The sequence below is a fragment of the Phyllobates terribilis genome, unplaced genomic scaffold (genome assembly GCF_046119375.1).
Source record: "Phyllobates terribilis strain yellow unplaced genomic scaffold, ASM4611937v1 Scaffold_2__4_contigs__length_985480577, whole genome shotgun sequence".
NCBI classification, from domain to species: Eukaryota; Metazoa; Chordata; class Amphibia; order Anura; family Dendrobatidae; genus Phyllobates; species Phyllobates terribilis.
This window is the reverse complement of record NW_027362762.1, coordinates 700,403,299-700,547,477: the sequence shown is the minus strand read 5'-3', so window position 1 is coordinate 700,547,477 and position 144,179 is coordinate 700,403,299. Positions and strand designations below refer to the sequence as shown.

General features: G+C 45.6%; 1 protein-coding gene across 2 annotated transcripts; it reads left to right on the top strand.

Annotated features, from left to right (window-relative positions):
* Positions 1–62,482: 62,482 nt before the first annotated feature.
* Positions 62,483–141,059, top strand: LOC141225898 (serine/threonine-protein kinase 38). Of its 2 annotated transcripts, XM_073667111.1 has the most exons (15): positions 62,510–62,616; positions 71,890–71,992; positions 84,979–85,115; positions 86,710–86,761; positions 92,137–92,259; positions 92,399–92,482; positions 114,118–114,241; positions 115,056–115,210; positions 115,800–115,902; positions 118,254–118,315; positions 120,730–120,847; positions 121,657–121,780; positions 126,455–126,550; positions 133,406–133,500; positions 136,022–141,059. In XM_073667111.1, exons 3-15 carry the CDS (start codon positions 84,985–84,987, stop codon positions 136,150–136,152), a joined length of 1,398 nt encoding a protein of 465 aa, XP_073523212.1. In that variant the 5' UTR covers positions 62,510–62,616; positions 71,890–71,992; positions 84,979–84,984; the 3' UTR covers positions 136,153–141,059. The 2 variants fall into 2 exon arrangements, with proteins under 2 accessions (XP_073523211.1, XP_073523212.1); XM_073667110.1 differs by lacking the exon at positions 71,890–71,992 and having other exon boundaries at positions 62,483–62,616.
* The last annotated feature ends 3,120 nt before the right edge of the window (positions 141,060–144,179 follow it).

Below are 144,179 nucleotides of genomic sequence, written 5' to 3'. Positions count from 1 at the left end.
CAGTGTCGCACCCTTACCTGAGGCTCGGTGACAATGTCATTCTGGATCACAGATGTCTGACTGGGCAGTTCTGAGAATACATCCGTATTCCGCTGCACTAATTTCCGAGCCTCCCGTCGCTGCTGTTAGACTGTCTCTAATCTTTACCTTTTTTATCTTTTTTCGTCGCCTCTTCCTGGGGCGGTGTCGGAGCATAGGAGGAGTGACTGAAGTCGGCTCTGTAACCAGACATTCCCGGTCTTTCTACGCCTTTAATAGATTTACTTGGTATCAGAATCAACACTCTATCCCCTTGTTTAAAGGACCTAACAATGGCCTTTCTATTGTAGCCATGGCTCTGAGCACCCTGGCCATTCAGGAAATGATCCTTTACAATGGCCATTATGGACGTTATCTGCTCCTGCATACTTGCCACATGCTCTATAATGCTTTTATGAGGGGTGGGCTACTGTTCCCATGTCTCTTTGGCTATGTCCCGCAGGCCCCTGGGATGTCTGCCATAGAATAGTTTGAATGGAGAGGACCCCGATGAGGATTGTGGCACCTCCCGGTTGGCGAACATTTGATAAGGTAGCAACATATCCCAGTCCTTCCCATCTTTAGCTACCACCTTTTATAACATAGATTTTAGGGTCTTATTGAATCTTTCTACTAGATCATCAGTCTGTGGGTGGTAGACTGACGTGCGTAACTGTTTGATCTGGAGCAGTTTACACAATTCATTAGTGACCTTAGACATAAAAGGACTCCACTGATCCGTAAGGATCTCCTTTGGTAGCCCAAGGCAGCAGAACATGGCAAACAGCTCCCGGGCAATACGTTTCGCCGAGTTATGATGGAGAGGAATCGCTTCTGGGTAACGAGTTGCATAATCCACTACGACCAATATGTGTTGGTGACCACGGGCTGATTTCACTATTGGCCCTACCAGATCCATAGTAATCTGCTAAAAAGGTACCTCTATAACAGGCAGAGGAACCAGTAGACTACGGAAATTTGCTGTGAGGCGGTTGGCTGACACTCTGGGCACGACTCACAAAACCTATGAACTTCAGCATAAACCCCGGGCCAAAAAAAAATACTGCAGAATACGCTCTTGCGTTTTTTTAGCTCCCAGATGACCCCCAGCACATGTTTGTGGTCCATCTCAAGCACCTCCCGGCGGTATGATTGGGGATATACCAGCTGCTCTATTATTTAATTGCGGATTTTGTCAACTCGGTATAACAACTCCTGGTTGACCACCTTATGAGAAAAAAACGCCTCTGCTCCAGGTTGCTGTTCCACCCCATTTATCATTATCAACCATTCCCGTGCCCGGACTAGAGTGGGATCCTGGAATTCGGCTGTCACAAAATTACCCCGGGACACTTCCAGCTCCGAAACTAATGTGGTCTCCTCGACCTCTCCTGCCAAGACCTCTAGGGGAAACCTATCAGGGTTACACTCTTTCCCTATGTTGGTGACCCCTATGGAAGGTATCTTATACTTGGGATCTTCGGGTTCCACACCCGGACATATTTTTATCCTAGGACTGTTAATCTTACTCTCCCACAAAGGCCAAAACAGGGGCACGTTGGATACTTGCGGAGATCCCCATGTATATATATGACCCTGACTTTTTCCCCAGTGGGTTCAAACCGAGAAATCAATGACCCATGGACGAGGGTCACTAGGCTCCCTGAGTCCAAGAGAGCCTCTGCTCGATGTACATTGATGCGCACCTGGCACAGATGGGGTTCACCCGTTGGACCCACAGCGTCCGCGATGTAGACGGTCCGAGCATACAGCGAGAACTATCGAGTAAACCCGCAATTCATGTGTTCAGCAGTCAGGGGGCAGTTGGCAGCCTCATGTTCTGGTCTTTGGCATCGGCAGCACCTGATATCGGCTGCACTGCTAGTCCTCGAGACCATTTTAGGGGAAACTGGTCTCCTGCCACGCTCATTACGGGGTACCCCATCAGTATGGGCTCGGTTCTGACTGTCCCTAGCAGAGGGACGTGACTGGGCTTTCAGGGGCCGACTTGATACCCGCAGTGGGACAGAATCCCGTATGAAGGCCTGGGTGACTGTAGAACACTCAGGCTAACCTCTTGGTCTAGGCTACCCTGGACCCCTTGCCCCACTCACCGCTGTATGGCTGCTGGCAGAGCTCGCACCAACTGGTCAACTACTACCCTCTCTACCATTTGGGCTGGGCTCAAGGTCTCAGGCTAGAGACACTTTTTGACTAACTGCAACAAGTCATACGCCTGAGACCTAGTGGGTCAGGTCTCCACAAAAGACCACTGGTACACACGTTGTGACCTTACATAAGTATAAACCCCCAGTTGGGTAAGGATCTCACCTTTGAGTTTCCCATAGTCCTAGGCATCCTCCCAACTGAGGTCAAAGTAGGCCTTCTGGGCATCTCCCATCAGGAACAGGGCCACCACTTCAGCCCACTGGGAAATTGGCAAGCTCTCCCTCTCCGCTGTGAGTTCAAACACTGTGAGGAAAACTTCCATGTCGTCCTCAGGACTTATCTTCCTCAGCACTGACCTGACTTTATCCCAGGCCTTGGAGCAAATTGTGGCTGGCGGTGGCGGTGTCTCTCTCAGGGCCGCAATCTGTTGCAGAATCAGGTCGCTAATCTTCTGCTGCTCCTGGTACAGCATCCGCTGCTGCTGATTGTGTGGTTGCTGCTGCTCTTGCTGTTGCCGCTGAAACTGCAGCTGTTGCTGCTGTGTGAGGGCCAACTGCTTGAGTATTTCCTCCATACTGTCCATGGGCCTGATTTGGAACTTTGCAGGCTTAATCATGGACATGCGGATTTTTCGGGGTATGCCTCAGTTCACACTACCCGCATTCTCCACCATATGTAATGAAGCGGAGTTCACACAGTGCGGTAAAGAGTCAGTGACCCTAGTTAGTCCAACTTATGTATCCATTCAAGTTCTTTTCATTTTAGGATACGGATTCTGTCTCCTCCTCTTCTCTGTGGGGGAACAGTATCTATAATCATAAATCTAGATAGATAGATAAATAGATAGATATGAGATATATAGATAGAGAGACAGACAGACAGATAGTATACCCTACCTAGCATTTTTGGTTGATTCAATTTTATTTACACAGTTGTATAAATGTGGTTAAACATTTTTGTAAACATTATACTTGTGTGCAAAATGTAGGCTAAATAAACTAGTGACACTGCCAATGGATGCGGTAGTGTAAGGGTGTTAGAACCTTGTTCTTAGTTTTTTTTCCTTTGCTGGTCACATGACCTTGTTGGCCTATTTAATCCTGCTCCGCCCTTCTGGCTTTGCTGGACTTCATTGTATAACTACTTTCTAGCTAGCCTGTGCTCTGTATCTTACTCTGTTAGTTTGCTTGGTCTACGGACCTCTATGTTCTATTTGTTTTGTTTGTTCGTCTGTCTGCTACTATTTCTGTTAGGAGGTGTCCCATATTCCTCCCAGTCCTTAGTACTTGTAGGGATTCCTCCCCCACATCTATAGGTCTCCGTACAGACTAGCTTAGGACTTTAGCAGGTCTGATCGCAGGATCAGGTCCCCTGTTACATCGTAGGGATAAAGCTGAGTTCTATGGTAGATACAGATCTCCTCTCTTTCCTTAGCTCTGGTAGCAGAACATAACAGTAAGTCCAGCCAGCAAATTCGCTAAGGAAAAGATTTTTCTGTTCCATCATGGTGTCGGTTCAGGATTTGGCTCATCGCCTGCAGGGACTCTCTCTGGAGGTGGCCGAGCTCCGTCAGCACGTGAGTAACTGTCCTGGAGCACATTTCTTGGAGCCTAAGGTATGTTTGCCGGATTTATTTTTTGGTGAACATCGAGAATTTTTTTCATTTAAAAATGCTTGCTTATTGTATTTTTGTTTGAGACCCAAGTCCTCTGGGGATGAATCCCAGCGCGTAGGGTTCATAATGTCACTTTTGCGCAAAGAGCCTCAGGAGTGGGCCTTTTCTTTGCAACCTAGTGATTCATGTTTCAGATCAGTGGATAGTTTTTTTTCTGCTTTGGGACTATTATATGATGATCCTGACCGTGTCGCATCAGCTGAGACTGAGTTGAGACGTTTAAAACAGGGATCAGGTAATGTTGAAAAATATTGTACTCATTTCCGTCGTTGGTCTACTCAAACAGGGTGGAACGATTCTGCTCTGAAAAGTCTATTTCTTGCTGGGCTCAGTGAAAGGGTTAAAGACCTGCTAATTGCTTATCCTACACCTGAAGATTTGCAACAGGCTATGCAATTAGCTATACGGGTGGATAGAAGACTGCGTGCAAGGGTTAATGAGAGCAAATCCTCTGCTATGTCAGTTTCTGGTTATGAGAATGTGTGTACTAACAGTGGTGAACCGATGGAGATTGGATCGGTGGCACCTCGCTCTCAAGAAAAAGACCGTAGATTTTTTGAAGGCTTGTGTTTCTATTGCGGGAAATCTGGTCATTTGATTAAAGGCTGTGAGCTTCGTATGAAGAAAGAAAAAAAAATGGTCAGTCACGCCCGTATTGCCTGTTTAAATTCCAAGGGTATATTTTTAGCTGCTTCCACGATTGCTCAGAAAAAATTAATGGAATTTCGGGTGTTTGTTGATTGCGGGTCTACTCTGAATGTAATTGATGGGGGATTCGTGGAAAGACTCAATTTAAAACCTGAACCTTTATCATCCCCCATTGCTGTGGTTTCTGTGGATGGTTCCCCTTTGAAGAATATTACTCTCAAGGTCTGTGAATTTCCTCTCACTATTAATGGTGTTCACCATGAGAAATTGGATTTGGTAGTGTTGAATAACTTGCCTTCTCCAGTAATATTGGGATTGCCCTGGTTAAAATTTCACAATCCTGTACTGGATTGGTCTACCAGTGAAATTAAATCCTGGAGCCATAAATGTTATGACAAGTGTTGTAACGGGCGTATTGCAGCTTTGGATAGGGGAGAATTGCCTGTTCCTATTCAGGATTTTTGGAGAGTTTTTTCTGAGAAGGAATCGCAGGTTTTGCCTCCCCATAGAGACTATGATTGTTCTGTGGAATTTGTCCCTGGAGCGACTCTTCCTAAAAGTCGTTTATTTAACCTTACTATTCCTGAGAGGAAGGCTTTGGAGGAATACATACAGACAAGTTTGGCCGCCGGTCACATTAGGCCCTCTAAGTCTCCTGTGGCGGTTGGATTTTTTTTGTAAAAAAAAAGGACGGCGGTTTACGTCCTTGTCTGGATTTTCGTGAGATTAACAAAATTACTGTACGCAATCCTTACCCACTGCCATTGATTCCTGATCTGTTTAACCAGTTAATGGGGGCCAAGTGGTTCTCTAAAATTGACCTTAAGGGGGCATATAATCTGTTGCGCATGAAGGAGGGTGACGAATGGAAGACTGCTTTTAACACTCCTGTGGGTCATTTTGAGAATCTGGTTATGCCTTTTGGTCTTACTAATGCTCCTGCATTTTTTCAGAATCTGATTAATGACATCCTTAGACCTTTGATCGGCAAAAATGTGGTTGTGTATTTGGATGACATTTTGATTTATTCGCCGGATCTGGAGTCTCATTGGCGGAGCGTGCGTGAGGTATTACAGTTATTAATGGACAATTCGCTTTTTGCTAAGCTGGAGAAATGTGAGTTCGCTGTACAGAGAATTAGTTTTTTGGGCTACATTATCTCCAGCAAAGGTTTTGAGATGGATCCGGTTAAGGTTCAGGCTGTGCAGGAATGGCCTAGGCCTATTGGTTTGAAATCGATACAGAGGTTTTTGGGTTTCGCCAATTACTACAGAAAATTCATAAAAAAATTTTCTAGTATTGTCAAAACTCTGACTGATCTCACCAGGAAAGGTGCTGATGCGGTTCAGTGGTCTTCTGAGGCCATTGAAGCTTTTGTGTATCTCAAGGAGAGGTTCACCTCTGCTCCCATCCTTATGCAGCCTGATGTTACTAGGCCGTTTTTGGTTGAGGTTGATGCTTCCTCTGTGGGGGTTGGCGCAGTATTGTCTCAGGATAACGGGGATGGATTACATCCCTGTGCCTTTTTTTCAAAAAAATTTTCGGAGACTGAACTGAATTACGATATTGGTAATCGGGAATTATTGGCTATTAAACTCGCATTTGAACACTGGCGCCACTTCTTGGAAGGTGCGGAATTTCCCGTTCAGGTTCTTACGGATCATAAAAATCTGATATATCTTGATGCTGCCAAGCGCCTGAATGCCCGTCAGGCTAGGTGGGCACTGTTTTTCTCGCGGTTTAATTTCTCCGTTACTTACATCCCTGGTACTAAGAATGTTAAGGCGGATGCCTTGTCTCGCAGTTTTTCTCCCATAGTCGGTGCTGAGAAAGAGGAGAACATTTTACAAGAAGGTGTTGTGATAGCTGCTTTGGACTCCGTTTTGGAAGATGAGATTCTTAAAGCACAGGAGAATGCCCCATCTAACACTCCTCATGGGAGGTTGTTTGTGCCTGGGACCTTTAGGAGAGATTTGTTTGTTGAGTGTCACGAATCTCGGTTGGCAGGTCATCCCGGAATCTCTGAGACCAAGAGACTGGTGGGTCGCAGTTTTTGGTGGCCTGGATGGCAGAAGGAAGTCATTAAGTGGGTGCGCCAATGTACTATTTGTGCTAGATCTAAGTCCTCACATACTCCTGCTGCGGGGTTGCTTTGTCCTTTGGAGGTTCCCAGTGCTCCTTGGACACATTTGGCTATGGACTTTATAACTGACCTTCCCCCCTCTGAGGGTTTTACTGTCATCTGGGTGGTCGTGGACCGTTTTAGCAAGATGTGTCACTTGGTTCCCTTCGTCAAACTGCCCTGCGCTAAAACTCTCGCTAAGTCCTTTGTCAAGGAAATTGTCAGACTTCATGGCGTTCCTACTGACATTGTTTCTGATAGAGGTCCTCAGTTCGTGGCTCGTTTTTGGCGTGCCTTTTGTGACAGGTTGGGAGTTCATTTGTCGTTCTCGTCCGGATATCATCCTGAATCTAATGGCCAGACAGAAAGGAAAAACCAGGATGTTGAGCAGTTCTTGCGTTGTTTTGTGGCAGACAATCAAGAGGGGTGGTCTGAGTTTCTGCCACTTGCTGAATTTGCTCTGAACAATCATACATCTTCTTCTGCTGGTTGTTCGCCTTTTTTTTGTTGTTCTGGGAGACATCCGTCGTTTGGGTCGTTCTCCAAGTTGGGATCTGCCGTGCCTGAGGAGGAGAATTTTTCCGGTGATTTGGAGAGAGTTTGGACGGATGTGCGTGGTAATCTTCAGGAGGCCAACAGAAAATCTAAAGACTACTTTGATAGGAAACGACAGGAGGTTTTGTTCGCTGTTGGTGACATGGTTTGGTTGTCCTCTAGGAATCTGCGGTTGAGGATTCCTTCTAAGAAATTGGGTCCCAAGTTTGTAGGGCCCTTTAAGGTGCTTCAGGTTGTCAACCAATCTGCTGTTAGGTTGGAGGTTCCTACCTCCTGGAGAATTAATCCGGTATTTCATGTCTCTCTGTTGAAAAAAACTGTTGTATCGGATTGTGACGCCTCTGCCTCTGTTCCTCCGGTGGTGGAGGACGGGGAATATGAAATTTCTCGCATCCTTAACTCTAGACAGTATAGAGGTAGTTTGCAGTATCTTGTGGCCTGGAAAGGTTTCGGACCCGAGGATAACTCTTGGGTGAGGTCGGATGATGTTTCCGCGTCCAGACTTATCAGAGCATTTCACAGGAGATTTCCTGATAAGCCTGGTCCTAGGGGATCCGGAGGATCCTCTTAGAAGGGGGGGTACTGTTAGAACCTTGTTCTTAGTTTTTTTTCCTTTGCTGGTCACATGACCTTGTTGGCCTATTTAATCCTGCTCCGCCCTTCTGGCTTTGCTGGACTTCATTGTATAACTACTTTCTAGCTAGCCTGTGCTCTGTATCTTACTCTGTTAGTTTGCTTGGTCTACGGACCTCTATGTTCTATTTGTTTTGTTTGTTCGTCTGTCTGCTACTATTTCTGTTAGGAGGTGTCCCATATTCCTCCCAGTCCTTAGTACTTGTAGGGATTCCTCCCCCACATCTATAGGTCTCCGTACAGACTAGCTTAGGACTTTAGCAGGTCTGATCGCAGGATCAGGTCCCCTGTTACATCGTAGGGATAAAGCTGAGTTCTATCGTAGGGACAGATCTCCTCTCTTTCCTTAGCTCTGGTAGCAGAATATAACAAAGGGACTGGAAAGCAGAAGATGTGGTTCATCAATGTTCCATGGTACTCATTACCGAATGTCGCCATCTGCTGAGCGAAGTATTTCAAGAGGGAAGAACTTGAAGGGAACGCCTACCAATGTTTACAGAAATTAATTAATTTGTTGCTTTGGGACTGAGTGGAGCGACTGAGGAGTATCTCATTCATGCACCCCATGACACCTGACTTACAGGCAGATATGGCCCTGCTGACCTTAGACGGGGAGGCTCAACAGACAATTATGTTCTGACAACCCCAAGACCATGATACAGTAGATAAAGTGAATAGGATCCTTGAGGACATGCATGGTGACACTACTGACCTGGGTAATTTACGCATATGCCTATTCCGTCGGGTTCAGTGGGAAGAAGAGACAGTGCCCCAGTATGTGAATGTTCTCCAGGAACTAACGGCCCACATCACTAAGAAGACCCATGAAAAGTAATGGGGATTGGGACCACTGGACGAGGCGATGAGGGACAAGTTAGTTGCGAACCTAAGGGACCCTTATCTGAGGCAGGCCCTGAAGGAACGTCTACACTATAACTCCGACATGAGTTGCTGGAGGTCGGGAAGGAAGCTAGAGTCTGAAAACGCGAAGCTCCAGCTATGGTAGGTGTAGCCAAGAGCCATGAGGTAACAGCTTGTGCGCTGCCAAATGCCAAGCTGGATTGGGCCCGAGACTTACGGCAAGAAATGTGAGAAATTAGGGGGAACTTTTCAGCATTGTGAAACCCTCACATATACCACAATGTTTACTACTGCGACCTGGTACAAGGAGAAGTCAGAGCAGGGGTACCCCCACCCCGAGGCCAACAGCATCGGCCGCGTCACACACCCGGGGAATGTGGCTCAAATGCTAAACCTGTGAATGAAGAGAGTACATCTCCCGGAATTGCCCTACACAGACGTTGCCCTCTCCAGGGAGAAACCAACCATATGGCTGAAGGCTGTCAACCAGCTGCCCATTCCTATGGCAGGAGTAGTGAGGATGATATTCCAAGTATGCGGAAAGGATCTGTATAAGACGGGCATTGTATTAGTGAAAGGCCCCATTGGAGAAGGATCCATCGTGACTCTGGGAATGAATGTTCTAAGAGAAGTGGGACAGTTCCTGGCAGGCAGACGGCGAGGGAGCGGCTGGACCCGCATGACTCGATACCATCCAAGTAAGAGTGTGTTCCAACAGATCATCAGGGTTAACAAGATTCAGAAATTGCCAACTGTGTCTCAGTACTTCAGAAAAGTGTCGAACCCCCAGAAGAAGGGGAAGCAATGCCAGGACTACTGGTTGCTTGTACCCTGGCGACCTTGTATCAGGGATGGGTGCTGGTGAGGTGTATTAACCTAAGTGGGGGGAGCCTACAGCTGATTCCCAGGAAGGAAGTGGCTCAAGTGTATATGATGCCAGAGGACCTCACACAATCCGATGCCATAGAACTGATTCCAGTGAAAAGGCACCCGTGGACCCGTTCAGTGTCTCTTAATCCAAAGAAGAGTATTGGCGAAACCAGAGCTGATTGTAATATCTTGGAGCTTATGAGAGCGAACCTGAATGAATTCTCCCCTAGGCAAGTAGGACAGATGACACATGATGGTTACTTCGGGTGGACTAAGGCTATACGGCATGAAATTCCCATGGATAATAGCCCCCATCCGAGAAAGGTACTGTAGGATTCCACTCTAAATGTAACAGGAGGTGAAACACTTATTGTCGCACATGCTACGAAATGGAGTGATACGGGAGAGCCAGAGCTCCTGGGCTGCACCCATTGTACTGGTCTGGAAGAAGGACGGAACACTTAGGTTCTGCGTGGACTATCGGAAGTTAAATGCCTGTACTGTTCGAGACTTGTACCCTCTGCCGCGGATAGAAGAGTCCCTGTCTGTCTTAGGAAAAGCAAATATTTCTCCTCTCTTGATCTGGCCAGTGGCTACTGGCAAGTCCCTATGGCTGCACAGGAGCGGCCAAAGACAGCTTTCACTCTTCCCATGGGGTGTTGTGAGTTCAACCGGATGCCGCTTGGCTTAACCAATGCACCAGGAACATTCCAGTGCCTGATGGAAAGGTGTCTTGGGGACCTAAACTTCGAAGCAACACTAATATACCTTGATGACATTATCATCTACTCTGCCACATTTGAGGAACATCTCATCAGGCTTGGACAGGTGCTGGAGCAGCTTCAAAGGCATGGACTAAAGATAAAACCTCAGAAGTGTTCCAGAGCGAGAGATCGAGGACCTACGGCACAGTCTCCAGTGAGGGGGTCTATCACACAATGGAGAAGGTGGCTGATGTATAAAAAAGTCCTACGCACACAACACTAAGGGAGCTGAGAGCATTCCTGGGCTTCTACGGGTACTATCAAAGGTTCATGAAGGATTTTGCCAAGACTGTGGCAATGTTATGATAGTGTTGTAACTCACTCGAGAAAAAAGGTAACACACTAAAAACTGCAACTGACCCTGCTGGTTCCTGTACAGACTAGAAATCCTGACCCCGCAGTCCCTAATGGCTACTGCGTTGGCTAAGATAGCTCTAACCACAGACTAGACAATGGCAAATCTAACCAATGCTGCCTGAAAGTTGAGCGTGCAGAAATAGAAAAAGATCCCAGAGTGAGTAAAACAAACCACAAAATACAAAATAAAGGATTGAGTACATATTGTTAGAAAATAAACCGCCCACTTCTTAACTAGAAACAGAAGATAGGTGCAGTATAAAGAACATAAACAGCAAAGAGATAAACCCTAGCTGGTCTTTCACTGACAGGCTTAAACTACAGCAGTATGGCTAGACATCCAAATGAGACTATCACCAGCAGGAAATACCAGCAGGGTAAAAGTACAGTATATAAAGCCGCACCCAAAAGGTGATAGGGCAGACAAATAAGTAAATGAAAACATCTGTTACCCTAAGAAGATTGCAGCAAGGATTAACAGAAATTAAACACCTGGAGAAAAGGTGCATCTTCTGTGGCTCGAGAAGCTGACCATAAAGCACATACTCAGGGGTACAAACTCAGCCACATGCTGGCACCATTACAGGAACTATTAAGGGGGTCAGCTAGAGAAACCAAGAGTCGGTCAATTTAGTGGGGCCCAAGACAGGAAGAAGCCTGTTGGGGCGTAAAACTCACACTGAATAATGCCCCCATTCTGCTGAATGCACACTTCTCCCAACCCTTCGTGCTATATACGGATGAAAGCCTCTACTGTCTAGGAGTGGTGTTGGCCCAGGTCCAAGAGGGATGTGAGTGGTAATCGCGTATGCCAGTAGGTCCTTGTAAAACTTGAAGAAAAATTGAGATATTTACAGTTCATACAAGCTGGAGTTGCTAGTAGAGATGAGCGGTGTTCGACTAGAACTGTTCGCCAATCTCAAATTCGAGCTGTTTTGGGCGGTGTTCGAGTTGTTCGACGAACCCGAACGATTTGCAAAAAATTCGGCTGTTCGAGGTTATGTTCGATAACTGTTCGTGCACCAAAAGCGTGTCCTGCATGTCTGGCGCTATTTAGAGCACCAATCATGCAGGGATTGTCTGCCACTCACTGTAATGCCACAGCCATGGTGGTTGTGGCATTACAGTGATTGCCCAAATCGATGGGAACAGTGCCAACAGTGAAACATGAAAAGCCGGCAATTCAGCAGCGGCATACACCTGTACCCGACAATTTAGAACCGAAAGAATAGAGTATCACACATAGATTAGATAGATAGAAACATGTCAGCCACATATATACGAAGTACAGTGAAAGTGCTGCTTACTGTACTTGTCATTTAGCGTAAAGGATTTATCAAAAAAAATAATAGTGTTTTCATGCACCGTCTCTTTAAAAAAGCCGGCCGGCAATTCAGCAGCGGTACCCGACAATTTATAACAGACAGAATAGAGCTTCACACATAGATTAGATAGATAGAAACATGTCAGCCACATATATACGAAGTACAGTGACAGTGTTGCTTACTGTACTTGTCATTTAGTATTAAAATAAAGGATTTATTATTAAAAAAATTGGCGTGGGGTTCCCCTTAATTTTAGGCTCTAGCGGAGGTTAAGCAGATGGCTGGGGCAGATGTTTGAAGCCTGGGAAGGGGGTAATACCCACGGAGCTTCCCAGGCTACTAATATCAGCCCCCAGCTGAATACATAGCCTTTACTAGCTATTAAAATGGGGGACCCCCCCAAAAAAATGACGTGGGGTCCCCCTAATTTAATAGCTAGCAAAGGCTAGGCAGACAGCTGGGGGCTGATATTAATAGCCCAGGAAGGGAGCCATGAATATTGGCCCCCTCCCAGGCTAGAAACACCAGCCGTCAGCCGCCCCAGAAATGGCGCATTCATAGGATGCGCCAATTCTGGCACTTAGCCTCGCTCTTCCACGCTGCCCTGGTGCGGTGGCAGGGGGTAATAGGGTTGGGGTTGATGTCAGCTTATAATGCCAGCTGACATCAAGCCCAGGTTAGTAATGGAGAGGCGTCTATAAGACACCCCCATTACTAACCCCATAGTCAAAGTTAAAAAAAACACAAACACCCAGAATAAAGTCCTTTAATTGAAATAAAGACACAATCCTTTATTGTTCTAAATTAAACCATACTTACCGTCACGCCCATTCCAGCTGAAGCCAACGATCTCCTGCAATAAAAGAAAAATAATAAAGCAACCTCATCCTTACCTTTCCATGGTTCCCACGACAGCTTCAGCTCTGCTACATCGAGATGACAGGCTGGACCGCAGCAGAACGCTGCCATCCAGCCTCTCATCCCGCAGACACTGAGAAGCGCAGGCTTGCTTGCGCTGCTCAGCGTCTCTCTGTGACGACATCCAGATAAGCCGAGTTCATGTCCAATGAACTCGGCTCACCTCATGCACGTCACTGACAGCGTGGGAAAATTCTCACGCTGAAGCGGTGAGTGCAGGAGAATTCTCCCACGCTGTCAGTGACGTGCATAAGGTGAGCTCATGTCCAATGAACTCAGCTCACCTCCTGCACGTCACTGACAGCGTGGGAGAATTCTCCTGCACTCAGCGCTTCAGTGTGAGAATTCTCCCACGCTGAAGCGCTGAGTGCAGGAGAATTTTCCCACGCTGTCAGTGACGTGCATGAGGTGAGCCGAGTTCATTGGACATTAACTCGGCTCATCTGGATGCCCTCACAGAGAGACACTGTGGAGCGCAAGCAAGCCTGCGCTTCTCAGTGTCTGCGGGATGACAGGCTGGATGGCAGCGTTCTGCTGCGGTCCAGCCTGTCATCTCGATGTAGCAGAGCTGAAGCTGTCATGGGAACCATGGAAAGGTAAGGATGATGTTGCTTTATTATTTTTCTTTTATTTCAGGAGATCGTTGGCTTCAGCTGGAATGGGCGTGATGGTAAGTATGGTTTAATTTAGAACAATAAAGAATTGTGTGTTTATTTCAATTAAAGGACTTTTTTCTGGGTGTTGTGTTTTTTTTAAATACTTTACTAGAAATTCATGGTGGTCATGTCTAATATTGGCGTGACCCCATGAATTTCGGGCTTAGGGCCAGCTGATAATGCCAAGCTGGCCCTAACCCCTTTATTACCCAGTGAGCCACCGCATCAGGGCCCTGGATGAGTTGGGTACAGCGCCAGAAGATGGCGCTTCTATGAACGCGCCATTTTCCGGGATGGCTGAGGACTGCAATTTGCAGCGGGGGTGGCCCAGAAAGCTTGGGCCTCCCTGCGCTGCGGATTCCAGCCCCCAGCTGCCTAGTTGTACCTGGCTGGACACAAAAACAGGGCGAAGCCCCACGTCAATTTTCTTTAAATTATTTCATGAAATAATTAAGAAAAAACGGGCTTCCCTATATTGTTGTGTCCGGCCAGGTACAAATAGGCAGCTGGTGGTTGGGGGCAGCCCGTTCCTGCCTGCTGTACCTGGCTGGACACAAATATAGTGCGAAGCCCCACGTCAATTTTTTTTAAATTATTTCATGAAATAATTTTTTTAAAAAAGGGCTTCCCTATATTGTTGTGTCCGGCCAGGTACAAATAGGCAGCTGGTGGTTGGGGGCAGCCCGTTCCTGCCTGCTGTACCTGGCTGGACACAAATATAGTGCGAAGCCCCACGTCAATTTTTTTTAAATTATTTCATGAATTTCCTGAAATAATTTAAAAAAATTGAAGTGGGGCTTCGCACTATATTTGTGTCCAGCCAGGTACAGCAGGCAGGAACGGGCTGCCCCCATCCACCAGCTGCCTATTTGTACCTGGCCGGACACAACAATATAGGGAAGCCCTTTTTTTCTTAATTATTTCATGAATTTCATGAAATAATTAAAAAAAATTGAAGTGGGGCTTCGCACTATATTTGTGTCCAGCCAGGTACAGCAGGCAGGATCGGGCTGCCCCCAACCACCAGCTGCCTATTTGTACCTGGCCGGACACAACAATATAGGGAAGGCCTTTTTTTCTTAATTATTTCATGAATTTCATGAAATAATTAAAAAAAAAGTACGTGGGGCTTCGCCCTATTTTTGTGTCCAGCCAGATACAACTAGGCAGCTGGGGGCTGGAATCCGCAGCGCAGGGAGGCCCAAGCTTTCTGGGCCCCCCCCCGCTGCAAATTGCAGTCCGCAGCCACCCCGGAAAATGGCGCGTTCATAGAAGCGCCATCTTCTGGCGCTGTACCCAACTCATCCAGGGCCCTGGTGCGGTGGCTCACTGGGTAATAAAGGGGTTAGGGCCAGCTTGGTATTATCAGCTGGCCCCAAGCCCAAAATTCATGGGGTCACGCCAGTATTAGACATGACCGCCATGAATTTCTAGTAAAGTATTTAAAAAAAACACAACACCCAGAATAAAGTCCTTTAATTGAAATAAAGACACAATTCTTTATTGTTCTAAATTAAACCATACTTACCATCACACCCATTCCAGCTGAAGCCAACGATCTCCTGCAATAAAAGAAAAATAATAAACCAACCTCATCCTTACCTTTCCATGGTTCCCACGACAGCTTCAGCTCTGCTACATCGAGATGACTGGCTGGACCGCAGCAGAACGCTGCCATCCAGTCTGTCATCCCGCAGACACTGAGAAGCGCAGGCATGCTTGCGCTCCTCACTGTCTCGCTGTGACGGCATCCAGATGAGCCGAGGTCATGTCCAATGAACTCGGCTCACCTCATGCACGTCACTGACAGCGTGGGAAAATTCTCACGCTGAAGTGCTGAGTGCAGGAGAATTCTCCCACGCTGTCAGTGATGTGCATGAGGTGAGCTCATGTCCAATGAACTCAGCTCACCTCCTGCACGTCACTGACAGCGTGGGAAAATTCTCCTGCAATCAGCGCTTCAGCGTGAGAATTTTCCCACGCTGTCAGTGACGTGCATGAGGTGAGCCGAGTTCATTGGACATGAACTCGGCTCATCTGGATGTCGTCACAGAGAGACGCTGAGCAGCGCAAGCAAGCCTGCGCTTCTCAGTGTCTGCGGGATGACAGGCTGGATGGCAGCGTTCTGCTGCGGTCCAGCCTGTCATCTCGATGTAGCAGAGCTGAAGCTGTCGTGGGAACCATGGAAAGGTAAGGATGAGGTTGCTTTATTATTTTTCTTTTATTGCAGGAGATCGTTGGCTTCAGCTGGAATGGGCGTGATGGTAAGTATGGTTTAATTTAGAACAATAAAGGATTGTGTCTTTATTTCAATTAAAGGACTTTATTCTGGGTGTTTGTGTTTTTTTTAACTTTGACTATGGGGTTAGTAATGGGGGTGTCTTATAGACGCCTCTCCATTACTAACCTGGGCTTGATGTCAGCTGGCATTATAAGCTGACATCAACCCCAACCCTATTACCCCCTGCCACCGCACCAGGGCAGCGTGGAAGAGTGAGGCTAAGTGCCAGAATTGGCGCATCCTATGAATGCGCCATTTCTGGGGCGGCTGACGGCTGGTGTTTCTAGCCTGGGAGGGGGCCAATATTCATGGCTCCCTTCCTGGGCTATTAATATCAGCCCCCAGCTGTCTGCCTAGCCTTTGCTAGCTATTAAATTAGGGGGACCCCACGTCATTTTTTTTGGGGGGTCCCCCATTTTAATAGCTAGTAAAGGCTATGTATTCAGCTGGGGGCTGATATTAGTAGCCTGGGAAGCTCCGTGGGTATTATCCCCTTCCCAGGCTTCAAACATCTGCCCCAGCCGTCTGCTTAACCTCCGCTAGAGCCTAAAATTAAGGGGAACCCCACGCCAATTTTTTTAATAATAAATCCTTTATTTTAATACTAAATGACAAGTACAGTAACCAACACTATCACTGTACTTCATATATATGTGACTGACATGTTTCTATCTATCTAATCTATGTGTGATGCTCTATCTTTCTGTTCTAAATTGTCGGGTACCGCTGCTGAATTGCCGGCCGGCTTTTTTAAAGAGACAGTGCATGAAAACACTATTATTTTTTTAAATAAATCCTTTACACTAAATGACAAGTACAGTAAGCAACACTATCACTGTACTTATTATATATGTGACTGACATGTTTCTATCTATCTAATCTATGTGTGAAGCTCTATTCTTTCTGTTCTAAATTGTCGGGTACAGATGCTGAATTGCCGGCCGGCTTTTTTAAAGAGACGGTGCATGAAAACACTATTATTTTTTTTAATAAATCCTTTACACTAAATGACAAGTGCAGTAACCAACACTGTCACTGTGCTTCTTATATGTGTGACTGACATGTTTCTATCTATCTAATCTATGTGTGATGCTCTATTCCTTCTTGTCTAAATTGTCGGGTACCGGTGTATGCCGCTGCTGAATTTGCCGGCCGGCTTTATTAAAGAGAGTGTCTTCTGAGCAGTTTGTCAGCTTTTGGACACCTTTGCAGGTGTTTTCTATGTGTTTCTATGTGTTTTTGTTTGCCTGCCATTGGTTTTAACGGTGTTCGACGGTGTTCTAAGGTGTTCGACGAACAGTTCGACGAACAGTTCCTCGAACATCCCGGTGTTCGATGAACCGAACCGAACCCGAACACTACGGGGGTGGCTCAACACTAGTTGCTAGCACTGGTGTGGGCCACGACAGAGAAATTTGTGGAATACCTGTCAGGATCGGAAGTGCATGTTCGAACTGTTAACAATCCACTCGCCCACCTGAAGAATGCAAAGCTGGGGGCGCTGGAGCAGAAATGGGTTGCAATGTCCAAATACCGATTCAAAATATCCTACTGGTCAAAGGCTGAGAATATGCATGCAGACGCACTGTCTAGGATAACCCAAGAGTGATACAGATGCAGAACTGGAGGGGGACGAGACACAAGACTTTAAGTTTGTGACAACCTTAGTAGTCGCTCAAGAATCAGAACCCCAATCCACTGAGATACTGGGATGTCAAAAAGACGTTACAGAAGTCTGATTCCAAGCTGGCAGAGTTGCAAAAGTGGGTTACTCTAGGTGAGAAACCTAGCAGGGAACAGAGAGGGGTCTTATCAACCAATGCCCTACAACTACTAGGACAGTGGAAGCAACTCTGCATGAAAAGCGACTTACTATACCAAGGTATACAGCTTCCCCAAGAATTCGGCACCATATGGCAGGTGGTGACACTAGAAGGGATGGCACTGAGCCTGGCCAAAAAGACCCATGAAAGGGGCACTCACTTTGGGCAGAAAGGACCTTCCGGTTGCTGAAGAAGCTTGTGTTTTGGCCTCAACTACACTGAGCGGTGATGTAAGTTTGCCGAAGGCAGTGTGAGCTGACCAAACCCCCAGAGCAAAGGGCCCCCCATCCAAGTGATCTGGACTTCAGCCCCATTGGAGGTGTTGATAGTCGACTACCTGATGATTGATTCATCCCATAATGGCTATGAGTACTGCCTGGTAATGAATGATCACTTCATCAAGTTTGCACTTGTGACTCCAACCAGGGATCAGATGGCTGAAACGGTGGCCAGTGCGATATGCCAAGACTTTCTTCATGTGTACGGGTGCCCGAGGAGAACTCACTCCGACCAGAGGGCCTGTTTTCAAAAAAAAGTCATGGAAGAATTTTACCAACTGTGGCATTGACAATTCCCGAACAACACGGTACCATTCTCAAGAGAACGAGGCCTGCAAGTGCCTCAATAGAACATTGCTGCAGATGTTCAGAACATTAGAAGATCGGAAGATACTATGGCCCCAAATTTGTCTCAAAGCTAGTGTGGGTGCTCATCAGCTGGGTCCATGCCACTACTGGGTACACGCCATACATGCTGCTGTTTGGTCGGATTGGCCAAGAAATCACTGAACTAGAGCTGGATCCAATAGGAAGATTGTACATGGAGCAGTCCCAACACATGGATCAGAGAACATAGACATAGGCTACAGACATTGAGACGACTAGTGAAGCAGAAATTTGGAGAACTGGATCACCCAGATGTAGCCTCAGTGCAGGAAACGCCGCTCCAACTGGGAGGCCGGGTGCTGGTACTGACCAAGCATCCTAAAAACAAGTTAGATTGTCGCTGGGAGACATTGCCGAGATGTGATGGGTTCAAACCGATAACCTGGTGTGAGAAAGTTCGACCTGAAGGAGAGAAAGAGACCCCTAGTAGGGTGTTGCACAGGAACATGCTCTGTCCCTGCCTTTCAGGAGAAGATAAACGGGCTGATTCCCCAAAGTAACAGCGAAATGCTGTGCTGGGGAAGGATGCTAGTGACGAGGTTGAGTGGTTTGCAGTGTCCACAGAACCCTTTGAGATGACACTACTGCCCTCAGCAGAATTGAAGAATGGTCCCGAAATCAAACCTCTGCATGAAGTATCCAAAGTACTGAGTGTCACAGTAGAGTCCCCGCGAAGGGAGCCTCGTGGGACTGAACGCTCCAACGCCGGTATTCTCCCTACAAGATATGCACAAGACGAGTTCATATGGCAACACCAACGCATCATACAAAAGACTCATGAGTGCGCTCAGTTGCTAGCAACAATAGGAAAATCCCTGAAGAATGTCAAGACGTGTGAAGGCCCTCCTCGCCCGAGGACTGGCAAGTTAAAATAAAGGAGGAATGTAAGGGGGTAGAGATCAGAAGATGTGGTTCATCAACTTTCCAAGGCACTTATTACCGAATGTCGCCATCTGCTGAGCAAACCAAATAGGCAGGAACCAAACGATGGGAGAAGTATTTCCAGAGGGAAGAACTTGAAGGGAACACCGGGTTAGGTGATAGCTGTGGCGCAGTTGTCAAATATAAAAGGCAGGAGTGGGGAGTCAGGAATCCAGTCAGCGCCAGCATGTGAGACAGAGAGGACGTGTGAGCAGTGAAACGCACTAGCTTGATACTGGGGCAGGCGAGATGTTGTTGGTCAAGCATGGAAGCCCAGACTACGCCGGTCTAGACCTGAAGCCTTGAGTTCGTTGATCAAGGGCAGAAACTCAGACTTCACAGGCCAAGACGCGACATCCATACTCCACCGGTCAAGCACCGAAGATCGGACGCTGGTCTTTGGACAAGACAGGATGTCTGCTGTGGTGACGAGGAGACCCAAGTGAACTGGGCCGTCACTTTCAGCGTAGATGTATGGTTCAAGAGACGAAGGCGGCCAGTATGACAAATACCCGGGGTACTAATTCTCACATATAAGGGGCTTGCGGCCTAGTGGGAAATACCGGTGACCCCTGTTAGTCTCTGTATAACAATAGAAGGCGCTTGAAGAGCATACAACAGTGACGGGCCTAGTGTTGAGAGTGACGCCATTGAGCTAAGATAGACAGACATCAATATTCGTTTAACTGTTAAATAACAAGGCAATGTGTGCAAATAGAACCCAGAATAAGATATTGCATGAGGTGTTGCAAAGTACTATACTGCTTTAATTGTCATTACTTCTAAGATTGTGTTTACTTGTTTCCATATATCCGCATAACAATATGTTCCTATAGTTAGACTTTCTTTAAGTGGTAGGAAAAGAAATAGCTTTAGTTGACTACCTCCACATCCTCATTATCTGCGTTGCTGCATCCTAATAAAATGTTCACAGTAGTGTAATAGAATTTTTAAAAAACATATCAAAAAGCGTGGAAGCCACTAGCAGCAGCACGACTGGGACTGCTGGCACCAGCTGACCTGGCAGTAGTGGTACCAAACGCAGGTCACAATTGGCCTCCTTTGCCTCTGTACAATGTATTAGTGTGGAGGAAGCAGATGGTGTAATGGAATATATGGCACATCATTCTTATCAGTCACAACAGAATGATGTTTCCTTTGACAGCAACACTGTCAGTTTAAGGGCTCGCTCACCCGGTATAACTCGGACGAGTACTATCTGATGTTTTATCAGATAGCACTCGACCCAATGTTATACTGTTGGGCAGTGCAGATTAGCATGAGAACACAATCGCAGCATGCTGCAAATGCATCCGAGAATCAGATTGCACACACCCATACAAGTCTATGGGTGCGTGTGAAACATTGGTCTGCAAACGGATGTCATCCGAGTGCAGTCCGATTACCGCAGACACCGACAATGGAGGAGATGGAGAAATTACTTTCTCCACCTCCTCTGCACCTGTGCTGTGATTCTCTCATGCGAGACAATCGGAGCACAGTAACATGATATTCGACTCAAACTCTCACTGAGTTTGAGCAGACTGTCATTTGCATAATCAGCCAGATTCTCTCCCATGAGAGAATCCACAGCCTTGTGACCCAGCCTATCAGTATTTGTTCATTATTTTACATCAGTATTTTTTCTCAGGAGTGGGAGTGAAAATCAGGAGTGGAAGTATAAAAGAAACAAGTCACCACTTTTGTATTTTTCACCCACTCCTGGTTTTGGCTTACAAATACTGATGTAAAATACTCACCAAATACTGAATGTGTGAACATGGTCTAAGTCAGTGTTCTGTACAGTCAACCTCCTGGTTTTCATGGATAGAACACCTATTTTCTTGCAGACCAAGTAGTACACAAAAAATGATGAGGATGTGTCCGGTGACTTGCCTATGCTCCATGGATGCCTCAGTGTGCAGTTTGTGTGCTGTCTGTGATGACATTGCAGAAGATGGCGAGATCTTTGACATTTTTATTTTACATCAGTTAAAATCACTGATGAAAACCTGATGGTAAAAACTGAAATATTGATGAAAAAACACTGATGAAACTCAGATCCAAAACACTGATGAACATCAGTCGCTGTTTTTACATATGATAAAAATCACGGACGTCTGATTGAGCCCTTAGAAAAAAAAAAAATAGCACACTCATAATTATATGTATCAGTGATGAATTTTTATTTGAAAAATTAAATAAAAAAAATAATGCAGATAACTGTGTCCTTAATAATGGAAAGCTGTATCCTTTCAATAATATATGACGTTTCAGCTCATCCCGAGCCTGGTTCACACTTATTCACAGTGATAAGGAATAGGAAGTCACCGAGTTAAACACCAATGCTGCTGGCAAAAGAGGAACGACAAGCTTGTCTGCTTAGAATGAAATGGCAGCTGTGTTTGCATCCTAAGCAGACAAGCTTGTTGTTCAAGCATTGGTGTTCAACTCGGTGACTTCCTATTCCTTATCACTGCGAATAAGTGTGAACCAGGCTCGGGATGATCCGAAATGTCATATATTATTGAAAAGTCCCAGCTTTCCATTATTAAGGACACCGTTATCTGCATTATTTTTTTTTAAGTTTTTCAAATAAAAATTCATGACTGATACATATAATTACTATACGAGTGTGCTGTATATTAACTTTTTTGGATTTTTTCTTACAAGCACCTCTTTCCTATACCAAGCACTGACCTTTTTCTATATGATTGAGGCCTTAGGTAGTGTTCACACTGTATTTCTGCCCGGTATTTACTGTATACAGTAGGAAAAGTTAATGACTTTTCCATTAAATAGATGTATAGAAGTGTCACAACTTGACTTACTGCATTTAACAACCACCGATCGGTTACTTGTTTTCGGATCGGCGGTCAGTTTGTAGCCTGTTTAGACAAGTTGACCACATTTCCTGTGCACATTAAATGATTAACAATAAAAGGTTCTGTGCGTATGGGCAGCCATCACTCTCCGCAGTATGTACTGAGCGAGACATGATGTCCCAGATGTGTTCAATCAGATTCAGGTCTGGGGAATGGGCAGGCCAGTCCATAGCTTCAATGCCTTCATCTTGCAGGAACTGCTGACACACTCCAGCCACATGAGGTCTGGCATTGTCCTGCATTAGGAGGAACCCAGAGCCAACCGCACCAGCATATTGTCTCACAAGTGGTCTGAGGATCTCATCTCGGTACCTAATGGCAGTCAGGCTACCTCTGGCGAGCACATGGAGGGCTGTTCGGCCCTCCAAAGAAATGCAACCCCACGCCATTACTGACCCACTGCCAAACCGGTCATGCTGAAGGATGTTGCAGGCAGCAGATCGCTCTCGACGGCGTCTCCTCTGTCACTTCTGTCACATGTGCTCAGTGTGAACCTGCTTTCATTTGTGAAGAGCACAGGGCGCCAGTGGCGACTTTGCCAATCCTGGTGTTTTGTGGCAAATGCCAAGCGTCCTGCACGGTGTTGGGCTGTGAGCACAACCCCCATCTGTGGACATCGGGCCCTCATACCACCCTCATGGAGTCGGTTTCTAACCGTTTGTGTAGACACATGCACATTTGTGGCCTGCTGGAGGTCATTTTGCAGGGCTCTGGCAGTGCTCCTCCTGTTCCTCCTTGCACAAAGGCGGAGGTAGCTGCTGGGTTGTTGCCCTCCTACGGCCCCCTCCACATCACCTGGTGTACTGGCCTGTCTCATGGTAGCGCCTCCAGCCTCTGGACACTACGCTGACAGACACAGCAAACCTTCTTGCCACAGCTCGCATTGATGTGCCATCCTGGATGAGCTGCACTACCTGAGCAACTTCTGTGGGTTGTAGAGTCCGTCTCATGCTACCACGAGTGTGAAAGCACAACTAACATTCAAATGTGACCAAAACATCAGCCAGAAAGCATTGGTACTGAGAAGTGGTCTGTGGTCCCCACCTGCAGAAGCACTCCTTTATTGAGTGTGTCTTGATAATTGCCAATAATTTCCATCTATTGTCTATTCCATTTGCACAACAGCATGTGAAATTGATTGTCAATCAGTGTTGCTTCCTAAGTGGACAGTTTGATTTCACAGAAGTTTGATTTACTTGGAGTTATATTCTGTTGTTTAAGTGTTCCCTTTATTTTTTTGAGCAGTGTACATAAATGAATACATACAATTTTTTGTCATGCTATGTCTGTTAATAAATGTGCTGTAAAACATGTCAGTAAGATAGGGAGGAATACTGATCTAGCATTCACGTGCATTTTGAATAATATATCTGCCACAGAGTTTTTACAAAGAATACTGCCAAAAATTAGGTCCGACAGAACACAAAGTGAATTTGTCTGCTTTATTAAAGTCAATGTCTTATACTAGACTGTCAAGATTGTGCCAAATTTTATAAAGTGTCTCAAGCAGGTAGATGAATTTGGCACAACTTTAGACTCTCTTGTCGATTAGTTGGCTTACTTTGGTCCATGTATTAAATTGTGGCACATAGGATAACAATTTAGACCACTCACTCTCTCTGTCCACTTTAGGCCATGCCCCATTGTTGGGCATGTTGAAAAAATGTGTCTAAAATGTATAATAAATGTGGTGCAAGGCATGAAGAATAGTTTTTTTTTGTAAAATAAAGCCAGAATTTCGGTGAATGTAGCTTAGTAAATCAGCCTCAATGTCTTTAAATGTATATTTCTATGTGGAGTTTTTAAGTTTCCTTAATTTTCTTAGGTTTCAGACAAAGTGTAAATGAATGACTCTTGTAGACAAAAGTAAAAATGAAGTAGAAAGTTCATCCCTTCAAGGAAAAATCAAGATTTCTTTCTTCAACACACTTGAAATGGCTGGAAATGCCTGCTCAGCCATCGGTCTCTGTCCATTTTCTCTGAATGAAGGATGAGACCAGGAATCACGGACCAGCAGGAATTAAGTGAGTGCCAGAACTGTCGGTTCAAATAGGGACAACACCGGAAGAGGTCAAACTGAAGTCCAAAGTACGGAGTCCTGTCTGAATTCAATTTTTGTGGACTGAAACAAGCCTAACTTTAACTGAATTGTTACTTTATTAGGATGTGCTTATGTTATAAGAGATGAGATTTATTGTAAAAACAATGAAAATTTACCGTTAAAAGAAAAAAAGATTTTTGAGCATATTTTATTTTAAGACTACAACTACACCTAACCATCAATCACATGATTTTTGTCTCAATAATGACACTGGCCAATGATCAATATGCTGCTAGGATATCCCTTCCTTTTGTTTGATTGTAGCTCATTCCAGGATGGGAATATTCTCCAATTCCTCAGGGCTGTGTATTATTATTATTATTATTATTTATTATTATAGCGCCATTTATTCCATGGCGCTTTACATGTGAAAGGGATATACAAAGCACAAGCAATTACAATAATTTTGAACAATACAAGTCAGTGACTGGTACAGGAGGAGAGAGGATCCTGCCCCCGAGGGCTCACAATCTGCAAGGGATGGGTGAGGATACAGTAGGTGAGGGTAGAGCTGGTCGTGCAGCGGTATGATGGAGCGGTGGTTACTGCAGGTTGAAGGCTTGTAGGTATTATAGCTTTGCTCCTGATCACACTGATGCCATGACAATGCAGTGAGATCACCATGACAAAAGATATACTCCATGGTGAGGCGAATAGTACCTGACCATTTTCAGCATTGGTCAAAAACAGGTAAATGGAATTGTCTCATCTTCATATTAGGAGAAAACCTCTCCTGTGCTTTCCTGCTTGCCAGTGGGCAGTACGCTCCTGAATGATTGACAGTTTGGACCAGTGGCTTTGTCGCGGCTCAGGTCCAAGCTGTCAATCATTCACGTGAGCTCTTTGGGCTGTGAGCTCTCTGCGACTGTAGGCAGAGACTGCTTTGCCTCTACAGCAAAGATGTCAAACTCAAATACACAGAGGGCCAAAATGAAATACTTGGACAAAGTCACGGGCCAACCTCTATACAGTATAATGGGCCCCACATTGTCCTCCATACAGAATAAGGGCCCCACATAGTCCTCCATACAGTATAATGGGCCCCACATTGTCCTCCATACTGAATAAGGGCCCCACATAGTACTCCATACAGTATAATGGGCCCCACACAATCCTCCATACAGAATAATGGGCCCCACATAAGGGTGGTGGTTCTAGTGTCGCGGGCCTTTTAAAACCACCCTGCGGGCCAGATTTGGCCCACAGGCCAGAGTTTGACACGTGTGCTCTACAGCATAGAGGGACCACAGCGTCACTGAAGCTTCAGTGCAGCATTTCTAAGCTCTATAGCAAGGATCCTAAAAGCACTATATTCTTGAGAACAGAAAAAATAACAATCAGTAAATTGTTTGTTTCTACAATTACAAATTTAAGATAATGGAACAACATCATTAACCCCTTTACCCTCAAGTGTGGTTTGCACGTTAATGACCAGGCCAATTTTTACAATTCTGACCAGTGTCACTTTATGAGGTAATTACTCTGGAACGCTTCAACGGATCCCGCTGATTCTGACAATGTTTTTTCGTGACATATTGTACTTCATGATTGTGGTAAAATGTCTTCAATATCACTTGCGTTTATTTGTGAAAAAAATATTTTTTGTTAGGAAGTTATAAGGGTTAAAAATTGGCCAGCAATTTCTAATTTTTCCAACAAAATTTATAAAACCATTTTTTTAAGGACCACATTACATTTGAAGTGACTTTGAGGGGCCTTTATGACAGAAAATACCCAAAAGTGACACCATTCTAAAAACTACACCCCTCAAAGTACTCAAAACCTAATTCAAGAAGTTTGTTAACCCTTCACATGCTTCGCAGGAATTTTTGGAATGTGGAAGAAAAAAATGAACATTTAACTTTTTTCACAAAAATGTTACTTTAGACCCCAATTTTTTTATTTTTACAAGGGTAACAGGAAAAAATAGACCCCAAAATTAGTTGTTCAATTTCTCCTGAGCACGCGGATACCCAATATGTGGGGGAAAACCACTGTTTGAGCACACAGCAGGGTTCGGAAGGGAAAGAGCGCCTTTTGACTTTTTGAAAGTAAAATTTGCTTGAATAATTAGCGGATGCCATGTTGCATTTGGAGAGCCCCTGATGTATCTAAAAAATTGGAAACCCCTCACAATTGACACCATTTTGGAAACTAGACCCCTCAGGGAACTTATCTAGAGGTGTGGTGAGCACCCTGAACCCCCAGGTGCTTCACAGAAGTTTATAACATTGAGTCATGAAAATAAAAAAAATCAATCTTTTTCCACAAAAATTATGTTTCAGCCCTATTTTTTTTATTTTCACAATGGTAAGAGGAGAAAATGGACCCCAAAAACTTTAGTGCAATTTCTCCTGAGTACACCAATACCCCATATGTGGGGAAAATAAACAGTTTTGGCGCACGGCAGGGTTCAGAAGGGAAGGAGGACTGTGTGACTTTTTGAACGCAAAATTAGCTGGAATTGAGAGCGGATGCCATGTCCCATTTGGAGAGCCCCTGATGCGCCTTAATAGTGGAAACCCCCCACAAGTGACCCCATTTTGGAAACTAGACCCCTCAAGGATTTTATCAATGGGTATAGTGAACATTTTGAACCCAGAGGTACGACACAGAATTTGATAACATTAGGTCATCATATTGAATAAGTTGTCATTAGTCTTGAGCGCAAGTGCTCGCTACTTGAGTTTGCATCGGGTACTCGGGTATGCACCAAATATCGTGGTGCTCGAGTCCTCGCCCCACATGTTTCACTGTTATTAGACACCCAAAAAAAACATGCGGGGATCGCTTGTGCATGGCAGGCAATCCATGCAACTTTTTTTTGCCACGAAGCATATGGGGCGGAGACTCAAGCATATCACTCGAGCACCCGCGATACTCGGTGCATACCCGAGCCCCCGATGCAAACTCGAGTAGCGAGCACATGCGCTCAACACTGGTCGCCATATCGTCATAATTTTTTTTTCTTTACTGTTGAAAAAATCTCAACCCCAACCCTAACACAACCCTAACCCTAACACAACCTTAAACCTAACTCAATCGTAACCCTAGCCCAACCCTAACCCTAGTACAACCCTAACCCTAGCCATAGGACAACCCTAAGCCTAGCCCTAGCACAACCCTAGCACAAACCTAACCCTAGCACAACCCTAACCCTAGCAAAACCCTAACCCTAGCAGAACCCTAACCCTAGCACAACCCTAACCCAACACAACCCTAACCCTATCACAATCCTAACCCTAGCACAGCACTAACCCTAGCACAACCTTAACCCCAGAGTTTATTTTTTACGCCTTTCCTCGTGCGGTATAAGTGATTAGGCGACTTTATTCTTAAGATCGGTGTGATACCAGATTTTTTATGATTGACAGCTACCATACACTAAAAGACGCTTTTTTTTGCAAAGACTAGTTGTTGTATCACCATATTTTGAGAGCTATAATTTTTCCTTATTTTGGCTGACAGAGTCATGTGACCGCTTGTTTTTTGCGGGACAAGTTGACGTTTTTATTGGTACCATTTTTGGGCACGTGACATTTTCTGATCGCTTTCTAAAAAAACAAAAACCAACAATTCAGGAATTGTTTTTTTTTATTTTTTTTATGCCGTTCTGCGTGTGGTAAAATTGATAAGGCAGCTTTATTCTTAGGGTCAGTACGTTTACAGCGGTACCACATTTTTTTTTTATGTATTGGCGCTTTTACACACTAAAAACTATTTTATAGAAAAAATATTTTTTTTGTATCGCTTTATTCTGAGAGCTATAACTTTCCTACTCACGTTTGGCTTCAGTACCTTTTTACTGGTGGAGTTGCGGTACTGCCCGAAGCACTGTAGGGTGAGGGGTGCACTGCAGGTCTCTCCCCAGTGAGCAGGTATAGGGCCTCCTGTATCCTTGCCGCTTCGTGTAGTTTATGGCCCGTCTGAAACTAGGCCTAACTTAGTCCTTGTGATGCGCCGGCTGACTTGGTGTTAGGGCCTTTTGCTGAAGAGCACGCTCCTGGTATGGCGGAGCCTCCGTGCCTCCTGGTCCTGCTACGGGTCAGCTCCTGGGCTATCCTGAGACCTGAAGTCTTCCAGGAAAGATCCGGATGTTTTCCACAGAGGGTATACAGCTCTGCAGAGTCGGAGCCGGTGTCCGGTATATTTCTGGGGTGAGCTTATGAAGCTCCTCTGTCCCCAATACTACTGTTTCGCTAGCCTTCGGCCTACTCTGGGCCCTCACTAGGCTATGCACACTGGCAGTTAGCTGGCTGCCTCTTCTGCCGCTCTCTAGAGCGTCGGCAATGCTCCTTGCTGTCTACTTCTCTGCTCTGCTAGACTGCTTGCAGAACCTGCTGACACACTGTCTCTCTGTCTCTGGCTGCAGCAGACTCCAGACTGTTCTCTCTCTGCAGAAACCTGCTGAGTCACTCCCTGCCTAGCTCCACCATCCCTATTTATATATCCCTGTAGGGCTCCCTCTGGTGGTTCTGAGGTAGGGTGGAGGTGTGTGCATGCTCTGAGGGCCTCTTGTGGAGAAAACCTGAAATGCACCCCCTTGGATCTGTGACTCCATGCACAGCAGGGCGTCACATTCCCCCCTAGTTGAACTCAGCACTCCCGGGCTGAAGCACATTTTGTAATAACAAAAATAACAAGCTTCCCTTTATGGGAGGTTAGGACACTTGAACGTTGCATAACAAGTTAGTAATAAATACATATATATAATGCAATAAATAATTGGCAATGAGCAACTAGAAAGTCCAAGTCTCTTCCAGAAAGGTTGCTCAAAGGGGCACTCCAGGGAGCGCAAATATTTACAATACAAAGTCTTTTGGCGGCACAAAGTCCTCAGCCTCAGAGTTCATATATGAGGAATAAATACATACTAGTTTACGCAACGGGTGATAAACTCACATAGTGTCCCATTCATGGAAAATGTGGGGATTAAACCATATATCAATATATATAGACCTATAGCAAAGAAATGGTATACCCCTAGAAGAGTGCAATTAATGCAGACAAATAAATTTTAAAAGGTATAAATTTATTAGAATATGTTAAAAAATATATATATACTGCAAAATGTAAGATACATATCAAATAGGTACAAAGGTGAAGAATACATGAAAAGAACGATCACCAGGGGGCATAGGGGCTCAATAGACAATGCATGAAAAATCTACCATGTAAGTAAACACAAGAGAGACAGTGTATATCATTTAAGTATGCAAACATGCATTGGCCCATACAGCAGTACCAATGTACTACATATAAATGCCAGTGTCAATTGAGCTACTAGTATATGGGTATATTTATGCCAATGTAATCAGACATATAGATCAATATGAATCAGGCTTACCCATATCTGTCCGCTGTGATCGTGCCCCGACGCGCGTTTCGCGTGGTGGGCTTCCTCGGGGGGCGGTGTGGTGTGTATGTTGTCCCATGTCTCTATATATATTACATCTTGTCGCAGCCATTGGTAGCGGCGCACGCGGGCGGGATCCCGGTATCCACCTATCATTTCCGGCTATCCTGATGACGGCGCGGGTCAGGAAAGCATTTCCTGTGACGTCACTTCCCGCGTCGCATCATATGGATGCCATAGATGGTAGTGCTATTACAGGGACCCGTTGCGCGTGCGCACATCCATTCGGCCATCTTTCTTATGGGTATAGGAAGGGCACAACTTAATACCCATTCACCAGAAACAAATATAATAAAATATTTGGGGAAGAGGGCCGAAGGGGGAGCGTGAGAACATAGCAAATAAAACAGTCACAGTCCGTGTGGGGGGAGGAAATATATACATCTCATTACATAGGACAACATTCAAGTATATATCGGCAGATGTAGTCCCAAAGGGGATGGTCCCATATTTCTTCTACATTTCCAGACATGCGACTATATTTTTGCTTTTATGTAGGTGCTCCAGTCATCACAAGGATAAGGTCGCGTCCATCAATAGATGAAGCACATAAATAGAGACATCAAGTATGATCATATCCAACTATAAGGGATGAAAGGACATATAAATAAAAAATATATATATATAATAAATACTAAAAACATAACATACACTTAAAAAACACAAATAGGAGAGAGAGGGGAATATTAAGAAATGCGGATAAATTATTAGTTTCAAGAAAATTATTTTGAATTTTAAAGGAAGGGTGAGAATGATAGCTTTTCATTAAGTCCAGAGGGGGACATGGTGTTCAAGGTAAAAATCCAACGACATTCTCGTTGGGCTAAGATTTTCTTTTTGTCACCACCCCTGATACCACAAAATACTCTATCTATTCCAATGAATTTAATTTCATCAATGTTACACTTATGATGTTGCCTAAAGTGTTTCGGGATAGTTTTTAATGTAGAGATGTCCTCAGCTGTACTCGCAGCTTTAATGTCCCTAATATGTTCTCTCACCCGTATGCGGAACTCACGGGATGTGAGTCCCACATAATGGAGGTTACAGGTACAAGTGGCCCGGTAGATAATGTAACTTGTACTACAAGAAATGTAGTGAGTAATCCGGTAGTCCCTACTCCCATCAGAGGATGTGAAATTAGTGGCTCTAACAATATTTCTGCATGCCATGCAGGATCCACATGGGAAGCAGCCCCATCTCTGCAGACCAGCACCGAACGGGTTCGGAGGATTTGCCACATAGTGGCTCCTTACCAGAATATCCTTCAGATTTGGACTCTTCCTTGCAGTGAGCAATGGAAAATCAGAGAGAATTCTCCTCAGAGTTGGTTCTGAGGTCAGTATTGACCAATGTTTTTGTAATGTTTGTCTCATCCTTACCCATTGATTATTATAAGTTGAAATAAATCTTAAGGGGGGATCTTTTCTTTCATTTTTGCTTTTATTCATTAGTAATAAATCTCTCGGTGTTTGTTTGGCACGGTGGTAACCCCGCTTAACGGCTCTCCTACTGTATCCACGCTCAAGGAATCGATCTGACAGGTCCCGAGCCTGAGCCTCAAAAACCTCCTCTGAAGAACATATGCGCTTCATTCTAAGAAATTGACCAATTGGTACAGCACGGATTGTGTGCACAGTATGTGCCGACGTTGCATGCAGAAGGGAATTGACAGATGTCTCCTTCCGATAAACATCCGTCTGGAGTGCACCATTGTTCTGCATTTTAATTTTTACATCCAAAAAGTCAATTTCTTTCCTTGAACATTTATAGGTAAGTTTAATATTCTTTTTGTTTTTATTAAGTTCATTCATGAAGTCATGGAGCCCAGACTCGGGACCCTGCCAGATAATAAAGAGATCGTCTATGTATCGGTACCAGCACTGCACATGGGGGGAGGCACCCGCACCGTCCATGACAACCTCCCTCTCCCAAAAACCCAGAAAGAGGTTGGCATAGGACGGCGCGCACGCCGCCCCCATCGCAGTACCCCGTCTCTGTAAGAAGAACCGATCCCTGAACGTGAAAAAATTATGCGTTAAAATAAATTGCAGGAGTTCCAGAACAAGGTGCCATAGTGCCGAATCTAAATTGCTCATGTTCAGGAAGAATTCTACTGCCTCTAATCCATCCGAATGATCGATGCTGGTATACAGGGACTCGACATCTGCAGTAACAAGAATCATATCTGAATCCAGATATAAACCGTCAATTTTCCTAAGGACGTCCGTAGTGTCCCTGACATAGGAGGGCAGAGTTTCGACCAGAGGGTGCAGGTAATGGTCAATAAACCTGCACACAGGGTCACAGAGCCCTCCGATGCCAGAGACAATTGGACGCCCCGGGGGCTCAAGAGGATTTTTGTGTATTTTGGGTAGTAAGTAGAATGTAGGGACCACCGGATATTGTACCACCAAACCATCAAATATTTTTTTTGGGGATAATCCACTGTGCAAACGCTCTTCCGGAAAGGTTGCTCAAAGGGGCACTCCAGGGAGCGCAAATATTTACAATACAAAGTCTTTTGGCGGCACAAAGTCCTCAGCCTCAGAGTTCATATATGAGGAATAAGCAGGTTAGGGTTAAAGTGTCCATTTCACTTAGATTGTCCAATCAAAGGGAAGAAATATAAGTTAAATACACACATGAATACAATATGCAGTATAATACATAATACCTCAGGGGTAACTATCTACATGAATCATTGCTTCTATTTTAGATTCTATATCTAGCAGGGGTTTGACCTTGTGTGGTGCGTGTTGATCTGCGCAGGAACGGGATGCATGAGACACTAGTGTTTGCACTATTTCCCATGTGGTCAATACTAGATATAGATGGACTGCTGGTGTGTTTTGACCTCCCTAACCGACTTGCAAGTTTACCGTTTGCTGGGCCTTCCTGCTCTGCTCCCGCCGGTGATCCTTCTTGAGCAGGCTCTTCTTCAGTATTAGCAGGTTCAACTTGCTGTGGGGAGTTTTCTGGTTGTTGGAAGAAGTGGAGTACTGGGACGATTACCGCTCCTCCTTTTTGAAGCCAATCTGCCGGGAAGTCGCCTAAGTCAGTATGAATTACTGCTTCTTCAGGTTCCTCCTGGATGATGAGAGGCACTTCTTCTTGGGGTTTGAGCAGATCCGGACACAACTTCAGGTGGTCCCGAGATACTGTTGCAGTGGTTCTCCCTCCATCTTTGCTGATCAAACACGTCTTCCTGTTGTCAAACCTTGTATTCAACACAGTGTAGGGTTCTCTCTCCTGCTGGTCATCAAGCTTGTGGTTCCTCCGCTTCCTTTTCAATACCACTTCTCCTGGTGTGAAGGGTTCTGCTGGTGCACTTCTGTTGTATTGTGCCTCTTGTTTATCCCTCACCCGAGTGAGACTGTCTTCGACACAGGCTTGGACTCTCCTGTACTGCTCCTGTCTGGTCGTGTCCCAGTCCTCAGTGGTCACATCAGCTTCAGGTTCTACAACACCAAGCTCCAGGTCCATGGGCAACTTCCCTGGTCTTGCCCGCATGAGATATGCCAGAGTGCAATTGGTGGAACTTACTGGTATGTGATTATACAGATCCACTAGGTCAGGTAGTAGGTCTGGCCACTGGTTTCTCTCTTCTAGTGGCATGGTTTTCAGCAGATCGATGATGATGTTATTCATCTTTTCACAGAGACCGTTAGTTTGGGGGTGGTACGGTGTAGTCCTGATCTTTTTACACCCGTACAGATGGCAGAACTCTTTGAACAATTCAGTCTCAAAGGCCGGGCCTTGGTCAGTCAGTACCTGCTCAGGGTATCCATGGGGTCTGCAGAAGTATGCTTGGAACGTCTTTGCTACTGTCTCTGCTGTCAGGTCTTTGACAGGGGCGACCACCAGGAACCTGGAGTAGTGATCCACCATGGTCAGGGCATAGGAGTATCCTGACCGACTGGGTGACAACTTGACATGGTCCAGGGCCACGATCTCCAGAGGGCGAGTCGTCTTGATGGGTTGCAGGGGTGCCTTCTGGCTGCTGTAGTCTTTTCTACTGAGGCTACGGGGTCCACAGTCTCTGCACCACCTCTCAATGGAGCTGCGCATCCCCATCCAGTAGAATCGACACTTCAACAGGGTCTCTAGCTTTTTCCAGCCAAAGTGCCCCGCCTGATCGTGGTAGGCCTCCAACACCATCTGGATGTCCGTCTTGGGGACCACTATCTGCCACACCATCTCATGGGTTTTCGGATTGACGTACCTCCGGCACAGTTTCTCACGGTAAACAACCGGCTTCTCTCGTTCCACAGCTGCTTTGCTTGGAGAGACGCATCCTTCTCCAGGGAGGAACCTTCTTGGGTTATCAGCTCCTTGATACGGCTGACAACCGGGTCGCTGTCCTGGGTCTCTTTCCAGCTGTGGTGAGGCAAGGGGTTTAACGACTTACCACGTTGCTTCCTGGAGGCTCGTAGCTCGTGGGCCATCCCATTCTGGTGGAAGGCAGGTAGTTCAACCTCTTCCAGGTCATCCACTTCTTCTTCTGTGTCTGACTGGTGAGGCATCCTGGACAGGGCATCGCCGTTCTTGCGGCCCGCACGGTACTTTATGGTGAATTGGTAGTTTGATAGCCGAGCCATCCATCGTTGTTCCATGGCTCCCAGCTTGGCTGTTTCAAGATGAGTTAAGGGGTTATTGTCAGTGTAGGCAGTAAACTTGCTGGAGGCTAGGTAGTGCTTGAACCTTTCTGTGATGGCCCAGACCAAGGCCAGGAACTCCAACTTGAAGCTGCTATAGTTCTCTGGGTTCCTCTCGGTCGGGCGGAGCTTCCTGCTTGCATACGCGATGACTTTCTCCTGGCCATTCTGCTTCTGACTTAGGACAGCTCCCAATCCTTTATTGCTGGCATCAGTATACAGCAGGAACGGTTGACTGTAGTCAGGGTAGGCTAGGATCTCATCACCTGTCAGGATCTCCTTCATTTCTTGAAATGATTCAGCATGTTCTTTACCCCAGTAGAACGGGGGATTTCTGCCTTTGGGGGACTGTCCTACCAGGAGGGCTTCAACTTCATCCCACACCGGGTGTAGTGCCGGCGTCCCTGCCCTCTGCTAGGCAGGGACGCTGTTCCCCTCACCGCTCTGCTCCGTGCCCGGTGTCCCTCTCCCGCTCTGCTGGCAGCGCGCGCTCCTTCCCGGCCACTGTGCTTAGGGCGCGCGCGCGCCCTCCCTCCCTCTTAAAGGGGCCGCGCGCGCCGTCCTAAGGAGTCCCCGGCCAATGGCCGGAGGACTTTACCATATATAAGGCACCTCCTCCAAAATGGAGGTGCCCGAGCAATGTTGTTGCACCGTTCTACTCTGCTTCAGCCCTCAGGTCCCGTTGCCAGTTACCTGCCAGTTACCTGCCAGATTCCTGCCAGCTTGCTGTCCTAATCCTGCCTGATTTCCTGTTACCTGCCTGCCTGCCTGAGGTCCGACGGTCTGCCTTACAACTCCGGTCAGTCTGTCTAAGGACCAACTTGCCCGCTCACCTGGGAGCGCACATCAGCTACCTGCCTGCTTGCCTGAGGTCCGACGGTCTGCCTTACAACTCCGGTCAGTCTGTCTATGGACCAGCTTGCCCGCTCACCTGGGAGCGCTTCTCCGCTACCTGCCTGCTTGTCTGCCCGGAGGCTCCGCTGTCACGTGCTGTGACCACCAGCTATTCCAGACTCTTGCCCGCTCACCTGGGAGCGCTTCTCCGCTACCTGCCTGCTTGCCTGCCCGGAGGCTCCGCTGTCACGTGCTGTGACCACCAGCTATTCCAGACTCTTGCCCGCTCACCTGGGAGCGCTTCTCCGCTACCTGCCTGCTTGCCTGCCCGGGGGTTCCGCTGTCACGTGCTGGGACCACCAGCTATTCCAGAGACTCTTGCCCGCTCACCTGGGAGCGCTTCTCCGCTACCTGCCTGCTTGCCTACCTGGAGGCTCCGCCGTCACGTGCTGTGACCACCTGCTATTCCAGAGACTCTCGCTTGCTCACCTGGGAGCACACATCCTCCATCTGCCTTGCTAGCCTACCTGGAGGTTCAGCCATCACAGGTCGTACCTACCCTTTACCTAGAGACTGCCCCGGTCACTTGCCGTGACCTCCAGCCCGTTCTTCCAGAGACTGCCCCGGTCACTTGCCGTGACCTCCAGCCCGTTCTTCCAGAGACTGCCCTGATCACTTGCCGTGACCTCCTGCCCGTACACCCAGAGACTGTCCCGGTCACCTGCTGTGACTGCCTGCCTGGTCGCCACCCGCTCCCTTACAAGGACCGCTCCCTTGTATAGTAGCCCAGAGGTTCCGCCTCCCAGACCCGTTACAGTTTGCTCGGGCCATGGAACCCGGTGGCACCCAAGCTCCCTCGCTCTCGGACCTGTGTCATGAACTGTCCCGTCAAAGGTCCCAACAGGAGTCCATCCTGGGTCACCTGCGGAATGTCAATACTCGCCTGGACACTCTGACTGTTCCACCAACAACCTCCGCCAGTGCCATGTCTCGCAATCCGGCAGCTCCGCTGTCCACTAACACCATGATATCCTACCCCGGACCTCGGCTTTCTGCACCTCCTCGCTTCGGAGGCGACTCAGCCCAGGCTCAGGGCTTCATAAATCAGTGCACCCTGCACTTTGAACTATTGTCCCACCAGTTTAACTCCGACCGAGCCAAAATTGCATTCATCATGTCCCATCTCACCGGGGAGGCCCTGGCCTGGCTAAATCCTCTATGGGAGAGAGGAGACCCCCTGGTGTCCAACTTGCCTGCTTTTCTCACGGCTTTCCGGAAAGTCTTCGACGAACCCGGACGGAAGACTTCATCCGCATCATCGTTGCTACGCCTCCATCAGGAAAGTCTCACCGTGGGCCAATATGCCATACGGTTCCGTACCCTTGCCTCGGAGCTGGCCTGGGATAACGACGCTTTGGTTTCCGTCTTCTGGGAGGGTCTGTCCGGCCGTATTAAAGATGAACTTGCCGGTCGGGACATTCCTACCACTCTCGATGACTTAATAACTCTTGCCACCCGGATTGACCTACGGTTCCAGGAGCGTGCCAAAGAGGTCACCCGTGAGAGGAGGTTACCACGTCTAGCTCCTACTTTTCAGAAACCCGTCACTCCTTCTGTCTCTAACCAGGTACACCCTCCTGAGCCTATGCAGGTCGACCAGACCAAGATGGTCAAGACCCGTCAGGACTTACGCCGTGCCGAGGGGACCTGCTTCTACTGTGGCAGTAAGGAGCACCGGATCCGTGCCTGCCCGGAGAGGTCGGGAAACGCCTGTGTCTAGGTTCGCTCAGAGAGGTCCACCTAGACAAGAATAAATCCTCTCCATCCCTGCTGTTGTCAGTTTCAATCGTCTACGGGGAGAACCGTTATTTCGAACTAGCCCAACTGGACTCTGGAGCAGCCGGGAATCTTATTTCACAGTCCCTGGTAGAGAAATACCGCATCCCCACCAAACCTCTGGCTGTACCCTTGTCTGTTGCTGCCGTGGATGGGGGGCTCTTACCACGCCCCATCCAACTCATCACCGAATCCATTACTCTGCAGGTGGGAATGCTGCATTCTGAAAGTATCTCCTTCCATGTTCTGCCTGGACTCTCTCACGCCCTCTTGCTAGGCCTACCTTGGCTCCAGAAACATGCACCCGTTCTTGACTGGCAGACCGGAGAAGTCCTTCGCTGGGGACAGGGCTGCCATAAGACCTGTCTGGTTCCCGTTCATCCCATCCGTCCTTCTCCTACCCCAGCTAATCTACCTGGACTTTCGATTCCTTATTGGTCTTATGCTGATGTCTTTAATAAAAAGGAGGCAGAGACACTACCCCCTCATAGACCATACGACTGCCCTATCGACCTGTTACCTGGTAGTTCTCCTCCCCATGGGCGTATTTATCCATTATCCGCTGCTGAGACCCGGTCGATGTCCGAATATATTGAGGAGAATCTGGCCAGGGGATTCATCCGGAAATCTACCTCCCCGGCGGGAGCAGGCTTCTTTTTCGTCAAAAAGAAGGACGGCTCTCTCCGTCCCTGTATAGACTATAGAGGCCTCAACCAGATCACGGTGAAGAATAAGTACCCCCTTCCGCTCATTCCGGAGTTATTTGATCGTCTGAGGGGGGCTAGAATCTTCACCAAACTGGACCTCCGTGGGGCGTACAACCTGGTTCGTATCCGTCAGGGGGATGAATGGAAGACGGCATTCAACACCCGGGACGGCCACTATGAATATCTGGTAATGCCCTTTGGCCTCTGTAACGCTCCTGCCGTCTTTCAAGAGTTGGTCAATGACATCTTCCGGGACCTTCTCTACTCCTGCGTAGTGGTGTACCTGGACGACATCTTGGTCTTCTCTCCGGATCTCCAGACTCACCGGAGGGATGTTCGTCAGGTCCTGCTCAGGCTCAGGCAGAACCATCTCTACGCTAAATATGAGAAGTGCCTCTTTGAGCAGACCTCGCTTCCGTTTCTGGGCTACATTATCTCTCAGACCGGCCTACAAATGGATCCTGAGAAACTGTCTGCCATCGAGAAATGGCCCCGACCAGAGGGGTTGAAGGCTATTCAACGGTTCCTGGGCTTCGCCAACTATTACCGCCTCTTCATCCCACACTTCTCTTCCCGGACTGCCCCAATTTCCGCGCTCACCCGTAAGGGTACTAATCCCAAAGAGTGGCCGCCCGAAGCAGAGGAGGCCTTTCTTTCCCTAAAACAGGCCTTCTCTTCCGCCCCGGTGCTGCATCGCCCGGACGGCAACAAGCAGTTCTTCCTGGAAGTTGACGCCTCCTCCTCTGGAGCCGGAGCGGTACTTACTCAAAAATCATCTTCCGGGAGAATGGTAACTTGTGGCTTCTTCTCCCAACTCTTCTCCTCTTCTGAGCGCAACTATTCCATAGGAGACCGAGAGTTATTGGCCATCAAGCTGGCGTTGGAGGAGTGGCGTTACCTACTCGAGGGGGCTCTTCAACCGGTAATAATTTACACTGACCACAAGAACTTGGCTTACCTCCAGCATGCCCAGAGACTTAACCCGCGCCAAGCCCGGTGGTCCTTGTTTTTTGCTCGCTTTGATTTTGTTCTTCATTTTCGCCCGGCTGACAAAAACGTCAAAGCAGACGCCTTGTCCCGATCCTTTCTGGTGTCCGATCTCGAGGAAGAACCTAAACATATCATCGATCCCGCCAGAGTAATGCAGGTGGCTCCCGTGAGTCTAAATCGTCTCCCTCCCGGTAAGACGTTTGCTTCAGTACCTGATCGGGAGAAGATCCTACACTGGGGCCATTCGTCTAAACTAGCTGGCCACGCCGGTCAGAAAAAGACCCTCCAGCTTATTGCCCGGCACTATTGGTGGCCTACCCTGCACAAGGACATAATAGACTTTGTTTCTGCCTGTGTGTCCTGCGCCCGCAACAAAGTCCCGAGACATCTGCCAGCCGGACGCCTCCTTCCGCTTCCTGTACCTGCTGCCCCCTGGCAGCATATAGCAATGGACTTTATAACTGATCTCCCCGTCTCTGCCGGTTGTACGGTCATTTGGGTGGTCGCTGACCGCTTTTCCAAGATGGCTCACTTTATTCCCCTGCCAGGCCTTCCGTCTGCACCCGAGCTGGCTAAAGACTTTATCCGCCACATCTTCCGTCTTCTTGGCCTGCCCCTCCACATCGTGTCGGATCGTGGGGTACAGTTCACCTCACGTTTCTGGAGAGCCACTTGTAAACTACTAGACGTCACCCTGGACTTCTCTTCCGCTTACCACCCACAGTCCAATGGTCAAGTGGAGCGGATCAATCAGAACCTGACCAGTTACCTCCGGCACTTCGTTAATGCCCACCATTCTGACTGGGTGGATCTCCTACCATGGGCCGAGTTCTCTTATAATAATCACAAGAGCGAATCCTCCTCCAAATCCCCGTTTTTTGTAGTCTTTGGTCAGCATCCTCGGATTCCTTTTCCTGTCTCCACCTCTGTGGACAACCCGGCTGCGGAATCTCTCGTTAGCAAATTTTCCTCCATATGGGAGAGTACCCGGTCCGCACTCCTTCTGTCATCCGAGCGTATGAAAAGACACGCTGACAAAAAACGCCTGGATCCTCCACAATTTCGTCCAGGAGATAAAGTCTGGCTCTCATCTAAATATGTTCGACTCAAGATACCTTCTTACAAGTTAGGGCCTCGGTTCATCGGTCCTCTGGAGGTCATCAGTCAGATCAACCCGGTGGCCTATAAATTGAAACTCCCGGCCAACTTACGGATCCCTAACTCCTTCCATGTATCTCTCCTCAAACCCGTGGTGCTTAACTCTTTTTCCAAGTCTACAGGTACGCCTCCTGCTCCGGTTTCTGCTGAGGACGAGTTTGAGGTAGAGAACATTCTTACCACCAAAAGGGTAAGAGGAAAGACCTTTTTTCTGGTAGATTGGAAGGGGTTTGGTCCTGAGGAGAGAACGTGGGAGCCCCTGGAGAACATCCATGCCCCTCTCATCCTAGCTAAATTTCTATCTGGCCTAAAAAAGGGGGGGCCTAAAGGGGGGGGTACTGTAGTGCCGGCGTCCCTGCCCTCTGTTAGGCAGGGACGCTGTTCCCCTCACCGCTCTGCTCCGTGCCCGGCGTCCCTCTCCCGCTCTGCTGGCAGCGCGCGCTCCTTCCCGGCCACTGTGCTTAGGGCGCGCGCGCGCGCGCCCTCCCTCCCTCTTAAAGGGGCCGCGCGCGCCGTCCTAAGGAGTCCCCGGCCAATGGCCGGAGGACTTTACCATATATAAGGCACCTCCTCCAAAATGGAGGTGCCCGAGCAATGTTGTTGCACCGTTCTACTCTGCTTCAGCCCTCAGGTCCCGTTGCCAGTTACCTGCCAGTTACCTGCCAGATTCCTGCCAGCTTGCTGTCCTAATCCTGCCTGATTTCCTGTTACCTGCCTGCCTGCCTGAGGTCCGACGGTCTGCCTTACAACTCCGGTCAGTCTGTCTAAGGACCAACTTGCCCGCTCACCTGGGAGCGCACATCAGCTACCTGCCTGCTTGCCTGAGGTCCGACGGTCTGCCTTACAACTCCGGTCAGTCTGTCTATGGACCAGCTTGCCCGCTCACCTGGGAGCGCTTCTCCGCTACCTGCCTGCTTGTCTGCCCGGAGGCTCCGCTGTCACGTGCTGTGACCACCAGCTATTCCAGACTCTTGCCCGCTCACCTGGGAGCGCTTCTCCGCTACCTGCCTGCTTGCCTGCCCGGAGGCTCCGCTGTCACGTGCTGTGACCACCAGCTATTCCAGACTCTTGCCCGCTCACCTGGGAGCGCTTCTCCGCTACCTGCCTGCTTGCCTGCCCGGGGGTTCCGCTGTCACGTGCTGGGACCACCAGCTATTCCAGAGACTCTTGCCCGCTCACCTGGGAGCGCTTCTCCGCTACCTGCCTGCTTGCCTACCTGGAGGCTCCGCCGTCACGTGCTGTGACCACCTGCTATTCCAGAGACTCTCGCTTGCTCACCTGGGAGCACACATCCTCCATCTGCATTGCTAGCCTACCTGGAGGTTCAGCCATCACAGGTCGTACCTACCCTTTACCTAGAGACTGCCCCGGTCACTTGCCGTGACCTCCAGCCCGTTCTTCCAGAGACTGCCCCGGTCACTTGCCGTGACCTCCAGCCCGTTCTTCCAGAGACTGCCCTGATCACTTGCCGTGACCTCCTGCCCGTACACCCAGAGACTGTCCCGGTCACCTGCTGTGACTGCCTGCCTGGTCGCCACCCGCTCCCTTACAAGGACCGCTCCCTTGTATAGTAGCCCAGAGGTTCCGCCACCCAGACCCGTTACACCGGGACAGTGACTCAAATACCTCCGCCAGGTGCTTCAAGTGGTCCTCATACGTCTTGGAGTACACAATCACGTCATCCAGGTATAGTAACACAGTCTCGAAGTTGCAGTGTCCCAGGCAGCACTCCATCAATCTCTGGAACGTTCCGGGGGCATTGCAGAGTCCAAACCGCATACTGTTGAACTCGCAGAGTCCCATCGGGGTGGTGAAGGCCGTCTTCTCCCGATCCTCCTTAGCCACAGCTACTTGCCAGTACCCACTAGTGAGGTCAAGGGTGGAAAAGTAATTTGCAGACTTCAAGGCAGCCAGGGATTCCTCAATACGTGGTAAAGGGTATGCATCTTTATGTGTAATGCGATTTACTTGTCTGTAATCTACACACATTCTAATGCTTCCATCCTTTTTCCTGACTAGAACTTGGGGAGCTGCCCAGGGACTACAACTATCCCTTACTACCCCTGCCTTCTTCATGTCATGCAACATCTCCTTGGCTTTCTGGTAGTGTGCTGGAGATATAGGCCTGTACCGTTCCTTGATGGGGGGATGGTTGCCTGTGGGGATGTAATGTTGTACCCCCTTAATCCTCCCAAAGTCAAGTGGGTGTTTGCTGAATACCTGCGTGTATTCCTGAACCACCCGGTGTACTCCCTGTTTCTGGTGGGCAGGAGTGGTGTCTGTCCCAACGTGGAGCTGTTGACACCAATCCTCCACCTGTGTTGTAGGGTCATTATCCTCCACTTGGTCTGGGGAGGTTAAGGACTCCGCTGTGTGAATAGAGTTATTATTTACAGTGTAGAGTTTGGCAATAGTGGCATAACGTGGTAATCTGACCTCGTCTTCCCCATAGTTAAGAAGGCGGAAGGGCACCCTCCCATTGCGTACATCTACTACCCCCCTGGCAGTCAAGAGTATAGGTCTGTGCTCTGAGCTAAGGGGTTCTAGTACCGCCTGGTAGCTCTGTCCTTTAAGACCTATTGCTGCTCTACACCAGATAAGCATTTCACTCATTGGGGGAATTACAATGGGTATCGGATCTGTTACCCGCACATTACCAATCTCACCACCGGTCAGCTTCACTTGCTGCTGGTACGTCAGGGCTCGGATCTCCTTCTGGATCGCTCTCTTCTGCCCTGGTCTGGCAACGTCAGCGAGCTGTTGGAGTAAAAACACAACCTCCTCCAAACAGTTACCAACAATGTTAGTGCCTAGTACCATATTCAGTCCATTTTCCTCATGGGCAGTCTTCACCACAATGAGTCCCTGGTCCTTTAACTCCACTCTCCCCACTTTTACTGCTACATTCTTAACTCCAAGTAGGTCAAGAGGGAGGCCGTTAGAGGCGTATACTGAAAAGTCTGGGTTTGGGGGCTGGAGACTGTCCATGGACCAGTATTTGCTATAGAGGATATCAGGTATGATTGTTACCTGGGATCCGGTGTCCAGCAGGGCAGGTATCACAATGCTGTCCAGTATGATGGATAGGAAAGGTCTTCCTCCCACGAACCTGCGGTGCCAGTCTGAGGGGCCTGCTGAGTCTATTCCTGGGTGCTGGCCCTCGGACCCAGGGTTTGCTCGTTTAAAGGACACTGGTGCACTGTGTGACCTGCCTTCTGGCAGCGGTGGCAGACGAACTCTTTGCGAGGATGATGCTGGTTGTTGGCCCTTCCTGGGGGTGGCGTTGTCCTCCTCCGGGGTGGCGACGTCCTCCTCCGGGGTGGCGACGTCCTCCTTCTCCTCTGGTTCATCCAGGGGACATCCTCAGGGCAGTCGGCTAGCAGGATCTTTCCCTCCGTCTCTGGCTCCGTCCGTAGTTGCAGGGCACTCATTACAGTGGCCAGGTTTTTGGTCAGCTGGAGCACTTCTGAGCGCAGACAGTCCAGCTCAGTAGGGGGCGCTGCCTGCACTTTGGCTTCAGCAGCCAGCGGGGAAAAGGTGGGTGCTGCTGGCGTTGGAGTGGCCCCACCCTGGTAACGCTGGATAGACGTATCTGCTGTCTCCAGGGGTTGTAGTCCCTTGATAGCCATGTCCTTAAGGGTGTCAAAGGTAGCATCTGGATGGTCCAAGGACCACTAACGCACAGTCCGGCTCTCCGCTTGGGACCTCAGCCCCCCGACAAATTGTTCTTTTAGCATTTTGCTCTCATTAGTTATGCTAATTGGACTAACCTGTTTTAGAGCCCGCAGGGCCCTTTGTAAGCGGCAGGCGTAGTCCCGAACGCTGTCCTCCGGTCTCTGAGAGCATTGGTAGAACCTCATCCGGAGGTCTGCTTCAGTGCGGACCTCGAAGGCAGTCTGTAACTTTTCGAAAATTACGGACACTGATTCCTGGTCTGCGGCTGTCCAAGTCTCTACTTCCCTCTCCGCAGCACCAGTCAATTGTCCCACAACTACTGCAGCTCTTTGTTTGCCCGTCATAGAATACATGTCCAGGATGCTGCATATTTTGCGCTTGAATCCAGACAGGGTGTCCGGCTTGCCGCTGTACTGGGGGAGCCACTTTGCTCCAGGCATGTACGGTAAAGTCAATGGTACGATAGGGGCTACAGGCCCTGGTAATGGGGTGGCTGCTCCGTCCTGCGCGGCGGCGGCTGCGGGTACATCATCGGGGCTGTCAGCCTGGGCAGGGACGTCAGGCTGTTGCTGCAACATCTTGGCACCCCCCTAGTGAACCGTGGCCTACCTTCCTTCTGTAGGCCGCAGCTCCGCAGGTGACGGTCTGCTGATAGGACCTTGCGTCGCCTACGTTCCACGTCAGCGCGTTCGCTGGGTTTTCCTGCCAGGACCTGACGCTGCGTCAGTGCGTGGGGCGTGTCCTCAACTTCGCTCGCTTTCAGCGGTTACGCCCCTTAGTTTTCCCACGGTTACGCCCTTCTTCTCGCGCGGTGACCGGAAAGATGGCGGCCAGTGGCGGGAAACTCCAGAAAATGGCGGGAAAAGCTTCACCACCGTGAGTTTTACAGTTTCTTAAGGCGCACAGTACCCGGTGGCAACGGGCACAACTCTTTCCGTTGCCACGGGCACGCAATCCTGTTCGTGACGCCAGTTAGAGAGATGTGGCGCCCTGGGGATGGGGACTACTCGGCGCCCGGGCCTTAATGCCTGGTCTTGGGGGACGTCGCGGTGGTCGGCTCCCGGGCCCGTACCCTGAGGTCTCTCTTAAAAAAAAAAAGGGAAAATAAAATGTCAAAGTTTGTGACACCACCTGTGGTGTCTGGTGAGGACCACCAGTGCTGCGGCAGTCCACTGAGGCCGGTGTTACGGCAGCTATGATGGTGTAGCTCCCCACAAGAGGAGCTAGGCCTCAGGGCAGCGGTGTTTGGTAAGGTGCACGATATGGCAAGGAAAAATGGGAGATACACTCACGTTTGGCTTCAGTACCTTTTTACTGGTGGAGTTGCGGTACCGCCCTGAGCACTGTAGGGTGAGGGGTGCACTGCAGGTCTCTCCCCAGTGAGCAGGTATAGGGCCTCCTGTATCCTTGCCGCTTCGTGTAGTTTATGGCCCGTCTGAAACTGGGCCTAACTTAGTCCCTGTGATGCGCCGGCTGACTTGGTGTTAGGGCCTTTTGCTGAAGAGCACGCTCCTGGTATGGCGGAGCCTCCGTGCCTCCTGGTCCTGCTACTGGTCAGCTCCTGGGCTATCCTGACACCTGAAGTCTTCCAGGAAAGATCCGGCTGTTTTCCACAGAGGGTATACTGCTCTGCAGACTCGGAGCCGGTGTCCGGTATATTTCTGGGGTGAGCTTATGAAGCTCCTCTGTCCCCAATACTACTGTTCCACTAGCCTTCGGCCTACTCTGGGCCCTCACTAGGCTATGCACACTGGCAGTTAGCTGGCTGCCTCTTCTGCCGCTCTCTAGAGCGTCGGCAACGCTCCTAGCTGTCTCCTTCTCTGCTCTGCTAGACTGCTTGCAGAACCTGCTGACACACTGTCTCTCTGTCTCTGGCTGCAGCAGACTCCAGACTGTTCTCTCTCTGCAGAAACCTGCTGAGTCACTCCCTGCCTAGCTCCACCATCCCTATTTATATATCCCTGTAGGGCTCCCTCTGGTGGTTCTGAGGTAGGGTGGAGGTGTGTGCATGCTCTGAGGGCCTCTTGTGGAGAAAACCTGAAATGCACCCCCCTTGGATCTGTGACTCCATGCACAGCAGGGCGTCTCAAATGCCCTGTGTAAATGCCCTATAAACGTGTCCACCTATTGCCCGTCTGATGATTACAATACTCTGAGGGCCCCTATAACAATAATGCTTCTTAAGTGCCCACTTAACATTTAATAATGTCAACTGGGTCCTCATATATACAGCTCCTCTATATACAGTATACTGTGCCCCCACTCCTCCATATTGTCCTCAATGCTCTCACCTCCCCATACTGTCCGCCCACGCTTCTATCTTTACATGCTGTGCCCCCACTTCTCCATAGTGTCCCCCAGAGAAGCAGAAGGGACATGTGTTTTTGTAAGAGTCAGACTTGAGCCCAGAGAAGCAGAGAGAGTCTTGGGACAGAGATTCAGAAGGACTTTGGTAGGAGAATTGGAGACATCCTTCAGGAAAGTAGATGGATTGCATGGCATCTAAAGAGACACAGATTTGAATTCTACATGATTCTAGTCTAAGGGTATCGACCTATCAGGATACTGTACTTATCCATGGGATTAAGGGATCAGTTTTATCTGAACCGATCAGTGTTATTAATTGTTGGTACTATGTTTCCATGATGAAATGATGTATTTATTCCCATTCTGCTATACAGACATTGTCCCGTGACAGATGGTATTTGCATGGCTCTAGAGTTTTAATATATGCATTCCTTCAAGATTTGATAGTTAGACTGTTTATGATATCAAGATAAATAATGGTAAATTTTCTTCAAGGATTTGTGGGACTTCTCTTCTGAGCCATACATTGTATTATCTGCCGGGGACAAAGTGTGGTAATATAAATTTTAATTATTCTGATAATCATGATAATTGACAATTCTGGGATTTGGTGCAATATATATATTTATAAATTTGTTTTTGTAATATGATATTGAGGATGTCGCATTATCTACTGCTGGGGTTGTAGATTACTACATATGTTAATCAAATTTGTTAGTATCTATTTGTAAGGGGAATTGATTGATGCATACTAATGTAAACATAAATACCCATCTATTCCCTCCCTCTCCCATTTCAATGATGAGGCATTTAGAGGGAGATTTACCTGTATGGATCATGATGTTTCGACGGGATGTATATATGATACAATGGTGGTGATCATAGACTTCTATATTATGGCGTCGGATGTGTGCATGCGCTCTACGACTCTGATGGTCCATGGTCCTCGCGGGGCGCGCGCACAAGGGGCATGGGAAGTGAATCTCCTGACCCGTGCGCGTCATCGCGGGGACCCGGAAGCTGCGTGCGATACGGCGTCTGGGACTGGAGCGCATGCACCAAATAATCCGACACCTGGAGACTAAGGACACTATAAAAAGGGAACCAAAACACTCAGTACACCAGACAAGATACTCCATTAAAAAAGGTGCAGGAAGCACCGAAACGTGCACAGGGGCATTAAATTGGACAGGGAAGCACGCTGATAAGGTAATGATTACATTGATGTGGTGCAACTGCTAATTATCTTCTAAGTACACAATGCTATTTACTATCACTTGTTGTAGCACTGAACCATTGGCTGTGACTAGCTGACTGATGGATCAGCTTTCATATTGTGCTCCATGCATCTCTATCTCTTCATAGGAGACTGATAGTCTCAATCACAGAGATCATTTGATCCATGATAAAAGATGTGGGGTGCACACATGGAACTCTGACATATACTGTGTAAGGCAAGTTGCACCAGATCAGGACTCTAGAATCACTTCAGGCTTTTGCTTCCTTAATTATGTCCTCTTTGTTCTTGTTGTGAACCGTTGCTGATACCTCTATATAACTAAGAAGGAATTTTCCTTTTGTGCTGATGCTAATGAGCATGGCTAATTTTTAAATGTATGTCTATCAGTGTAAGTGTGTTATTTAATAAAATGATGACTTAATCAGTTTGTGATGAGTTATTCTCTGGTCCCGTATGACTCAAAATGGTGCTTTATAGGGTTATTTAGCCCAGAGAAGCAGAGAGAGTCTTGGGACAGAGATTCAGAAGGACTTTGGAAGGAGAATTGGAGACATCCTTCAGGAAAGTAGATGGATTGCATGGCATCTAAAGAGATACAGATTTGAATTCTACATGATTCTAGTCTAAGGGTAACGGCCTGACTGGAAAGATTCGGATCTGATCCATTAACCATCAGAGAGACATGGATACATTTTTAAAAGTCCAGGAGAGGATGAAGAAGTCACCTGGCCCCATGGATATGTTGTTTTGAGGTTGCTAGGAGGGACCCACCGGTCGCCTAGAAGCCATGGACACATTTGAAGTTGCTAGGAAGGACTCACCAGTCGCCTGGCCCCATGGAAACTCTCGGAGAGGCCAGATTTGGACCCTCGGGTCTCCTGATCTTGTACCTCGATGGACTGCTAGCTTCCTAAACTGGCCGCTACCTCCTCTCTGTGGGGGCCCGCCACAAGCGGTTGGCCACTGGTTGAGGAAGTTGGCCCTGGAAGTCTTTAAAGTCACAGCTGTTCTATCCCAGGCGGGTCAGCAGAAGGGTGAGACTGTGTAATGTTGTACCACCTTGGGCATTTGCTGGGACTGTTCTATGTGTTTATTGTCTTCTTTGTGGTTCAATAAAGTATTGCCACGCTGTTTTTCCCGCACCCTGTGTTGTCTGAGTAGAATTACGCCCACGGAAGACCCCGTGTCTTCACACACCCCAAGTAAGAACTTATTACCACATTATAAGGGAGATAACTTCTGGCACTGAAAAGGGACTATACATTTATGTACAGTATAGTCACTCATCCTTCCTTGGTCCCCTCCACTGTTGACACTGGCATTTCATGCATCCTGCGTTCAAAATAGCACTGCAGTGACATGGGAAGCGTAGTAACAAGTAGAGACGAGCGAACCTGTTCAGAAAACATTACCCAATTTCAAATTCGACATGAACGTGGCTGTAACGGGTCTGGGAGGCGGAACCTCTGAGCTACTATACAAGGGGGCGGTCCTTGTAAGGGAGCGGGTGGCGACCAGGCAGGCAGTCACAGCAGGTGACCGGGACAGTCTCTGGGTGTACGGGCAGGAGGTCACGGCAAGTGACCGGGACAGTCTCTGGATGAACGGGCTGGAGGTCACGGCAAGTGACCGGGGCAGTCTCTGGGTGAACGGGCTGGAGGTCACGGCAAGTGACCGGGGCAGTCTCTGGGTGAACGGGCTGGAGGTCACGGCAAGTGACCGGGGCAGTCTCTAGGTAAAGGGTAGGTACGACCTGTGATGGCTGAACCTCCAGGTAGGCTAGCAAGGCAGATGGAGGATGTGTGCTCCCAGGTGAGCAAGCGAGAGTCTCTGGAATAGCAGGTGGTCACAGCACGTGACGGCGAAGCCTCCAGGTAGGCAAGCAGGCAGGTAGCGGAGAAGCGCTCCCAGGTGAGCGGGCAAGAGTCTCTGGAATAGCTGGTGGTCACAGCACGTGACGGCGGAGCCTCAGGCTAGCAGGCAGGTAGCAGGAATAACAGGCAGGAAACAGACAGCAAACTGGCAGGACTCTGGCAGGAATCAGGCAGGTAACTGGCAGGTAACTGGCAACGGGACCTGAGGGCTGAAGCAGAGTAGAACAGTGCAACAACATTGCTCGGGCACCTCCATTTTGGAGGAGGTGCCTTATATATGGTGAAGTCCTCCGGCCATTGGCCGGGGACTCCTTAGGACGACGCGCGCGGCCCCTTTAAGAGGAAGGGAGAGCGCGCGCGCGCGCCCTAAGCACAGTGGCCGGGAAGGAGCGCGCGCTGCCAGCAGAGCGGGAGGAGGACGCCGGGCACGGAGCAGGGAGGTGAGGGGAACAGCGTCCCTGCCTAGCAGAGGGCAGGGACGCCGGCGCTACAGTACCCCCCCCTTTAGGCCCCCCCTTTTTTAGGCCAGACAGAAATTTAGCAAGGATAAGAGGGGCATGGATGTTCTCCCGGGGCTCCCACGTTCTCTCCTCAGGACCAAACCCCTTCCAATCTACTAGAAAAAAGGTCTTTCCTCTTACCCTTTTGGTGGCAAGAATGTTCTCTACCTCAAACTCGTCCTCAGCAGAAACCGGAGCAGGAGGCGTACCTGTAGACTTGGAAAAAGAGTTAAGTACCACAGGTTTGAGGAGAGATACATGGAAGGAGTTAGGGATCCGTAAGTTGGCCGGGAGTTTCAATTTATAGGCCACCGGGTTGATCTGACTGATGACCTCCAGGGGGCCGATGAACCGAGGCCCTAACTTGTAAGAAGGTATCTTGAGTCGGACATATTTAGATGAGAGTCAGACTTTATCTCCGGGACGAAATTGTGGAGGATCCAGGCGTTTTTTGTCAGCGTGTCTTTTCATCCGTTCGGACGACTGAAGGAGTGCGGATCGGGTACTCTCCCAAATGGAGGAAAATTTGCCAACGAGAGATTCCGCAGCCGGGTTGTCCACAGAGGTGGAGACAGGAAAAGGAATCCGAGGATGCTGACCGAAGACTACAAAAAACGGGGATTTGGAGGAGGATTCGCTCTCGTGATTGTTATAAGAGAACTCGGTCCATGGTAGGAGATCCACCCAGTCTGAATGATGGGCATTAACGAAGTGCCGGAGGTAACTGGTCAGGTTCTGATTGATCCGCTCCACTTGACCATTGGACTGTGGGTGGTAAGCGGAAGAGAAGTCCAGGGTGACGTCTAGCAGTTTACAAGTGGCTCTCCAGAAGCGTGAGGTGAACTGTACCCCACGATCCGACACGATGTGGAGGGGCAGGCCATGAAGACGGAAGATGTGACGAATAAAGTCTTTAGCTAGCTCGGGTGCAGACGGGAGGCCTGGCAGGGGAACGAAATGAGCCATCTTGGAGAAGCGGTCAGCGACCACCCAAATGACCGTACAACCGGCAGAGACTGGGAGGTCTGTTATAAAGTCCATTGCTATATGCTGCCAGGGGGCAGCAGGTATTGGGAGCGGAAGGAGGCGACCGGCTGGCAGATGTCTCGGAACCTTGTTGCGGGCGCAGGACACACAGGCAGAAACAAAGTCTATTACGTCCTTGTGCAGGGTAGGCCACCAGTAGTGCCGGGTAATAAGCTGGAGGGTCTTTTTCTAACCGGCATGGCCAGCCAGTTTAGACGAATGACCCCAGTGAAGGATCTTCTCCCGATCAGGTACTGATACGAACGTCTTTCCGGGAGGGAGACGATTTAGACTCACGGGAGCCACCTGCATTACTCTGGCGGGATCGATGATGTGTTTCGGATCTTCCTCGAGATCAGACACCAGAAAGGATCGAGACAAGGCGTCCGCCTTGACGTTTTTGTCAGCCGGGCGAAAATGAAGAACAAAATCAAAGCGAGCAAAAAACAAGGACCACCGGGCTTGGCGCGGGTTAAGTCTCTGGGCATGCTGGAGATAAGCCAAGTTCTTGTGGTCAGTGTAAATTATTACCGGGTGAAGAGCCCCCTCGAGCAGGTAACGCCACTCCTCCAATGCCAGTTTGATGGCCAATAACTCTCGGTCTCCTATGGAATAATTGCGCTCTGAGGAGGAGAAGAGTTTAGAGAAGAAGCCGCAAGTTACCATCCTCCCGGAAGATGATTTTTGAGTAAGTACCGCTCCGGCTCCAGAGGAGGAGGCGTCAACTTCCAGGAAGAACTGCTTGTTGCCGTCCGGGCGATGCAGCACCGGGGCGGAAGAGAAGGCCTGTTTTAAGGAAAGAAAGGCCTCCTCTGCTTCGGGCGGCCACTCTTTGGGATTAGTACCCTTACGGGTGAGCGCGGAAATTGGGGCAGTCCGGGAAGAGAAGTGTGGTATGAAGAGGCGGTAGTAGTTGGCGAAGCCCAGGAACCGCTGAATGGCCTTCAACCCCTCCGGTCGAGGCCATTTCTCGATGGCAGACAGTTTCTCTGGATCCATTCGTAGGCCGGTCTGAGAAATAATGTAGCCCAAAAACGGAAGCGAGGTCTGCTCAAAGAGGCACTTCTCGTATTTAGCGAAGAGGTGATTCTGCCTGAGCCTGAGCAGGACCTGACGAACGTCCCTCCGGTGAGTCTGGAGATCCGGAGAGAAGACCAAGATGTCGTCCAGGTACACCACTACGCAGGAGTAGAGAAGGTCCCGGAAGATGTCATTGACCAACTCTTGAAAGACGGCAGGAGCGTTACAGAGACCAAAGGGCATTACCAGATATTCATAGTGGCCGTCCCGGGTGTTGAATGCCGTCTTCCATTCATCCCCCTGACGGATACGAACCAGGTTGTACGCCCCACGGAGGTCCAGTTTGGTGAAGATTCTAGCCCCTCTCAGACGATCAAATAACTCCGGAATGAGCGGAAGGGGGTACTTATTCTTCACCGTGATTTGGTTAAGGCCTCTATAATCTATACAGGGACGGAGAGAGCCGTCCTTCTTTTTTACGAAGAAGAAGCCTGCTACCGCCGGGGAGGTAGATTTCCGGATGAATCCCCTGGCCAGATTCTCCTCAATATATTCGGACATCGACCGCGTCTCAGCAGCGGATAATGGATAAATACGCCCACGGGGAGGAGTAGTACCGGGTAACAGGTCGATAGGGCAGTCGTATGGTCTATGAGGGGGTAGTGTCTCTGCTTCCTTTTTATTAAAGACATCAGCATAAGACCAATAAGGAATCGGAAGTCCAGGTAGATTAGCTGGGGTAGGAGAAGGACGGACGGGATGGACGGGAACCAGACAGGTCTTATGGCAGTCCTGTCCCCAGCGAAGGACTTCTCCGGTCTGCCAGTCAAGCACGGGTGCATGTCTCTGGAGCCAAGGTAGACCTAGCAAGAGGGCGTGAGAGAGTCCAGGCAGAACATGAAAGGAGATACTCTCAGAATGCAGCATTCCCACCTGTAGAGTAATGGATTCGGTGATGAGTTGGATGGGGCGTGGTAAGAGGCCCCCATCCACGGCAGCAACAGACAAGGGTACAGCCAGAGGTTTGGTGGGGATGCGGTATTTCTCTACCAGGGACTGTGAAATAAGATTCCCGGCTGCTCCAGAGTCCAGTTGGGCTAGTTCGAAATAACGGTTCTCCCCGCAGACGATTGAAACTGACAGCAGCAGAGATGGAGAGGATTTATTCTTGTCTAGGTCGACCTCTCTGAGCGAACCTAGACACAGGCGTTTCCCGACCTCTCTGGGCAGGCACGGATCCGGTGCTCCTTACTGCCACAGTAGAAGCAGCTCCCCTCGGCACGGCGTAAGTCCTGACGGGTTTTGACCATCTTGGTCTGGTCGACCTGCATAGACTCAGGAGAGTGTACCTGGGGAGAGACGGAGGGAGTGACGGGTTTCTGAAAGGTAGGAGCTAGACGTGGAAACCTCCTCTCACGGGTGACCTCTTTGGCACGCTCCTGGAACCGTAGGTCAATCCGGGTGGCAAGAGTTATTAGGTCATCGAGAGTGGTAGGAATGTCCCGACCGGCAAGTTCATCTTTAATACGGCCGGACAGACCCTCCCAGAAGACGGATACCAGAGCGTCGTTATCCCAGGCCAGCTCCGAGGCAAGGGTACGGAACCGTATGGCATATTGGCCCACGGTGAGACTTCCCTGACGGAGGCGTAGCAGAGATGATGCGGATGAGGTCTTCCGTCCGGGTTCGTCGAAGACTTTCCGGAAAGCCGTGAGGAAGGCAGGCAAGTCGGACACCAGGGGGTCTCCTCTCTCCCATAGAGGATTTAGCCAGGCCAGGGCCTCCCCGGTGAGATGGGACATGATGAAGGCAATTTTGGCCCGGTCGGAGTTAAACTGGTGGGACAATAGTTCAAAGTGCAGGGTGCACTGATTTATGAAGCCCCGAGCCTGGGCGGAGTCACCTCCGAAGCGAGGAGGTGCAGAAAGCCGGGGTCCGGGGTAGGATACCGTGGTATTGGTGGGCAGCGGAGCTGCCGGGTTGCGAGTCATGGCACTGGCGGTGGTTGCTGGTGGAGCAGTCAGAGTATCCAGGCGAGAATTTACATTCCGCAGGTGACCCAGGATGGACTCCTGTTGGGACCTCTGACGGGACAGTTCATGACAGAGGTCCGAGAGCGAGGGAGCTTGGGTGCCACCGGGTTCCATGGCCCGAGCAAACTGTAACGGGTCTGGGAGGCGGAACCTCTGAGCTACTATACAAGGGGGCGGTCCTTGTAAGGGAGCGGGTGGCGACCAGGCAGGCAGTCACAGCAGGTGACCGGGACAGTCTCTGGGTGTACGGACAGGAGGTCATGGCAAGTGACCGGGACAGTCTCTGGATGAACGGGCTGGAGGTCACGGCAAGTGACCGGGGCAGTCTCTGGGTGAACGGGCAGGAGGTCACGGCAAGTGACCGGGGCAGTCTCTGGGTGAACGGGCTGGAGGTCACGGCAAGTGACCGGGGCAGTCTCTAGGTAAAGGGTAGGTACGACCTGTGATGGCTGAACCTCCAGGTAGGCTAGCAAGGCAGATGGAGGATGTGTGCTCCCAGGTGAGCAAGCGAGAGTCTCTGGAATAGCAGGTGGTCACAGCACGTGACGGCGAAGCCTCCAGGTAGGCAAGCAGGCAGGTAGCGGAGAAGCGCTCCCAGGTGAGCGGGCAAGAGTCTCTGGAATAGCTGGTGGTCACAGCACGTGACGGCGGAGCCTCCGGGCAGGCAAGCGGGCAAGAGTCTCTGGAATAGCTGGTGGTCACAGCATGTGACGGCGGAGCCTCTGGGCAGGCAAGCAGGCAGGTAGCGGAGGAGCGCTCCCAGGTGAGCAGGCAAGCTGGTCCATAGACAGACTGACAGGAGTAGAAAGGCAGACCGTCGGACCTCAGGCTAGCAAGCAGGCAGGTAGCTGATGTGCGCTCCCAGGTGAGCGGGCAAGCTGGTCCTTAGACAGACTGACAGGAGTTGTAAGGCAGACCGTCAGACCTCAGGCTAGCAGGCAGGTAGCAGGAATAACAGGCAGGAAACAGACAGCAAACTGGCAGGACTCTGGCAGGAATCAGGCAGGTAACTGGCAGGTAACTGGCAACGGGACCTGAGGGCTGAAGCAGAGTAGAACAGTGCAACAACATTGCTCGGGCACCTCCATTTTGGAGGAGGTGCCTTATATATGGTGAAGTCCTCCGGCCATTGGCCGGGGACTCCTTAGGACGACGCGCGCGGCCCCTTTAAGAGGAAGTGGCCGGGAAGGAGCGCGCGCTGCCAGCAGAGCGGGAGGAGGACGCCGGGCACGGAGCAGGGAGGTGAGGGGAACAGCGTCCCTGCCTAGCAGAGGGCAGGGACGCCAGCGCTACAGTGGCACACTTGGATTCGTGCTTGGACCTTCGAGTGTTTTTTCTCAAAAGCTGAGCACGAACCCGAAGATCAGTAGTTTCCCACGCTGTCATCTGCGTGACAACGCGAGAAACAGAAGCTTTGATCTGCGGTAACTTGTTACCGCCAGTCAGAGTGCTGCGGGATCATGCTGTCAGATGTCAGCGTGATCCCGCAGCTATCACGGTGACCCGCAGTAAAAAGCTTACTGCGGGTCACAGGCGCCGACTGATGAGACTGCTTCTCCCATCATCTGGTGCCCGCTCATACTGTTAACAGTGGTCAAGCTTCGCTGATGAGAATAGTAGTCTCATCAGCCTGAGCTTGTGCAGTGAAAGTAAAAAAAAAGTTAAAATTAATAAATAATTATTTCAATAAAAATAAAAAAAACATTATACTCACCTACACTTAATCGCCGATGGCCTTGTCCCCTATAAAAAATAAAAAAACATCATAAACCCACCTTAACGCCTAATCCCTGATGCCCATGTCTCCTATAATAAATAAAAAAAAATAAACCATCATAATCCTCACCTGTCTGCCATAGTCCAGGTAATATCACGTGTCCCACGCCGAATGAATAGGACAGCCACATTGTGAGATATGACCGCTCAATTCAGCAACCGGCAATACACTGACAGGAGCGTCATCACTCCCGCAGTGTACAGCGTTGAGCTGCAGGGAGAGAGGTCACACAAGTTCATCAGCTGATGGATGGATGCACCATTTCTGGGGCCACTGAGAGCTGATGTTATTAGCCTCGGAGGGGGTAAGGATCCATGGCCCCATCCCTGGCTATTAATATCAGCCCATCTTTGCTGGTCAGATTTTATAGGGGGTCCCCACATCAATTTTTTTCTGGGGTCGCACTGTAATCTAGCCATTAAAGGATAAGCAAACAGTTGTGAGCTGTTATTAATAGCCAGGGAACATCTTTGGCTAATGGTCCCTTTCCTTGGCTAGTAATATCAGCCTCCAGTGGTAGGCTTTCCCTTAGCTGGTTATGAAAATTATGGGTAACCCCACATCATTTTTTTTATTTTGTTTTTTATTTATTAACAAGTACAGTATAATACACACTAAAGGTAACCTCAGTTCACAGGCTCCAGGTGTTCCAGCAGCTGGAAAGCTCATTGAACTTTAAATGTCTCTGAAAGTTTCCCATGAGTTTTCCGGGGCTTGCAGCTGCTGGGAGACCCGGTGGAAAGGTTACCTGAGTTCAAGCCATCTGGTCTCACGGTAGCTCTAGTGCCGGACTGTTGAAAGCCGGAGTGCTGAGTGCAGCTCACATCATTGTCATCTGGTCTCCCTGAGATTAGAACGAGCAGGGGACAATGATGGAAGTTGTCCTCATCACCAACAGTGTACATTATTTGTAAAATCAAGAATTATAAAAAATAAAAATGGGCTCCCGCCGATTATTCATAACCAGCAGAGGCAAGCCGACCACTGGGGGCTGATATTACTAACTGAGGAAAGGGGCCATTAGCCAAAGATGTTCCCTGGCTATTAATAACAGCTCACAGCTGATTGCTTAGCCTTTAATGGTTAGATTACAGGTGGACCCCAGAAAAATTTTTAGGTCCCCCTATAAAATCTAACCAGCAAAAGCTAGGCAGACAGCTGCGGCTGATATTAATAGCCTAGGAAGGGGTCATGCATATTGGCCGTCTCCGAGGCTAAAAACATCAGCTCTCAGCTGCCCCAGAAATGGCGCATCCATAAGATTCCCTGTGGCGGTGGCAAGTGGGGTAATATTTGTGGGGTTGACGTCACCTTTGTATTGTCCGGTGACATCAACCCCAAAGGTTAGTAATGGAGAGGTGACAGCAGTCGCGTTACTGCTGTCACCGCTCATCACAGCCTCCTGATGTAGCAATGTCGGGGATCATCGTGGGATGGCCATATTATGGATTATGGGCGACCCTTTTGGATAATTTTATTTTTTTATGGTAATCAATGGGTAAAACAGGGTAATTGTCAGGGAGTGTGTAACGGGTCCGGGAGGCGGAACCTCTGAGCTACTATACAAGGGGGCGGCCCTTGTAAGGGAGCGGGTGGCAGTCTCTGGATGAACGGACAGGGAGATACGGCAAGTGATCAGGGCAGTCTCTGGGTAAAGGGTAGGTACGACCTGTGATGGCAGAGCCTCCGGGTAGGCTAGCAGGCAGATGGTAGATGTGTGCTCCCAGGTGAGCAAGCGAGAGTCTCTGGAATAACAGGTGGTCACGGCACGTGACGGCGGAACCTCCGGGCTGGCAAGCAGGTAGGTAACGGAGAAGCGCTCCCAGGTGAGCGGGCAAGAGTCTCTGGAATAGCTGGTGGTCACCGCACGTGACAACGGGACCTCCGGGCTGGCAAGCAGGCAGGTAACGGAGATGCGCTCCCAGGTGAGCGGGCAAGAGTCTCTGAGATAGCTGGTGGTCACAGCACGTGACAACGGAGCCTCCGGGCTGGCAAGCAGGCAGATAACGGAGAAGCGCTCCCAGGTGAGCGGGCAAGCTGGTCCATAGACAGACTGACCGGAGTAGTAAGGCAGACCGTCAGACCTCAGGCAAGCAGGCAGGTAGCTGATATGCGCTCCCAGGTGAGCGGGCAGGCTGGTCCTTTAGACAGACTGACAGGAGTAGTAAGGCAGACCGTCGGACCTCAGACTGGCAGACAGGTAACAAGTATTCAGGCAGGAATCAGGCAGGTAACTGGCAGGTAACTGGCAGGAAACTGGCAGGAAACTGGCAGGTAACTGGCAACGGGACCTGAGGGCTGAAGCACAGGTGAGACACAGGTGCAAACAACATTGCTCGGGCACCTCCATTTTGGAGGAGGTGCCTTATATATGATGAAGTCCTCCGGCCATTGGCCGGGGACTCTTTAGGGCGGCGCGCGCGGCCCCTTTAAGAGGAGGGGAGTGCGCGCGCGCCCTAAGCACAGGGGCCGGGAAGGAGCGCGCGCTGAGAGCAGAGCAGGAGGAGGACGCCGGGACGGAGCGCGCGCTGACAGCAGAGCGGGGGGAGGATGCCGGGCACGGAGCAGAGCGGTGAGGGGAGCAGCGTCCCTGCCTAGCAGAGGACAGGGACGCCGGCACTACAGAGTGCACTTTACAATTAAAGGACTTTTCTGTGTGTTTATTTCCTTTGACTACGGTGCTAGTAATGGGGGTGTCTTATAGATGCATCTCCATTATCAACCCCTTGGCTTGATGTCAACAGCTGACATCAACCCCAAAACCATTACCCCGCTTGCCAATGCACCAGGGCATCTTATAGATGCCTATCCTTTACTAATCCTCTAGTCAAAATGTAAAGAAAGACAAATGCACAGAATAAAATCCTTTATTTGAAATAACGACACCATTTTTTAGCAATGATTTTTAATCCCCCCCCCCAAAAAAAAACTTACCTAACGCCCATTCCATTGAAGCTTTCGTCTCCTGTAAGAAAATAAAAATAAAAAATTACCATATCCCTCACCTGTCTGAAGATGTCACATTCAGTAATCCAAGTCTGAGCTAAATAGTTTTCAACCAGGACGGTGCCAAGATGCGAACATCCTGGCTGAAAACCACTGAGGAATGAGCTACTGCGAGCTCAACCTCAGTGACTAGCAGTGACGTCATAGAGTTCACCGCGGGTCATTGAACTGCGGTAAACTCATTATAGCCTGGGAAGAAAGTAATACCCGTGAAGCTTCCCAGGATCTTAATATCAGGGCATAGCTGTATACTTAGCCTTTATTGGCTATTAAAATTGGGGACCCCAAAACAAATTTGATGTGGGGCCCCCTATAATAAATGACCAGCAAAGGCTAGGCAGACAGCTGCGGGCTGATATTAATAGCCTAGGAAGGGGCCATGGATATTGGCCCCCTTCAGAGCCTAAAAACATCAGCTCTCAGCTACCCCAGAAATGGCGCAGCCATAAGATGCACCAGTTGTGGTGCTTAGCACCCGCTCTTCCTACTTGCCCTGATACGGTGGGAAGTGAGGTAATACGGTTGGGATTCATGTCAGCCTTGTACTGGCAGCTGACATGAAGCCCAGGTTAGTAATGTAGAAGCTAGACACCCTCATTACTAACCCCATAGTAAGGTTTAAAAATAAACAGACGGCCTGAAAAAAATCCTTTATTTAAAAGTCCACACGGTTTTAATAATTCATTTAACAATAAAAACACTTTATACTTACCTAACGCCTAATCTGCTGAAGCCATTGTCACCTGTAAAAAAAACAACAAAAAACATATCCCTCACCTGTCCGCCGGGATAACATATTCCCGAGTGTCCCACGGTGATCATTTGTAGGACAGTCACATCAGCAGTCACTGATGTGTCTGCTCTACAAGACAGCAGGCTATACACTGACACAGGAGTGTAATTACTCCTGTGCCAGTGTACAGTGTTGAGCTGCCAGGAGAGAGGTCACCAGAGTTCAATCAGCTGATGAACTCCAGTGACCTCACTTACCGCACCACTGCTGCATGAGAATTTTCTCACGCAGCGGTGCAGTAAATGAGGTCACATAAGCTCATCAGCTGATGAACTCGTGTGACCTCTCTCCCTGCAGCTCAGCACTGTACACTGCGCGAGCGATAACGCTCCTGTCAGTGTATCGCCGGCTGCTGAATAGAACAATCACATCTCACGATGTGGCTGTTCTATTCATGAGATCTGCGTGGGACACGATATTACCTGGACTATGGCGGATAGGTAAGGATTATGGTGGTTTATTATTTTGTCTTTATTACAGGAGACATGGGCATCGGGATTAGGCGTTAAGGTGAGTATATGGTGTTTTTTTATTTTTTTTACAGGGGACAGGGCCATTGGCGATTAGGTGTAGGTGAGTATAATGTGTTTTTTATTTTTATTGAAATAATTATTTATTAATTTTTTTTTTTTTTTTTTACTTTCACTGCACAAGTGCCAGCTGATGAGACTACTCTTCTCATTAGCGGTGCTTGCCATCACTGTTAACAGTGAGAGCAGGCACCAGATGATGGGAAAAGTAGTCCCATTAGTCGGCGCCTATGACCTGCAGAAATCTTTTTACCGCGGGTCACTGTCACAGCTGTACAGTCATGGCCAAAAGTATTGAGAATGACACCAAAATTATATTTTCACATGATCTGCTGGCCTCTGGTTTTTATTAGTGTTTGTCTGATGTTTATATCACATACAGAAATATAATTGCAATCATATTATGAGTACCGATAGGTTATATTGACAGTTAGAATGAGTTAATGCAGCAAGTCAATATTTGCAGTGTTGCCCCTTCTTCTTCAAGACCTCTGTAATTCTCCCTAGCATGCTCTCAATCAACTTTTGGACCAAATCCTGACTGATAGCAGTCCATTCTTGCATAATCAATGCTTGCATTTTGCCAGAATTTGTTGGTTTTTGTTTGTCCACCCGTCTCTTGATGATTGACCACAAGTTCTCAATGGGATTAAGATCTGGGGAGTTTCCAGGCCATGGACCCCAAATCTCTATGTTTTGTTCCATGAGCCATTTAGTTATCACCTTTGCTTTATGGCAAGGTACTCCATCATGCTGGAAAAGGCATTGTTGGGTGCCAAACTGCTCTTGGACGGTTGGGAGAAGTTGCTCTTGGAGGACATTCTGGTACCATTCTTTATTCATGGCTGTGTTTTTAGGCAAGACTGTGAGTGAGCCGATTCCCTTGGCTGAGAAGCAACCCCACACATGAATGGTTTCAGGATGCTTTACAGTTGGCATGAGACAAGACTGGTGGTAGCGCTCACCTCTTCTTCTCCGAATAAGCTGTTTTCCAGATGTCCCAATCAATCGAAAAGGGGATTCATCAGAGAAAATGACTTTGCCCCAGTCCTCAGCAGTCCACTCCCTGTACCTTTTGCAGAATATCAGTCGGTCCCTGATGTTTTTTCTGGAGAGAAGTGGCTTCTTTGCTGCCCTCCTTGAAACCAGCCCTTGCTCAAAGAGTCTCCGCCTCACAGTGCGTGCAGAAGCACTCACACCAGCCTGCTGCCATTCCTGAGCAAGCTCGGCACTGCTGGTAGTCCGATCCCGCAGCTGAAACAGTTTTAAGATACGGTCCTGGCGCTTGCTGGTCTTTCTTGGGCGCCCTGGAGCCTTTTTGACAACAATGGAAGCTCTCTCCTTGAAGTTCTTGATGATGCGATAGATTGTTGACTGAGGTGCAATCTTTGTAGCTGCGATACTCTTCCCTGTTAGGCCATTTTTGTGCAGTGCAATGATGGCTGCACGTGTTTCTTTAGAGATAACCATGGTTAACTGAAGAGAAACAATGATACCAAGAACCAGCCTCCTTTAAAATTGTCCAGTGATGTCATTCTTACTTAATCATGACTGATTGATCGCCAGCCCTGTCCTCATCAACACCCACACCTGTGTTAATGGATCAATCACTAAAACGATGTTAGCTGCTCCTTTTAAGGCAGGACTGCAATGATGTTGAAATGTGTTTTGGGGGTTAAAGTTCATTTTCTGGGCAAATATTGACTTTGCAAGTACAGTAATTGCTGTTAAGCTGATCACTCTTTGACATTCAGGAGTATATGCAAATTGCCATTACAAAAAATGAAGCAGTAAACTTTGGAAAAATTACTATTTGTCTCATTCTCAATACTTTTGGCCATGACTGTAGGATCATGCTGACATCTGACAGCGTGTTCCTGCAGCGCACTGACTGGCGGTAAGTTACTGCTAATCAAAGTCCCTGTTTCCAGGGCTGTCAGTGGGAAACTACGGATCTTCGGGTTTGGCGCCCGAACACCAGCTTTTTTTGATGATTGGGAACCCAAGCATCAAAACGTTCACTCATCTTCTCTAGTAACAAGTCTGAATCCCTCCTATTACTGCACATTGGAGGCAGGGGTCAGACTTAGGCCACGACCCCACTATCAGTATTTGGTCAGTATTTTTTCTCAGGAGTGGGAGCCAAAACCAGGTGAGGAACAATCAGAGAAAAGGTATAATAGAAACAAGTCACCAATTCTGCATTTATCACCCACTCCTGGTTTTGGCTCCCACTCCTGAGAAATAATACTGACCAAATACTGACCAAATACTGATAGTGGGGCCGTGGCCTAATTTATATTTCCAGACAATTTATCCAAAAATCAAGGACAGTCAACATTTTTTACAGACATATTGAAAAACCATGATGAATTGTTAAGATTATAAAGGGGCTTTCTCAGCATAAATGTCCATGAGCGCACCGCTAGCCACCCCGGCCTCCTGCGCTCCTGAAGTCTCAGGGCAGACCAGTAGCCTGGTCCTGTACACACTGTGCCCTCTCCAGGCAGAGCGCAGGGCACGGAGGGACTGGATCCCGCTCTATGGCGGCTTCAGAGCGGCACAAGCAGGCTGGAAAGTATAGACCTAACCTAGGTAACCTGCCACTCTCAGCCTGAAGAGGACGGTAACCTAGGCAACGAGCTCAGCACTATCAGTCAGCCCCATGCAGTCACTGAACATGGCCGCACCAGACCTCTGCACAGAACAGGGAAAGGCTCCTACTGGGATATAGGAAATAGTAATGTCACTGTGTGCTGCTATTCAGGACCTGACCACTAGGGGGCATTCCCAGTGGTGGGACACAGGCAGTGCTGTAGAGCTGACTGGTGCCGAACACTGGGAAGGACCAGGTCTGTACAGAGCATGGACCTTAGACAAAACCTGACTCCTCCCACACACGTGACTGATCACATGATCATGACATCATCAAAGGTCCTTCAGCTCAGTAGGAGCCTGCATCTACGGTAACTTTTGAGAAGCTCGGCCGGTGAGTACAGGACTGGCATAGACCTGGTAGTGTACCATCCCCTATATTAGTGTAGTACAGGAGAGGCGCTGGGCTCATAGGACAGTGCCCTGGGGACAGGCGGGAAGTGAGCGGGCTTTACCAGGATGTGGAGCACTGTTTTTTTTGTAGTCACCCTCTAGGTGTTATGGTTTGTTCTACAACGACAAGGAGTTTGTGGGTGGATTAATCCAAAAAAGCTATACGTGGGGGAGGCTTAGAACTGTCTGGCGGTAAGTGATCTGTGGACTGTTGTATAAATAGGTAGATGCGGGCAGGTCGCTGCTTGTACAGCCCGTGCCTGTAATCAGGCTGGTCTTTGTGGTCACTGGTGACTCTGAGAAGTATGTCTGTCTCTAGATCCGTACAGTGGTCATCTGCCACCTTCTGGCTGGGAGTTGTGGTGTCAGCACACCTGGAGGTCATAGGTCACTCAGTCTTCTGTCCTATTAGTGTCTGCACATGGGAGGTTTGGCCTGTGTCATGTAAGGGATGGATCAGGCTGTTCTCACCTTGTGTGCACTGTGGTTTGTGTGGAGCCCAGGGGGTGACTTTAACCCCTTCATGACCGGGCCATTTTCTGTTTTTGTGCTTTCGTTTTTTGCGGGACTAGTTGTACTTTTGAACGACATCACTGGTTTCACCATATCGTGTACTGGAAAACGAGGAAAAAAATTCCAAGTGCGGTGAAATTTTAAAAATTTGGTTTAAAAGAAAATGGTGCCATTTTCCGTGATCCAGGCCTGGGTGATGTCTTATTTTTTGCGCACCGAGCTGACATTTTTATTGATACCATTTTGGAGTAGATACAATCTTTTGATCGCCGTTATTGCATTTGATTGCAAAGTTGCGGCGACCAAAAAAAACGTAATTCTGGCGGTTTGAATTTTTTTTTCTCGTTACACCGTTTACCGATTGGATTAATTATTTTTATATATTGATAGATCGGGTGAATGCAGTATCTGAACACTGCGATACTAAATATTTGTAGATTTGATTTCTTTATTGTTTTATTTTGAATGGTGCAAAAGGGGGGGATGATTTAAACTTTTTATATTTTTTTTTTTTTATATTTTTTTAAAAACTTTTTTTTATACTTTTTCCTTGCTTCAATAGTCTCCATGGAAGACTAGAAGCAGCCCTCATCTGATCGTTTGTGTTAGGGTATGTGCACACGATGCAGAAATGCTCAGGATTTTTTCCTGAGCGTTTCTGCATCTCTCTGGCAGGAAAAAACGCATGCGGATTGTACATGCGGTTTCCTGCCAGGGACATGCGGAAATGAAGCGTTCTTCACTTTCATTTCCGCATGCGGGTTGACAAGCGCTTCCCAAGCGATTTTAGCATCACTTGGAAAGTGCTTGTCAACTTTACACTATATAAATCCATGCAGCCGGCATGGATTTATATAGTGTGTGAATGTCAAAAAATAAATATATACTTTACCCTCTGATGGCCCCCGGTGTCCTGCTTCGCTCGGTCCCGGCTGCCGGCAGTGAAGACTTTAGGACCTTCCGACGTCAGCATCACGTGACCCGTCACATGACTCTGACGTCAGCGAAGGTCCTTCTTCATTCAACCCCGAAGTGCCGCGAACCAAGCAGGAGCGCTGCGCGGGCCGTCAAAAGGTGAGAATATATGTATTTTTTATTTTATTCTTTTTTTTTTAATGGTACTTGGGTCTGGATGAGAGTCCTCTCCTCCACACCCGGGTACCATCCGCACATTAGACCGCATGAAAAGCGCATCAACATATACAGTGATGCGGATTCCATGCGGTCTAATGCAAGTCAATGGCGGCAAAAGAGCAGCGTTTCCGCAAAATTAATTGACATGCTGCGGATTTTTGACCGCAGCGTTTACGCTGCGGAAAAATCCGCATCATGGGCACTGCACATGCGGATTTCAATTGGGAAACATTGCTTCCCTTCTACCATGCGTTTTTCATGCGTTTCCGCGGCGTTTACGCAACTGCAAAAACGCCGCGGAAACGCATTAAATACGCATCGTGTGAACTCAGCCTTACACACAGTCGATGATCAGATCACCTGTGTGTAGCAGAATTGCTCAGTTGCTATGTGCTCCAACTGCTGGGCGGCGCTCATAGCAATCTGGCAATGACAACCGCAGGGGTCTCCTGCAAACCCCGGATTGTCGTGCCAACCCATCAGCGACCAGCGATCATTTGACAGGTTCGCTGATGGGCGGGGTTTGTGACGTGCTTCCGGTAAGCGCGAGTTAAATGCTGCTATCAGAGATTGACAGCAGCATTTAACTAGTTAACAGCCGCGGATAGATCGCAATTCCACCAGCGGCTGTTAGGGGCACATCTCAGCTGTCATGTCCCCGTACGGGAGCGGGCTCCGGTGCTGAGGGAGGGACCCGACGTGTGTCGTAATAGTACTGCACATAACTCCTTTCCTATAAGGGCTTCCACTCATCTGCATAAAAAACAAAACAAAATTCCTCCGATGTTGACTCTGAAAAGTATGACTAATGTCATGCGAGTACAATGCAATATACCCCCCACCTAGCATCCGTATGACTTGCGTTTTTAACATCATCTTTTACATACAGTAATTCTGTCATTTAAGGCTAGTTTACAAACTAATTAAAACAATAGTGTATATAGATAGCATAAATAGTATAGATGTTCTGTAGATATTTAATGTCACAAGCCCCTCTGCATATAATAAACTATCACCCTTTAGAGCCCTTCTTGTGGCACTAGAGGGTGTCTAGCCTTATTAAACCTATTAACCGGTTCAGGACCGCCCACTGTACATAAGCGTCGGCGCTGCCCGGGCTCTGTGCAGCGCCGACGTTTAAAAACGGTGGGTGGTCCCGCAGCGCTCAGGACCCCCAGGGTCCTGCTAGCGCTGCGGTACCGGTTCAGAGCGATAGCTCTGACATGTGGCATCATGGGGACCTGAATGGATCAGGTCCCCATGATGTTAACCTGTTCCTATCTTCTAGATGCCGCGATCCATAGCGATCGCGGCATTTAAAAGATAGTAACAGCTGGTGGTCGGCGATCGGGACCCCCCACATACCTCAGGAGCGGCGGGGATCCCGGTGCTGTGACCTCTGACATCATTGAGACCTGATTGGCTCAGGTCTCGATGATGTCAGCGTCACACCAGCCAATCAGAGAGATCACCAGGGAAGTTTGTTTTAGCAACAAACTTTCCCGGGCGATCTGCCTGATAAATACACTGTTTCTCCTCCGATCTCAGTGAGAGAGCAGAGGAGAAACAGTGTGACAAGAGCTGTCAGCCTTGCCACTGTGAAAGTAAAAAAAATAAAATAAAAAAGAAAGTAAGAGTTAGGGTTAGTGAGTCTGTCAGATCAGTCAGTCCTGTCAGGTCAGTCCTGTCAGGTCAGTCCTGTCAGGTCAGTCCTGTCAGATCTATCAGTCAGTCAGTCCTGTCAGATCTATCAGTCAGTCAGTCCTGTCAGATCTATCAGTCAGTCAGTCCTGTCAGATCTATCAGTCAGTCAGTCCTGTCAGATCTATCAGTCAGTCAGTCCTGTCAGATCTATCAGTCAGTCAGTCCTGTCAGATCTATCAGTCAGTCAGTCCTGTCAGATCTATCTATCAGTCAGTCAGTCCTGTCAGATCTATCTATCAGTCAGTCAGTCCTGTCAGATCTATCTATCAGTCAGTCAGTCCTGTCAGATCTATCTATCAGTCAGTCAGTCCTGTCAGATCTATCTATCAGTCAGTCAGTCCTGTCAGATCTATCTATCAGTCAGTCAGTCCTGTCAGATCTATCTATCAGTCAGTCAGTCCTGTCAGATCTATCTATCAGTCAGTCAGTCCTGTCAGATCTATCTATCAGTCAGTCAGTCCTGTCAGATCTATCTATCAGTCAGTCAGTCCTGTCAGATCTATCTATCAGTCAGTCAGTCCTGTCAGATCTATCTATCAGTCAGTCAGTCCTGTCAGATCTATCTATCAGTCAGTCAGTCCTGTCAGATCTATCTATCAGTCAGTCAGTCCTGTCAGATCTATCTATCAGTCAGTCAGTCCTGTCAGATCTATCTATCAGTCAGTCAGTCCTGTCAGATCTATCTATCAGTCAGTCAGTCCTGTCAGATCTATCTATCAGTCAGTCAGTCCTGTCAGATCTATCTATCAGTCAGTCAGTCCTGTCAGATCTATCTATCAGTCAGTCAGTCCTGTCAGATCTATCTATCAGTCAGTCAGTCCTGTCAGATCTATCTATCAGTCAGTCAGTCCTGTCAGATCTATCTATCAGTCAGTCAGTCCTGTCAGATCTATCTATCAGTCAGTCAGTCCTGTCAGATCTATCTATCAGTCAGTCAGTCCTGTCAGATCTATCTATCAGTCAGTCAGTCCTGTCAGATCTATCTATCAGTCAGTCAGTCCTGTCAGGTCAGTCCAGTCAGGTCAGTCCAGTCAGGTCAGGTCAGTCCAGTCAGGTCAGTCCAGTCAGGTCAGTCCGGTCCGTTCAGTCCGGTCCGTTCAGTCCAGTCAAAAAATCTAAAAATAAAATGGCCCGTCAGACTTATACCGCAGAGGAGGTGTATGCCCTGCTGTGTTCTGACACTGATGACAGCGCAATCTCAGATGGAGATGTGGATTTTGAGGGCTTTAGTAGCGGCGACACTGAGAACCCAGAAATGAGCAGTGATTCTGGTCCATCCTCAAGCCCAAGGACCAGTACAACAATAGGGGCAAATAGCGCTACTGGAGAAACGTCTCCAAATCAGGGAACACTGCCCAGTACAAGCGCTGTCCCTGCTACTAGTGAATTGGCGCACGCCAGTGTACAAGGGGCTTTGCCACATGATCTAGCATTTCCCAGATGGGAGGCTTCGGATTCGGCTGCTCCATTCAGCCCTGATTTCAACGCCACTCCTGGTATAAATGTGGAGGTGGAAGATTTTGGACCAATTCATTTTTTTAATTTGTTTTTTTACAGACAGCTTGCTAGAGCATATTGTCGTGCAAACAAATTTATATGCATCCCAATTCATAAGCCAGAATCCCCGATCTTACTATGCTAGGGCAAATTTATGGACACCAACTAATGTCCCAGAAATAAAAAAATTTTTAGGACTTACATTTGCCATGGGGCTTGTTAAAAAACCGAGCATTCGATCCTACTGGTCCAACCACCCTGTTCAAGCCACCCCTATGTTTTCAGTCATTCTGCCTAGGACCCGTTATGAAATGCTCATGCGGTTTTGGCATTTTAACGACAATAGTCAATGCCTGCCCAGAAATGCCCCAGAACATGACAGGTTATATAAAATTAGACCCATCATTGAAAATTTGTCAGAAAAATTCTTAAGCCTCTACACCCCAACACAAAATATTTCTATAGATGAGTCCCTTGTAAAATTCAAAGGAAGACTGCACCTCAAGCAATTTATCCCATCTAAAAGGGCAAGGTTTGGAATAAAGCTCTATAAAATGTGCGAAAGTTCAACCGGATACACATCCGCTTTCCGCATATATGAGGGGAAAGATAGCCAACTAAACCCACCAGGATGCCCTACTTATCTGGGGACATCTGCAAAAATTGTTTGGGAGCTGATAAGTCCATTTTTTCAAAAAGGCTACAATCTATATGTGGACAATTATTACACCAGCATACCCCTATTTAAAAGTCTGGTTGAACACAACATCGGGGCTTGTGGGACCATCCGTAAAAACCGTCAGGGGTTTCCACAACCATTGGTCAACCAAAAGTTCCAAAAGGGGCAGTCAGGGGCTGTACGCAACGGAGAGCTGCTTGCCCTGAAATATAGGGATAAGAGGGATATTTTTGTCCTCAGCTCGATCCACACAGATGCCACAAGGGCCACTGTAGAACTAGGATCCACCACTCCGAAGCAAAAACCTGTGTCAGTCATTGACTACAACAAACACATGGGGGGTGTGGACCTTGCAGACCAGGTTCTACAGCCATACCAGGTATCAAGAAAGTCCTATACCTGGTATAAAAAGTTGGTTATCTATTTGTTTCAGGTGGCCACATACAATTCTTTTGTGTTGTACAAAAAAGCAGGAAATTCAGATCCTTTTCTTGATTATCAAGAAAAGGTAATTGAAAATCTTGTCCTTCAAAGTGTTAGCCCCGCTCATCCATTAGAATCTGAGGATGTGAAAAGACTCACTGAGCGACATTTTATTGCACTTATTCCAGCAACGGAAACAAGAAGGAACCCCCAGAAAAGATGTCGTGTATGTACTAAGAGAGGAATGAGGCGTGATACCCGCTACTATTGCCCACAATGCCCATCATTGCCAGCCTTATGCGTCACTGACTGCTTTAAAATCTACCACACAGAACCACGTTTTTAAACTGTAAAAATGTATCCCAATTTGTCATTCAAACATTTGGTTCATTTAGTGAATGACATATTCGAGTAGAGCTCACTTAATTTCCAGGGGGGGTTCTCCAGAATCTAAACCTTCCATTGCGTGCTTGTTTCTGGAAATCATCCATCGAGTTAAAATGGTCACTAAACCCATAGATGAATTCCCAGAGGGGTGTCATTTCCAAAATGGGGTCACTTCAGGGGGGATTCTTTAGCTCTGGTACTCTGAAAAGTACCAGAACAGCATAATCCCCCCTGAAGTGACCCCATTATGGAAATGACACCTCTGTGGGAATTCATCTATGGGTTTAGTGACCATTTACCTACTTATTTTCCCACCACTAGATTAATTTATACAGAGGAGTAGATTGTAAAATTCGGTCACTTGTTGTGGGTTTCCTCTGTTTAGGCACCTCAGGGGCTCTCCAAATGCAACATGGCGTCCGCTATCCATTCCAGTCAAATTTCCATTCCAAAAGTCAAATGGCGCTCCTTACCTTCCGAGCCATGCCGTGCGCCCAAACAGTGGCTTTGCACCACATATGGGGTATCAGCGTGCTCAGGAGAAATTGCACAACACATTTTGGGGTCCATTTTTTCTGGCTGCCCTTGTGAAAATTAAAAATTTGAGGCTAAAGTAGCAGTTTTGTGATAAAAATGTGTTTTTTTTATTTTCACCCTTCAACATTATAAAATTGTGTGAAGCCCCTGGGGGTTCAAGGTGCTCACCACACATCTAGATAAGTTCCTTGAGGGGTCTAGTTTCCAAAATGGGGTGACTTGTTGGGGGTTTCCTCTGTTTAGGCACCTCAGGGGCTCTCCAAATGCAACATGGCGTCCGCTATCGATTCCAGTCAAATTTCCATTCCAAAAGTCAAATGGCGCTCCTTACCTTCCGAGCCATGCCGTGCGCCCAAACAGTGGCTTTGCACCACATATGGGGTATCAGCGTGCTCAGGAGAAATTGCACAACACATTTTGGGGTCTATTTTTTCTGGCTGCCCTTGTGAAAATTAAAAATTTGAGGCTAAAGTAGCAGTTTTGTGAAAAAAAGTTAAATGTTCATTGTTTTCTTCCACATTCCAAAAATTCCTGTGAAGCACCTGAAGGGTTAATAAACTTCTTGAATGTGGTTTTGAGCACCTTGAGGGGTGCAGTTTTTAGAATGGTATCACTTTTGGGTATTTTCTGTCATAAAGGCTCCTCAAAGTCACTTCAAATAAGATGTGGTCCCTAAAAAAATGTTTTTGTAAATTTTGTTGTAAAAATGAGAAATCGCTGGTCAACTTTTAACCCTTATAGCTTCCTAACAGAAAAAAATTTTGGTTCCAAAATTGTGCTGATGTGAAGTAGACATGTGGGAAATGTTATTCATTAACTATTTTGTGTGATATATCTCTCTGATTAAAGGGCATGAAAATTCAAAGTTTGAAAATTTCAAAATTTTCGCCAAATTTCCATTTTTTTCACAAATAAACGCAAGTGATATCGAAGAAATTTTACCACTATCATGAAGTACAATATGTCACAAAAAAACAGTCTCAGAATCAGGGGGATCCGTTGAAGCGTTCCAGAGTAATTACCTCATAAAGTGACAGTGGTCAGAATTGAAAAAATTGGCCCGGTCACGAAGGCAAAAACAGGCTCTGGCGCGAAGTGGTTAAATAATTAAAAAAAAAGTGGTGTTTTGGTCCCCCTTATTTTTAATGACAGCTGTGGGCTGGTGTTATTATTCTGGGAAGGGGCCAATATCCATAAAGGTTCCCAACCTATTAACAGATCACAGCTGTCTACGTAGGCTTTACTGGTTATTAAAAAGGGGGGACCCTAAAAAAAATGACGTGGGGTCACCCCTATATTTAATGACCAGCTAAGGCAAGGCAGACAGCTGCGGGCTGATATTAATAGCCTGAGAAGGGACCATGGATATTGGCCCCTTCCCAGAATAATAACATCAGCCCTCAGCCACCCCAGAAATGGCACATCCATTAGTTGCGTCAATTTTGGCACTTAGCCTCTGTTCTTCCTGCTTGCCCTGGTGCGTTGGCAAGCGGGGTAATGGTTTTGGGGTTGATGTCATCTGTTGACATCAAGCCCAGGGGTTAGTAATGGAGAGGCATCTATAATACACCCTCATTCCTAGCACCGTGCTCAAAGGAAATAAACACACAGAAAAGTCCTTTAATTGTAAAATGCATTCCCTGACAATTACCCTGTTTTACCCATTGATTACCATAAAAAAATAAAATTATCCAAAAGGGTCCCCCATGATATGGCCGTCGCACGACGATCCCCGACACTGCTACATCGGGAGGCTGTGATGAGCTTTGACAGCAGTAACGCTACCGCTCACCGTGGCCACCGGAACACAAGAGTAGCGTGAGAACACGGCTGCAATGACGAGCGGTGACATCATCATTAAGGTTTATCACACTTCACAGCTGATGAACCTCGGTAACCTTACTGACATCACTGCTCGCAGTGTGAGAACTTACTGCTGCGGAGCATAATGGCCTGGAATATACGTCTTGTGCACATACCCTAAGGATAAATTCTCACAATGAGTTTTTGCAGAGTTTTTGACGCTGCGTAATTTCATTGCACAAGAAACACAGCCTCTGAGGCTACTTTGCCACTATGAGCTTTCGGTGCATTTTTGATGTTGCACCATTTCTGCACGTTCTATTTAAATTGTTACTTGCGCTTTTTATTGTTTTTTTTTTACGTGTTTTTGACACTGTGGTTTTTGACGCTTTTTTTGTGTCATTCTTTAAATAAAGCTGCTTTGTTTTTGATGCGTTCTGAAAACGTTATTGACATGCTTTGGTACTGATTACATGCTTTTTGCTTTTTTTATGTGCGCGGAAACGCACTTCACGCATGTGCGTTTTTTTTCTGCAGATTTTCCACATCTAATGTAAGTCTATGGGGAAATTCCGCACAGAAAACGCAGCGTACCCGCAAGAGAAATTGACACGCTGCTTATTTGAAACATGCACGACAGGTCAGTTTGCAATGGGTTAAAAAGAAGCACAGTGGGCATGAGATTTCTATAAGGCTGAGTTCACACGATGCGTTTTTAATGCGTTTCCGCGGCGTTTTTGCAGTTGCGTAAACGCCGCGGAAAAGCATTAAAAACGCATGGTAGAAGGGCAGCAATGTTCCCCAATTGAAATCCGCATGTGCTGTGCCCATGATGCGGATTTTTCCGCAGCGTAAACGCTGCGCTCAAAAATCCGCAGCATGTCAATTAATTTTGCGTAAACGCGGCGTTTTCGCCGCCATTGACTTGCATTAGAACGCGCCAATTCCGCAAGACTGCATTTGTACTTGCGCTATTGGCGCGTTCTAATGTGCGGATGGTACCCGGGTGTGGAGGAGAGGAGAGTCTCCTTCACACCCAGGTACCATTAAAAAAGCTGTAAAACAAGAATAAAATAAAAAATAAATGTATATTTACCTTCTGTCGGCCCGCGCAGCGCTCCTGCTTGGTTCCCGGCACTTTGCAGTGAGTTGAAGGACCTGCGCTGACGTCAGAGTCATGTGACGGGTCACGTGACGCTGACGTCGGCAGGTCTTTCAATTCAAAGTTGCCGGCGAGGGAGAACGGATTGAGCAGGACAGCGCGGGCCATCGGAGGTAAGTATATACACTCTCTCGGGTCACAGTATATAAATCCATGCCTTTTGAATGGATTTATATAGTGTGACCTAGTTGTCAAGCACTTTCCAAGTGATGCTAAAATCGCCAGAAAAGCGCTTGTCAATCCACATGCGGAAACGCATGTGAATCCGCATGTATTCCGCAGGAAAAACGCATGCAAAATCTGCATGCGTTTTTTCTGCCAGGGAGATGCAGAAATTTTCTGCTTCATTTCTGCATCTTGTGCACATACCCTTAATCCCATCCACTTTGCTGGAACTGTAAAACGCTGCGTTTTTGAATCAGCAAAAATGTGCAGTGTTAAACGCAGCAAAAGCTCATCGTGGAAACATAACCTTAGGCTGTGTTCAGATGTTGCTTTATTTCTGCTGTCAAAACCTGATCTCTTGGCAGTAAAAAGAGCTGCAGAGAAAATGCAGGTTTTGTTGGCTTTTGTGCTACTTTTCTTGCTGTGCTTTTGCTGAGTTCTTCTTGTTCTCAAAGCTTAGCTTTGCTTCCACCATACAAGCATGAACAATGCAAGGTGTTACGCCACCAGTGCAAGATGTACAGTACAGACCAAAAGTTTGGACACACCTTCTCATTTAAAGATTTTTCTGTATTTTCATGACTTTGAAAATTGTACATTCACACTGAAGGCATCAAAACTATGAATTAACACATGTGGAATTATATACTTAACAAAAAGTGTGAAACAACTGAAAATATGTCTTGTATTCTAGGTTCTTCAAAGTAGCCACCTTTTGCTTTGATGACTGCTTTGCACACTCTTGGCATTCTCTTGATGAGCTTCAAGAGGTAGTCACCGGAAATGGTTTTCACTTCACAGGTGTGCCCTGTCAGGTTTAATAAGTGGGATTTCTTGCCTTATAAATGGGGTTGGGACCATCAGTTGTGTTGTGCATAAGTCAGGTGGATACATAGCTGATAGTCCTACTGAATAGACTGTTAGAAGTTGTATTATGGCAAGAAAAAAGCAGTTAAGTAAAGAAAAATGGCCATCATTACTTTGAGAAATGAAGGTCAGTCAGTGCGAAAAATTGGGCATACTTTGAAAGTGTGCCCAAGTGCAGTTGCAAAAACCATCAAGTTCTTCAAAGAAACTAGCTCACATGAGGACTGCCCCAGGAAAGGAAGACCAAGAGTCACCTCTGCTTCTGAGGATAAGTTTATCTGAGTAACCAGCCTCAGAAATCGCAGGTTAACATCAACTCAGATTAGAGACCAGTGCAATGCCACACAGAGTTCTAGCAGCAGACACATCTCTACAACAACTGTTAAGAGGAGACTTTGTGCAGCAGGCCTTCATGGTAAAATAGCTGCTAGGAAACCACTGCTAAGGACAGGCAACAAGCAGAAGAGACATGTTTGGGTTAAAGAACACAATGAATGGACATTAGACCAGTGGAAATCTGTGCTTTGGTCTGATGAGTCCAAATTTGAGATCTTTGGTTCCAACCACCGTGTCTTTGTGCGATGCAGAAAAGGTGAACGGATGGACTCTACATGCCTGGTTCCCACCGTGAAGCATGGAGGAGGAGGTGTGATGGTGTGGGGGTGCTTTGCTGGTTACACTGTTGGGGATTTATTCAAAATTGAAGGCATACTGAACCAGCATGGCTACCACAGCATCTTGCAGCGGCATGCAATTTAGTTGGACCATCATTTATTTTTCAACAGGACAATGACCCCAAACACACCTCCAGGCTGTGTAAGGGCTATTTGACCAAGAAGGAGAGTGATGGGGTGCTACGTCACAGCGCATGCGCGGCTCCCAGATCGACAATACACATGTGCGGCTGGCCAATATACATACTGCACAAGCGTGGCATTTAAACGCCGAAACTAGTGACGTCAGCACAAACCTGGGAACAGAATTCAAATGGCGTGGTCATCAACAACCCCGACTGAATGCAATGAATCACATCCCTATGACTAAACAAGCAGGTAGGGTAGGATATAACTATATAAAGTGCTTTATATACATGATATTTGCACCGATTTTTATGAAAAAAGCATGTCAGTGATGTAGCAGCATTTAACTAGTTAACAGCTGCGGGTGGATCGCGATTCCACCTGCGGCTGACATGTGCCTGCTTCAGTGAGGGCTCAGTGGCTGAGCCCGCACTAAACGGGGTGAGGAAAAAAAACGTGCATGAGATTTCTGAAATCTCATAGCTTTTAATTTGCATAACAAATGCAGCATAAAAGCAGTGTGTGAAAATAATCTTACAGTACCAGCAAAGTGGATGGGACTTATAGAAATCTCATGCCCTCTGGTTTTTTTTTGTTTTTTTTTAATGATGCAGCGTAAACTGATCTGTGGTGCACGTTTGAACTGCATGTCAATTTCTCGTGTGCTGAGTTTTATGTGTGGAGTTTCCCCATAGAATTGCATTAGATGTGCTAAATCCATCTATCTATATAATTGTCTTATCCCGTCTGTCTGTCTGTCCTGGAAATCCCGGGTCGCTGATTGGTCCGGCCGGACCAATCAGCGATGCGGCATTTCAGAAAAACATGGCGGCTCATGTGCGGCACGGAAGTCAGCGGCGATGCAGCCGGGAGATGCAGCCGGCTGCTCGCAGCATAAGTCCCCCGACCGCAGGCACCGCTGACCTACATGCTTCTATCGTCTGAAGATCAGCGGCTACGGCCGCTTATCTCCCGAGGACAAGTGTGACCCCCCCCCCTCCTTTCCCCTCCTTTCCCCTCCTTTCCCCTCCTTTCCCCTCCTGTCCCCTCCTTTCCCCTCCTTTCCCCTCCTTTCCCCTCCTTTCCCCTCCTTTCCCCTCCTTTCCCCTCCTTTCCCCTCCTTTCCCCTCCTTTCCCCTCCTGTCCCCTCCTGTCCCCTCCTTTCCCCTCCTGTCCCCTCCTTTCCCCTCCCCCCACTCGATCAGGATCCCGGCACCCGGCGTCATACTTACCCCTCCCCGTGCCTCCGCAGCAGCTCCTGTGTTTTCCGCTGCTGCTCTGTGACGTCTCAGGTCAGAGGGCGCGGTAACGTCTTTACACCGCGCTCTCTCCTGACCGGTCACAGCGCACAGCGTGAACATGCCGGCTACGCTGGAGTCCAGAGAAGCAGTGAGGTGAGTATTGGATTTTTTATTTTTTTTTGTCTGCATGGGGCATTATAAAGGAGGGTCGGGAGACGTATGCTAGAATACCCGATGCGTTAGAATCGGGCCACCATCTAGTAGGTAATAAACGCACATTCTGTGGGAACGCTCTAAAAACGCATAGAAGTATCAAAAATAAAGGCACTTAATTTAAAGTATTACACACCAAAAACAGACACAAAACAAAACTTAAAAAAACTTGTGTATGTGTGTGTAATATATTATATATAAGAATTTTCCACGTGCAACACCCCAGCTGTACGGAGTGCCGACTATATTCTCTTGATACTGTATCTAAAGAAAAGAATCAGTCAGGGCCGCATTATGTGCTTGTCCATATTGTGGGCAGATACAGGGCTTGCCGTCTATTGCGCACACTATATTGGTTCATAAGAGAGAGCAGAATATGAGGCACTTTATTTTTTTCACACTGTTAATTTGTGTGGAAAATGCCCATTTTCACTTTCACACGGGCTACAGTTGGTCGGTATGAGGTTTGTCGCACACTCGGACCCAAAATGCATTACTCTGAACGAGTGCTTAGTGCCTCAGGTAATTTATCAGCGATTTGCCGTACATTTATGTACGACAGACAAGACCTGGCCGAGTCTCCTCACCTGGAGACGGGCAATGGGATATTCACATGATATTACTGCATCTAAGTCTCTGAGGTAATTTTTGAGTCACGGGAAGGGCAGTACACAGCATGTGCCAGACACAGAGTTTCCCCTTCTTTCCAGTATTCCTGCCATGTCCTCCTCACTGCCCGATGTGGGAGAGTCTATTGCAATGCCTCATCTTTCCCTTACACTCCATTCACACATCGGTGTGAGTCTTTCACTCTGAGAAAAACACATTTTCATCCCCCCGGTTGCATCTGTATTTTTTGTTTTTCTTTCACTGAAGCAGGCGGACAGAACTTTTTTTTATCCGTTGATTCTTAAAAATGTATGAGTTAAAAATGAATGAACCAAAGTACTAAGTATGTCTTCAGCGTGTTTTCTTTTTAAGGCTAACTTCACATGTTGCATTTTTGCTACATTTTTTTCTGCAGGCAAAACCTGCTTTCTTGGGAGCAAAGAAGCTGCTTACAAAAAGCAGGTTTTGCTGTGGTTTTCAGGATCCCAAAATTCAGCTTTGTTTCCACCACAGAAGCATGAACACAGGTCACCAATGCAAGACATGTGAAAAAATAAAACCATTTGGAAAAAAGGCAATTTGATCAAATTAGTGGAAAAAGACTTTTATGTCTGAAAAAAATAGAGACTATTCTGAAGAAAAAAAAAAAGAAAAAAAGTTCATATGAGTTAATGAAAAAATACACAATTACAAATGTAACAGCGGGAGGAGGTGAATTGGTCTGGAATAGTTTACATAATACATTGGCAGAGCATTGAGTTTGTAGGACACTGTTTGTTTACTTTCACACTTTGCTCAGCCAGTGTGTGAAAGTTGATCAGGTATTGTTCAATTTCACACCTTGGTCAGCCAATGTTTACTGTACACACTAATTTAATTAAATTATACTAATCCTAAATTGCCATTCACAGGTAATGAGACCAAGACATTATGGTTTAAACTTGGGAAAATCACAAAAATAAATTGGTTTCACATAGTGCTGTACCTGTGTTTTTTTTTTTTTTCACTAAAAAGGCAGCAAAACCTGGTACCTGCGTTTTTACTATGTTTTTGCCCTACCCATTGCTTTCTATTTGTGAAAAAATGACATGCGCCAGTCTTCCAATTCAAGGAAAAAAAACCAATGTGTGTGCATGAGATTTCTTAAATCTCATAGCTTTTGCTGGTACTGTAAAATACAGCTTTTAATTTGCATAAAAAAAACGCAGCAAAAACTCAACATGTGAAAATAGCCTTAGACAGATCCCTATAAATGCTAATGGCTGAGTCTGATCCGCAATAGGACATGTTCTGATCCTCACGGACTGGAGACGCGGATCCATTTTTAAAACTGATGTGTATGGATCAATGAAACTCTCTATGGGCAGAGTGCTGTTCGAGAAGAAAACGTGTGAAGGGCGAGTTCACAGCAGCGTATTAGAAAAAAACCTTCTGTTTTTCATCCGGAAAAAATGAATAACTTTTCATCTTTATTGTCATCTCTGTGGCAAGACCAAATGCAGTTCCCCATGTTAAAGAATTGCAATTTATCTGTAAAAATTGGATGCTGTACATTGATCCACACGGGATTCGATTTTTATTTAATTTATTTTTTTGCTCACCCACTGGTGATTGTCATTGAAATACAAAGAACACTAGTGCTAGCTACTTTTTATTTTTTTTATTTCACGCTGACATTTGATATGTGGGGAAAAATCACTCAATAAATAACATTTATCAGACATAAACATAACATGCAATCAGATTTTTTTTTTTTTTTTAGTTTATGGACTTCACTCAGACCGAAAATATGCAGGTGTGACTGAAGCCTTTGGTTATGTTCACACATTGCATCTTTGAAGTATTTTGTAATGCACAAAAAGCCAGAGTGGTGGTAGGAAAATCACTGTGTACAATACACACATTTTTAAACAAATTTTTGCAGCATTTTCCCTTGCGTTTTTCAGCCATTCATTTGAGTGTGTTAAAAGCACAGCAGAAATGCTGAAAGAATTGACAGCCGCATCTGAGCAAGCACGCAGCAGGACTCAATAAAATGCAGCAAGTGCATGAGATTTCAGAAGTCTGAATGAAGCCCAACCTTTCTCCACCTCCTAGAACACTATAGTAGTAAGGACACCAGTGTCACTGGGTCAGCAACCATCCTGGACATGTCACGCAATAGTTTAAATTGTTATTATTTTCCCAGAGTTTTATAATTCCTCGGTGGCTCTGTTTTGTTTTCTTCAGACACGTTTTGCCAGATATTTCTTGGGCGTGGGAACAATTGTTTGTGTAAAAACTTGTAAATGTTAGCCAAGGCCCGTTCATAGGTAACAATAGTCATTACGTTCTTTTCCAAGTCATTATTGCCCTGAAAATGTATGTACAAAAGTTTTGGGACACCCAACACATTGCAACAACAGAAGCTTTTCTGACCTCCAATTCCAAATCAATAGACCTTAACCCCTTCACCACCTTGGGTTTTTCCGCTTTCGTTTTTTGCTCCCCTTCTTCCCAGAGCAACGAGTTGTACTTTTGAATTTTTTTTTTACCATGTTCACTAAAATGCTAAAACTGACCTGCTATTATGATTCTCCAGGTCATTACGAGTTCGTAGATACCAAACATGTATAGTCTTTTTTATTTAATTGGTGAAAAAAATTCCAAAGCTTGTAAAAAAAAAAGAAAAAAAAAAAAAGTGTAATTTTTTCGGGATCTGGGGCCAAGTGAGGGCTTATTTTTTGCGTGCCGAGCTGCCGTTTTTTAATGATGCCATTTTGGGGTAGATATGATGTTTTTGATCGCCATTATTGCATTTAATTGCAATGTTGCGGCAACCAAAAAAAGACTTCACTCTGGCGTTTGACTTTTTTTTTTTTCTTGTTACGCCGTTTACCGATCAGCTTCATTCTTTTTATAGTTTGATAGATCGGACATTTTGCTGAATATTTGTATATATATATTTTTTATTATTTTATTTTGAATGGAGCAAAAGGGAGGTGATTTAAACTTTTTTTTTACTGTTTTAAAAACACTTTTTTTCTACTTTTTACTTGCTTCAATAGTCTCCTTAGGAGACTTGAAGCCGTGATCTTCTGATCCCTTCAGCCCTGCTCTGTGTAGTAAAAATCATCATTTGCTATGAAAGCCGGCCACAGGCCAGCATCCATAGCAGATCAGCAATGACAAGCACAGGGGTCTTCTGCAGATCCCCGGTTGTCATGCCAACCCACTGGCGTCCCGCGATCATGTGACTGGGGAGCTGATGGGCGAGGTTTCTTTGGCGCTTTCGGCGCAATCGTTTTAAATGCCGCTGTCAGAGATTGACAGCAGCATTTGACATGTTAAAAGCCACGGGTGGATCGTGATTCCACCCGCGGCTGTTAGGGCACATGACAGCTAATCATAGCGCTGGAGCCTGCATTAATGACCTATACACGACCTATGACATACCTATATTTCATAGGTCGTGAGGGGGTTAAAGTGAATCTGTCACCATGTTTTTGCCACCCAATTTGAGAGCAGCATAATGTATAGACAAAGGTTGTGATTCCAGTGATGTATCACTTACTGAGCTGCTTGCTGTGATTTTTCAAAACTACATCTTTATCAGCAGGACAAGTGCATCAAGCAGCCCAGAAAGTGATAAATCTCTGAAATCAGGGTCTCTGTCCCTACATCATGCTGCTCTACCAGCTCTTCGCATCCAGAGGCTTACATTTTTTCCCATTCTTCTCAGTTCTATCTCAGCTAGATTGGATGGAAACGTCTGTGAACAGCAATTTTCAAGTTTTGCCACAGATTCTCAATGAGATTTAGGTCTGGGCTGTCACTGGGCCATTCACACACATGAATGTGCTTTGATCTAAACCATTCCATTGTAGCTCTGGCCGCATGTTTAGGGTCGTCGTCCTGCTCCTGCAAATCTCTGCTGTTTTCGACAGCGTCACTGCGCCTCTATAGCCAGGTGTACGCTTCCCAGACTTCACATTCATGAGGTAGAGGCACTCAGTCCTCTGAGATCGGAGTACCCTATTACAAAATATACCAAGCATCTTACTTGTATTCACTTAATTATGCTTTTTTTCTCATAGTTTTCTATGCTGTTTTACACATGTTCATATTTTTTTTGCAGATCACTGACTCATTAAGTTTGCAAGTGAGAACTGTAATGGTTATGCAAATTGTGTTTCTTACATTCTGTATTTAAATCAGTAGGTGTGTACATGCTGATCGTGCCCAGGAAGAAGCCGAAATTGTCGGCGAAACCCTGAGTCCGGCTTATTGATCAGCATTTCCACAAGGTGGCTCCATATGCTTGTATTGAATTGCTTTTATTATTCATGTTTGTGAGCATAATTTAATAACTAGTTGTTACTCTGATATGCAGCGCTGCCCTGGCTGTTGGGCCGGGTTCACATCACATTTTAGTCACACATCAATAGCTCTGTCGGGTTTACACCTGAAGCCCTGAAAAATAGGATTTGGGCGTATTCTCCGAAGTGGCCATTGACTTTAATGAAGCAGATGAAGTCACTTTGTTCTCTGCCAGACATTGTTTTCTGCAGTGTCCTCCTGTTTGAGGTGGGCAGAAAAATGCAGTTGACCACGTTTTTGTGCCCACCTCAAATTTATGGATACTGCTGAAAATAATGTACGAAAGAGCACAAAATGACTCCGTCTGCTTCATTAAAGTCAATGGCCCTGTCAGTGGATACACCTGAATCTCCGTTTTTCCACCGACGCAGGATAAAATGTGATGTGAACGTAGAGCAATGCTATAGAGGAGAATGCCTCTCCAATCTGATGGTACATGGGATGATTGATTTTTTTTCTGTTTTCCGGAATTATGATTTGCTGTGTAATGGAGCCATGATTGATACATTACAATCCATTGACATGCATTTTTTTTATTCATTGGCATATAATGGATTAGTCAGGCTTCCATGTTATTATTTATCTTTTTTTTTGCTGTATGTAATGCTGCATTATTATTAATCCCATCAAAAAGCAACTGAAACCTTAGGAAAAAAAATGACTAGGGCTCTGTTCCCATCTGCTTTAGTTATATCCGTATTCCTGCTCTGTTAAAGGAAGGGCAATCTGCAACTAAAGCAATGCCAGATCCCTGTAGTGGCCGGCAGACTCTATTGACCATAATTGGGTCTGACAGGTCTGCGTTGTGGCAATGGACTTTGTAATGGAGCATCCTAATGGGTCCTATGGAACTTTATGGGTGCAAGTAGACAACTGTTTTATGTTGGCTTACGGCTCCGCTTCAGGGTGCCTGATTCCTTGTTGTGTCTGCCTTATCTCACAAGATGGGCCATGTGGCCGCCTATCCATGACGTTTAATCTCTGTAGACCTGCTCCTGCTTTCCTAGTATTGAGTGGTTTGTTTTTGCAATGATTAACTGAACAGTAAGAGGAGCCACAGTGCAGACATTTGCTTTAGCCATGGCTGCCCTGTATGGAATGTGTTATGGGCTCTTGGGTGCCGGTTCTTGGAGATGCTGGGCTTCAGTGAAGGGAGGCTTCCTCAGGTGCACCCGTCTAGAAGCATGCACTTAATGACCGGAGGAATGAATTATGGGTGAATGTTGTATATTAGCAGTGCCTGAGCGTTCTCCTTCATCTCCTGGAAAAGCGTCATGCACACAGTCATATAACAGCACTGTGCCAGTGCTGTGTTATCTTACGCTGCGGTTCCCAGCCCGGTTTTCCTGACATGTATGATTATTATTTTTGCCAGCATTAACAATCCAGTCATGTGACAACCAAGCAATTTGATTGTTTGTGGAGTGATTACAGCAACACTTATAGGGGCTGATAATCAGGAATGAGCATTTGTAGGATCTACTGCCCTAAATGCACCCTTACATCCATGCTCCAGAATACAGATTAGTCTGAGGCTGTACCACATAAGCATCTTCTTCCTTTGTCCTGTCCACCTAATTAGCCTATTTGCTTTCATGTTGATGAGGACAGATCAGGCAAGGTTCAGACTCCATCATAAATGCCATCAAAAGTTAAAGGGAACCTGTCATTAGAGTCAGTCAGCTCGAACCACAGGGAACATGAATCCGAGCCTAGCTGTGTGATTGCTGCAGCTTTTCAGAGAAAACCTAGTTTGAAAAGTTGACGGTGGACTATAGGGAGAGACTTGACCAGTCCATTATGGCCCCCAGCCAACTCCTCTCCGCTCGCGTCCATTGGCAGGTCTCTCCAATATGTGTACATAGGAAGAGACCGGTCAGTCAATTGGAGTGGGGAGAAATCAACTAGGGGCCGCAAAGGACTAGTCAGATCTCTCCCCTGTTCCCCTGGTCTCACTGGCTTTTTAAACTTTGTTTTCTCCAGTGAGATTTCCTTTTTAATGCAAATATGACTGATTCGATGTCTGATGGATATTTAATATGTTGTTTTTTTTTTTTGGATGAAATAAGAACGAAAAATAAGAGCACCTGCATTACTCACCTTCCCATGCTCCAGCACCACCACCCCACTGCTGCTTCCAGTGATTGTTCACAGGCTGCAGGAAGCCTATCATGACTACAGCTCATATGTCTGCTGCGGCCTAATAAAGATATCATGAGCTGCCGAACCCTGTGATTGGCTGCAGCGGTCACATGTGCTTAGTCTTGATGTCACTACTACAGCCTGTAAACACAACACCGGGAGTGACAGAGACTCATCGCTGGAACTGGAGAGTGTATTTAGTGCCTGCTTTCTAGCTCAAGGCTACAGGCAGAAAAAAATCAAGAACATAAATGCCTTCTAAACACGGAAAAATACCATTTATAGAAACATCCAGTATGAACATTATTCTGCATGCTGCTTATTTAGATGGTATATAGTGTTATTTATCTGTATATATACTACACTGTTCAAAAAAAAATAAAGGGAACACTTAAACAACAGAATATAACTCCAAGTAGATCAAACTTCTGTGAAATCAAATTGTCCACTTAGGAAGCAACACTGATTGACAATCAATTTCACATGCTGTTGTGCAAATGGAATAGACAATAGATGGAAATTATTGGCAATTATCAAGACACACTCAATAAAGGAGCGGTTCTGCAGGTGGGGACCACAGACCACATCTCAGTACCAATGCTTTCTGGCTGATGTTTTGGTCACTTTTGAATGTTGGTTGTGCTTTCATACTCGTGGTAGCATGAGACGGACTCTACAACCCACAGAAGTTGCTCAGGTAGTGCAGCTCATCCAGGATGGCACATCCATGTGCTCTTCACAGATGAAAGCAGGGTCACACTGAGCACATGTGACAGAGTCTGGAGACGCCGTGGAGAGCGATCTGCTGCCTGCAACATCCTTCAGCATGAGCGGTTTGGAATTGGGTCAGTAATGGTGTGGGGTGGCATTTCTTTGGAGGGCCGCACAGCCCTCCATGTGCTCGCCAGAGGTAGCCTGACTGCCATTAGGTGCCGAGATGAGATCCTCAGACCCCTTGTGAGACCATATGCTGGTGCGGTTGGCCCTGGGTTCCTCCTAATGCAGGACAATGCCAGACCTCATGTGGCTGGAGTGTGTCAGCAGTTCCTGCAAGATGAGGGCATTGAAGCTATGGACTGACCCGCCCGTTCCCCAGACCTGAATCCGATTGAGCACATCTGGGACATCATGTCTCGCTCCATCCACCAATGTCACGTTGCACCACAGACTGTCTGGGAGGAGGTCCCACAGGAGACCATCCGCAACCTCATCAGGAGCATGCCCAGGCGTTGTAGGGAGGTCATACTGGCACGTGGAGGCCACACACAATACTGAGCCTCATTTTGGCTTGTTTTAAGGACATTATATCAAAGTTGGATCAGCCTGTACTGTGTTTTTCGATCAGTTGATTTATTCCACATGTAGGAAAACTACAACAAGAACTGAACTGATCGAATACACGTGAGTGCCGGGATTTCTTCATTTTATTTGTAATCTCTCCACGTGCACCACTACTACTAACGAGGACTACGGAGTGCCGACTATTTCTTTGTACTTGTAGTGTGTTTTTCCACTTTAATTTTGGGGGTGACTCCAAATCCAGGCCTCCATTGGTTAATAAATTTGATTTCCATTGATGATTTTTGTGTGATTTTGTTGCCAGCACATTCAACTTTGTACAGAACAAAGTATTCAATGAGAATATTTAATTCATTCAGATCTAGGATGTGTTATTTCAGTGTTCCCTTTATTTTTTTGAGCAGTGTATATATGTTATGTAGAAGGAATGATTTAGTGTTGTCTGTGCATTTTGTGGCTATAAGTAAAGCAGACATGGCTGACTTTGCTCTATTGTGCATATTTATGTAGCGATATGTACAACCTTTCCTCACATTCAGTGGATACATCTGACGCTGGTCACATACATGTCCTTCGGCAGAAGATACTTGTTCTCTACTCTCGTAATTACTGTTAACAAAACGAGACCACATTCCAGTACATGAGAAATGTTGAGCAACTCTGAGAATGTGGCAACATCGCGTTCAGTTAATTTCTTTCTTCTCGGCGGGTGACTTTTAATTCTAACCTAAAGAAAAATGTAATTTTTGAACATGTTTCTCCTCTACAGGTAGACATGGCTATGACTGAGCAAACTCCATGTTTTCCAATGAGCAACCACACAAAGGAACGTGTTACCATGACCAAGATGACGCTGGAAAACTTCTACAGTAACCTCATTACCCAACATGAAGAACGAGAGCTAAGGTATTGGGGGATCCTATAAACATTGAGCTGAATCCACATATAATCCATGCAGAATACAAGATTCCATTAAAGGGGAAAGTGTCACGTGAACATTGGGCCCTACTCATTAAGGCTGGTGTTGTCCACATCAATCCTAATGAAGGGGTGCAGTGGCATAAGATGCGCCTAATTCATTAAGAGGCACGTACTGGAATACATTTCTGGTGTAATTATGCCACCAATATAGCGTAACTTTGGAAGAATTTTGCGGGTGGACATCGCCATGCCCTGTTCCATCCACATTGACACATCTGGCCAGGACTGGTGTGAAAATGCTAAATGTTGCAAAATTTTTGCGTAACAATCAAGCTGTTCAAAGATTTTGCAACTTTTCCAAGTGTTTCACCCCAGAAATTTGTTGAAGAATTGGAGCTATGGTGTTTGGTCTGCAGGCAGCATGTGATGATGAAGGAGGTGCTGAGCAGATCGATGTATAGGATATTGGAAAAGATTAATTGTACGTTGAGCTTTTTCTCTAAATCTTTTCTTTCTATGGTTAGGAGTCCAGTGGGCAGTCCTACTCAGTGATTGCTATCCTTTACTGCATGAGTGTCAATTACTTCCTAGGACTGCCCACTGGACTCCTGACCATAGAATGATATAACTAAAATACTATATAATTTCCCACAAAACTTTCTCAGTATGTGCAGTTTTTCCTGCACTATATAGTACTACCTATAGTTCAATGTTGCAGGTTTCCTTTTTAATACACATTGTAAATAAACATCAAAAAACTGTAAAACAAAACCATGTACATATTTGGTATGCATGTAATCAACCTGTACAATACAGTGAACATTTCATTCATGGTGATCAGTAAACGGCATAAGTAAAAATACGCAATTGTTTTTTCCCCCCAGCATTTAACTAATAAAAATCATCTCATGTGCTGGTGCTTACTTAAAAATAAAGGTATAGCTGTCATGGCCATATATGTGAGAAGGTGAAAAAACAAACATTTCACCAGTAAGAACATTAAAGGGCTGGTCCAATACTTATATTGTCCTCTAACTATCTATCTTTAGGCCCTATCCACTTTTGCATTATTAAAAAATAAGGTGAAGATGATGGAGACGTGAGTGCATCTTCAGTGGCCACTGCCAGAGTCACTGCTTTTGCAATGCCATCTCTTTCCCTGAAATGAATCGTCATCAGGGGGCGGTGATAGAAGTAGGGTGAGTGACAGCAGCACAGCTTCTATCACTGCCCTCAGGGGACGACGCTGGTATCACTCACCCTGCTTCTATCACTTCAAACTACGTGCCTAAATCTGGATAACAATACCACTGACAGCGCATGTTTGTACTATTTTATATGCCCCGTTCACACACTCCTGAAAAATCTAAAGATTTTGTAATGGAAGGTTTGCTCCTCGTTCATGTGCAGAATAGCAACCCCTGAAAATCCACAGTGGATTTACTGTTTGCAAAGGAATCTTTGCCATTCATAACATGTCTATCATTATCAAGCCCCTACTATGTAGATTTCTATGTGTGGTTAATCATCATGTGAAATCTGTGCGGCAGTTTTACACCACTTTTGCTTCTGGTTTTAGACAGAAGAGGCTGGAGAAAGTCATGGAAGAAGAAGGCCTCCGAGATGAAGAGGTAAAGGGAGCATTGTAGCTACAGTACTGAACTGAGTGAATTATAGATGACTGACTGTGAATGTAGTGACCTTATCTCATTAGTTAGGGGTGATAAAATCTGTATCTAAGAAACAGTGACTTGCATGTTAAAGGGATCTTCTCACCATTGTTGCTGCATTCAGCCTTATACATTATGCTGCCTGTCTCTGTGTTGATATCAAAGCTTTTGTCATTCTTGTTTCTTGTTTTTTTTTAAGCAGACCTATAAATCCAGTATTCAGACCTCATTTATAGGCAATCCCTGCTCTGTCGTCCACGTCTCTCTAGCATACATTGGGTAGATTAGCTGGAAGTATGGTGGAGATTGAAGTGGGTATGGCTACAGCATCAGACTACACAGGGTCTGTTTGTTGTCTGTTACCATGGAGATGCACCGATCTACATGGCAGCTCTACACACATAAAGGGTAGTACATTTTAGTCAAGACCATTTGCAGACTTGGCATCGTTTTATTGTATATGCAGTGAAACCACAACAAAAAAATATTTGTGAATTTAGACGTAGCTTTTAATCTTTTCGCGGTGAGGACAATTTTTTTTCTACACAGTTAATATACAGAAAATCTGAACTATATAGAGCAAAAATCATCTACCCCATACCCATTCTGAAAGAAAACACCTGAAAAGTTGTGAAAATGCCACCCAACACTCTACACTTATGGGCACCTGATGCAACTATGCATCAATCATAACATAGAGCGAGGGCTCTTGTGTATGGAGGAGTCGGGCTATAGCTGCCGGCAGAACTATTGTTCGATCAACACTTACCTATTGTGTGTAGGGGGGCTTTACCGAATCTTCTTTAACACTGCAAGATACACGTGTAATGACTGCTTATTGGCAAAATGCTTGCAGGTCAGAGGTTGTTTAATAGCCTGTTTACAGACAGACAACCTGTAACAGATTGTTTAGTGTGAATAGAATGCCATTGATCTCGGCTGCAAAGATAACTGTTTACTTAGGATGACGTGCCGCGAACAATGATATTTTGTGCAAAAAGTCATTTCTCTCAACAAACAAGCATTTTCCTGTGATCGGCAGCCTGTATAGGAAACTTTTGTAGGACACTCGTTCACGATGATTGTGCCGTGTAAATAAACCTTAAAGGAGTCAGTTTGATGTTCTGGGCTGACAAAGTACTGGCGCTCGGTGCACCCTTGGGGGAGCCAAACATTTAGGGGCAAAACAAGTATATGGGAAGGTGGACTTATCTTCTCCCTCACCCTCACCCTCTTATTTGACAGCCCGCCCTGGCCTCATTAAGAAAGAGAAGGGCTGAGATAGGTGGAAAACACGTAGGTGGGAAGGAGCACTTAAATGCTTGGCCACACCAAGGGTGCCCTGAACGCCTGTACTTGGTTTGAACAGTCATTCTGGGCTGTCAGAGTTCCTATAACCCCTTCACGACCTTTGACATATGTATGGGTTTTCATGACAGCCGGGGGATGGCAGAGGATCCCTGTGCCTTTTATTGTGAATCTCCTGTGAACGCCAGCTTCTGGTTGGCGTTCATAGGAGATGGTGATTTTTGCTATACATGGCTGCACTGCTATGTGTAACACAGGTGATCAAATAATTGCCGCTTCAAGTCTCCTAAGGGAACTATTGAAGACGCACAAATGTTATTTTTACTTTTTAATATGGGAAAAACACAAGCCCTTATACGGCTATATTGACCAAAAAATAAAAAGTTATGGTTCTGGGAACAAGGGGAGGAAAAAAATGGAAAATTGCAAGGTCATGCAGGGGTTAAAGGTATATAATATGCACAGTCAGCTGATGGGGTGATTAGCTGAGCAGCTGCTTATCTTCTCACCTCCTTAGCAGGAGCGCATGCATTGTCATTGGTAAGAGGTGACCACATGGGCACCTATATAATGGATAGCGATCTGGGCGCTGTGTATTCGGTGCCTCCCCAGCTGTTATGGCGCCTACTTTCCCAACAGCTGCAGACCAGATATCTCTATATACACAAAGCAGATTTACTTGTTGCTGCCGCACCTTTCCAAAGAGTATGAGGAAATCCACAGTCTGCTATGCAAAGCTGCTGTTACTTCCTCTACTCCCAGGAGCATTTTATTTGCAGCCACTCACAAATGCTAATTTTCAATCTGTAACCTCCTCATTTTCAAGATCGGCGGTAATCCTAGGGGTTGGACCCCCCACTGATGATAAAGTAACTCTAGGCTATGCTATTTTATCACTTTATGACAAACAAAGAACCCCCATTATTATTCTTACTGTAAATTAAACATTGACAACTCTTCAGATTGCCCAGTACATTACATGGCTACAGCGTAGAATTAAAATGATTCAGACTGATTACAATTTGCCTGCTAGATGTTTCCATTAATAATGATAAAACTGTTATACCCATTTGCATAGGGTCAGTACATTTGCCATTGACATGGAAGACAAAAGGTAGAAACAATCTGTTCTAAAATTCCATGTAAGGTTGTAATGTTATCAGATCTGTGTCGTCCCTGTAAATCAGGGGTCTTAAACTCGGCCAGGTAAATGGGAAGCACATAATGTAGATACCGCTTTCCCAGTGTACAGCGGTATCCAAGGGGTTTAGTGGCCACGATCGGCGGTAATATCGATCGTGATCGTTGCAGCCGGGGATCAGCTATGATCATGGTGCCAGAACTGCTTGCGAGCGGACACCATCATGATGCCGTACATGAAAATCCTCTCCTGTTGCGCCATACATGTACGGTGGATGGCAGGAAGGATAAAAAAACAAACAAGAAATGTCGTTAAGGGGCGCCAGCGCGTTCCTCTTTCAGCCTATCAGCTGTCCCGAGGATGTTTCAAGAGCTCTGGCCGTGGATGACAGATTCAGGGGTTACATGGGGCCCATGGGCCGTGTGTTTGAGACGCCTGCTGTAAATGGTTGAATATACTGTAACTAGGAATTTTATTTCTCCATAAAATCCTATTTTAAATATCCAATTTAGCATCCCTTTTTACACTGCTTTTTACAGCTCGCTGCTGGTTGTAATACTTCCATCCAGACACAGATTTAGAAGAACATTGTGTTCACAATTAACATGCCTGGAGAGCAATCCTAGGAATTCTAATTATTAGAGAAGAAATGGGACAATCTTCTCCCCAGAAATTACCTTGAAAAGTCAGAATGTGTTCATTGGCACAAAGCTTCTTACATGTTTGTTAATAGTTTATTCAGTATCAGATATCCAAGTACGGACAGATGCACAGCGCCATGTCTTCGCTTTGTGCATGAGCTATATAGTCAGTGGCAATAACTCCACTGCATCCCGGATATGTTCACACATGGCAGACATGGTGCAGATTTTCCAGGTGAAAAATCAGCAGTGTAATACAGTAGCAAAATGGATGAGATATTACCAAATCAACACGCTGCATAAAAAATCAAAATGAATATTGACCTGCGGTGCCGACCTAAAACGGAACCTGTATGGAAGAGAAGCATGGCTGTGCAGGGACTTGCCCCCCAATAAAAATGAGAGAAATCTAATGTGCAAGTTAGGACTCCTTCAGACGTCATCGGTTCAATCTTGGATCACAATGCACGGACTGGCCGCGTGTCACCCGACCCCAAGCGTGACAGTTTCATATATTTCTATGAGGCTATCATGCATTGCCATCCGAGATGAGAACGATGATCATAGATTTCTGAAGGAGCCTTAAGTGTGAGAAATCTGGCATAGAAACCATATGCAAATCAGACTGGAAGTGCTCTGGGGGCGTGTCAAAGCAATTTGTAGAAACAAGTGGGGGCTTTTTCCTAGAAACTGTAGAAATTGGTAAACGCTAAGGTTATATCTACTATATAATTGTCTTATCCCGTCTGTCTGTCCTGGAAATCCCGCGTCACTCATTGGTCCGGCAGCGGCCAATCAGCGCCGCAGGATTTCTGAAAAAAGATGGCGGCCGTTAGCGGCTCATCTGCGGGGCGGAGCTCAGCGGCGATGCAGCCGGGAGATGAGCGCCGCGAGGCGCTCCTCTCCCGGCCGGCAACAGCAGAAGGACCTCGACCGTCGGACCCATCTGCGGGACAGAGATGCAGCCGGGAGATGAGCGGCGCGAGGCGCTCATCTCCCGGCCGGTAGCAGCGGAAGGACCGCCGGCGTCGCTGACCTTCATGCGGAAGGGAGGACCAGGGAGTGGCGCTGCGGGTCGGGATACTTCTGCTGCGAGCGCCCGCTCATGTCCCGGGTTCTCGCAGCGGAAGTACCCGCACAGGCAGCGCCGCTCCCCGGTCCTCACCAAGACGATTCGATGATTGGTCGCGGTCTTCGGACCGACCAATCACTGATCTTACCGCAAAAGTTAAACACTACTGTGCTGATTGGTCGCGGATGCTGCCCGCGACCAATCACCGATTTGGGCGCCACATTTAAATAGCGTCCGCGACCAATCAGCACAGCAGTGTTTAAATGTGGAGCCAAGATCGGTGATTGGTCGCGGCCGATATTTAAATTTGGCGCCCAAATCGGTGATTGGTCGCGGGCAGCATCCGCGACTCATCAGCACAGTAGTGTTTAACTTTTGCGGTAAGATCAGTGATTGGTCGCGGGCCAAGACCGCGACCAATCACCGATTTGGGCGCCAAATTTAAACACCGCTGTACTGATTGGTCGCGGACGCTATTTAAATGTGACGCCAAAATTGGTGATTGGTCGCTGGTCGCTGCCCATCAGCGATTTTCAACACAAATGTCCGGACCTTTGTAACACCATGCGGCTACTGTCGGGAGATCAGCGGCTAGGGTGTCAAGGGAGGACCGGGGAGCGGCGCTGCGGGTCGGGATACTTCTGCTGCAAGCAGTCGCTCATCTCCCGGCTACTCGCAGCGGAAGTAGCCGCAGCGGCGCTCCCCGGTCCTCACTAATACGATTCCGCTCCCCGGTCCTCACCAATACGATTCGCTGGTTGGTCGCGCTCTCCGCACGCGACCAATCAGTGATCTTGGCGCTAAAGTTAAGCACCGCTCTGCTGATTGGTCGCGGCCGCTGCCCGCGACCAATCACCGATTTGGGCGCCACATTTAAATAGCGGCCGCAACCAATCACCGATCTTGCCGCCACATTTAAACACTGCTGTGCTGATTGGTCGCGGACGCCAGACGCATACATATTCTATAATACCCGATGCGTTAGAATCGGGCCACCATCTAATATATATATATATATATTATAATCTCTTACTTCTTCTGGGCTACAAGCAGCAGCAGCTAGGATAAACTGTTTTGCATGCAGTCAGTAGATCTAGGAAATTATTCATTAGGACCTTCAAACGCGAGCGCGAGCTAACATATATATGTATATTTTCATTGCATGTAAATCTAGAAAAAGATGAGACGGTCAGCACATGCACGGAAAGAAACAGAGTTTCTACGACTGAAAAGAACACGTTTGGGATTAGAGGATTTTGAGTCCTTGAAAGTGATAGGAAGAGGAGCTTTTGGGGAGGTAAGACCAAATGCATTATTAATATATGCACCCATAATCAAGTGATCAAACCCATAAATCTATGAGAAGAGAGAAAATAAAGGGGAATCCAAAATCTATTCAAGTGCCTTTTTTTTTTTTTATATATATTTTTTTGTAGGTCAGACTGGTTCAGAAGAAAGACACTGGTCATGTCTATGCAATGAAGATTTTGAGGAAATCTGATATGCTGGAGAAGGAACAGGTAAGCCGATGCTTCGTGTGTATGTAATGTCTTGAATTTGTTGAATTGGAATCTCATCTGATCCGCTCATCTCCACTCATGAATGTCAGTCCATCTGACTGCTGAACCCATAGGGGTGCCTTAGGCCACAGCACCATTGACTGTACTTATTAGCAAATGCAGATATTGATTTTCAAATGTGACCTAGTGGATGACCCCACCACGGACCTCCTCTATAATGTTTACATCTCCTCTTGGACACATGGACAGGCATTGTCTTTTGTGGGTCTGTTCTTTTTAAAGGGGTTTTCCACAAAGTGGTAAACCCTTTCATAAAGATGCCCGAGTCCCCCAAGTTAAAGAAGAAATTCTTGTCCTCACTGAAAGTGACAGATGTGCTGGAAGCTAAGAGGAAGTGGTGAAAAGGGCGTAGCAGTGTAATATACCATGACATAACCGTCTGTTCCACAATTCACAACCGTTTATCTTTTCATTATGTAAAATGCAACTTCGCTTAGGAAAAAACTTTGGTCGCAGCACTTAGATTTAGGGCGATTCTTCTGCCCTATGCATTGCTGTGTGTGTGTGTGTGTGTGTGTGTGTGTGTGTGTGTGTGTGTATGTGTATATATTAATATTATATATTATTTTACTTTTTTTTAAAGGGAATTTGTCACCAGGTTTTTGCTTCCCTATCTAAGATCAGCATAATGTAGAAACAGAGACCATGATCCCAGCAATGTTTCACATGCTGGGCTTATTGCCACAGTTTTGATGAAATTACTGCTTGATCTTCTGCAGATCTACCAGTTCTGATCTCTGTATAACCCCACCCACACCAGTGATTGGCAGATGTCTGTGTACGCTGTGCATAGACAGAAAACTGCCAGTCAATAGTGGTGGTGTCGTTATACAGAGCTCATGAATATGGAGGACTATATGGCATCAAGTTTACTAGTCCTCTAATGATAATCTCCTGCTGATTAAAACAGAAAGGAGCCCAGTAAGTGACACATTGCTGGAATCAGGCTCTCTTGTCTCTATGATATGCTGCTCTCAGGTTAGGTGGCAAAAACCTAGGGACAGATACCCTTTACAGTCATATGACAGCAGCATATAAAGGAAACTGGCAGGGGGTCACATCATTCTATGCACCCATTGGCAAACCTGTGACTTGATCGTGGTGCACTGATGGGTTGTCATGATGGCCAAGGGTCTGCTGAAACCCCGGTGCCTGTCATGACAGCACTCCTGTGAAAGCCATGATTTTTGCTATATACAACAATACTGTGGCATTGCTGTATATAGCACAAGCGATTGAATGATCGCAGGTTCATTTCCCCTTAAGGGACTAGCAAATACAGTGAAAAGTGTATTAAAAAAAATCACCCACTTTTCCCCCATTAAATATTAAGAAATTAAAAAAATAGACATATTTGGTATCACTGCTTTTGGAAAAGTCTACTCTATCAAAATATGAAATAAATTAATCCACTCAGTAGTGAAAAAAAATATCAAAATGCCAGAATTGCATTCTTTTTGACTTCCGCAACAACACACAAAAATTTTCTTTTATCACCTTAAGGCAATGTGCGCACGTTCAGGATTTGAAGCAGAAATTTCTGCCGTGTTTCTGCAAGTCCTTGGCAGGAAAAAAGCTGCGGAAAAAACGTGCAGTTTTGATGTGTTTTTTGATGCGTTTTTTTTTAAGTGTTTTTGGATTACCTTCAGAACTGGGGTGAGTATATTGGTTAATTTAAATGATTAAAGAATGTGTCTGTTGTATTTCAAATAAAGTGTTTGCTTTGTGTCTGTGTTTATTTAACTCTTTACATTAATTAGGTTTGGTGATGAAAGGGTCTGATTGACACCTTGTCATCACCAAACAAGAGCTTCTAATTTTCTGGTTAGCCGCTACGTCACCACGAACAGCAACAAGCCGCGCCTCCCCGGCATCTCGGAGTCAGCAGATTACAGTGGGAGACATCTCCGGACAGGTGAGTATAAGGATTTTATTATTTTATTCTTATTTTTACACAGTGACACTACGGGAGTGGACTACTACTCCCAGCATTGTCTCTTGCTCGTGCTGATCACAGCGCGAGCAAGAGACAATGGTGAGGGCAGCGTGCAGCACCCGGCGCTGGGAACAGTTATCCGTGTGTGTTCAGCTTGAGACATTTTGTGAACCGTGCATCCGGAAAAAAACGGGCATGTCAGAGTGTGGAGCACACAGACCGTGGAGACACACTGAGATGTGCGCAGACCCATAGATTTGAATGTGTCTGTGTGTGTCAGTGTCTCCAGTACGTGTGGAAACTGTCACTACTTGTACCGGACACACTGATGTGTGAAAGAGCCCTAAGTAAAACAAAAACTATACATGTTTGGTAACCCCGTAAAAGTGCTGACCTGGAGAATCCTATTACCAGGTAATTTTTACCACAAAATGAACGCTGTAAATAAAAACAAAAACAATTGTGGACTTGCGATTTCATTTATTTTTTACCCACTATTTTGCCACTCTTGGATTTTTTTTTTTGGTCATTCAAAAGTACAACTCGTCCCACAAAACAAGCCCTCAAATGACTGGTGGCGGAAAAATAAAAAAGTTTGGGTCTTGGAATAAGTGGAGGAAAAAATGAAAGCTCAAAAAAATGGGAAATCGCCAAAGTCAGGAAGGGGTTAATGATTTATCTGCCCCTTTTGTAGGCAAGATTTTGGCAGATCTCTTTTTATCTTACTTATATACCACCAGCATATTCCCAGAACTTAATAAAGCTTGTCACCATTCACACAAGTCTTTTCGCTAGCATTACAATCTAGCTTACCCATCTTAAACATACAGTTGTGCTCAAAAGTTTACATACCTTTACATACCTGAGCAGAATTTTTCCTTTCTTGGCCTTGTATCAGAGAATATGAATGATAACAAAAAAACTTTTTCTCCACTCATGGTTATTGGTTGGGTGAATCCATTTATTGTCAAACTACTGTGTTTTCTCTTTTTAAATCTTAATGACAACAAAAACATCCAAATGACCCTGAGTGTGTTTCTGGGATCCAGACAGACTCTTGAATCCTTCATCCAGCCACTGACGTTTCTGGATTTTGAGTCATGGGGAAAGCAAAAGAATTGTCAAGGGATCTACGGGAAAAGTTATTTGAAGTGTATAACACAGGCAAGGGATACAAAAAAAATATCCAAGGAATTGATAATGCCAGTCAGCAGTGTTCAAACTGTGATTATCAAATGGAAAATCAGGGGCTCTGTAAAAACCAAACCACGGTCAGTTAGACCAACAAAAATTTCGGCCACAACTGCCAGGAAAACTGTTTGGGATGCAAAGAAAAACCCACAAATAACATCAGCTGAAATTCAGGACTCTCTGAAAACTAGCGGTGTGGCTGTTTCAAGATGCGAAATAAGGAGGCACTTGAAGAAAAATGGGCTGCTTAGTCGAGTCGCCAGAAAAAAGCCATTACTGCGCAAATGCCACAAAGTATCTCGCCTACAATACGCCAAACAGCACAGAGACAAGCCTCAAAACTTCTGGAACAAGGTAATTTTGGAGTGATGAGACCAAAATGGAACTTTTTGGCCACAACCATAAACCTTACAATTAGAGACAGGTCGACAAGGTCTATGATGAAAGGAACACCATTCCTACAGTAAAGCACGGAGGTGGATTGCTGATGTTTTGGGGATTTGTGAGCTACAAAGGCACAGGAAACTTGGTAAAAGTTGAAGGAAAGATGAATGCAGCACGTTATCAGCAAATACTGGAGGCAAATTTGCACTCATCAGCCCGGAAGCTGCGCATGGGACGTACTTGGATTTTCCAACATGACAACGTTCCAAAACACAAGGCCAAGTCGACCTGTCATTGGCTACAGCAGAACAAAGTGAAGGTTCTGGAGTGGCCATCTCAGTCTCCTGACCTCAATATCATATTGAGCCACTCTGGGGAGATCTCTAGTGCGCAGTTCATTCTAGACAGCCCAGGAATTTAAAGGAACTGGAGGCTTTTTGCCAAGCAGAATGGACAGCTTTACCATCTGAGAAAATAAAGAGCCTCATCCACTACTACCACAAAAGACTTCAAGCTGTCATTGATGTTGGAGGGGGCAATACACGGTAAGAACTGGGGTATGTGAACTTTTGATCAGGGTCATTTGGATGTTTTTGGTTGTCATTAAGATTTAAAAAGAGAAAACACAGTAGTTTGACAATAAATGGCTTCACCCAACCAATAACCATGAGTGGAGAAAATGTTTTTTTATCATTCATATTCTCTGAAACAAGGCCAAGAAAGCAAAAATACTGCCGGGGTATGTAAACCTTTGAGCACAACTGTACATAGAGGAGACCAATTTCCTAAAAAGCCAAGTAGCCAAACTGTAAGGCTTTGTAGTGTGAGAGGAAACCTAAGAAAACAGGAAAACCACACAAATACAGCGGGCGCACAAACTCCTTGCAAATGTTCCGTCATCAGTTTCGATCCCAGGACCAGAGTGCTGCAAGGCCACAGTGCTGATCACTGAGCCGCCACTATGCTGATCACTGAGCCATCACACTGCCTGCCTCGATGGAAATCATTCTGTAGTTGGGGACAGAACCGGAAGAATTGTGTTAATGGATTTCATGGAGTCCGTTATGTAGCTGCCATGAAGAGCACTTTATATGTCTTATAGGCAATATCAAAAACTATTACATGAGACCATTCATTTCACCTATATGAGAATCCTTTATTCAAAGCACAAAAAATCTTTGTTAAAACAAAAATACCCTGAACCGGTGTGCAGATACACTCAAATTTTGTTTCAAGGAAAAAGTGATTAATGTCGGAAACATAAAGCATTTTCTACGCTATGCTGACATTTGATTTTTAGCTTCTGTTTCAAACTGAAGCCACCGAACTCTGGTGGATCCTCCTGTCTATTAATGGTCTCTGTGGTTCTGCTGAGGTGTCACTTATTGCCGAAAAAATAGCACGCACACCATCTAGTATGACTGCATATGTGACTAGGATGGAAATAGAAGCTTGGTCTGTTATTGCTATTCATATACTAGGAAAAGCACCTAATATGCCGTGACTGTGACACATACCTGACAGTTGCAGCCATCACCCGTAGACTATACTGTATAAGGGAATTTGAACTTTTCATCGCTTATCTGTAAGTAGGATGCAGCCCCTATAGCTTACGTGTGATAGATGCCACTGTCGGATATCTGTCACTGGTATTTGACACCTATCGACTATAATGTCATAATTTGCGGTATCATATAAGATGGTATATGTTTAACTGATGTATCTTGAAAATCTCATGGCGCATGTGTGGAACGGATGTCATACCGTGGTGTATGAACCTATACTGGCCAGACGGAGGCTAGAAGGGCAGTAACCGATGAAGCCCTATAGACCTATTCAGTGTGAACATCCAAAGCTTTCCCAGGCTGCTTAGTCAGTATGCGTTTGTTGAAGGGATTGTCCAATCACACTATATTGTTGGGCCAATAGGATGTATCATCAATATGAGATCAGTGTTGGTCCAACAATTGGTATCAGATGTTATTTGTTCCGGCCACTGGTTATAAACTCTTCGAGTAGAGTTGTACCCTACAGCTCTATTCTACTTGTAGCGTCATTGCAGGATACTGCTAAACATCTCCTGTTCTGCCTCTGTGCGGTATCCAGCAGCTGTGAATAGATAGATACATAATATTATCTATCTATCTATCACAGGGTGGTCCAAAAGTAGGTGGACAGAAACTGTAATACGGTTATGAAGGGGGAGATTTATCAAACACTAAATTGCAGCCGCCTGTCTGGATCATCCTCCAATAAACCATGAATTAGACGTGGACGATAAGCTTTCCACCCAATAGATTTCAGGATTCGCATGATAGAAGCTCGTGAAATTCCCAATTCGAAAGCTTCTCTCCTGGTGGACTTTTTTTGGACTCTGAACAAATGTTTCAGCAACAAGTTGTTTATTATCTTCTGTACAGACTGTTTTGGGTCGACCAGTTTTTGGAGCATTAAGGATTGAGCCAGTGGCATTGAATTTGTCGCGAATGCGGTAAATGGTTTGTCTCTTTGGGGCTTGAGTACCAAATGTTTCAACCCAATTTGCTCTAACGGTTTCAGCATTTTGAGATTTCCAATACTCTGTTAAAATCCATTTTCTTTGATCTGTATTTAAATTATGTGTTATCGGAATTATCTGAAAAGAAAACCGATTTGGGGGAGATCTATCTGTGAAAACTAGATCTGTGAAACTGGCTCAGTCGCCCTTAGCAACCAATCAGATTCCACCTTTCATTTTCCAAAGAGTCTGCGAGGAATGAAAAGTGGAATCTGATTGGTTGCTAAGGGCAACTGAGCCAGTTTCACTTTATGAAACAAGCCCTGTAAAGACCAGAAGGGGAATATGTCCTTGTTGTCCACAAGAGGATATGCTTCTGGCCAATGTTAATTTTAATCCTCCATAAAAGAAGCTCAACTGACAGTCTTTTTTCGGATGATCGCTGGGCATGGTTATACATTGCTTGTTTTTGTGTGCAAATTATTTATTTGATCATCGTCCCATGTTAAATGGACTGAAGAATTCCGCAAACAAATGAGCAACATATCTATCACATGCCTTAATAACACATCAGAAATGGTGATCATAGACAAGCCCATGTTGGAGCCGCTCATGTAGACTATTGAGAACGCTTTGATGTGCCTTTTTGGATTTCAGTGACTTGCATGACCCATAAATTCTATTTGCGATGTTGTGGACAATGACCTTGCCTGATGGAGAGATCTTCGCTTGTCTGGATATTCTTCAGAGATATTTCCTGATTTCCCGGATGAGCTGTTTTTGCGGTTAGCAGCTCTTGGGAGGAGTGTGGAGGTGCAGAGGACCGCCATAGTATTGGCAATGGCTTTGTAGCAGATTTCAAATGGTCTAGTCCAGCAGTTTACTTTGAGGGTCCAAAATACATTTTTGGTAACTACTCCACTCGTAGAAACCTTCAACTTGAAGTGCAGTTTAGATTCAACGTGTATATGAAACACTGGTAAAAAAGCATCAAAATACATATTCGTTCTACAACCTACCAGATTCTTATCCTTTTGATAACCGTATTTTTCAAAATGAATGTGTTCTACTTTTAGAAGTCAAGTTTTTGTTAGACATATTTGTAAGAACTTATGTTAGAAGTTAATCACTACCCTGACTGTCACTGTTTTTGCCATAAATGCTTAAAGAGTAACCATTTTTATTTCAGAAAATCAATAGTACACATGAAAATAACAAAGTTTGTAATGTAGCTCATTGAAGTATTCTGCTTCTTCCACCTCCAGGGCTGATCATTCACTTTCAAAATTCTCAATTCTTGGGTAAAATCTCTATTCCGTGAAGACCGATTTTCTCATTACTGAGATAGGAGATGGCAGTTGCAACTGATAAGATTCTATGTGGAAGAAGGAGGAGTTAAAGGCAGAGCTCCTCCCCCTCCCATCTCTCTAGAATCTTCGTAGTAGTAACTGTCGTCTCCTATATCAATAATGGAACAATCTGTCTTTACTGAATACAGATTTTACCCAAGAATTGAGAATTTTGAAAATGAATGAACAGTCCTGGCGGAGAAAGGAGCAAATTTCTGATAAGATGTATTACACAGTTTTTTAATTTTCATTTGCACTATAGATTTATGAAATTAAAATTAAAACGACAGTTACTCTTTAAGGATAATGCCCCCAAATATCCCCATATACCTTTTCTACCTTTCTGCTTCACTTCCTGACCCTGGCAGTAGCTCTGCAGCTACTACTACTTACTCAGAATTATCTGCTCCCTTCTGATTACATTTCCCATCATACCTTCTGCTGGTCTGCAAGCCAGCAGTGAGCACACCCCCTGATACTCCACCTACACCATTCCCACTACTACTTACAGTGTCACACACAGCATCAGCACAGTCTCCTCTACAAGACACTGTTACAGGGAATAGAAGTAATGCACAAAGCACCAGAACAGCAGCCCTGATGATAAAGATTATCCCAACTCCTCCTCACTGACGGATGGGGAAAGAATAGAAATGTATCTATAATATAAGGCGGGATGCGTGTCTCTGTCTGAAGCTTTTATGGACTGCGCATGCGTGACGCGTAGTCTGGCTCCAGAGAGAAGCACGCATCCAGCCGTTACAGGTAAGAGGAGTATATGGTGCCGGAGATCGCAGTATGCGTAGACACTGAACGCATACCGCGATCTCCGGTGCCATTCTTACATACTTACCTAACCGGGAGGAGTGTTGCCGCGGCGCCTCTCTTCGCTGGAGACCAGGGGCAGAGTGAAGGCGTCAGACCGGTGCGAGCGCATTGCGCTATCCGGTGCCGTTTTACTGAAGACACATTTACAGTGTGTCTTCAGCAAAATGGCGCCGGACAGCGCAGTGCTCCAGCGCCGCACTCCTCCCCCGGCCTCCGGCAGAAGAGGACGCAGCAGCGCTGGAGTACAGAGAAGAAAGGTGAGTATAACTGTTTATTTTTTTTGTATGTGTGTACAGTGTGAAAGGGATGAGGGGGCCACGCATACCAGGATTGGGGGGTGAGGGGTGCCACGCATACCAGGATTGGGGGGTGAGGGGTGCCACGCATACCAGGATTGGGGGGTGAGGGGTGCCACGCATACCAGGATTGGGGGGTGAGGGGTGCCACGCATACCAGGATTGGGGGGTGAGGGGACCATGCATACCAGGATTGAGGGTGAGGGGTGCCACGCATACCGGGATTGGGGATGAGGGGTGCCATGCATACAGGGATTGGGAATGAGGGATGGGATGCCATGCATACCAGGATGAGGGATACCATACACACCAGGATAGGGATGAGGGATGGGGTACCATGCATACTAGGATGAGGGATACCATACACACCAGGATAAGGATGAGGCGCCACGCATAACGGGATTGGGGGTGAGGGGTGCCACGCATACCGGGATTGGTAGTGAGGGATAGGGTGCCATGCATACCAGGATGAGGGATACCATACACACCAGGATAGGGATGAGGGGTGCCATGCATACCAGGATTGGGTGTGAGGGGTGCCACGCATACCAGGATTGGGGGTGAGGGGTGCCATTCATACCAGGATTGGGGGTGAGGGGTACCACGCATACCAGGATTGGATGGTGGGGACAGGATGGGGGCAGCACAAATACAAGGAGAGGGGCAGCACATACCAGCATGGGAGACCATATACCAATAAAAATACTCGCCACCCAGGCGTTGAACGGGTTCAATAGCTAGTACATAATATAGAGGGACTATAGCATGGTGTATATACACAATACACCAGGTATTGAGCAGTGTGTGTACATGTGTATATACACCCTGCTGTAAATATACAGATATAAGGGAGAGCTGTGTATGCAGTGTCAGCTCTGCTAAATGGAGCTCCGCCCATCTGTCCGTTTCCAGAGCAGAGAACTTGCTGAGATTTTAATGTGACATCAGATAAAGTTAGCTGATTCTAAACCAGAGATCATGTGACCCTGGGGAGTATCTCAGATTATTATTATTTATTATTATCATTATAGTGCCATTTTATTTCATGGCGCTTTACATGTGAAAGAGATATACATAGCAAAAACAATTACAATAATCTTGAACAAAAACAAGTCAGCGATACAGTAGGTGAGGGTAGAGCTGGTCATGCAGCGGTATGGTGGAACGAGGGTTAGTGCAGGTTGTATGCTTGTCGGAAGAGGTGGGTGTTCAGGTTCCTTTTGAAGGTTTCCATGATAGGCAAGAGCCTGATGTGTTGGGGTAGAGAGTTCCAGAGTAGGGGGGGTGCACGTGAAAAATCTTGTATGTGATTGTGGGAAGAGGAGATAAGAGGGGAGTGGAGAAGGAGATCTTGTGAGGATCGGAGGCTGCGTGCAGGTAAGTACCAGTAGACTAGGTCACAGATGTATGGAGGAAACAGGTTGTGGATGGCTTTGTATGCCAAGGTTAGGGTTTTCAACTGGAGTCTTTGGGTAATGGGGAGCCAGTGAAGAGATTGACAGAGGGAGAGGCCGAGGAATAGCGGGGGACAGGTGGATTAGTTGGGCAGCAGAGTTTAGGATAGATTGTAGGGGTGTTAGAGGGGAGGCCACAGAGCAGGAGGTTGCAGTAGTCAAGGCGTGAGATAACCGCGCTCACTAGTGTTCTTGCAGATTCGTGGTTGAGGAATGTGCGGATCCGGAAGATGTTTTTGAGTTGGAGTCAGCAGGAAGTGGAAAGGTGTTGGATATGTGGTTTGAAGGAGAGCTCAGAGTCCAGGGTTACCCCAAGGCATCAAGCTTGCGGGACTGGGGAGAGTGGGCAGCCATTGACTTTGATGGATAGGTGAGATGGTGGAAAGATGATGAATTCTGTTTTATCCATGTTAAGTTTTAGAAATCTAGCAGAGACGAAGGCTGAAATAGCGGACAGACATTGTGGGATTCTGGTGAGTAGGAAGGTGATATCGGGTCCAGAGGTCTGTGTGTCATCAGCATTGAGGTGATACTGAAAGCCGTGGGACTCTGAGCTGTTCCAGGCCAAAGGTATAGATGGAGAAGAGCAGGTGTCCTAGAACTGAAATTTGGGGGACACCGACAGATAGGGGCAAGATAAGGAGGTGGTGTGTGAGTGGGAGACACTGAATGTCCCGTCTGTTAGGTATGAAGCAATCCAAGATAGGGCCAAGTCTGTGATGCCAAGAGATGAGAGTCTGTAGTAAGAGGGAATGTTCTACCGTGTTGAAGGCAGATGACAGGTCCAGGAGGAGGAGGACAGAGTAGTGTCGCTTGGATTTGGTAGTTAGTATGTCAGTGGTGACTTTAGTCAGGGCAGGTTCAGTGGAATGGTGCAGTCAGAAGCCAGATTGTAAGCGGTCAAAGAGGGATTAGGAGAAGAGGTGGGAGGACAGTTCAAAATGGACGTGTTCTTCCAGTAGTTCTGAGGCATAGGGGAGAAATGATATGGGACTATAGCTAGTCAGAGAGGATGGGTCAAGGGGGGGCTTTTTGAGGATGGGTGTGATTGAAGCATGTTTGGTGCATGATGGGAAAATACCAGTTGTTAGTGACAGATTGCAGAGATGGTTTAGGGTTGGGATGAAGACTGTGGTACGGTTAGAGATGAGACAAGACTGGGTCAAGTTCACAGGTGGTGAGATGTGTTTTGGAGAGTAAAGAGGAAAGTTGGTCTTCCGTGATGGCGGAGAAGCTGGTTTTGGAGGAGGAGGGTTGAGTAGATATGAGGAGGGGCTGTGGCGACTTTAGGCAAAAGCTTTGTCTGACGGTGTCAATCTTCTGCTTAAGGTCTTAAGCTGAGATGAGAGGAGAGGGAGGAGGTGCTGGGGGACAGAGGAGAGAATCGAAAGTGTTGAATAGCTTTTGAGACAGGGAGGATATGAGAGATGAGAAGTATGTTTGCTTTGCTGCAGTGAGTGTGGACTTGAAAGTAGTGAGGGACTGTTTGAATGCGATGAAGTTCTCGTTGGAGTGGGACCTTTTCCATCTCCTCTCGGCAACCCTGGAAGCCTGTCTAAGTTCTTTAGTCAGGTTGATGTGCCAAGGTTGCCGGTCGATTGTGCGAGCTTTGGTATGTGTGATGGGGGCGACCAAATTGAGAGCTGCAGCTATTGTGGTGTTATTTAAAGCGGCAGCAGCATCAGCATTGTGTAAGGAACTTATGTCTGTAAGAGGAAGAAGGGATTCAGAGAGGGAGTGTACGTGAAGGTGTTTGAGATTTTTGCGAGGGTGTGCAAGTTTGTGAAGTGGGGATTGTGGACGAGGAGAGTAAAGAGAATGTAAGTAGGTTGTGGTTAGAAAGAGGGAGAGGTGAGTTAGAGAGGTTAGACAGGGAACAGAGGCCGGTGAAAATGAGGTCCATTGTGTGGCCCTCTATGAGTGGGTGTGGAAGACCATTGAGCAACGCCGATGGAGGAAGTGAGAGATAGAAGCTTCTGAGACAGATGAGTGAAAAGTGTCAATTGGGTTGTTGAAGTCACCCATGATGATAGTGGGGATGTCAGCGGAAAGGAAGTGAAGTAGCCAGGTGGTAAAGTGGTAGCTGGCCCTGGGGGGCAGTAAATGACAGCCAGTTGGAGATTGGAGGGGGAGTAGATGCGCACACAGTGCATCTCAAAAGAGGGGAGAGTAATGGAGGGCGGCAGTGGGATTTGGGTGAAGGCGAGGTTATCTGACAGGAGAAAACCAACTCCTCTGCCATGCTTGCCGCTGTGGCAGGGGGTGTGGGAAAGGTTGAATCCACCGTACGAAAGTGCAGCTGGAGAGTCTGTGTCAGAGGGGTTGAGCCAGGTTTCGGTGATGCCGAGGAAGGTAAGTTTGTTAGTAAGGAAAAGATCACGGATGTAGGAAAGCTTGTTGCAGACTGAGTGGGCATCCCATAGAGCTCCTGTTAGTGGGACTGTGGAATCGGGGGCTGGGTGAATGGCTATGAAGTTAGAAAGGTTGCAAAAGTTTGTGCTAGATCGTGGGTAGGAGGTAGAAATGATTTTGGGGATGTGGTGAGGGGGACCAGGATTTGGAGAGATATCGCCGGCAGTGAGGAGGAGCAGACAAAGTGTTAGCAGGTGGGAGCAGGATAGGACATGAGGTGGCTGACTGTGTTGGAGACACCAGATTAAATGTTGGGGAACACAGAAGATGAAGGGAGAGATGACCAGTTCCTTTTCTAGGTGTAGGGATTAGGGAGGTTAGTAATTAGTGGAGGACCATAGGGGATAGAGTGAAACAAACAGAAACATTGTTTACTTGGACTGGGTATCCAGTTTCCTTCTGTTCCCTTCAGGTTAAATGAAGGTCTAATTCTACGCTTCACATTAGCATACTTCTTTTTCTTACTTTGTCCGACACACTTGCGTGATACACTGGGCAGACTACGTCGGCAGCCTCCCTACGCACAATATACAGTACAGACCAAAAGTTTGGACACACCTCATTTAAAGATTTTTCTGTATTTTCATGACTATAAAAATTGTACATTCACACTGAAGGCATCAAAACTATGAATTAACACATGTGGAATTATATACTTAACAAAAAAGTGTGAAACAACTGAAAACATGTCTTATATTCTAGGTTCTTCAAAGTAGCCACCTTTTGCTTTGATGACTGCTTTACACACTCTTGGCATTCTCTTGATGAGCTTCAAGAGGTAGTCACCGGAAATGATCTTCAAACAATCTTGAAGGAGTTCCCAGAGATGCTTAGCACTTGTTGGCACTTTTGCCTTCACTCTGCGGTCCAGCTCACCCTAAACCATCTCGATTGGGTTCAGGTCTGGTGACTGTGGAGGCCAGGTCATCTGGCGTAGCACCCCATCACTCTCCTTCTTGGTCTAATAGCCCTTACACAGCCTGGAGGTGTGTTTGGGGTCATTGTCCTGTTGATAAATGATGGTCCAACTAAACGGAAACCGGATGGAATAGCATACCGCTGCAAGATGCTGTGGTAGCCATGCTGGTTCAGTATGCCTTCAATTTTGAATAAATCCCCAACAGTGTCACCAGCAAAGCACCCCCACACCATCACACCTCCTCCTCCATGCTTCACGGTGGGAACCAGGCATGTAGAGTTCATCCGTTCACCTTTTCTTCATCGCACAAAGACACAGTGGTTGGAACCAAAGATCTCAAATTTGGACTCATCAGACCAAAGCACAGATTTCCACTGGTCTAATGTCCATTCCTTGTGTTCTTTAGCCCAAACAAGTCTCTTCTGCTTGTTGCCTGTCCTTAGCAGTGGTTTCCTAGTAGCTATTTTACCATGAAGGCCTGCTGCACAAAGTCTCCTCTTAACAGTTGTTGTAGAGATGTGTCTGCTGCTTGAACTCTGCGTGGCATTGACCTGGTCTCTAATCTGAGCTGCTGTTTACCTGCGATTTCTGAGGCTGGTGACTCGGATAAACTTATCCTCAGAAGCAGAGGTGACTCTTGGTCTTCCTTTCCTGGGGCTGTCCTCATGTGAGGCAGTTTCTTTGTAGCGCTTGATGGTTTTTGCAACTGCACTTGGGGACACTTTCAAAGTTTTCCCTATTTTTCGCACTGACTGACCTTCATTTCTTAAAGTAATGATGGCCACTCGTTTTTCTTTACTTGGCTGCTTTTTACTTTCCATAATACAAATTCTAACAGTGTATTCAGTAGGACTATCAGCTGTGTATCCACCAGACTTCTGCACAACACAACTGATGGTCCCAACCCCATTTATAAGGCAAGAAATCCCACTTATTAAACCTGACAGGGCACACCTGTGAAGTGAAGACCATTTCCGGTGACTACCTCTTGAAGCTCATCAAGAGAATGCCAAGAGTGTGCAAAGCAGTCATCAAAGCAAAAGGTGGCTACTTTGAAGAACCTAGAATATAAGACATATTTTCAGTTGTTTCACACTTTTTGTTAAGTATATAATTCCACATGTGTTAATTCATAGTTTTGATGCCTTCAGTGTGAATGTACAATTTTCATAGTCATGAAAATACAGAAAAATCTTTAAATAAGAAGGTGTGTCCAAACTTTTGGTCCGTACTGTATGTGCTGACAAATGCATTCAGGTGTGAAGCAGAGGGGAGAGGCCTAAGTTCATCTTTATCAGATAATTACAAATTGAGCCAGATGCAGGGTATAAACACAGGCATAGCAAAACCGGCTGGTCATAAAGAAAAGTGGTGAATGGGGGTCGTGCAGGGTCAGCTTATAAACATACTGGGTTAATGCACACAGGAGAGGTAAGATTTATTAGAGTTGGAAAGTTGGGTGCCATACCTGTAAGAAGAATACATAAATGGACATGCTGATTGCAGTGCAATGGTAATAGATTACAAGATGCAGTCTGTATACATAGTATTAAATTCAGGTCTAATTCAATGCATCACACTTGTTTGACACGCTTGCATGATACACTGGGCAGATTATAGAAGTACTCGGAAAAGCAAGGTATTTAATAGCATGCTTCTCTATGCCAGTTAGTTCACATGAAAAGGACTTCTAAAGTGGTGACCAACTCCTTTTTAATGATTTTATTTTTTCATGTCCATTTCTATATTTAAAAAAAGTCCTTGACTCTTGCTGTTTTAACTCAGACAATTGAGTCTCCTAAAAGGCTGATGCTCACTTTTCTGTAGTTATCTCATTACCACACTCAGGATTACAATGAAATATATAACCGTTCACTATAGATAGATAGATCCAGCATTCACAAAAGTTGATTGGCAAGTTTTTCCTAAGCCTAGAACACTCTTCTGTACTAGCCAATGAGTCGTCTCATTGATGTTATTTCCTATGGTCCATGTAGCTGCTGAAAAGACCGTCTCTAAATGCTGTTAACAGAACCCAGGCAAGATAGCTGGACCTATTTGCAGGCGTAGAGTTAGTTTTACACAGGACAGCTTATTCTGAAAAGTTATTGCACAGTATAGTTACCCTTTTTTAAGGTACTTATACACCCTTGATAGTGGTTGGCCGAACACTGATCTGACCGACCTCTATCTCCTGATCTCCAACCATACAAATATGCTTACATGATGGTCTCGGCTGAATATGCATGTGGTCTGCAAACATCTGCTTTGATGATTGGCTGGTCCCTCTAAATTTATCGAGTTTTGTCAACCTTAATCCAATAGCAAAAATCATTTCTAATGTTGACCATCCTGATGCTTTGCGGTGTTTACCAATATGCAGGCTGCTGAGTTGTTTTTATCCCTGTAAAGGCCTTGCGTCCAAGGAGGTGAAGTCTTTCCGCTCATGGCTGTGTCAGTTGGATATATTTTTGGTAGGGTATTTTAAGGTGTTCCTTAGTAATCAGTTCTGTTTACTCCTATTTACTAATCCTTTTTTTTTTTTTACCAAATGTTAGTTTTCCAGTTTCAAAAACATTTCTGTCCCCAAAGGCAGTTTGTCATAAAAAACAAACACACTGTGCTTTACTCACCGCCCTGGGTCCAGTGCCAAGTCTCCACTGCTGCTTACGGTCTCTGTATTTGGCTGCAGCGCTGCCTTGACATAGACTGCGCTGCAGCCGATCTGTGACCTCAGAGGCTTTCGTTGTCTACTCAGGCAGAATCGCTGTGCTTTATTTGCTGCAGTACTGTCGACACGTTACAGCTAGTAACATACACCAGAATCGGCAGATTTTACACTGTACCCGGGGAGGATGAGTAAAACAGTGTTTTGTTTTATTTTTGTTTGTTTGTTAACCCCCCCCCCCCCCAAAAAAAAAAAAAAACAGACTTTTAAATCAATATCATATCTGTAATCTATGATTTACCTAAACTTAAGGAGAACTTCAGTTATGTTAATGCATATGCCATTGTGTGTACTCGGATGTCTTATGGAGGAACATGCATTCAGAGCAGCATTGTCGTTGTCTGCAGCACATACTTGATTTACATGGGTCATCGTGGTGCCAATAACTATAATTTTTATGCTGGCACAAACAATCCAATCGCCCATCAAATGAGCATTGAGCCTGTTTGTTGTGGGATTGAGGCTTGTTTACACCTGTTAATCAGTAATCGAGTATTCCCGATTATTATCGGCTTTTCCAAAATGGGCCTTTAGTCCTCCGGATGTCTTGGCGAGATAACACAATAATCAGGAAGTTCATTGCTCAAGCATTTTTAGCACAGTCATCTGTTGTTCTCATAGTTTATCTATAAGGCTGCGTGCCCACCATGCGTTTTTTCAAGCTTTTTTTTTGCCGCAGGATTTCCGCAGTGAAAGCGCTTAAAAAAAGCTTGGTAATACATGCCCCATGGTCCCCAATGATGATCCTCATTGCTGTGCACATGCTGCGGAAATTTCCGCTGCGGTTGCATGGATTTATATAGTGTGGCCAAGTTGTCAAGCACTTTTTCAAGTGCTGCTAAAATCGCTTGGAAAAGGGCTTTATAACCCGCATGCAGAAATGCATGCAAAAACGCTTGACAAACGCTTCTACCCGGCAGGAAAAACGCATGTAAAATCCGCATGCGTTTTTCCTGCCAGGGAGAAGCGGAAAAAATATGCAGTATTTCTGCATCGTGGGCACATAGCCTAACAATGAAGCTGGGAAATTTTGTGCTTGTAAACCATAATTAACCCTTATTGAGACATGTTCTATTTATTCTTTAAAGGCCCTTCATTAAAGTGCACCTGTCGGCAGGATTGAGCTCAGTAAACAACATACACTGTCAGGTGGGCGACATTACACTGATTAATATGATACCTTGGTTGATGAAATCCGTCCTGTTGTTCTTGTGTAATCTTTACTTTCAGTTTGGAGATAATGATATGCTCGTGCTTCGGGGTGGCCTGTGGGGGGGCGCTCTATCTTGTGCTGTGCTTACATATTCATCTGTATGCTCTTATGACTGCTCACTGTGCCTTCTCTGACCTTCCTCCTATTTTACCTAGCCCCACACTACTAGATGCATTATGTAAAATAGGAGGCATGTCAGTAAACCAGATAGGGCGCCCCCCACAGACCGTCCCGAAGCACGGGCATATCATTATCTCTAAACTGAAAGTAAATATTACACAAGAACCGCAGGACTGATTTCATCAACCAAGGTATCATTTTAATCAGTGTAATGTCGCCCACCTGACAGTGAATGTAGTTTACTGAGCACAATCCAGCTGACAGGTGCGCTTTAAACCTAGAAAAATGTGTATTTGCATTTACATTTAATTATTTTATTTCTTTGTAAAAATCATGTATGCACCTCTTTAAGTTGTAATCCATCGATACTGTTTGCACTATGATAGCCGCGCTTATCTAGGGCGGCTTGTAATAAAGATTGTGAACTTTGTAATACTTGTACTTTGTCACAATCTTGTAATGATTTCTTAATGTATTTTTTATTTTGTGCTTCAAGTACCAAGAATTAAGACTACCACAATGTATAATATATGTAGAAGCATTTTAGATCTACCACTGGGTATGACATGGAAAGGAAAGCCCATTGCCAAATTCATGTAATTCATTTTTTTATATTTAGCATATCTTTTGCTTAGAAATTACATCATGTAATCTTCCATGTAGGATGGTTTCCACCCAAAATTTTAAAGTGGTTTTCTATCTGTAAACCAGAAGTCGGGAACTTTTTATACAGGTCTAAGGCTTCATACAGACATCCGTGTTTCGTGCGCATGTTCAGAACACATGCTCATTATAAGCTATGGAGCTGTTCATGTATGCGTTTATTTATTTTTTTTATTTGCATGGGCGCAAAAATCAGAGAGACGTTTCACAAATCAAAGTCTCCTGTACAATCCGATGGGTCTGTGAAAATTACGCATACGGTCCGTTTTTAACATTGTAGTGTGTATGAGAATCTTTCCAATTTTTTTTTTGCATATGAGAAAGTTACTGATGGTAAAAAAACAAACACACTTATGAAAATCTGCTCCAGAATACTGATGAAAAGTTTGTTGTTGATCACATTGTTTATTCATGTAGAAAAATGATCGACTGTTGTGTAAACAGGGATGCGCTGGCAAGAACAATGATCGGCATGATGTATAATAAAAATAAACTAGTGTCAATCAATTTTCTATATTGTTGGTCTGCACTAGTTGCGGGTAGTTTTATTTAGTCCCATGTAAAATGACTCTTAAGCCCGCCATACACATTAGATGGCTGTTAGCCGGATCATGATTTGGCCGGCAGCCACCTTGGCCATCTGTCTCATACACAGGAGCACACTGGTGTCCTCTATGAGAGCTGCGCCAGACATGTCTGACAGCGGTTTATCTCGGGAGAACAAAAGGATTGACAATCCGAAAATGAACATGCCGGATTGTTAACTCCCAAACAGTTAATTGTCCAGAGTCCCCATACACATTAGACTGTCAGCCAAACCTGTCGATATCAGTGGGTTCAACCAACATTTGTCTAGTGTGTATGGGGGACTTTAGAGCAGCGTCCTAACTTTAAGTATTATTTCCTTTAGAGGTTTAGTATTGTTGTCCGTTTTGCAATGGCTTCCGCTACAAAACAATTTTTCTGTAAGAAAACCAAACCTGGTTTACTAGAACGGTGTATTACCAAACTTCTGATTTGTGTATTTTGCGCCACATGCCTATTCATTTTTGCAGTATCTTTAGTGGCACAGTGCGTTAACTGCCCAATCGTATACTGTGACGGGGAACTGAAATAATCCATGCCCTCCCTGTCATTAAACCCCACCCCTTTTTACTGACCGTACGGAAATGCATTTAAAGGGAACCTGTCAGCTGGCCTAGCCCCCTTAAACCACCACCACATCTGTGTTGAACCCTTGCCTGCATTCTAACAAGCTTCTTTTTTGTAAAATTAACTTTAAACCCTGTGTTCCCACTAAGTAAATCAGTGGGTGACTAGTCAGGAGGTGTTGACTTCCCAAACTAATCCTCCCACTCACATGTAAGAACGGTCCTGTGGGCATGAGGGATGTGATGAGATGGAAGATTAGCCCAGTTAAATCGATGCCCCTCCTGACTAGTCACTCACTGTAAGTTTTACATTTATTCAGTAATCGCTCAGCAGCACAAAGGTCATTTTTAGAATATCAGAAAAGGATTAAAAACACACATGATGTTGGTTTAAGGGGGTTAGGGCAGCGGACGGATTCCCTTTAAAGCAAAATACAATTTTTACTCTTGGAGAAGCATGGATGTCATATGTTAGATATGTGCACATTTCTGACACTGCGGTGCACTGGAGATTTAAAGGATAATTTTGGAAGTAAATATTGTTTATTGAACATATGACTTTGAAACAAAGTATGTGTTTTTTCTGTTCCTGAAAATATTTCCCTAAAGCAAAACCGAAAAAAAAATTACTATCTGCTCCTAAATTAAATAAGAGAGCCTATATGTAACATAAAAAGTAACTATTTTGGGTGAGCTAGAAAATAGATAATTAGACTAATTAAAAGAAAAACACTGTTTGTAATGCCACAATCCAAAAGGTAACATTTTACTGTAGATAAGGAGTCCCCAAACTCTGCAGAGCAAAAAAAGAGGTATTGAAGGTTGTGACATGTTTATCGCCATAAGTTTGCTCTACTTGTAAAGTTTTTTTGAGCCACAAAGTAATCCAGAAAGAAATAATTAGACTGACTGTATTTTGCAGATAAAAATAATATAGTTCAGATTCAATTGCAGATAGATCGAATTATGTAAAAAAAAAATAAATAAAAATAAATAAATAAAATAAATAAATATATATATATATATATATATATATATATATATTATATATTAATTTGCTGACTTGTAGAATTTAAGATATGAATGTAATTTTATCCTTAGTTTGAAAAAAAAAAACAAAAAAAAAAAAACGTTCAGTTTACTTTTGTCTTTCATTTATGTTCAGAATATTAGGGGTTCTATATGGAAATGTGAAAATAGGGGACTAAAGGCCCCGTCACACTTAGCGACGCTGCAACTATCCCGACAACGATACGACCTGTCAGGGATCGTTGCTGCGTCGCTATGTGGTCGCTGGTGAGCTGTCAAACAGGCCGGCTCCCCAACGATCAGGGGAGCAGCGACATCGTGGAAAGAATCTTTCCACGATGTCCTGCTCCTGGTTTCCAGCCTGCTGAAGCAGGAGCAGGCTGGTAACCATGATAAACAGCGGGTTACTAGGGGCACACGCGCACCTAGTAACCTGCTGTTTATCATGGTTACCACTCTGCTACGGTGAGCGGGAGGTTACCGCTCACTTTAGCAGGCTCGTAACCATGATAAACAGCGGGTTACTAAGTGCGCGTGTGCCCCTAGTAACCCGATGTTTATCATGGTTACCAGCCTGATCGCTGCTCCCGCTGGTCGCACACAGCGATGTGTGCTGACCAGCGGGAGGGCAACGACCAAAAAATGGTCCAGGACACTTTGCAGCGATCAGCGACTTCACAGCAGGGGCCTGATCGCTGCAAAGTGTCACGCATAGCGACATCGCTGGTGAGGTCGCTGTTGCGTCACCAAAACCGTGACACAGCAGCGATCTCGCTAGCGATCTCGCTATGTGAGACAGGGGCTTTAGTGTGAGGGGTTTTCCCAGACTGGTCATTTCTAATCTACAGCTGGGATCCCTACTGATCAGTGATAAAGGGGTCCGGAGTCTGCACACCCTCCCGTCCGCATTGGAGCAGTGCTCCAGTGTTTTATTCTATACTGTACAAATTGAAGGATGTTACCGCTCACCCAGATACCATTGTTCCCACATCTAAGCTGTGAGCAGGACTTGGGAACAGAACTAGTGTATAGGTTTTCCGTCATTAGTAGAAAAAAAAAATGTCATTATGCTTAGCAACTGGACCACTCCATCTCCAGAATGTTTCTCTAGCCTTGATTTCTCAATTTGTGACCCAAAGTCATAACTGGAATTAAACTTGAATTACTTGCAGCAATGTGCTCATATATACAATATTTCAAGCTTCGTAACGATCTCTATGGTGAAAGGGTAGCTTTACAAGCGGAAGACGTTTCTGCAGTCTGTCTATTGACTTCTGCCGGCTCCTTTAAGCGAAATGGATCAGGTGTAGAAATTTCGTTAACAACTCTGCTGTCCCCAGAATTAGCTTGCTTTTCTTCTCCATGCTACCTTTATCTTATTTGGGTTCTTTTTTTTTTTTTTTAGGTTGGACACATTCGTGCAGAACGTGACATCTTGGTGGAAGCAGACAGTCTGTGGGTGGTGAAAATGTTTTATAGCTTCCAGGACAAGCTAAATCTCTATCTCATCATGGAGTTCCTACCCGGAGGTACTTCAACAATGAGTGACCCTGATATTGGAACACCTAGTGATTCAGAATGGAGCATCTAACATTGACTAGCTTCAGTCAAGCATATTACTGGCACATTTGTGTGCCCATATGCATGCAAGTCCTGGCCTGAATGCCGATCTAAGGACCGTAACTGACTGCTTTGTAGATCCTTACCTAGCCGTCAGTCGAGATCATTAGATCCGTGGTTTGGCTTGAACTTGGGTCCGTAATATAAGTGAAGAAATATTGATCTGAAGCTATTCATGTGCAAAGAAAACAAAGCGCACAACACTAAATGTAGGCTATGTTCACATTGGTGTCATGACTTTTGTTTGTAATGTAAACCATGACATTGATGAATCCATCCAACGATGGCTTCTGATCTCAACCTGTGGTCTAAGGGGTAACGTTTCTCCTTGTGGAGAGTGACAAGCCAAGCCTGGCATGTCAGAGTGAGGAGACTTCTAAGCCAACCTTATGAATTATAATGGGTTTTCTTGGGTACCCTTTAAAAGCACAAAAGCCTCACTATAACACTATCACTTTAACAAACTTATGATCTGTCAGAACTTCCCTTTCGTTTCTGTTCAACTCTTTGAAGAGCGAAGTGAAACCTGGTAAGTCTATGGACCTTCTAAGACTGTGCGTCACTTTTTCAGCTCTCCAAGTAAAGACTTGCAGTAATGAAAGGTATAAGTTGAGTCCATCTCCTTCTTCATTTTTTTTTCATTTTTGGAATCCATGTCTTATTTTTTTGCTCTTAAATGTAGCTATTTTAGACTTGGAGTATGATTTTACATCCTGATTTCAGGTGATATGATGACCTTGTTGATGAAGAAAGACACGCTTACAGAAGAGGAAACACAGTTTTATATTGCTGAAACAGTGCTGGCGATAGACTCAATCCACCGCTTGGGATTCATACACAGGGATATCAAGCCAGATAACCTTTTACTAGACAGCAAGGTAATGATTTATGTTAAGTAGGGTTCTAGATATAAAACAAAATTATCCCTCCCTCCCCCACTGCATGCAGCTATACATGGGGCACAACTAGAAATCCTGAGTCTTGCCTGCTTATTTTTCATTTTTTCCTCCCCACGGCATAATTTCTGTAACTATTTTCACTCCATTCTTGCTGATGTCAGAGCTTCTGTTGATGCACTCTCATATTCTCACTCGTATGCTCACTTACTCATTTGTACTCTGAGTTAGGTGCCCTGTATTCAGATACCAGCTATTCCTCCCCTCTCACAGCACATACACAGCACAGGAAAGCTACTGCTCCAGCGTCCCCTTCTATGTGTTTTAGCATTAAAAGGGTTGTCTGGCCTTAATGCTATTGTTTCATTACCCAGTGGAAGGTCATGGCTGCTATCCCTTGATACATGGTTTCTTTTACCAGTTTTCCCCCGCATTTATTTTAAGGTTTAGTTTTGATTCAATTCCCCAACCCTATTTATATTTTGTTCTTGCCTGCTTACATTTTTAGAAATTGCTCTTCCTGGCTGTTTGATGGTTAATAATTTTTTATTTTTTCCCCAAACTATTTAAGGGGCATGTAAAGCTGTCTGATTTTGGACTGTGTACAGGCTTAAAGAAGGCCCACAGGACAGATTTTTACAGAAACCTCAATCACAGTTTACCAAGTGACGTCAGTAAGTAAATATATAACTACATTATATGTGTATTTTTTTGTCTTGTTAAATACAGAGGGCTAAAGAAGTTAGTGGAGTTATTTTCATTTAAATAGGTTGTCCACTACACTGACAACACCTTCTTTAAATACTATATTCCCCTTTTGTTCAATTAAAAAAAAAACACCATATGCTCCCCTCTCGTACCGGCTCTGTTCCTGAGATGTCGATGCGGGGTCTCCCAGGGCGCGCAGAATATTGCATAGACACCTGAGCTCTGCAACCACTCAGTAGTCACTAATGGACTGCAGCGTTCAAACCTTCCCCGGACATCCAAGGTTCATCTGGAGGCAGTAATAGCGGCCGATGATTGGCTGCAGGGCTTTCGCGGCATCACAATGTCATGCAAAGCTCGAGAGACCCGGCACTGACAACGCTGGAATGGCGCATGAATGTATTTTTATTTTATTAGGAGAATATAGTATTTAAGAAGAGGTTGTCCTAGTAGTGGATAACCCCTCTAAATGTTACCTCTGAATTAATTTTTTTTTTTTTGCAATTCAACTTTTTTTGCTTTAGCTATAGAAAGCTGTTATTAACTAAAGAGAGGACTATTTGATTAATAAGTATCATGTCATAATTTAATTGTTTTTTTCTATAATTCAATTTAAAAAAATGTCATGTGAATGATGCCACCTTTCCCAGTCCTTTTTATTAGTAGGGCCCTGTGTAAATAGCCACACTGTTGTAGATCTCCAGCGGTCATCTAAAATTTCTACAAGAATGGATGTTTTATCCTGGGGAGCCACCACAGTAGAACTTAAGTAGCCGAGTAAAGGTAACCATACATATTGGACTACTGTTGGCCAAAATCCGTTGGTTCTGCCAACAGTCTAACATGTATGGGGGCTCCTGACTATTTTGAGCAACAGATCCTTTTTTTCTCCAGGAGATAAGCCGCTGCCAGAATAGCACTTCATTGTTCTCTGTGATATTAGAGAACATAGGAGCACTTAGGCGAGGGAGGAGTGGGGTGTTACGACTGTTGGCCAGCAGGTATCTAATGTGTATGGCCAACTTAAAGGGTTAGCCATTTTAATCAATAGATTTTGGAAGAATAATAAGTTCCACAATTTGATGTGTTTAAAAAACATTTTCCTGTGCGGAAATAATCTTATAAATGTGTCCCTGCTATGCACTGTGTAATTCTGTGTCTGACTGTGCAGGGACATGGTCTGATCATACCACATCTCTGGCCAGAGGAGGAAGAATAAGTGATTATACAGATGACCTAACAGTAGCTTGCAGCTACTGTGTTCTATGAGGTAAAATATTTCATTGCCTGTTTTATCACATGAACGAGTGTTTCTGCCATGTCTCCTATTCCCTGAGCTCATCATAAATCAAGTCGGTGAGATAGGAGTTGCATATGTCACTCAGTTGATTTTTTTATTATGAGCTCTAGAAACGCAGCAAAAACTCTCGCTCCTGTGCTAAAACAGGCAGGGAAATGTGTTACCTCACAGAATCAGCTGCAGTACTTGGCTCTCCATGTCAGTAACACAGAAGTAAATCCAGCTCACCACCTGCAGTTCCACACTTCTGGAGTACGGATAGCACCTGAGCAGGGCGCAACATCCGACAGAGAAAGCAGAAAAATCCAGATCACAGGTAAAGTCCAAAAAAAGTGCCTTTTATTTTCCAAGGTACAAAAAGCGAAGATTAAAATTGTGTATTCACAAAAATGAGAATGCAGGCATCTTTAGATGCGTTTCGAGCGGCAAGTTCTTTTTGTCAAAGCGCTTGATCTTGACAGAACGCTTGCCACTCGAATCGCGTCGAAAGATACCTGTATTCTCATTTTTGTGAATACACAATTTTAATCTTTGCTTCTTGTACCTTGGAAAATAAAATGCACTTTTTTGGACTTTATCTGTGAGCTGGATTTTTCTGCTTTCTCTCCGGTCAGTGTACTTTCTTTTGCTTCTTCCCCTGGCCAAGAGATGTCCAGCTTCTTTCACAGCTCTCTGTCCTGTGTATATTTTGTAGTCCATGGCAGTGGAGGAGATCTAATAAAACTGGTGCAAAAGAAAAATTGAAGATTTGCCCATACCAATCAATCTGATCCCAAATTCTCACTGGACATGTGATTGCTTGCTTTACACATCTGCTGTAGTTTTCCTTTTGCCTAGTTTTCACATATCTTCCACAATATAGGGGACACTTGATGTGGTGAAGTGTTGTAAAATATGTTTTCGTTTTTACATAGATGACCTGATGAACATTCATTGTCCAATATTGTGGAGTACTATCCTGTATAGTTTACGTTTTTTTTTTTATTCTCACATTTGCATTTTTTTTTTTTTTTGCAGATTTTCAAAATATGAACTCAAAGAGGAAAGCGGAGACCTGGAAACGGAATAGACGTCAGCTGGTATGTTAACCGGTGTATGATGTTTTCCTAATCATCCGTTAACTGAAGTCCCCCATGGCTGGCATCTTGGTACTCATGTGAAGCCCAGCCACGGGCTTTGCTTCATAGGAGACCGTTATTTTAACTATATACTGCAATACTCTACTGTGATTGCTTGTTCTTTATCCTGCAATGCCATAAATAAGAAGTGTAAAAAAAAAAAAAAAATGAATTGTCCTCTTTTTCTATCATTATAACTGAAGAAATTAAAAATAAACTTATTTCTCTTTGTCCGCCAAAGTCTTATCTATCAATATATAAAATTATTTAACCTCTACAGTAAATGCCATAAAACAAAAAACAAGCCTTCACACAGCTCCATCAGCGGAAAATATACAGTTGAAACCAGAAGTTTACATACACTATATAAAAATACACATATGCATGGTTTTCTCAATATCTGACATGAAATCAGAATAAACCTTTCCCGTTTTAGGTCAATTAGGATTACATTCATTTTTAATATTTGCCAAATGCCAGAATAATGAGAGAGAGAGAATGTTTTAAGACATTTTTTATTACTTACTGCAAAGTCAAAAGTTTACATACATTTCATTAGTATTTGGTACCATTGCCCTTAAACTGAATGACTTGGCTTCTCACAATAGTTGGTCGGAATTTGGGCCCATTCCTCCTGACAAAACTGGTGTAACTGATCCAGGTTTGTAGGTCGCCTTGCTCGCACCTGCCTATTCAGCTTTGCTCATAAATTTCCATTAGGATTTAGATCAGGGCTTTGTGATGGCCACTCAAAAACATTGACTTTGTTAACTTTGTCACCATTTTGACAGTATGCTTTGGGTCATTATCCATTTGGAAGACTCATTTCCGCCTAAGCTTTAACTTCCTGGCTGATGTCTTGAGATGTTGCTTCAGTATTGCCACATAATCTTCTTTTCTCATGATGCCATCTGTTTTGTGAAGTGCACCAGTCCCTCCTGCAGCAAAACAACCCCACAACATGATGTTGCCACCCCCTTGTTTCACAGTTGGGATGGTGTTCTTAGGTTTCCAAGCTTCTCCCTTTTACCTCCAAACGTAATGATGGTCATTATACCCAAAAAGTTCAGTTTCATTAAACCACAAGATATGTCTCCTGAAATTAAGGTGTTTGTTCCTGTGTGCATTTGCAAACATTAATCTGGCATTTTAATGTTTCTTTTGGAGCAATGGCTTCTTCCTGGCAGAATGGCCTTTTAGCCCATGTTGATAGAGTACTCGTTTCACTGTGCTTATTGACACAATCTTACCTGCTTCCACCATCCTCTTCACAAGGTCTTTTTGCTTTTGTCCTTGGGTTGATATGCACATGTCGGACCAAGGCACGTTCATCTCTGGGACACAGAACCCGTCTCCTTCCTGAGCGGTATGACGGCTAGACATTCCCATCTTGTTTGTACTTGCGTATAATTATTTGTACTGATGAACGAGGCACCTTCAGGTATCTTGAAATTGTACCCAAGGATGAGCCAGACTTGCAAGTCCACAATTCTCTTCCTGATATCTTGGCTGATTTCTTTAGACTTTCCCATGATGCTACACAAAGAAGCAGTGTGTTTCAGGTGTGCATTAAAATACATCCACAGGCGTGTCTCTAACTCAAATGTTGCCAAAAAACCTATCAGAGGCTTCCAAACACATGACATCATCATATCATCATATGGGTAGTCCAGAATTGTTTAACGGCATAATAATCTTAGTGTATGTAAACTTTTGACTTTGCAGTAAGTAATAAAAATGCCTTAAAACATTCTCTCTCTCTCTCTCTCATTATTCTGGTATTTGGCAAATATTAAATATTATGGTAATTCTAATTAACCTAAAACGGGAAAGGTTTATTTTGATTTCATGTCAGATATTGAGAAAAACATGCTAATGTGTCTTTTTATATAGTGTATGTAAACTTCTGGTTTCAACTGTATAAAGTTCTGAGTCTCAGTAAATGGTGATTTAAAAAAAAAAACATAACAAATTTCTTAAATTTTTTTCACCAAAAAAAAGTTTAGTATTGTCATAATCGCACTAACCTGAAGAATCGTGCAACCGTGTCATATTTCCCACGCAATGAACGTCCTAAAAACAAGACTCGAGAAAACAATGGTGGAATAGTGTTATCTTCTTTTTCACTATTTCAACTGCACGCAAATCCCCCCCCCCCCCCAATTTTTCTGTTCATTCGGTAGTTAAGTGAATGGCGTCAGTCAAAACTACAACTTGTCCTGCCATAAAACAAGTCCTCATATGTCAGTGTAGGTGAAAAAATTAAAGTTATGAACCTTGGAAGAAGCGAAGGAAAAAACAAAAGCACAAAACTGTCCATGGTGGGAAGGGGTTAATGCTTACGAGTAACTTTACTTTTCTTAATTTTTTTTTAGGCATTTTCTACAGTTGGCACTCCAGATTACATAGCACCAGAAGTATTCTTACAAACTGGCTATAACAAACTCTGCGATTGGTGGTCTTTAGGGGTCATAATGTATGAAATGTTAATTGGTAAGTCTTTTAAAGTACTGTACATGTTTTTAAAGGGGTTGTCACATCTGGACTCGCTGTTCCCTGGTGATCGCTGAGCTGTTACTCTCAGAATGAGTTGCCTACTTGGGTCAATTGCTCTGTTTATTCTACAGAAATACTTTTTGAAAACTGTTATCGAGCCACAAGATCTTGGTGACCTATCCTAAGGAGCCGAGATTTTGATGATTTATATTTGGGCTAGGTCAACAATATCATATAGCCACGCCTATCTAATATTGATGACCTTTTCTTAAAATATACCCCCACATCCGGCACCTTCACCGATCAGCTTTAATAAATGATGGCGCAACTAGATGTAAACACATTGAATAGAAATGCACTGCGCCGCTTTGTTTAGTGTGTAGCGGCTACTCCTGGGTGCTGCAGAACAGCTCCTATTCTCTTTTATAGGCCATGCAATACTTTTCTGGGAATTTAAATATGCAAACAGCCTCTTCTGAGAGAAAGAGGAATAAAGATCTACTGCCACCCTTTTAGATGTACCAGTCCTAAAAGTCAATATTGACCCTTTAATGAGGCTCGTTAAAGGGTCCAGTAGGTGGCACTAGAGTTCAAGTCTTCTTCCTATCTTAAAAGACTATTTACATGTATTACGTGCTGATGGGTGTATACAGCTGTATTGTTTAGTATTTATTCTAGACACCAGACGTAATGCCAAACTAGCACTACTTGAGCTGCATGGTACTGTACCTACATACAGTTGCATTAAAAAAATGTTACATATTACAAAGTTCACTTTTTTGTATTTTTTTTTTCTTTTTCAAAAGGCTATCCTCCATTTTGTTCTGAGACACCCCAAGAAACATATAAGAAAGTTATGAACTGGAAGGAAACATTAACATTTCCTCCAGAGGTTCCAATTTCAGAAAAGGCAAAGGACCTTATCTTAAGGTAAGTGGCCTCCAGAAAGGATGTATTTACCATACTAACTTTTTCACTTGAACCCCCATTCACATTAGACTAACTTTGGCCAAATCCACCAATATCGATGGGTTCTGCCACAGTCTAATGTGTATAGGACAGATGATGTCGGGTGAGATCTGGCATATCCAATTTCTAGCGGTCAATCCTTTAGTTCTCCATGAGATAAGCTACTGCCGAGCAATCCTGTGCATTGGAGAGATGGCCGAGATAGTTGCCTGCCGAACGATCGTCGAAACGGTCATCCGGCCGACAGACATTCTAGGATGTATGGAGGCTTTATTGGTATGTTATGGACTATTCATCTATTAAATGGTGTACCATAATCTTATATTGGCTTTAAAGCAATCTAATGTTTAAATCTGGGGTTTGTGTTAATTGTACTTTTTTTTTGGGGGGGGGAATGTTTTCCCCTTTCCCCTCTCCCTTCCCAACCTGTGTTACAATTCAACTGCGTATCTTGAGTTGAACTCTGTGAACTGCGGGTGCGATTACGTACTCACAGTGCACAGAGTGAAGCAGTAGGGGGCCAATCATACTGAGTGGAGGGGGTTGGTGCGGGCCATAATGCTCAGTGGGGGGAGAGGCTGAAGGGGGCCACAATACTCAGTGGGGAGGCTGGTGGGGGCCACAATACTGAGTTGGGGGGCTGTGGGAGCCTCCCATACTCAGTGGGGGGGGATGTGCAGGCTCCTATGCGGATTAAGGGCTCCCATTCTGAGTGGTGGCCTGTAAGAACCCTCCTACTGAGTGAGAGCATCATACTGACAGATACTACACTATATATGGGATGAAACTGTGTGTGTGGGAGGGTGGGGGTTGGATTCATTGTAGCAATACCATACTCCATGTGTGTGGGGTCATTTTTTGGAGCATCATACTCTGAAATCGCTATAAAAGGGGTATTCTTTAAGGCAGTGGTCCCCAACCTTTTTTGCACCAGGGACCGGCTTGAAGCAAGATCATTTTTCCATGGCCCAGCAAGGAGGGGGTGGAGTGGGCGGGGCTTTGGTCATATGGGGGCGGGGTAATGGAGGGATTTGGAGTTTAGTGCATACTTATCATATAGTGTAGACCAGGTCCCCGCCAGGAGCTATGCCAGGAGCCCCACATAATGTGCTGTGCCAGGAGCCGCATCACTGAGGCCCCATCACGCCCTGCAGCAGGACAGGGCAGCTGTCCTGACAGCTGCTGTTCAGCTGCATTTACTTCATCCCAGGGGCGGACACAGACTGTAGTGGGCCCCTGTGCAAGAAATTTTTGGGGGCCCCCCCGCCCTTCATAAGGCAACAAAGTTATGTTAACATAACCCCCCCCCATGTGCATCTCTCACCCCCCCCATGTGCATCTCTCACCCCCCCATGTGCATCTCTCATCCCCCTCCGTGCATCTCTCATCCACCCCCCGTGCATCTCTCATCCACCCCCCGTGCATCTCTCATCCACCCCCCGTGCATCTCTCATCCACCCCCCGTGCATCTCTCATCCACCCCCCGTGCATCTCTCATCCCCCCCGTGCATCTCTCATCCCCCCCGTGCATCTCTCATCCCCCCCGTGCATCTCTCATCCCCCTCCGTGCATCTCTCATCCCCCTCCGTGCATCTCTCATCCACCCCCCGTGCATCTCTCATCCACCCCCCGTGCATCTCTCATCCACCCCCCGTGCATCTCTCATCCACCCCCCGTGCATCTCTCATCCACCCCCCGTGCATCTCTCATCCACCCCCCGTGCATCTCTCATCCACCCCCCGTGCATCTCTCATCCACCCCCCGTGCATCTCTCATCCACCCCCCGTGCATCTCTCATCCACCCCCCGTGCATCTCTCATCCACCCCCCGTGCATCTCTCATCCACCCCCCGTGCATCTCTCATCCACCCCCCGTGCATCTCTCATCCACCCCCCGTGCATCTCTCATCCACCCCCCGTGCATCTCTCATCCACCCCCCGTGCATCTCTCATCCACCCCCCGTGCATCTCTCATCCACCCCCCGTGCATCTCTCATCCACCCCCCGTGCATCTCTCATCCACCCCCCGTGCATCTCTCATCCACCCCCCGTGCATCTCTCATCCACCCCCCGTGCATCTCTCATCCACCCCCCGTGCATCTCTCATCCACCCCCCGTGCATCTCTCATCCACCCCCCGTGCATCTCTCATCCACCCCCCGTGCATCTCTCATCCCCCCCATGTGCATCTCTCATCCCCCCCATGTGCATCTCTCATCCCCCCCATGTGCATCTCTCATCCCCCCCATGTGCATCTCTCATCCCCCCCATGTGCATCTCTCATCCCCCCCATGTGCATCTCTCATCCCCCCCATGTGCATCTCTCATCCCCCCCATGTGCATCTCTCATCCCCCCCATGTGCATCTCTCATCCCCCCCATGTGCATCTCTCATCTCTCCCCTCCCCCCCATGTGCATCTCTCATCTCTCCCCTCCCCCCCATGTGCATCTCTCATCTCTCCCCTCCCCCCCATGTGCATCTCTCATCTCTCCCCTCCCCCCCATGTGCATCTCTCATCTCTCCCCTCCCCCCCATGTGCATCTCTCATCTCTCCCCTCCCCCCCATGTGCATCTCTCATCTCTCCCCTCCCCCCCATGTGCATCTCTCATCTCTCCCCTCCCCCCCATGTGCATCTCTCATCTCTCCCCTCCCCCCCATGTGCATCTCTCATCTCTCCCCTCCCCCCCATGTGCATCTCTCATCTCTCCCCTCCCCCCCATGTGCATCTCTCATCTCTCCCCTCCCCCCCATGTGCATCTCTCATCTCTCCCCTCCCCCCCATGTGCATCTCCCATTCCCCCCACTCCTAGTTAATTGTATTTAAAAAAAAAATAAAACTTGTTATACTTACCCCCATGCGATCCCTGCAGAATCCTGGCGCTCGTCCAAATCGCTGACACCAGGTTCTCCTGCCTTCCGGTCATGTGACGGCGCCGTCACATGACCGGAAGTCAGAGGAATTATGAGATGTCCTGGACCCGGCGCTTTGCATGGGGCCGGGGGCCCCATGAGGAGAGAGACGCACAAGAGGGTGCTCCGAGGGGGCTCCTACCGGCCGGGCCCCATACTGGAGTCAGGGCAGTCATGCCCTGATGGCGGCCCTGCTGGAGGCTGGAGGGGCCCCCTCTCCCTCGGGGCCCCCGTTCAATGAACCGGCTGCACGGGCGGTAGTTCCGCCCCTGCTTCATCCTGCTTCAGGACCTGTGGTGACATCACAGTTATGTACCTTGATGTCATCACAGGTCCTCTACAGGTCTACCCTGCGGGAGTCTAGAACAGCGGGCAGCATCCACCCCACACAGTGTGCTCTGAGCCACCGCAGACCAGAGCACACTGTCAATGTTTAGTGATTGTCTGTGGCGGTGCCGCGGACCGGATGAAAAACCCCAACGGCCCGGTCCTGGTCCGCGGACCGGCGGTTGGGGACCTCTGCTTTAAGGGCTTCAATATGGATATATCTATTTTTTTTTTTTTTTGCCATGGGGGCCTGTGATTTCTATGTTAACTTTACCCCTGAGGAAGCCACATGGATGTGGCGTAACGCGTGGGTTCTCCTACCCACTCCGTTCCAGATGCTGGTGGTCTGTATGGATATTGTATTACTATTTATTTATTTTTTATTTTATCTATGTGGCTGCTGTCAAGCATTGTTGCGCTTATATCTTTCAAGTTGCAGAAATTAAATTATTATACCTGTATTTTTCAACCTTGCATATTTTTGTAACAGGTATGTTTTTTTTCTTTCTACATCACCTTATTTTACAGTGATGATATATTTTCCACATACATAGAAGTACTTTCAACTTAATATACTATTGCCCTATTATCTGACCACATAGTGTACCAAAACTGTCCCAAAAATGACCAAACTGAGGGAGTTGGTTTTGTGTTTATATTCTACAATATTGATAATATTGATATATAATATTGATAATATTGCCTAATTTCAGGGGGTTAATTTCTTGCACTTTCTTGTTTTTTAGGTATGTTTTAATACACTTGTTTGTTGTGTTATAAATAAAGATTTTTGTTACAGATATATAATCGTCATAGTCAATTTACTATTAATTAGTTGTTTGGTTATTGTAGATGTCTGGTGCCTACTAACACCTCCTTTTGCTATTACCGTCTTACTTCTCTTCTGGTATTTGGCACAGCATCTTTTGACATAATTTGTGTGGTGACAGTTCACCGTAGATTTTCTTATTTCTATGTAAGCCCTCGGTACAATCTGTATTAAAAATATAAATTGGTAATCTTTCAATTTTCATACTGAGCACTGGGGGCCTTTTTAGACTCTTAACTTCCTGTTGTTTCAGGAAACAACACATGTACATAGCCACAATGATGAGACTTGGATCTTACCTTTTTGTATTGAAGCCTGTACTTGTAATCCTGCCTCCAATGATGGAGACTACTGAAAACTCTAAACGAAAGTATGAGTCTGAAATAGCCCTAGTGGCCACTATGAAATTCAAAGATTACTAATTTTATTTTTTTCGAGATACGAAAAGAAAAGTCCTTAATTAAATGTTACACAACAACCCAATTTAAACAATTGGTCATTTTCTGATCACACATTTGTTTTAATATTGTGACACTACTTTTTTATTAATTTTTTGGGGGGTCTTTCAGGTTTTGTTGTGATTGGGAACAAAGAGTTGGAGCTTCAGGGGTGGAAGAGATAAAAACAAACCCTTTCTTTGAAGGCGTTGACTGGGAACATATAAGGTAGGTGTTTTTTTGTTATTTTGAAAGAAACTGGCCAACCTGAACAGTGGCCAGGCCTACAAGAAGCATGCTACGGGTCAGAATAGAGTTCTGTAATTTGATTATAACTAGTGTTGAGCGATACCTTCCGATATCAGGAAATATCGTATCGGATTGGATCGGACCGATACTCGAAAAGTATCGGATATCGCCGATTCCGATACCGGAAACCAATGCAAGTCAATGGGACACTAATATCGGAATGAAAATAAACCCTTTCTTTCCTTGTAGGTTAATTCTACATGAAGTAAAACAACTAAGAATAATGTAGAATGTATTACGCGAAAAGCCGGCAATTCATCAGCGCATACACCGGTACCCGACAATTTACAACAGAAAGAATAGAGCTTCACACATAGATTAGATAGATAGAAACATGTCAGTCACATATATAATAAGTACAGCGACAGTGTTGCTTACTGTACTTGTCATTTAGTGTTAAAATAAAGGATTTATTTAAAAAAAAAATTGGCGTGGGGTTCCCCTTAATTTTAGTCTCTAGCGGAGGTTAAGCAGACGGCTGGGGCAGATGTTTGAAGCCTGGGAAGGGGGTAATACCCACGGAGCTTCCCAGGCTACTAATATCAGCCCCCAGCTGAATACCTAGCCCTTACTAGCTATTAAAATGGGGGACCCCCCCAAAAAAATGACGTGGGGTCCCCCCTATTTTAATAGCTAGCAAAGGCTAGGCAGACAGCTGGGGGCTGATATTAATAGCCCAGGAAGGGAGCCATGAATATTGGCCCCCTCCCAGGCTAGAAACACCAGCCGTCAACCGCCCCAGAAATGGCGCATCCATAGGATGCGCCAATTCTGGCACTTAGCCTCGCTCTTCCCACTGCCCTGTAGCGGTGGCAGTGGGGTAATAGGGCTTGGGTTGATGTCAGCTTATAATGCCAGCTGACATCAAGCCCAGGTTAGTAATGGAGAGGCGTCTATAAGACACCCCCATTACTAACCCCATAGTGAAAGTTAAAAAAAAACCACAAACACCCAGAATAAAGTCCTTTAATTGAAATAAACACACAATTCTTTATTGTTCTAAATTAAACCATACTTACCGTCACGCCCATTCCAGCTGAAGCCAACGATCTCCTGCAATAAAAGAAAAATAATGAAGCAACATCATCCTTACCTTTCCATGGTTCCCACGACGGCTCCAGCTCTGCTAGATTGAGATGACAGGCTGGACCGCAGCAGAACGCTGCCATCCAGCCTGTCATCCCGCAGACACTGAGAAGCGCAGGCATGCGTGCACTCCTCAGTGTCTCTCTGTGACGGCATAAAGATGAGCCGACAATGAACTCGGCTCACCTCATGCACGTCACTGACAGCGTGGGAGAATTCTCACGCTGAAGCGCTGAGTGCAGGAGAATTTTCCCACGCTGTCAGTGAGGTGCATGAGGTGAGCTAAGTTCATTGGACATGAACTTGGCTCATCTTTATGCCGTCACAGAGAGACACTGAGGAGCGCAAGCATGCCTGCGCTTCTCAGTGTCTGCGGGATGACAGGCTGGATGGCAGCGTTCTGCTGCGGTCCAGCCTGTCATCTCGATGTAGCAGAGCTGAAGCTGTCGTGGGATCCATGGGAAGGTAAGGATGAGGTTGGTTTATTATTTTTCTTTTATTGCAGGAGATCGTTGGCTTCAGCTGGAATGGGCGTGATGGTAAGTATAGTTTAATTTAGAACAATAAAGAATTGTGTCTTTATTTCAATTAAAGGACTTTATTCTGGGTGTTGTGTTTTTTTTAAATACTTTACTAGAAATTCATAGTGGTCATGTCTAATATTGGCGTGACCCCATGAATTTCGGGCTTAGGGCCAGCTCATAATGCCAAGCTGGCCTTAACCCCTTTATTACCCAGTGAGCCACCGCACCAGGGCCCTGGATAAGTTGGGTACAGCGCCAGAAGATGGCAATTCTATGAACGCGCCATTTTCCGGGGCGGCTGCGGACTGCAATTTGCAGCGGGTGGGGCCCAGAAAGCTTGGGCCTCCCTGCGCTGCAGATTCCAGCCCCCAGCTGCCTAGTTGTACCTGGCTGGACACAAAAATAGGGCGAAGCTCCACGTCAATTTTTTTTTAATTATTTCATGAATTTCCTGAAATAATTAAAAAAAAATTGACGTGGAGCTTCGCACTATATTTGGGTCCAGCCAGGTACAGCAGGCAGGAACGGGCTGCCCCCAACCACCAGCTGCCTATTTGTACCTGGCCGGACACAACAATATAGGGAAGCCCTTTTTTCTTTATTATTTCATGAATTTCATGAAATAATTAAAAAAAAAAATACGTGGAGCTTCGCCCTATTTTTGTGTCCAGCCAGGTACAACTAGGCAGCTGGGGGCTGGAATCCGCAGCGCAGGGAGGCCCAAGCTTTCTGGGCCCCACCCGCTGCAAATTGCAGTCCGCAGCCGCCCCGGAAAATGGCGTGTTCATAGAAGCTGGATGCTGTACCTGGCTGGCATACAAAAATATGGCAAAGCCCACGTCAAAATTTTTGGGAGAAATTAATTAAAAAATAAATAATAATTTAGGGACTGCATCTTTATTAACTCCTCAAATGTCATTTAGTGTTAAAATAAAGGATTTATTTAAAAAAAAAATTGGCGTGGGATCCCCCATAATTTTAGTCTCTAGCGGAGGTTAAGCAGACGGCTGGGGAAGATGTTTGAAGCCTGGGAAGGGGGTAATACCCACGGATCTTCCCAGACTACTAATATCAGCCCCCAGCTGAATACCTAGCCTTTACTAGCTATTAAAATGGGGGACCCCCAAAAAAAATGACGTGGGGTCCCCCCTAATTTAATAGCTAGCAAAGGCTAGGCAGACAGCTGGGGGCTGATATTAATAGCCCAGGAAGGGAGCCATGAATATTGGCCCCCTCCCAGGCTAGAAACACCAGCCGTCAGCCGCCCCAGAAATGGCGCATCCATAGGATGCGCCATTTCTGGCACTTAGCCTCGCTCTTCCACGCTGCCCTGGTGCGGTGGCAGGGGGTAATAGGGCTGGGGTTCATGTCAGCGCCAGCTGCCATGAAGCCCAGGTTAGTAATGATGGGCGTCTATAAGACACCCCCATTACTAACCTAAAAAGTGTTAAAAAGAAAAAACACACACTACACCCAGAAAAAAAGAATTTATTTGAAATAAAACACACCATTTTATTTAATTCTTAGTTTACTAAAAAAAAATAGTTACCTGTCCACGTTCCTGCGCTGATCTCCCATGCACAGCTGTCACATCTGGAGATGATGACAGCTGTGCATGGCTGCTGTAAGCTCACGCTGCCGGGAACACGTCCGCTCCCGGCAGCGGGAGCCACTGACTGAGGTCACCGGAGTGCATTCAGGCAGCGCAGCTCCGGAGACCTCCTTTACGGCACTGCTGTACCGTGGGAATTTCTCACGATACAGCAGGGCCGTAAAGGAGCTGACCGGAGCAGCGCTGCCTGAACTCCGGTGAACCCGCTTATGCAATGACGGGGCTGCTTTACGGCCCCGTCATTCTAGCGGCGGCAGCGGTTCAGAGCGGTCACATTCTATGTGGCTGCTCTAAACTGGAGATCTTCGTGGGACACTCGTGGACTACTACGGAGGGGTAAGGATAAGGTTGTGGTTTATTATTTTATATTTTATTACAGGAGATCGATGGCTTCGGGGAATTAGGTGTCTAGGTGAGTATAGGTGTAGTTTTTTATTTTTTACTTTATTTTAGGTGGCGATCGGTGGGGACCGGTAATGTATGAACTAATTTACTGTAGGTAACCACTGGCCACCAATGACATGTATTTAACATTTATTGGGGACACAGTAGGGCAATTTAAATAGCAGGATCAGGCTGATGGGAACTACTGCTCCCATCGAGCTGATCCTGCTGGCACGAGTGGACGGGGGACAGACATAGGCCGATGGGAGTAGTAGTGTCACATCGGCCTATGTCTGCCTGCACGCGCACACCCGCAGACATCGCACAGACACCGCACACACTCGCGCAGACATCGCACAGACACCGCCCACACCCGCACACATCGCACAGACACCGCACACACCCGCAGACATCGCACAGACACCGCGCACACCCGCACACATCGCACAGACACCCACACACACCAATCATGACGGGTCTGGGAGGTGAGGCTGACCTGTGCGACCGTGGGAAAGTTCATGTAAGTCCTAACTTACGATCGGGATGGGAGGTGGCGAGGGGAGCGGAGGATCGGGGTGGGAGGCTGCGGGGAAGCAGTATGGGGCTGTGTGATTGTTTAAAAGCCGGCGGCTTTTTACCGCCCGCCGGCTTTTAAACAATCAGGAGAATTCTCCCACGCTGGGATGGCATTCTGATGACAGGCTGGATCTCAGCTGAGCGCTGCCATCCAGCTTGTCATCCTTCAGAGACACTGCAGAGCACAGGAATTATGGGAACTTCCGATTCCGGTATTCGATATTGTAAAAGTATCGGAATTAAGTATCGGAATTCCGATACCGCGAATATCGGCCGATACCCGATATTTCAGTATCGGAATGCTCAACACTAATTATAACTTGTAATTTATTCATTTACAAACTGGCTTATTGTGGGCTAAGGCAGGGTTCCCCAACTCCAGTCCTCAAGGCCCACCAACAGGTCATGTTTTCAGGATTTCCTTAGTATTGCACAGGTGATAATTCCATCATCAGCACAGGCAATAGTTACATCACCTGTGCAATACTAAGGAAATCCTGAAAACATGACCTGTTGGTGGGCCTTGAGGACTGGAGTTGGGGAACCCTGGGCTAAGGAGTCCAGCGGGCAGACCTAATCGGGTATATTCATACACACTTGAGCCGACATTTAAATGAATAAGTTACTAAAATGCTATAAATATAATACATTCAGTAGTTTTGTAAGTATATATTATTTTGTTGAGGTCTTCCTGCCCTATAACATGCTGCCTGCAGGTCAGACCTTGTGTTCAATGTGACAGATTCCCTATAGGTGTTTCTTGAACTTTATGTGCACCATTGAGTATCTTCTGACATATAGTAGAGACCTACAGTACAGACCAAAAGTTTGGACACACCTCATTTAAAGATTTTTCTGTATTATCATGACTATGAAAATTGTACATTCACACTGAAGGCATCAAAACTATGAATTAACACATGTGGAATTATATACTTAACAAAAAAGTGTGAAACAACTGAAAATATGTCTTATATTCTAGGTTCTTCAAAGTAGCCACCTTTTGCTTTGATGACTGCTTTGCACACTCTTGGCATTCTCTTGATGAGCTTCAAGAGGTAGTCACCGGAAATGGTTTTCACTTCACAGGTGTGCCCTGTCAGGTTTAATAGGTGGGATTTCTTGCCTTATAAATGGGGTTGGGACCACCAGTTGTGTTGTGCAGAAGTCTGGTGGATACACAGCTGATAGTCCTACTGAATAGACTGTTAGAATTTGTATTATGGCAAGGAAAAAGCAGCTAAGTAAAGAAAAACGAGTGGCCATCATTACTTTAAGAAATGAAGGTCAGTCAGTCCGAAAAATTGGGAAAACTTTGAAAGTGTCCCCAAGTGCAGTTGCAAAAGCCATCAAGCGCTACAAAGATACTGGCTCACATGAGGACTGCCCCAGGAAAGGAAGACCTAGAGTCACCTCTGCTTCTGAGGATAAGTTTATCCGAGTCACCAGCCTCAGAAATCGCAGGTTAACAGCTCAGATTAGAGACCAGGTCAGTGCCACACAGAGTTCTAGCAGCAGACACATCTCTACAACATCTGTTAAGAGGAGACTTTGTGCAGCAGGCCTTCATGGTAAAATAGCTGCTAGGAAACCACTGCTAAGGACAGGCAACAAGCAGAAGAGACTTGTTTGGGCTAAAGAACACAAGGAATGGACATTAGACCAGAGGAAATCTGTACTTTGGTCTGATGAGTCCAAATTTGAGATCTTTGGTTCCAACCACCGTGTCTTTGTGCGACGCAGAAAAGGTGAACGGATGGACTCTACATGCCTGGTTCCCACCATGAAGCATGGATGAGGAGGTGTGATGGTGTGGGGGTGCTTTGCTGCTGACACTGTTGGGGATTTATTCAAAATTGAAGGCATACTGAACCAGCATGGCTACCACAGCATCTTGCAGCGGCATGCTATTCCATCCGGTTTGCGTTTAGTTGGACCACCATTTATTTTTCTACAGGACAATGACCCCAAACACACCTCCAGGCTGTGTAAGGGCTATTTGACCAAGGAGGAGAGTGATGGGGTGCTACGCCAGATGACCTGGCCTCCACAGTCACCAGACCTGAACCCAATCGAGATAGTTTGGGGTGAGCTGGACCGCAGAGTGAAGGCAAAAGGGCCAACAAGTGCTAAGCATCTCTGGGAACTCCTTCAAGATTGTTGGAAGACCATTTCCGGTAACTACTTCTTGAAGCTCATCAAGAGAATGCCAAGAGTGTGTAAAGCAGTCATCAAAGCAAAAGGTGGCTACTTTGAAGAACCTAGAATATAAGACATATTTTCAGTTGTTTCACACTTTTTTGTTAAGTATATAATTCCACATGTGTTAATTCATAGTTTTGGTGCCTTCAGTGTGAATGTACAATTTCCATAGTCAAGAAAATAAAGAAGAATCTTTAAATGAGAAGGTGTGTCCAAACTTTTGGTCTGTACTGTAGATGTTGAGATTAATCCGATCAATGTCATATACTGAGACTCAGAAGATATTAGAAATCACTACAATGATTTTTATTTTCTTGTCGTTAGGCTGTTAGTAATAGAAAAAAATAACAGCGAGAAATGACTTTATTAAATACATTGTTTTTTCTACAGGGAAAGACCTGCTGCAATACCTATTGAAATAAAAAGTATTGACGACACCTCAAATTTTGATGAATTTCCAGACTCTGACATTCTCAAACCGATGGGTGAGTGTCTAGAATGTTAGTACTGACACTACAAATTCTGGTGCAAGACCCTGGCAGAGATCTGTGATATGTCTGAATATGAGCTTCTGTATAGTCACAGACCTCCTTCATGATTGTGAAAGTCCCCCACCAATCCTGATAATGAAGATAAGCATCGTACTGAATCGGTGCACAGCGGTGCTCCCAACCACCCAGATGTAGAGGAATATAACCTGCCCCGGAGCACCTCTCTGCATAAAGAGATTGTGAAGGTGTTGCATTGCTGAATCGGTGGTCTGACCCCACTGATCGTAAAGCGATGGCATATCCTAATGATGTGCTTGGAGTTCTTTTTCCTGAGTGTATTGGCATGTTTTACCATTCTTTTCAAAGGGAACCTGTCCATCGATTCATGCTCCACGAACCAGGTGCAGCATGAATTGGAGCCTGGCTGAATGATTGCAGCCAGGTTTGTTTTTCTTTGAATCGCTACGGTGTTTCGTATAAAACATAGTTTGCAGATCCAAACAAGGACTATAGGGAGAGACCTGACTAGTCCAGCGCCGTCCCGCACATGTCTCTCCCATTTGTACACATCTGAAGAGATCTGTCAATCAACTAGAGTGGTACAGTGAGAAGCGATCGGCAAGAATTAGCCCTCAAACTATTTATAAGCACATGTAGCTCTATTAAAGTCCAGCAATACCTTTTACATGGCCTTTCTTTCATTACTGAGAAATCAATGTTTAATTTAATATGCAAATGAGGTTGAAGATCTGAAGCCTCTGTCACTCCGGCTTTATGCCCAGCCCAGCACCACCACCACCTACTTCCTGAGCTGAAGCTGGAGGTGGCGGCGATCAGCGCAGAATAGAGCTGGAGTGACAGAGGCTTCAGATCTACAAATGGTTCTTCAGCCTTATTTTCATATCAATTTAAATACTGATTTCCCAGTAACCTAAGAGCCAACTGGCCATGTAAGGGTATCTCTTTACTTGTCTTTTGAAAGAGCTACGTGCACATATAAATCAGTTTGGGATGTGAAATCCTGCTGACAGATTCCCTTCAAACTTTTTCTCTGAAACGTCATTTATCATTTGTCTTTATTATCTGTGAGTGCAGCTGAGCTTCATCCACTGAAGTTAACTAGTTAAATGCCACTGTCAATCACTGACGGCAGCATTTACAGCACGTGACTTGGGGGGAGCACTGTCCCATCGGCCCCCCCTGCGTCTATAATGACAGCACTAAGACCCCCGTGTCTATAATGATAGCACTTCTATGATGGCCAGCTCGTTGCTGGCGTTCATAAGAGACTGATTTTTACTAAATACTGCAATACTGAGGTACTGCTCTATATAGTACAAGCGATCAGGCAATCGCAGGTTCAAATCCACTAAGGACTACAAAATACAGTACAAATTTGTCAATTTAATTTTTTTTATATATGAAAAAAAAATCTAGAAGTTCAAATCAATCCCCTCTTCCCCCATTAGAAATAAAGAATAAAAAAAAAATGAATACACCTATGTGGTATCTCCACATCTGTGAAAGTCCGATCTATCAAAATATAAAATTAATTAACCCGATCGGTAAATGCCATAATTAGAAAGAGAATCAAAACGCCAGAATTTTGGGCGCAACCCATCAAAAAAAATTAATAAGAGGCAATCAAATCTATCCCAAAATGTTATCAATAGAAATGTTAGCTCAGGTTGCAAAAAACAAACCGTCACACAGCCCCATCGACCGAAAAGTGAAAACTTTACTGGTTTTGGAAAATGCCAGCATGATCTAACTTTTTTTAGTTGTGTTTTGTTTTGTTTTTCACCACTTAAATAAATAATTATAGAAGTTAATTATCGCTGCAATCATACTGACCTGAAGAATCCTATTGCCAGGTCATTTTTACCATATAATAAACTGCATAAAACAAAACCCCCAAAAACTAATTGCGGAATTTCACTTTTTTTGCAATTTAGTCGCACTTAAAACATTTTTTTCCTGTACATCACATGTTAAAATGGATGGTGTCATTCTAAAGTACTGCTCGTCCCAAAAAAAAAAAACAGGCAGTCATATGGCTATATTGATAGAAAAATAAAAATGACAGCTCTTGGAAGAGGAGAAAGATTCGAAAGTGCTAAAATGAAAAATTGCCATGTCGGGAAGGGGTCAAAGGGAGCCTGTTAGAAACTTAAACCCCTCTCCTCACCCCCTCAACCATTAATATGACCCTGCAGCCCTTTAAAGGATAAACCAGTCGATACTAGGGCATCAATGTCTGATCGGTCAGGATCCGCCAGCCGAAGTGCTTACTTGCAGAGCTTGCCCGTCTAGTTGTAGTGGCTGCCGCAGGGTACTGCACATCCGCCTCCCATTGAATTGGAGGCGGATGTCGGCAGCATGATAACAGCTGATCGGCGGAGGTGCCGGGTGCTGGACCCTGGCCGATCAGACATTGATGCCCTATCCTACGGATAGGGCATCAATGTAAAAGTAGTGAACACCTTCTTTAATTAATTTTTTTTTTTTTCCATAGGTGTTGCAAGCAACCATCCCGACTCTGACTTTAAGAACAAGGACTGGGTCTTCATCAATTACACGTACAAACGCTTTGAAGGGCTAACAGCCAGAGGAGCCATGCCAACCTTTAGCAAACCCCGGAAGTGATTGTATCCAGACTTATGCTCATGTTTCCTAAACCTGCGTTTCTTATATGCTGGCATGGTTGATGCTGTCGCTCGAAAAACACCATTGGAAAAATTCAAGCTTCCATATTTTTATAGTCTGTATTTCTTGGAAAATACAACAAACTGAATTGTAACAAAACGGAGGCCATCCTGCAGATCATCACCCACAATCCAGCATTGGAACAGTCGTGTGTAAAATCAGCGTAATGCCAAGTCTGGTTGTATCGTTGCCCCTTAGCATCCCAGCTTACATCTGCAGCATTAAGGAATAGCTGAATTGTGTTACTGGTGCCCTTCAAATTTGCATAGAGTAATTTAAAAAGAAAGGAGGGTTGCTTGGTACTGAATAGAAGTTTGACTTGACTGTATTCTGTATGTATGTGTCCATAGCTTTAAGAACGATGTTTAGCACCAGCTTTACTCTGCACTTATAATGCGTTAACTTGGCTATCTATGATTCTTTAAAGTCAACAAACTTGGTATTTGGGGACCCTTTTTCATGAAAGTGTGCTTTTGGACTTGGCCTATTTATTCAAGAACTATGTTCTCAGATATAACCTCGTGTGGAATATTTGGATTTTCCTTCTTTTTTTTTTTCTTTTTTGGTAATTGCTTTTGAGAATGTTGTTTGCTATAAAATGGCATAAAAGTGCTTTGTTTGTTCTTTTTCCAATGGTATGCAACACCGGGATGTGGTGCCTTACTCATGAAAGGGCTAATGTGTGTATAATATATATGGACTTTGATGGCATTTTAATTGTGCCTACATCTCCTTTTTCCTTGATCTTTGATGTTAAAATGGCCCACTGTGATTTTCTGTGAGTAAAGAAGGGGAGGTGGGGGTTTTTTTCTAACTTTTTTGACCCTTTTTTTTTGTAGAATTTCGAAGACTATTTTGTCTTACATTTTGTAAGCTTCACGAACATGGTGACCAAATGCATGCTACTATCTCTCCTTCGCATCATTAATAGGTTCATTCTCTACGTTAAATACCCACCAGGTCCATATGGGAGATGGAACATTACTGCACTCCCAATAGCGATATGTCAGGTATGGCCAGTAATCATCGACAAGACTTACAACATGCATACAATACTTTGTATTCTCCTATAAAATGGGAATTAGTCTTGATATTAAAAGTGTCTTTAATTCTGTGAATTTATTGTTAATACATAGCCATGTGATAAATTAATTGGACATGAAATGAAACCGATTTCATTTCATGTGTACACAACGTCTTTTTCAGGCTGATGCCGCCTGGAACCCGCCTGAAAAAGTGCTAAAAAATGCTATAAAGGATGAACATAATGCACAGGAAGTCGTGATATGTTCGTCTTTTGTCACTTGTAATCGCTTCAGGCTTCGAAAGCCGGGACCTTGTTAAAAGAAGTAGCATGTGTATTCTTTTCTTGCTATTTAAAGTTTAAGTTGCAAAAAAAAAATAAATAAAAAGACATCGGCTGAAAAGCCAATGCAAGATCGACAGAAAAGACACCAACAAAGCTGCTTAAGGAAAAACACCGCTGAGGTTTTCCTGGCGTATCATCACCTTAGACAACTTGGTGGACACATTGACGTCTAAAAGACCCATACCCTTCTGGCTTGGCTTCCCCTGGCAAGGATAGATGTCATTTCCAATTAGTGCACCAATCTATATTCTCTTTGTTGTATACAGTCATATCCTATTTGCTGGCCATAGACTTTAGGATCATGTTGGACAATCATGTCTATAATTATTGGATCTACTGGCAGTGTGATATCTGTGCGACAAGTCTTTGACAATGGAATGGATTTTTCCTGGAATCTCCTTAACTTTCCAAGCTGAGCTTAGAATAAAACATGCTTTCATGGAAGCTTAATGAGCATATCAGTGGGAAGGTAGGAGCATAATAATTTTTCTCATTTAAAATGCGTACCTCCTCCAATTGCCGCTGTTCCACTGATTCTTGAACATTATTTCTTTTTCTTCTGGGCCCCTCCATTCCAAAGTTATGCCTCCTGGTAATAAAGATGTACATTTTCCCTTGAACTAACTGGGCGTATGCCAGACTACTCTGGGGATGCAGCCATGTTTTAATTGACCAGCATCAAAGGAGAAAAATCGAATTCCCATAGAGAATATGTGTGGAACACGCTCAGCTGGTTGTAGAGAAAATTTGCACTATTATTACCAGGGGGTATAACTTTGGAACTGAGAGGCTCAGAAGATAAAGAAAACTGTTCCTGAATAAGTGGAATAGTGCTGATTTTGGAGAAGGTACTCCCATTTAAATAAAACAAAAAAAAACGCTTTAAGACGAATCTAATGTCTGGTTCAATTGCATGCTAAAGCAAGCCTGAATTCTTCATTTTGTAGATATTGAGGTTTATTACCCTTTGTAGTCTGGCATTTCCAATATGTATGCTTTTACTTATACAATCACTTCTATTTTCTGTACATATTGGGGCAGATTTATCAAAGAAAACTTGTGTCCCAAAGCGACCAATCATAGCATAGCTTTCATTTTACCAGAGCTGTTTTAAGAACTGAGATCTGATTGGTTGCTGTGGACCACGAGAGCGGCCTTTCTTTTAGACCACTTTGATAAATGAGGCCTATAGAGTATAAAGGCTTGTATTGACTCAGAGCAGTTCCAGCAATGCATTTGGCTGTATCTTGTACCAGAAGTTTAAGAGGGAGACACTGGTGGTCCGGAGGCCCTCCTGCAAAGCAGAGCAATTAGACCGCTGTGTTGTGCAGCTCTACAATTGAGCACATCTGGCAGCTGACAGCATGGGGAAGAGCTTGTATGTGGAGAGTGCCGGGGGTCTCACACCCACCGATTAGATACTGATGACCTATCCTAAGAATAGGCCATTAATATAAAAGTCCCGGACAACCCCTTTCTAACTTTTACATTTTTTTTTATTTTTTTTTTTTACATTTAAACAATATTTTAGATATTGATTAAATACCACGGCCCCGAGTCGCCAATCTGGCGTCTTGTTAAAAAGTGCGCTGGGGTAATAGAAGCGAGGCATTCGCCTGTTAATGAATTTGGTTACTCTTCCATCTGCTATGCCCAGTCGTAAGAAATGTATTCTAGTCGGGGACTGTAGTACATTTCTGTTGTAATTTACACCTCTTTTTGGTGTAAAATATAATACATTTTGTTGCCCATCCCCTTTGTTCTAAGATCCGCTCTCTCAAAATTGGTGCAGCTAACCGGGAATGTCGTAAAAAGCCAAAAATTGCTACACTTTATGACATTTCAAGCAGTTTTTTGGAAGAAAGTTGGCGTAAACAGCTTAGTGAATCATTTGTATGCTCCAGGTCTCCCCCTTTTCTGAAACTGTGCTACATATACCTAAATAAGGATGAGCTGCAATACCTGACACAGCCTATTGAAATCGATCGGAGTGAAAGACCCCAATGTCTCATTGACGTGTACTAAAATCATTTTTGGCAGTGGAGACTATTCATTCTAGAATGGAGTTTGGAAATGTTCTAATGTTCTTTGCAAACAGATCTTGAAAATAACTATGAAGTGAAACAGTCAATGGATGGAATTGTTCATAATTTTCATCTATATGGAGAAAACCTGCCCTAATTTTGTCCCATTGACGCAGCTGCCAAGGGCATTACGTTAGAGCACTAATAAACTTGGTCTCGTTTCACAGATGGCCACGGTCACGTTATGGACTGAGATATCTGGATCGGCTGCTGGTCTTCTGACCCAAACTCCATAGTATCATATATGCCTATAAGGCTGCTGAATTCATGTTGGGAGACCCACGGCCGGTCCATATTTGGACCATGAATGTCAGACGGTGAACTGTCCCCAGTATAGGACCTCACAGTATGGCTCTCTGCCAACCTGCGGCAGTCAATGACCACTGCTGGGCATGGACATTCTGGCCATAATGGCACCTGAATGTGTGGTCCCCGCCCTAAATCAGCAGTACACCCTCTGGCACCTGGACATGATTAGGGTGTCTTTTGAGCCTGTAGATGGGAATATTTAATACATTTAAAATTCTAGTAAAAATGAAATTTAATAAATTGATAATTCTGAGGGCATCAACTTTAAACGCAAAGAATATTAAAGCTGCACAACTTCTCATACAATAATTTAGCTGCTATCTACATTAACCCATCATGCTTTGATATTTTGAATGCCTTTATATGATCATGTCTCACACAGATACATTGAGAAAATTTTTATCACTCCACTTATGAAGCCATTGCATTGGACATATAGAATTTGCACAACTTTTGCCTTTGCACATGTGGTGAATTTATATAAAATCGGAGTAGCCTGATTATTGTTATATGCATTGAATGACCGCTACATTTTTCAATGTGTTATTTAGTTGCTGGGTTTTTTTTATATCTATATACACACCCTTGAGTTCTTAATTGCACTTTTCTTAACAACATTTTTACAGTTTTCTACTGCCAGGATAATTTCTTACTCTTTGATAGGGCTCAAAAAATGTACAAAGAGACAATGTTATGTATATTTAAGTGTTCGACAGACCAGGCCTTTTTCCTAATCCCTAGCAATACCTTTAATAGGAAATGGCTCATATCTGGTTTGTACGATACATATGTATATGCTCATGGCGCAAAGTAAATGATAGTAAAATGAAATGCTTTTGTAGCTTCTCAAATGCAAGACAGACCAAACTTTTTCTATAGTATTCAATTCTCATTTCCACATGCTAGTATTCATTTCCAGTTGTTCAATGTTGCCCATTCTCTGATGTACAGGTGTTTTCTGTAGTTGTACTGTATGATTGCCACAAACTACCTGTTTTGGGGGAAAAAAATTGTAGACACTTTTGATCTATGTTTCTATGCATGTAATGTCTGTCATTTTTAAAAATAAAATTTGTAAAAAATGAGTTTTTGTTTTGAGTCCTTTAAAGCTGCATCGATAATGGAGGAAAAAAATGGGAAATTAAGTGTACTGTCTTGGCAGTGATCTGCTAAGACAGCTTGCTCCGTTTCCCATTTTTTTCCACCATTACCACTTGCCTGCACCAATGGTCATCAATCCACACCACTGGTTTGCCTATTCGCCTGATCGTTTGGGTAAAGTGATGCAGCAGTCTTCTACCTATTCCAGAGGTGAGCACCTACAATTCTAGCTGCTTCACTCCCATCAACATTGGATCACATCTAGCCTTAGCCTTAGCTATAGAATTTCTCAAAAGGTAAAATAGAACTTTTTAAATGTTTTGTGAAATTTCACTTATTCGTTTGAACGCCCCAAAGCCAAAGATTAGTGGCATACCTTTTAAATATGGGGGGCATGGCCTGAATGCTGATAGCACTGACTACTGGAGCACTAAGCTGTAGCACGCAGATTCCTAAAGTGGCTCATGTCACTTGTGTAACTTTGTAAATCTGTGCTCTTTCGACCATAGTACATGTTGAGTAGGAATCAGTCTCGTAAACGCAGCTCTCTGGCTAAGATCACCAATTGTTTTTTGTTTTTTTTTAATGGAAGTTCTCCTTCTGCAGTCTCAGATGCACACAAGATAGCATCTCCCTTTGCTGCCTCACAATCCTCCTGGCATAAAAGAGCTTTTGGGACCTCTGACTCGCTTGGCAGAGGTGAGAATTCAGACATCCCACTTACTAAGGGCACAATGCAAAAGATTCTAAGCTCTCTGTGTACCTCACATGAGGAACACTTTTAGAAGTGCTAGTTGAACTTGAGGGACATTAACTAAGAGAAAGAACTGCGCACGTGGAATCTAAAATTGCCCGTTCACACAATGATTTAATTGATGCAAACTCTGCTCTTGAGGAGGAAGTGTTCTAGCTCAGGAATAAAGTTCATGACGTAGAAGATCGGTCATGTCGTAATAATATGCATGAAGGTCATTTCGTAGACTCTCGCAAATGCTCCAAAAATCGCTGCAAATAATTCTGCCAGATTTTGATCTACAGGATTTTGGTGAACAGGATCCACAGGGTGCATAAACCACAAAACTTCAATCCATCCTTGCCTTGAGACACTCTGGTGCTCTAACTTTTCTTCAAAACGAAAGAGAAAACTTTCTGCAACAGCTGAGGAAACTTCCGGAGCTCCTATATCTATGCCAGAGTCTTTCAGTCTTTTCAGATCTTTCAGTGGCAACTCTTGCCAGGAGAGAGTTTTGCATCCATGTCCAAAATTTAGTGGACAATATTTCATATAAATCGGGTTTCCCAGGGAAGATCTTGATGATGATTCTATGTTCCAGATCAACATATATGTGTCAGATGCTGGATCGAGTACTTTTTGACCAATTGGGAGATTGCCCAAGGCCTGGACCCATCCAGCAAAAATTTTAAAAGTTGGATCCTGAATGGTCAACAATCTGAGATGGTGGCTCTTACTGGGAGTAGTGTGTAGGACTCATACGGTTTCTCTAGGGTACTTTTTTTTTTACTTGTGTGTATGATAATGTCTGTAAAGCGCTGTGGAATTAATGGCACTATATAAGTGAGTAAAATTTTTCTATTTTGCAGTTGGCACACTGGTACGATAATGTTAGTCCTGAATAGCCTGTATTTGGGAGGCAATAAGTTTCTGGGATTCTGATTACAATTATCAAGTTCTTAGTTCACAGGACGGTATATTGAGAAATTCTGGAGATAGTCAGTCAGTTGGGAAATAATAGAGTTTACCTCAAATGTTTAAATGTTTAACCCCTTAATAACATCTGACGTACTAATACGCGTCTGTGCCCTGGGACTTAAGAGCCAGACCCGTATTAGTACGTCATCGCGATCGCGCCCGCACACAGGCTGTGCGGGCGCGATCGCCGCCGGGTGTCAGCTGATTGTCACAGCTGACACCCGGTACTATGTGCAGGGAGCGGTCACGCACCGCTCCCAGCACATTAACCCCCGCGATGCTGCGATCGAAGTCGATCGAAGTCAATCGCGGCATTGCGGGGGCAAGGGGAGGTGATCGGCGATACTCACCTCCTCTTCCGGCTTCCAGCGCAGTCTGCAAAGGCTTCCCGGGTGTTGCCATGACGACCCGATGTCGTCATGACAACATCCGGGTCACCAGAGAGCAGGAAGATTGCTTGGACATGCGCAGTGCATCTCCAAGCAATCTTCACACTGTGCATTTCTGACAGCTTGCATGGCATAGGGATGGTGCTCCATTCCTGTGCCATGCAGGCGATCAGAAAAAAAAAGTGAAAGTCCCAGAGTGGGACAAAGTAATAAAGTGTATAAACTGTGTGAAAGTGGAAAAAAAATATAAAAAAAATGTGCAAAAATATTATAAAAAAATAAAAAAAATAATACACCAAAAATAAAAATATAATGTACCCATCAATAAATATTATAAAAAAAATAAAAAAAAAACAATAAAAGTACACATATTTGGTATCGCCGCGTCCGGAACAACCTGACCTATAAAACTGTCCCACTAGTTAACCCCTTCAGTGAACACGGTAAAAAAAAAAAAAAAAAACCAAGCAAAAAACAATGCTTTATCACCATACCGCCAAACAAAAAGTGGAATAACACGCGATCAAAAAGACGCATATAAATAAAAATGATACCGCTGAAAACGTCATCTCGTCCCGCAAAAATCAAGCCGCCATATAGCTCCATCAGCCGAAAAATAAAAAAGTTATAGCTCTCAGAATAAAGCGATACTAAAAAATATTTTTTTCTATAAAATAGCTTTTATTGTGTATAAGCGCCAAAACATAGAAAAATGATACAAATGTGGTACCGCTGTAAACGTACTGACCCGAAGAGTAAAGCTGCCTCATCAATTTTACCACACGCGGAACAGAATAAAAAAAAAAAAAAAAAAAAAAACAATTCCTGAATTGTTGGTTTTTGTTTATTCTGCCTCCCAAAAATCGGAATAGAAAGCGATCAAAAAATGTCACGTGCCTGAAAATGGCACCAATAACAACGTCAAGTCATCCCGCAAAAAACGAGCCGTCACATGACTGTCTGCCAAAATCTGGAAAAATTATAGCTCTCAAAATATGGCGATG

Excerpts from the sequence above, each read along its gene's own strand:
- LOC141225898 (XM_073667110.1), top strand. The coding sequence starts at position 84,985 with ATGGCTATGACTGAGCAAACTCCATGTTTTCCAATGAGCAACCACACA. Across the intron at positions 85,116-86,709 it reads CATGAAGAACGAGAGCTAAG|ACAGAAGAGGCTGGAGAAAG; the intron begins GTATTGGGGGAT and ends TTCTGGTTTTAG. Across the intron at positions 121,781-126,454 it reads GCAAAGGACCTTATCTTAAG|GTTTTGTTGTGATTGGGAAC; the intron begins GTAAGTGGCCTC and ends GGGGTCTTTCAG.